General features: G+C 40.2%; 5 protein-coding genes and 1 long non-coding RNA gene across 62 annotated transcripts; 3 read left to right on the top strand and 3 right to left on the bottom strand.

Annotated features, from left to right (window-relative positions):
- Window positions 1–373: 373 nt before the first annotated feature.
- Window positions 374–13,493, top strand: LOC147653612 (uncharacterized). Its single transcript, XR_015285507.1, has 3 exons — window positions 374–1,625; window positions 8,445–8,701; window positions 9,254–13,493. It is a non-coding gene; the product is annotated as an uncharacterized LOC147653612 (long non-coding RNA).
- Window positions 9,781–40,134, bottom strand: CAPS2 (calcyphosine 2). 50 transcript variants are annotated; one of them, XM_086884304.1, is made up of 19 exons: window positions 39,738–39,962; window positions 39,559–39,635; window positions 38,835–38,944; window positions 36,484–36,530; window positions 34,907–34,952; window positions 34,672–34,782; window positions 31,743–31,898; window positions 29,277–29,396; window positions 24,669–24,736; window positions 22,229–22,348; window positions 21,029–21,103; window positions 19,592–19,687; window positions 19,393–19,486; window positions 18,045–18,160; window positions 15,911–15,987; window positions 14,151–14,305; window positions 13,482–13,601; window positions 12,348–12,444; window positions 9,861–11,046 (listed from the first exon to the last, which is right to left on the bottom strand). In XM_086884304.1, the coding sequence occupies exons 3-19, from the start codon at window positions 38,910–38,912 to the stop codon at window positions 10,871–10,873; spliced, it is 1,752 nt and encodes a 583-aa protein (XP_086740430.1). In that variant the 5' UTR covers window positions 38,913–38,944; window positions 39,559–39,635; window positions 39,738–39,962; the 3' UTR covers window positions 9,861–10,870. The 50 variants fall into 50 exon arrangements, with proteins under 50 accessions (XP_086740468.1, XP_086740430.1, XP_086740437.1 ...); XM_086884311.1 differs by having other exon boundaries at window positions 29,295–29,396; XM_086884303.1 differs by having other exon boundaries at window positions 39,262–39,635; window positions 39,738–39,802.
- A 1,344-nt stretch (window positions 40,135–41,478) lies between these two features.
- LOC111932997 (uncharacterized) lies at window positions 41,479–49,557 on the bottom strand. The gene is made up of 6 exons (XM_023932339.2): window positions 49,328–49,557; window positions 46,623–46,828; window positions 45,392–45,458; window positions 44,034–44,124; window positions 42,798–42,907; window positions 41,479–42,164 (listed from the first exon to the last, which is right to left on the bottom strand). Exons 1-6 carry the CDS (start codon window positions 49,494–49,496, stop codon window positions 41,872–41,874), a joined length of 936 nt encoding a protein of 311 aa, XP_023788107.2. The 5' UTR covers window positions 49,497–49,557; the 3' UTR covers window positions 41,479–41,871.
- Window positions 49,558–49,635: 78 nt separating this feature from the next.
- On the top strand, window positions 49,636–60,506 carry LOC111933002 (glioma pathogenesis-related protein 1-like). Of its 7 annotated transcripts, none has more exons than XM_086884288.1 (8): window positions 49,670–50,405; window positions 52,202–52,298; window positions 53,698–54,226; window positions 56,375–56,620; window positions 57,057–57,169; window positions 57,870–57,952; window positions 59,710–59,736; window positions 59,821–60,506. In XM_086884288.1, the coding sequence occupies exons 3-8, from the start codon at window positions 54,047–54,049 to the stop codon at window positions 60,066–60,068; spliced, it is 897 nt and encodes a 298-aa protein (XP_086740414.1). In that variant the 5' UTR covers window positions 49,670–50,405; window positions 52,202–52,298; window positions 53,698–54,046; the 3' UTR covers window positions 60,069–60,506. The 7 variants fall into 7 exon arrangements, with proteins under 7 accessions (XP_086740416.1, XP_086740418.1, XP_086740413.1 ...); XM_086884289.1 differs by having other exon boundaries at window positions 49,702–50,398; XM_086884290.1 differs by lacking the exon at window positions 52,202–52,298 and having other exon boundaries at window positions 49,636–50,405; window positions 54,138–54,226.
- An 824-nt stretch (window positions 60,507–61,330) lies between these two features.
- On the top strand, window positions 61,331–72,538 carry GLIPR1 (GLI pathogenesis related 1). Its single transcript, XM_023932362.2, has 6 exons — window positions 61,331–62,328; window positions 67,112–67,357; window positions 68,422–68,531; window positions 70,334–70,416; window positions 71,540–71,566; window positions 71,649–72,538. Exons 1-6 carry the CDS (start codon window positions 62,149–62,151, stop codon window positions 71,798–71,800), a joined length of 798 nt encoding a protein of 265 aa, XP_023788130.1. The 5' UTR covers window positions 61,331–62,148; the 3' UTR covers window positions 71,801–72,538.
- A 3,369-nt stretch (window positions 72,539–75,907) lies between these two features.
- Window positions 75,908–81,933, bottom strand: KRR1 (KRR1 small subunit processome component). 2 transcript variants are annotated; one of them, XM_023932373.2, is made up of 11 exons: window positions 81,902–81,933; window positions 81,550–81,768; window positions 81,079–81,257; window positions 80,459–80,593; window positions 80,060–80,185; window positions 79,881–79,964; window positions 79,267–79,323; window positions 78,604–78,774; window positions 78,356–78,433; window positions 78,136–78,229; window positions 75,908–76,559 (listed from the first exon to the last, which is right to left on the bottom strand). In XM_023932373.2, the coding sequence occupies exons 2-11, from the start codon at window positions 81,641–81,643 to the stop codon at window positions 76,417–76,419; spliced, it is 1,161 nt and encodes a 386-aa protein (XP_023788141.1). In that variant the 5' UTR covers window positions 81,644–81,768; window positions 81,902–81,933; the 3' UTR covers window positions 75,908–76,416. The 2 variants fall into 2 exon arrangements, with proteins under 2 accessions (XP_023788141.1, XP_023788151.1); XM_023932383.2 differs by having other exon boundaries at window positions 81,079–81,254.
- Window positions 81,934–121,896: the final 39,963 nt, after the last annotated feature.

The raw sequence follows: 121,896 nt of genomic DNA, 5'->3' as shown, positions 1-121,896 counted from the left end.
AATAATAAACAATCACCTAGATTGCAGGACAATTAGGTTTCTTCAGCTACAGAAGAGCGTGCTCTGAAAGAACTAAACTCATCTAAACATAAGAGCCTTATTATCTTATTTTAGCAGTCTCCTCAGAACAGAGACAAAAAAAACCCAAAACAACCACAACAAGAACCCTAAACAAAACAAAAACATCTGAAACACACTTTGCTCTGAAACATCTGTCATTTTCACTTCGTTGACAAAGACTGTATTAAGAAACAGCCAATTTATAGGGGACTGTATATGTACCACTGAACAACCTTGCAAAGAAATTTAAAGTGATATTTAGTTTCTAAGTCTTAGAGGTGATCAAACTGACTTGGACATATTTTGACTCATAGGGGGAAAAAATGGAAAAGAGACCTTTACACTTTTATTTTGGTAAATTAAATAATCTATCATCCAGCATACACTCTATCTACTGCCTAATTGATATTCAAACTGTTATTGAACAACTAATCTGTGTTTTTAAAAGATTAGGTCCATTCAATAAAATATTCTGGAAGCAGTCTTATGTTTCAGTTAATGCTAATTTTTACTAATCTTCTAAAATCACTTCAAATCTGATACACAATCTACATATGACAGTGATTTATTTGAGGAAGTCAGCACACTCTCCTTCACATGCTACCAAAATCAATGGAAACACACTATAAGAACTAGAGGTTTTCAGGTGACTGGCATTGTTACGCCTAGTTTCTGTGTTTCACCAAAGCTCAACTGGAAACCTCATCTATCATCTCCTTCCTTCCCACGACTAGCAATCTCCAGTCCTTTCACTAATTTTTGGGAAGAGACCACAATACACATGCCTCAAGAATCAGGGATATGCTTTAAGAGATCATGTTCTGAAGATGTTTGCACTGATGGTCATTGAGGCAACCCTGAAGCAGCAGCAATTTAATTGATTAACAGTGTATAGAGGATACCTCGTAATAATCATTTTCTACTATTGATTCAAAGTTTAACAATTATGTTTTGTAACACTTTTGTCTTCCCACTGTGCATAGCAATAGTTTTCCTATTAGAAAGGCAACTCCAAGAGTTCAAGGCACAGAAGTCTCCCAGACATCTTCACTAACTGAGGCAGGCAGATTTGAAATCAGATGCCTGAGCAATGCGGGAAGCAAAGAGGTTTCTTCTTAGTTTCTGCAGTCTCATATGGCAGACCCAATCTCAGTGTATGCAAGCCTGATTAATTTTGACTGCCTCCATTCAGCTGCAGTTAAGTTTTTCCTCTCCTAATTTTTTTTGTGCTACTTTGCAGACAAGATTGCCCAAATCTGGACTGAGCTGTCTACTGCCATGGAAACAGAACAGCATTCTCAAGAGATAAACACTGCATCTCCTCTGCTTGTGCTTCAGTCTTGCTTGCCAAATTAAGAGGTGCTGCTACAGATTTCTGCCATGACCCATAAACCAGAACCATTACCCTACCAGACCGGGGAGAGCCAGTTAGGAATCACCAGATCCACTGCAGGTAGCATCATCAGCATCATTTCCCCCTCAGAGACAAGGTGCCAGTGGGCCTTCAACAGCTGTGCAAGGTCATGCTGAGCTGGGAAGTCTTGAGAGCAACAGCCTAAATAACTGTGAGTTAGTAGCTCTTCTTAGTATTAGTCAAATAATACAAGGTTGTAAAACTGCAGGTTTCTCCGTGTCTTTGAACAAGTTAGGTTACATACTTATTCAAAGAGTAAAACCACATTGGTCACATCAACTCTTACACTTAGCTGTCAGAGAACATGCCATCTTCGTGCTGATCTTGTAAACATTTCAGCAACATTTGATACCCTTAAGATCTTTTCCCAATTTGTTTTGAACTGCAATGCTCCAGAAGAAGTATGTCTTCCTTAAAAGAAAAAAAAAAGAGCTAGTTTGGACCAAGGTGGGGTAGGTGCAGGCTCAGGGGCTGATGTTGCAGCAAATACTGTTGAGCACACCACCTGGGTCAGGAACAGGAGGTACAACACAGCAAATAAAACATCAGCCCCTGGCACCTACCTGTACTGGGCACGTGGTGTAAGTGGAGATGTGCAGAGATGTGCCTGGACTGGAGGAATGGGGCCATCAGGGCAGCAGAAGTCTTGTCTGAGGCCTTGTACACCTCCTGAAGTAGGAACTCAGAGCAGAGACACGTGTTAGGTCCTGGACTGATTGGATCTGCCCAACCATAGAAACAGGGAAATGGGCATCAACCTCTAACATCTGTGTCCTATAGGAAGAGTGAATACCTGCTTCACTTTTACTAGTCACTATAGCTATGGTGATTTCCATAAACTTTTACATATTCAGAAAGAGAATGATATGTGCCTTAAAGTTCTGGAAGGCTCTGCTTTTTCTTTGGATTCTTTTGGATTGGCAGAGTAGAAGAAAAAATGCAAAAAGACATGCTCTGAGAGCAGAGATGCTGACTTAAATATACCTTTAAGTTTCTCCCGCTACTGTGACTAAAAGATTGCGACTCCTCCTTCCATAAAAGGAAGCTCTAATTTAAAATCTAGTAGTACCATGATTAATGTGAATATTATGCTAATCTTGGGGGGGAAAAAAAAGACCACTGCTTATCAGGTTCATTTACATTTTTTAATGACTCCTTGGCTTAGGCTTTTAATATTAATTTTGAAAATTTCTTAGGAGGTTCCATGTGCCAGCTCCCTACACCCTAGAACCACCCAGCCCTTCCCTTAGGTAAAATGTATCAAGAATACAGATGGGCAAGAAGTCCTATGGTTCATCATCTCTCCTAAAGGGAAAAGCATCTCCACATCCTGTCTTGGCAGCAGGACAATCAGCTTCATGGTATGAAGTGGACATAAGGCATTTCCAGAAGCACAGATAGGACTCCAGCCTCCATTTACATTTTATTAGATCACTAAACTGATACCTACTATCCCAATTCTTGTTTGATGCTTCTGAACACTTTTTATCAAGATAGATATTAGAAACCATCAATTTAAACTCAGTCTAAACTATCATGACGTTGTCCTCATTCTGGGTTGATTTTTTTAGGCATCAAAACCGTCTTTTTCCACCTTTAAATTGCTCACAGATATGATGAGTTAAGAATTCACAGCCTACATTCATGCTGCTATCAAACAGTCTCTACAGCCCAAGAGTAAAATTCAATCTAACAAATTATCAGAAAGACTGTCTTTGAAGTCAAAATGCGAAGGAAGAGTTTTTAGTCCATGTTTATTTGGAACTAAAACAGCTGCAGTTTTAGTACTCTTTTCATTTTAGTGAGAGAAAAATGCAATTAAACCAAAAAGAATACTATAAAGTTAGTAACTGTGACATAATCCTGACTGGTGACTAAAGCAACCTTGTAGACTGCTCCTTCGGGGTGAGAGGCAGTTCATGGGTTTATGTATTTTTTATGGTAGTAGCTTTACAGGGGAGGAGGAGGAAGGCACTGCAGACATTAATACAGTAGCAAGTTGACAAGGGAGCCAAAGAAAAATCACCTGGAAACAGCAGTCCTCCTCTCTGTTTACTGATAACACTTTTCACTTCACCAGCTTAGAGGCAGCCTAACTTAAGGAAAAGAGGAAAAGAAAGAAGCAGGAACTAATAGACATCCTACATCCTGAACACTGTTGTAGAGAAGCAAGCTTTGGCTTGTCTTACCTGCATTCCAATACAACAGGGAGTACTACACACCTTGAAGTCTAATAAAGATATTTTCACCTGACGCAAAGATTTTCCATATATTCCATTCCCATATGGTATAGAAAATAAGCAATGCTTAAATACCTGCATACAGTCATATTACATTTATTAAATGGGTATTAAATATGACTATTTACATACAGTGACAAAATCTGCTGTTAAACACCTTACATTTTGGATCAGCTTCCCTTTACCCCTGCTCTTAAAAAAATAAAATTTTACAGTTCTTTTTTATTTTCCATTAAAGTTTCCATGTTTATGCTGTGGAGTTCACTAACATAAAGCAAAACTGGGATGGAGAAATAATACTTCTAGTTAGGTAAAGCTGATGCAAACCTGTTAGGAACCTGAAAAAAGGGTAAGCACAAAGCTCCCACAAAACTGAGACACTACTCCAGATTTTCCAGCAGGAACATCTCCCCATATCTCAAAGCATGGTAGAACTTCACCGTTTCACTTCAACTGAAATGATACAAGAAAAATCACTTATTGAGAAGAAAATTTGTAAGTTAAAATCACAATGTCAGCAAGACTTAATAAAATCAGGTTGTGAAAGCAAAGAGAGAGGGAGGAAAGACATCTGATACAAAAGTAAGCTCTACAATGCAAGTGCCTCACTGGAAGACCTTAACCAGAGCACTGCACCTCATGTAGAACATTGAATTCAACACAAGGAAAAGGCCAGTTGGCACTGATGGGAGAATATTGAGAGTGGTCTTCAATTTGTCCAGTTAATGCAATTTTCCTAAACAGCTACATTTAGGAATTAATATGCAATATTTAGCAGACTTCAGATCAAAGGGGATGTAATAATAGTTTTCAAAGCTGTTACATAAGGGAAGGATGGGATAGCAGAAACAGTAATCAGCTTAAACCATAGCAAGAAATATTCAGGTCAATCTGCAAGCAACTTGTAACAGCAATAGAACAGATTACCTGAGAATGTGGTGGAATCTCCATCACAAATAAGAAAGCAGCACAACTGGGATTTTTTTCCAGATAATACAAAATAATGGAGTAGACAACCTTGTAAAATCTCTTCCAGACAGATTTCTTCTGACTTTATGTGAAGGAATAGTATTATAATATAATATAATAAATATTAAAGACTAGGAATGCCATTGCAGCTACTGTTTGCTTTTATCAGCCCTGTCTCCTATCCTTTTCCCCAGAGACTTTTCTTGCTGGATGTTAGTTTGTGGTGGTGCATATCTTCTTTAGTTCATATTTTGATTTATTTCTGAACATATTTTAGTATTATGGCAGTTACTGAAGAAGCTCATTTCCAAGAAGGATGCTCCCAAAAGAAAAGTTTGGAGGCATACCAAGCTAAACTGGAAAGAGAACTTAGAAATCACATAGTCTCAAACAAGGGGCAAAGTATCAAAAAATAAACACAAAGAATATGGAAAGTTAATTATCTGGCACTAACAACTGATTCACTTCTCACTGCTGAATTTTTGGAGTGCCTATTTCCTGTGGTTACTTGGGTCTATGCAACAATAATATCTAGAACAGATATCTCTCAAAAGCATATTAAACCTGTAAAAAGCAGAATATTATATATTGGTTTAAACTGTATTTCTACATCAGGCACTTCCAAAATGATTGTTCTAAGAGAAAAATAAAAGCACTGGTTTGACTTCTGTTGCCGTTTCCTTTGGTCATGAAACATTGAGAACAGAGAAGAATTCAAGAAAGTCTAGAGGATGAAAACAACTGCAGTATTCACAACTGAAGCCTGCAGTTAATCACTGCATCTGCAAGGCAAATGCTATTGTCAAAAGAAATTACTTCAGGGGAATAATTTTACCACTGTGAGTGCAGGATTTAATTCATGCCAAGACAAATCATAGGATCCCAGAATTAGACACAGGAGTGATTAAGTGTTCACTTACTCAACACAAGTTGTAAGAAAAAAAGGAATATTGCTTTAACATAAATCTCTGAAGCTGTCATTTTAGCTTGATATTGATATTAACCCGTGCTTTGCTGCAGCAGAATGGGGTTTACTATAGCAGAATGGGTATGAAGTATCCAGCAGTGTAAAGCAGTTATCATCCATTCTGACAGTGGCAGAAAATGTTGATACTGAAGCCTCTGTGCACATATCCAATTAATTCCATCCAAAATGTAGCACATGACAGAGGAGAAAAAAAAATACCCAGAAAAGAGGTAGTCAGATACCATAAATCCCAGGTAAATACAACAGAGGCTCTAATAAATATTAAGAAACCTGTGAGAAACAGATCTTTTTTTTTTTCTCAAAGGTATTTTTTTATCAGCTTTAGGCCTCAGGTTCCTCACAGTCAAAAAGGGACACCACGAAAGTACAGGAGTCACAAAATACAAATATTTCATAAGGTCATCATGCAAGCAATGCAAGTCTTCCCACATTTCTTTCCTAAGAACCTTCCAATCTGGTTAACATTTTGAAATGTCCCCTGCAGAACAAATAACCTAAGTAGACCTCTTGCATCACTGGAGATGTCTGATGTTTACAACAGAGTAGTTCTGACTCAACTTGTCAAAGACAAGATGGTTGACAACATGAAAAGCAAGTACTGAACTATCTCAGTCTGAATTTCTAAGTATGAAGAAGGAGGATAAACTTTAGAGTAATATCAAGGAAAAAAAGTATATGATTTTCTACTTTCTTCTTTTTCACCACAGAAACTAATCTGTTTTCTTCAACACATCAGAGATCAGTTCTAGGCTTTTTTACTGTGTAGAGATAGCACGCTCCAAACCAAACAAAAAATAAAACTAAAAAAAACCACAAAAAACACACACACACAAAAAACTCCCTCACACAATAAAAAACAAAAATGCACAAACTAAAATAACCCAACCAACAAATTAAATATTCAATGCCCATAAAAACAAAAACTCAAAACTCCAAAAGTAAACAGCACATCCCTACAAACACACTGTGGTAGATACATTTTTAATGTTTTTGTTGCTCTGGCCACAAAGATGCACAAAATTTGATCACCTGGCAGTAACTTATGGAGGAGAAATTAGTTTTTGAGTGTGAATCAGTAGGAATGCCTCCTCTCAGCAACAAAGCCACCCCTGGTGAGGATGCTATATTTCTATCAGCAAACAAAGGTTTCCTCTGTGTGCCTGTGCTGCGATTTTTCAAAGTGCTCTTAAAGATTCCAGGTTACAGTGTCACTGCATTTTCATTTTATGAAGTAGTTACAGACCTTAAGAAAAGGAGTTAAATCACTAAACTAATTTCTACATATCTTCTGGGAGCCTGCACATGTAATAGGACAAAATAAGTTCACACCATAATGCACTGCTGATGTTCTCAATTGCAGCAAATTGCTAGAAGTTTTTAGCAGAAGTGTAAATCATGGTGGCATGAAGACAACTAGTTTATTAAGCAGTGAGTTTCAGTGAAGATTCTTCTTTGAGAACCCCACTATAACGAAGAACCCCACTCTAATTTGGGAAACATGGGCAATTCTTAAAAAGATAGCAAATGTAGAAAGTTTTGTTTGAAACACATTTAAAGGCAGTAAACCCACTAGACATTTCCAGATGATTTTAAGGCTACAAAGCATTGATTAAAGAAAAGGATTCAGGTTCATTAAGTGTTCACAAGTAAATAAGAGCAAGTCAGAGCACAGTTAATCAGGCCATTGAGACAACTCTTAATGAAAAAACAGATACCACAGACCTTGGTTTGAATAGTTACTGCGTTTTTCTACTCATGGTAAGCATGGCGGGCAAACCTTTTGAATTTGGTTTGAATTCTTTGCCACCATCTGAAGATTAGACAATGAGAAACTGGGGGCAGATAAAAGTGACTTTTGTGAATACCATTAAAAATTCACCATAGACATCACATCTGATGAGACAACAACTGATCACAGAATCAGTAAGGTTGGAAAAGACCTTCAAAATCACAGAGTCCAAGCTTTGACCAAAAACCACCATGCTCATTTCTTGAACTCTTTCAGGAATGGTTACTCCACCACCTCTCTGGGTAGCCTGATCCAATGCTTAATCACTCTTTTGGTGAAATTCTTTTCCTGATGTCCGATCTTAACTTCCTCTCATTGCAACTTGAGGCCATTTTCTCTTGTCCTGTTGATGGTGATCTCATAGAAGACGCCAACCCCCAGCTGGCTACACCCTCCTTTCAGGTGGTTATAGAGAGCAATAAGGTCTCTTCTGAGACTCCTCTTCTCTGCACTAAACAACTCCAGCTCCCTCAGCTGCCCCTCATATGACTTACTCCTTAGACCCTTCACCAGCACTGTTGCCCATCTCTGGACATGCTCCAGCACCTCAATGTCCTTCTTGCAGTGAGGCCCCCAAAACTGGTGAGGTGTGGCCTCACCAGTGCCCACTACAGGGGGACAATCCCTGCCCTGCTCCTGCTGGCCACACCATTGCTGATCCAGGCTAGGAGGCCACTGGCCTTCTTGGCCACCTGGGCACACATTGGCTCATGTTTGGCTGCTGTCACCAGCACCCCCAGGTCCTGTTCTACCAGGCCACTTTCCAGCCACTGTGTCCCCAGCCTGTAGTGCTGCTTGGGGTTGTTGTGACCCAGTGCAGGACCTGGCATTTGGCCTTGTTGCCCAAGTGTAGGACGTCATACAATTAGCCTTAGCCTATTGATCCAGCCCAGATCCCTCTGCTGAGCCTTCCTACCCTCCAGCAGATCAAGGCTCCCACACAGTCTGCAAACTTACCAAGGGGTACTTGATTCTCTCCTACAGATCATCAGCAAAGGTATTAAACAGGACTATCCCCACTACTGAGCCCTGGGGAAAACCACCAGTGACCAGTCACCAGCTGGATGTATCTCCATTCACCACCACCCTCTTGGACCAGCCATCCAGCCAGTTTTTACCCAGCTAACTGTGCACCTGGCCAAGCCAGGAGCAGCCAGCTTCTCCAGGAGAACACTGTGGGAAATGCTGTCAAAGACTTTACTGAAGCCCAAAGCTCCCAAAGCCTTTCCTTCATACACAAGGTAGGTCACTTGATCATAAAAGGAGATAGAGTTGGTCAAGCAGGACCTGTGTAAATGACCTTGTAGTTAATAGAAATTATACAAATAGCAGATTTCACGTAATTACCACAGTGCTGCTTTCATTTTCTGGAAAATTTTGACCTTTAGAATTTATCTTAGATTATCCTGTTAGGGATCTGTCTTCAGATAAAAAATAAAAAATAAAAAATGCAGAACTACCAAAGCTATGTTCTTTTAACAGCACCTCATTTCCATGATAACGAAACAAATTTGTGGCAGATATGAGCTCTACAGCTTCTTCTGACAAGCAGCCCCACTTAGTACACATCTATTTGTCTTGAATTTTTCCATTCCATAGGAAAATGTGAAACAATTTTTCTAAAAGCTTCACAATAAAATTAAACATTGCATAAAGAAATATGTCAATACCTCATTTCACAAGCACTTTCATTCATTAAATTGAGCTGTGCAATTCTCCTAAGTGAAAAAGTCTAAATAGAGCACATGATTTCTTTAAAAAACTAACAAAAATGTGACTTGGTATTTTTGCAGCTATTTGAATGGACAAGTTAATGAGCAGATGACTCTACTACCACCTAAAGCTTCCCTTCTCAGAACTACCTGCCATTCTCAGAATCACCAGTTCCAAGAACACTAATTAAAAAAACCTTTCCAGTGAGAGAAATTCCAGCAGGAATGGGGAACAAGAAAATCGTAATGAGTCAGAATTCTTGCTTAGAATATGTATTGACAAAATCTGCCTTTCCCTGTAAAAATACATACAGACTTTTACAGCTCCAACAGAACCCCCCAAAATCCCTCATTTGATGATTTAGAGTAGAACCTCCAGTACTTGTTACATCTGAGGCCAGGTCAAACAATCCAGACATAAAAGCACACAAGTTATTAGATCAAGGAAATACTATATCTAGACTATGCTAGTCAGCCACAGGGGACCAAAGTCTCTCATTTCAGCATCCATCCCAGCACTGCCCTTTAATTCCTATGAAACACAAATTCTGTCTCAGAGGAAGATTCTTTTAACCACAGACTATAAATTCAAAACCTGGCAGATAGGCTTAGAGGAAAGTTATAAATTTTAATTGCATAGGCTCAACATACAGTTAATTTCAGTGACAGGTCTATGAAAACCAAAGTCTTTCTCTCATTAACTATATATTTTTATTTCTTAACACAAAGAATTTTACAGAATTAGCAAGATGTATTACATTGAGAATTGTACCTGTCAGAACATCTGAAATAGCAAAGAATACTTTAATATATGATTTAATTTTTGTGATGGCAGAGGTGTTTTTTTTGGGCCTTTTTAAAAATACTTTTCTCTTTTATACTTTCAGAGTAGATAGAAAATGCTATATATCAGTTTGACAAAAGATTTAATTGCTATGTTTTAGTTTAAAAATCCCAGCAATATAAAGAAAACAGATATTTAAATATAAATTATTTGTTTTGAAAACTACTTAGCAAAATACAGGAAAGGAAGATAAGCATTACAAAATACATGTGTGATTACTAAAACCTTTGAGATTCAATGCTCAGCTTCAGATGCCTGACCAAAATGACAAAGCAAGATCAGTCAAGACAGTGCACAGGCCAAGGGGCTAATGCTGTGAACATCTCTGCACTTTCAGTACAGTAGACATCCTCAAAATCAGAAAAGGATGACCTGCTCTCTTTCAAGCTAAGTACCTGCATAAGAAAAAATAAGTGAGACAAAGAATGCTGTAAAAAAATTTCTGAAGAAAAGCTACAATTCACATTTATGCAGTCAAATCTGAAGCTTTTCACAATGCATCATAAAACAAAATTTTCTCTTGCACATACCCCTTCAGGCATTTTTGTATTCTAATTCCCTTATTTTAAAATGGGACACTTTATTTTATTATAAAAAAAAAAATGGCTTTTGGTATGGGAAACAGCCTTAATTTCCAGTGAAAAGTCATGAACAGTATTTTTATTAGAAGAGTGGCTACCATAACTCAACAGACACTCCATGAAATTTGCCACATATTATTTTGAAAGCATCTAAAGTTTTCTGTCACTGAAATCAGTTTAAGACACTAATTAGAAAGCATATCAAGACTTCATCCTCTCTTATTCAGCCATTCCTTGTTTAGAAAAGTCCCCTCTTTTTTGTCATCTTCCACTCTAAATTCCCCATGAATTCCTTAAGATATTAACAAAATCATCATCATCCACAATTCCAAAACTTAATCCTTCATAGTAATCTTCAAACTCAGAATAGGACACTTCATTGGGGTTGCTGCAGGACTCTCCTAATGCTTCTAGAAATGAAGATTTCATTTCTTCTTCTGCAGTTTTGCCTATAAAAGTATATTTTTCTATTAAATACATTTTAAAGAAGAGTGAATATGTAGCATTTAATATACTTAAGGCAAGAAAGTTTCAAATTTTAGCTTGCAAATACTTTTTTCATGCACAAATTCAATATTCTGATTTCAGAATGAAGTCATTGGCTTACTTAGAAATTACCTTACTTTTAATTACCTTACTGTAGAAATTACCTTACTTTAATAGCATGATAGAATTAAGTATCAACAGAAAACATGGGGTTAACCAGTTGGAGTGAATTATGAGATCAGGATTTTTTTTTTTTCTTCAAATGACTACAAGAGCTGCATAATGCATTTGTAAACTAAAATTCTGAAGTTATCTTGTAAGAAAGCATGTTTACTGCAATAAAACTTGAAAGTTCTGGGTAAACTTTAAGATGGAAATATGTGTTTGAAAAGTGTTCTGCAATTTACATCTGTATCCTAGTGATTTTAAAAAGATAATACTCAAGATGATTTCATAGCATTGAGAAGAAAAGTATAAAAAATATGGCATTACAGCATTGGAAAAAAAATCACATATTGTATTCCATACCCCCATGTGACTTCATGTGTTACCATTAAAATCACTGGCAATATAAAAAAAATCCTTCTAACAGACAAAAAAGAAAGGGTCATGACAGCATGGAGACTTTCACAGCTACTAGTTGGGTATATGGGGTGTTGTTTTTTAAAACTGACAAACAAATATTTAAGGTCTTATTTTTTCAATGGCAGACTTTAAAAATTTTTGAGAATCCTGAAAAAATAATGAATAAACCAGCATTTCCTCTGCAAAGGATGGCAAACCTGTCCCAGAAATAAATTAAGTTCCTTCTGAATAAATCATTCGAGTGCTGAGTACATTCTGTGTCAGTTGGAATCCTTGCATATTTTGATGGAAAACAGTAATGTGAAAATAAGAGTATTCTACTAAGTGAAAATTATTGGTATCATATTTGCCACTGAAAACTTACAGATGAAAGCTGAGAAACAACTGCTTACAGAGGCAGGGAAAAGAGATACTCTGCATACCAGCAGTATTAGCAGATTGATAGAGAGCAAGTATTAAAACTGTGTACATGAACTCCATTACTACTTATTGTCATGCTCTGGAGAGACTGATTTTAAGTCCTCAGATGAAGAAAGTTCCCCTTTAACAGCTCAAGTCTAAGAAAATATGAAAACAGTTTTTATTTCCAACCAGTTTCCGGATCTTATGTCTCTGTTAACAAGACGACTTCTGTAGTTTGAGATTTTGGTTTGCTTGTTAGTTTGTTCATGTGAATTACCTGTCAATACCACAGGATGTTTCTTTGCACAGTAACATTTTCTGACATCTATCATAGGCACACTCCCAGTTTTATTGAAATCTAGTTTCATATAAGCCTATAGGGGGAAAAAAGTTTCATATAAGCATCTCAGGGGAAAAAAAGTGGAAATATTAAAAGATCAGATACACTTAACTACCTAGGTACACGCTTTTGGATCTTGTACAATGGATTATGTCAGTTTACCTATTTTATGTAAGGTACCAGATACCAGAAAAACATTCTAGATTATGAAGATTCAGGATTATTTTACCTCAACAGTTTTCACATCAAATGTGTGTCCCCTGGTCAAAGAAAAATAATTGCCTTCTCTCCCTAATTTCTATTTCATCCTTAGAATCAGAAGTTTAGCTGCTTTTCTTCTGCCTCCTCCAATTATTAAGATTCTGCATCATTCTGACAGAAGCCTCCTCACAGCCTCTCCAGCACTGCTAAGAGCAGCTTCATTTTCATTTGTTTACTCAAATCCACAGGCTTGATACATAAGGCTAGGAGATTTGGATCCTCCATGATTGAAAGCATAAAAGTATATGTCATTTTTCTTGATTTTGATATGCACTTGCTACTCCTTTGGCTGGTTTGTGGTAAATATCTGATACTGCAAACGGCTCCACATTACATTACAGACAAATAACAAGTTGCATTTCACACCTAACATGTCTCACAAATATGACTCTTCCTGTAGGTCTCAAAGGAGACAAGTATTAATGCCTCCTATTTCAGGCACTGCAGGAAGAAAGCCTACTCATGCAGATTTGCCAAAATTTGTCTTTTGCAAAAATAAGGAAACAGACTTTTGGAAGAGATCATCTAAAGGTGTCAGATGCTTTATACTCTGGACTGAACTATAAGAGCAGCACATATGCATGAAAACTCAAAATAATAAAGGAATTATTCCTAGAATTTAAAATGAACTATTTTAACAGTCCACTAATTTACCTTTCTGTTGTTAAACTGAACTGAAGCTTTAAGAAGTCAGTTTCCAGGTACAGAACTTAAGAAAAATAGTAACAAAACTCAACAACTAGAATGAGTAACTAACTCCAAAGTTAGACCATGTAATATTTACACTTAAATATCTGAAATAAAACTTACTTTTCTTACAAATGCTTTCCTATATTCATTCATTTCTCCAAAGATGGCATGGGTGAATTCTCCATAGTCGACCTTATCACTCTTGCTATCATCAAGAATAAGCCATAAGGATTCAAAGTCCTGCAATTTAAAAATATTTTGCCAAAGTTCTTCACTATATCCTGAAATACGTCAATTGCTATAATGGAAAGTTACAGTATTCTCACAAAAAACCCCAAACCTCTAGATCCAAACTCACTCAAAGATTTGTAAAAATAATGCATGTCATCAGTGGTCACTGATGACCATAATTCATGTTATTCACAGTTCTGATAGCTGTGAGCTACTTTTACAACAAAATATATAAAACAAATAAAAAACCTAAGTAAAGAGCATAAACTAAATTATCTTTTTAAAGCCTAAAGAGAAAAAATGGGTTGCAATCACACTTGCTTCTTCATGTCATGATATAAAAAGATTGTATGTTTTTAAAGATAGTATTTTTTATTTTGAAGAACTTCACATAGAACTGAATGCAGAAATGCCAACATACTATAAGGGAAATTAAAAAACCACCAAAGGAAAACATGCACAACCCAGGCATTAAACTATAGATTTAAGCAAAGAAAAGCAGCAATTACATAAATTAAGAAAGATAATACCCATGTTTACAGTTTCAGCTAGACTCACCCCTTCAGGTATTTCCAAATGGAATACTTTTAGAGCTTCTTTCAAGGTTGCTCGAGAAAGAAAGCCATTTCTGTTCTTGTCTATTTGTCGGAAATATTTTCCTAAGCCTGTTATAACCCGAACTCCTCTTTTACTTAGTGTTTCTCTGAATATACCTGAGGATTTTGAGAAATCAAGGACACAACATTTACCTGAAGTTGTCCACTTGCTATGGAGACAATATAGAAGTAAAGAACACCATGTCCACATATGATGGTGCTTGTTAGAAAGACATACCCATGCATTGGGGCTCCCTTGTCTTTGATTAAAGAATGCCCGTCCAAAAGGAAACCAGCAGTAATTTAACATTTGAGTGGAAGTCATATGAAGTATGTCTAACAAGCAATATCTAACAAAATTTTTTCAAAGAGACTACATAAGGAAAAGAGAAATGGCTATTGCCCTCTATATGTTAAGACTGTAAAACTGCCTGCTTCTGTGAGAATAAATTACATGCCATGATTTACCATACAAAGTAACTTTGGAACAACTACTTCAGAACAATACAAAAATTCTATCATGAGACACAGAGTTGTTTCTTTCTTCTACAAACTTGTTAAGTGCATGTAGAAACGAGAACAAAAATGACCAATTTGGCAAAATCATTCCCAAATTATACGCAATTTCTCTGGTAAGATTTATGAAAGTCTTCAGCTGGCAATTTCACTTAGGGATGTCTGAGTTTCTCAGCTTTGTTAACAGAAGTCTTATGCTATTACCTTCAAATTAGTTGTATCTACAGTTTTAAAGACAAATAGGGGCCAGGTGAAAGCAGGAAATTTTTTCCAGTAATGCTGAAACTCAGACATATGTTAAAAGGTGCTTTGAAGAATACACACACAGCATTCCTCCAGGGAACACCAGCAAACCTTAGATGTAGTCAGATAACTGAAAAGTCAGCTTGTGTTAGTTATGCAAGGGGAAAATGGAAGATTAAAAAATAAACCTAATAACCCTAATTATTATTCCAACAATTTTTTTGTAAAAGTCAATGTCCAAGCAGATTCTAGTGACCAAAGAGTGACCACTTAAAGCAGGTTAATGACAGTAGTCAGGGGAGATTATACAAGCTGTGAGCTGCTCAGATCAACCATTTTTATTGACAAGGTTGCAAAAATAATACACAACACTGTACAAATATCTTTCCATAATCTTCAGCAAAAAGCTATGCCTTTATCCTAAAGACTGTAGATAGGAACATGGTAGAATTTATTTATATATTCCAGACTACACTGCACAATTATACTCATAATTTTTAAAAAGCAAAATAATAGAGAATATCAAAATGCAACTTATCAGTGTATAGAAGCGATGGCCAAAAGATGTATCTACCACAAAATTGATGGAAGAAATGAGATGGTGTTTGTACACTTGGCCAATAACAAATTTAATGACAGTGTAACATAGCATCAGTGTTATTTTTCAGAATTTTTTCAGGGATTAGGTCAACACAGAGATTAACATTTTATTGATTACATTCATAATTACTCTGTACATTCTGCACAATCTTTACCCAGTCTGTTTATTTGAAGAGATAGGAGAAAGCTTTTATGAGTGATTTGTGCTGCTAACAGATTCTAATAATATTCTGATAAATATCTAACTTTTGTTTAATTTAATTTATACACATAATCTTCATAACATTGCTATTGTTCATTGCATTGAGCTGTGAAGACAGAGATATAGATATTAAAATTAAATGGGTTCTGGTAGATACAAACCTTGAATCTTCTTGAAAACTTTGCTGTCATCAACCACTTTCCTGGAACACTCTTCCTTGAGCTCCACAGAAGAAGCTCTAAAGAAGTCAAAATTAATATTGATTGGTGAAATTACATGTAATGTGACTATATTCAAAACAGATGTAATAAAAAATCCCAACATATTCAACTCTAATTCATATATGACCCTAATAAGCACAATATCCAATTGCTTGAGTTTGAGAGAGCCTTCACAAAAGTCCTTGCTGACTAGCTGCAGATATGCAGAAATTCTTTTCTAACACTATTAACTGGCATTTCCTCTACTAATTCATTAACCATGGATAATTCTTCCCCTGCATAAAATCTCAAGAAATTTCGTTCAATCTTAATCTCATACCACTGGAAGAGTTTGTTAAAGCAACCACATTTAATCACCATCAGGAAAATAACATGAAATACTGTTCAAATCTCTCTTTAGAACACAAATAGCAAAGGTGTAGACCAAAAGCATATCTAGAAATTATGGTTAAATTTTGTGGGATTATTTCTGCTAAGCTCCCTTCTGAGAAGAGCTTCCCACAAGTCTTCATCAGAAATTACTATAAAGGTTGTTAAAATTGCAGAAGAACCTACTGGAAGAAAAAAAACCCAAAAAAACGAAAAAGACTTGAAATTATTTTAATCAGAATATTAAAAAAAAAATGTAAAACTGCTTGCTCACCAGTGTTTTGCCATGACATACTCCTGCCTTCTGAGGCCAAAGACTTATCTCTCTGTTATCTAGTAGGACTCTTCATCTCCACTTTGGGTACCCCTCATTATGAAGTCCCTAAAAGCTTACCTACACCAGATCACCTAAACTGGAAAGTCAAGAAGCACCTGCAGAGGACAATGCACTCCCCTCTAGAACAGATGTAAACCAAATGATTCATGGTTTGTGACAGAAGGGCATAGCTGCTCCTGGGAACCTGCAGTAGACTTTTTGGACTGTAGCTGAACAGGATTTTCAGTCAGTAGAGTAATGAAGGTAAGAGGACTCAATTCAAGCATTTTGCACCAGAGAATAGAGAGCTCAATAACATCCTCATAGAGAAGAAAAAGACTAAATTAGTGACTAAATTTCAGTCTCTAATGAAAAGAATACAGAGAGAGTATAAAAAAGGAAATAATCTATTCCACACAGATAGCACAAAATCCAAAATTACAACGCACTGGAGCAGGTCTTCTTTTTGGTTCTTCTATTCAGAGATAACATTGGTTCAACTCCAAATTTCACAAGTATAAGATCAGCAACAAATGAAAGAAGAAGCTGTTTACTTGAATGATAGGTTTCTGAGATGTAAAATGTCTTACATAAACTATCTGAAATTAAACTATATTGTGTTTTATTTCACTGAAACTTTGCCAAGAGGGAACAATTAGCAGTAAGCATCATACAACTATACAGTTCTAGAACCAATTAAATTCGAATTTACTGTTCTATGCACTGTTAGCTTACTATGGCTCCTTTGCAAAGCTTCCAGTCTAAAGGGACTTTAAGTGAATATTACCATATCTGAGAACAAGCTTCATGTGTCTAAACACTTGCAGAAAGAAAATAACAGTCAAGTTCTGCTAACAAAGTAGTCCTTACATACTGAGCATATTCAATTGAGATTAAAATTAGTCTCTTCCTAATCAGGAAGGGATCAAAGTATAAGATATATGAGGAGAGGCTGGGAGAGCTGGAACTGTTTAGGCTGGAGAATAGAAACCTTGGGTGATCTTACCCTCAAGTATATATAAATACCTGACAGAAATGAGTAAAGAAAACTGTGACAGGCTCTGCTCAGTGGTGCCTGTCGACAAGAGGCAATGGGCACAAACTGAAACACAGGAGATATATGATTTGCATATAAAAACATGTGACCTCAAGCAAAGAAAATAGAACAGCTTCACATTTCAATTCTTACTTTAAAATTACTCCTTACCATTCTAGGAAGTTACAGAACTAGGCAAAATCCTCTAACATCTATTACTAATTTCTCTTATGAACAGCCTAAATATGGATTCTGTTTTTAGCAGTGTAAGTAATAAGGTATTAGGAGCTTAATTTTTTTTATTTTTGCTTAAGGAAGGTAAGGTAATTTGAAAAGTAGTTAGCAGCACTTACTTTAGATTATCCATAACTGCTTCATCAATACTTATCACACGAAGGGTGAAGATGGGGTTCTGCTTAACACTTTCTGGAAGGTTATGATCAACACTTCGGAAAGTCAGATTGGCTCCCTGTTGATAAAGCACACAATGATTTAAAAATAGGTTGTATATTTTGTAAATAGAGGGGAAAGGGAAAGAAAGAAAAGCAGGAAGCTAAAAGCAAAGAATGTTGAGAAGAATAAAAAAAATGCAGTAGCTCTGACAGTAATATCTGGTCTTGGTTTATAAAGTCTCCAAAACTGATGAATTTGGGAGGAGACAGAGACACTGATATTGTGCAGGGGTCTCAAGCACTTGGACTTTGTGAAAGATATGCATATCTTAATGTCTGCCCATAAAGCAAGATTGCAGATATGGAGATTCACAGACACAGCATCATCCCAAAGAGCTACTGAACTCAACGCAGTGCACTTTCCGGATGACTTTATGATGAACCTTTACTCAGAACACATTTCCATCTGCAGGCTGCAATAATACACATGACAATAAAATATTAAAATCCCAAAAAGTAGTTTTTTCTTCCATATCATAAACTCATCTATTTCATCTTTGAAATTCTTAGGTGGCTGTGTAAACAGTTAGGATAGGCAGATGATTAGACAAAACACACTAAAAACTAATGTTGACTTCTTTTACTTTCTACAATCACGGTTTTCCCTCTAAACTTCATATCTGAAGGAGGAGCACGTGAAGAATTTGGTGAAAACAGCCTGTACTTGAAAACTTGCTCAAGTATTTATAAACTATGAACACTTCACCCAGTACAAAAGTAGAGCAGTACAGAAGGTGTTATATGATTTTTAGTCAGTCATCAGATTAGCTGGTAGACAAAGTTTAACATTGTTTCATACACTTTCTCTAAACATCTGGTTGTTTACATTTCAAACTGTAGGCTAAAAACAATTAACCTGCAATTTCTTCATTTAATAAATATTTAATCATTGCTTCGAGTTTAAAATGCCAGCAGACCTTGCAAAGACTATTTACTTTTAACAAGTACTTTGGTCTACTTCGTCTTCAGGACTCTCCTTGCCGAGTGGATCATTTCGTCCAAAAAAGGTCCACACTGTCAGCAGTCTTGTGCCCTCTAGGGGGAAAACTGCAAGCTACAGCTTAATCTGAAACCTAAATTGGCAACTTCTAAAACGTGGGACAACAAAACAATCCAGACTTCTGAGAATCTTTAATTCAAGGGGAAGACTTTAAGTCTTCTCAGACTAAAAGAAGTCTAGATCACAATTTATAATTCAAATATTCAAATATTGCCTCCAAAAAAAGATATTCAGCAGAAGAATACTTACAATGTAGAAGTCACTAAGATCATAAGCTTTTCCCTTTCTTTGTCCACGTTGATGTTGATAAACTCCCTTCTGAATGAAAGGCAAGGCATTTGTTCTGTGAAATAATACAAAACTAGTACTAAAACAATGAAATTTATTTAAGCTTCTTAGATACAGTGAAATGTTTTATAAAACCCTTTAAAAAAGTAATTAATCCTACCTGTTTTTTCCAAACTGTCGATATTCATACACAGTAAGGGATTTGTCACATGCAAAAAAAAATCCAATCAACTCCCTACAAGCATCATGACCATTTCTAGAAGGAAAATTGAAAAGCACCTTTATTTTTTTCATCTATATGAATCCAATTCAACCCAAAAATAAGTAACATTTATTTAGGAATCAGAATGGTTTGAGTTGGAAGAGGCCTTAAAGATCATCTAGTTCCAAAACCCCTGGCATGGGCCATGACACCTTTCACTAGACCCCTCTGCTCGGAGCTCCATCCAGTTTGGCCTTGAATGCCTGCAGGAATGGGGCATCCACAGCTTCTCTGTGCAATCTGTTCCAGTGCCTCACCACCCTCACAGTAAAGAATTTCTTCCTGTTATCTAATCCAAACCTGCCTGCTTTTAGTTTGAAGCCATTCCCCCTTGTCCTGTTACTACACACCCTTTAAAAAAGTCCCTCTCTATCTTCCCTGCAGCCTCCCTGTAGGCACTGGAAGGCTGCAAGAGGGTCTCCCTGGAGGCTTCCCTTTTCCTGACTGGACAATTCAACTCTCTCAACCTATCTTCATAAGACAGGTGCTCCATCCCTCTGATTATATTTGTGACTTTCCTGTGCATCACTCCAACAGGTCCTTCTCGTGCTGGGGATCCCAGAGATGGACACAGCACTGCAGGTGGGGTCTAATGGGAGAGAGGAAGAACAGTAGAATCCCCTCCCTCGCCCTGCTGGCCACGTTTCTTTTGGTGCAGCCCAAGCACAGGTGGTTTCCTGGGCTCAAGTGCACACTGCCAGATCAAGTGTGCAAGAAGCACACTGCTTCTCATTGATCAGCACCCCCAAGTTCTTCTCCTCAAGGCTGCTCTCAGTATTCAATTTATTTCCAATGTTGCATGTAAAATTTATTTTTTTAAAGAACTCTCTGACTTTTTTTCTCTAACCCACCATGAAATTCAGCTTGTGCATTTGGTCACATATTTTAATTCAATATTCTATTCTCCATAATGCCAAAGACACCTCTCAAGGCTTCATATTTTAGTATTCCAATATAATTTTCACTGATTAACTAAAGGATTACATACACCAGGACTACTGCATTCACTGAGGTATGTGAAAGTATGTTGCTGAATACCCAGCTATGTCTAACAAGTATACAGCTCACAGCTGCAAAAAAGCATCACTTTCAAAACTGAAAAATATGTTTATGCTACCACTACTCAAATCGTAACAGACCTTAACATTGTACAGTGGGACTGTAAAGCCACTATCCATTACTTATGTCAAAATTTTTAGTATACATGGACATCCACACGTACTTTTTTTCTTCAGCACAAGGAACAGAAACATTCAGTGCAATTAATCAGTTCAAGAGAGTAATCCTCATTCACAAATTCAGAGCACTGAAAAGCTTCACAAATTTTGTGATTACCTCGATATAATCCTACTATCAAAGCGTAGCTTGTTGGAAAGCATGTTCTCAGTTAGTCCTGATTTGGTCCTTACTCTGTGAAAATAAAGCAGCATGTTAATGACACCTAAATGCCCACAGATAAATGTTACATAAAACTCAACCATTTTCAAACAGCTGAAACCATGAAATACGGTATCCTTGGCAACTGGCTGAGGAGATGATCCTTTGTAGTTGAATTAGAAAGCAACTCAGAGCTGTAAAGTGCTCTGTTATTATATAACATGAGAGTACATTCACAGAGAACATAGATATGAATGGGAAATTGTGTTTACATACACTTATATAAAGAATTAACCTTTATCTCTACCACTCACCATACTTCCATGAACCAATGTGCTCTGTTGCAAAAATACCCAGGTTGGGGCTTTTGTACCCACCTAAATATTTTATATTGGCCCTATTACTAGTTCCAGAAATGGAGATTGTCACATTTGTCTATGTGATGGTTGTAAGAAATTGAGACTGGTTTTGTTGCCTTTTTTCCTGTTTTTTAAGAATACAGAGATGACATTTGATGAGAAAGACTTTAGAGCAGGATGTTAAAATGCCCAAAGCAGAAATGCTTGTCTGAATGTTGAGAAAAATTAACAGAACAAAGCTCAAGACCTGCAGATTCATTCAATTTTATGTATCACAGTGTTTCCTCAGGTTTTTTTAAGTCCTTGGAGCAACTAGTTCAATGTTGATAGTCCAGGAACGTCATTTAAATGCCAATAGGGTTAATTATTGCAGCAGAAATCAAAACATGCAAGAAAAGTATGATTATATTGTGAAGATCTACATTAGCATTTACAGATGCATATTTATGCAATTTATGCACCTAAGGATAGGAATCTCTAAAAGGATACTGACAGGATTGCAAGCATCCAACCACTTGGAAAAGGCTGGCAAATCCTTGTAATGAATAATATCAATACAAGCTTAACAGTGCTCTCACAGGTTTTATAAATTCTATGGATCAAACATAATACACAGAGAATTCATATAAAAAGGTCCCTATTATCTCACTAGGCAATATCAAGCACAGGAAAGCTACAAAAAAGGCCTTGCATGAAGATAGTGGATTCAAGTCAAAAACAGAATACCTGCAAAGGCAAACAGAATTCACAGAGCTAAACAAAAATATACACAGCAGAAAATTTATTTTTATAAACTTACTTGGTTTCATGGAGTGTCCTTTTTCTAAAACGCATCGGTGCTATGCCAGCTCCCAGAAGTCCTTGAGCTTCCTTGCAAGCATCAGAACGTGTGGACTGCTCTGGATCACTTATGACAGCTCTGACCACAAAGAGCAAGGAGAAGCCCTCTGACTATTTGTATGGCTGAATTTCAGGTCTTATATATTTTAATGCAGGAAAGAAAATACCCAAGAATAATACAGTAATACAATCTTGGAGTTATCCATTAAGCTTGCATAAATTTGTGGGCCTACTTTTTTGTTTGTTTTTACAAATTCTTAAGTCTATTTCTTAAAATCAAACATACGCATTAATATTCTGGCAGTGCACTGCTACACAGCAATGTTGCATGCAGATACATATTATTTAAAGTATACTTTATGTGTCTTCATATAAAATAAATCTTATTATTACGAAGGCTTGTGGGGTTTTTCATCATTTCCACTATTTCTGTAAATATTCCATCAGTGATATTCTTTAACCACTGCTCCCTCCAGTATCAGTGATATCAGCTACTAGCACTGGCCAATGACATCACCTCAGAACCATAGAACAGCCCAGGTTGGAAGGCAACATAAAGATCATCTAGCCCCAACCCACATGCTGTGGGCAGGACACCTTTCACTGGACCAGGTTGCTCAGAGTCCCATCCAATGTGTCATCCAATAAAAACATTGTCACTTCCTTCCTCAAAGTGCTAACTACACAGCTGAGAGGATTTCAACATTCCAACAAGCAGAAAAGAAATAGATGAACTGGGTTTTGAACATTTTGATATTCTCTGTATCAGTTCAACAAGTAAGAGACCCTTTAAAAATAAATGAGATGCTTGTTATGCTATTGAAATGGTTATCAGAAGGGAAATAATAATTTTGTATGGCTATTATAGTTTTCTAAACTTGCTCTCTGATCTATACAGATACATCTTTTAGACACATCAGTTACACTGATTTAACTGCAAGATTTGCCTACTAAAAAAAATATTCAAAACACCTTTGTATTTCTTTAAATAGCTCTTTTTTCATGCAACAGTTTTGAACTAATCTTTTCTGATCAACATCCTGATATCTGATACCAATTTGTTTGGAAGTACAGGCAGGGTTATATTTGGAATATAAACAGAGAGATTTTTTAAATTAAAACTTGATGCAGCTGCAGCACTACTGAATATTGTTTTGACATTATCAACAGAAGGTTTCAGAGTAGAAGAAGGAATACATGGAAAAATAAGGCAAAGCAGCAGAAGGAGGTTAAACACAGAATGGGCATCCATGATCCAAGACGCACAAAGCTGTTCATTTAATGCAACATCAGTAGTACTGAAACACTTCAATATAACCAGCATATTTTTAAGATCACCTCTGTAATAATCTTTAAAGGGATATGACACAGGCCCAGCACTTATCTGAGAACCAGGGGCTTCTACCCTGTATAGCTCCATAATTTTAATTCTACTAAATGAGGATTAAAACTGGAATTTAACACTGTGTTTCATGACAGTCTTATTTCCCTCAGGCAGCCTTCTTGTCATGTCAGCTTTTAAATAGTGTAAAAGTGTTAACAAACTTTTAAACAATATAGGTCATTTAAACAGTCATTGTAACAGAAACAAAGTAAAACTAAAATGGTGAACTGCAACAACATTTCAGCCTCAAAATCTGAGGATTTGATGGGCTGGAACACCACTGCAGATGACTCCAGAGATTGTAAACTATGCACAGAATGCAAAATAATCTAGACATACCCACAGATAATTTTTAGGAAGTGTAAAGTAACATGAAACTATATTAAACAAGCTTGCATCTTATACTGTCATAACCAGACAGCTTGCATAAAGCCCTGAATTATTAAAGCATGCTTAAAATAGAGGGATCTTTCTGCACAGAAGTGATGCTTTCTTGAAGCTAAAGGGACAGCAATGAAGGCAGGAGATCTTACCGTACAACCTCAACTTATAATAGTGCCTTTTTTGTTTCTACATGCCCAGCATTGGTATAATACTTCTTTATGCCTGAAAGGTGTTGTGTCAGTATTAATAAAGAATCAATAAATATTACTAAAGCTAATATTTTTAAAAAGGACAATAAATATTGAAGATGTGTAATTTATAACATCAGGCATCCATATATTTTCTTGAGGTGCAAGAGGGCTACTTTTGAGAGCTAGCGCTATTGTAAAGACCTTAAAATATGTTAAAGTATAAAATTAAAAATTCTTTCCAGAAAAAAAAATAACATACACATGGCACTTTAAACTGATAGTTTAAGTTGTATTAAAAAGACTTTCCATTTAAAGAATTTTTGCAAATAATACTACTACATTAGACTTCATAAGATGACCAAAACACCTCTTAAGCCATCCACTAACATCTAAATTCTTCTGTAGGGAAAATTGAAATTTTACATTATAAATTCATTTACCTACATAATTGATCCACCATAACTTGTTCTACAACAGCCTGTTTTCTCCTCTCTGCAGCCACATCCTCCTGCAATGAAAAACTGTCTGAGAACAAATAAAATATATAACAATAGGCACTTCAAATAACAAGTTACCCTTTAAGACAGCATTCAGAGGTCACAAACTTACCCATGCCACAATTAATATTTTTTTTACATTTTTAATAGGGTTAGGGTTCTATTTGCATAAAAAATAGACATATAATATTCTCTAGTACACACTCAATTTATCTATGCATATTAGTTGTAATAAATAGGAGACTTCTAGTATTTAGGTTGACAGGCTAAATCCTTATTTCTGTATTGTTTCCAATACATTTTGTAAGTACAATAGGAGACTGAGAAGACTCCCATTGTTCCAGTTTTTATGGGTGACAGAGATTCCAACTAAGAGAATGAAACTTTACCTCCAGCAATTTTAGTCAAAAAAATTCTTTTAAGACTTAGTCTCAGTTGCAAGATTTTTCTTTCCTGCATGCCACAATAATTTTCTGCTGAGACAGGAAAATCTGAAAAACCTTTCAGGAAATATCATCCTAAAGGGAAAAGGGTATTTAACATGATCTTATTATTATTTTTCTTAGAGTAACACTGAACCATAACCTTGTGCCTTTCACTTTAATGTGTGCAGGCACTGATCATAACCTGTTACACAAGAGAGAAACCAAAGCAGGTTCCATCCAAAAGAGGATAGCCCAGGAGAGTATGGAGGCCACCAGTAATAACCAAGCCTCAGCACCTCTCTTTATCTTCCACATTTCTGAACTTTTTTACAAATTTAAATTTGCCTTTTATTAAAAAACAAATAATTTTATACATTAGAAAAAAGAGATTATTGTTACTAAGGGAGTTTATGCTTATATTTTTTAGATATTCTGAAAGTAAATAATTAAGATATTTTTTTCTAATTGGTATTGTGTGTAAAGCAAATTATAGAGAAATCCAGCTTTTGTGTGAATGAAGAAATGAAAAGTTTCCAGGTACCTATAAAATAAAGATAATTTTAAAATAATAAAAAACAAACAAACAAACAAACAAATAAATAAATAAGAGATGTTATGGGTAGAATTCACAATCTTCAAATAAATACTGACTGGCACTAGTATTCACTAGAATACTAAAAAACAAAAAAAAAAAAAGAAAAACAAATCAAAAAAACCCAAATAACTAATGCAACACCAAACCAGCGGTTGGTTATTCCAAACTGATTTTAAGCCTTAGAAGATTTTGGAATTATAAGAGATAGAGGATTTTTCAGTTTGCTTTCATGTTTCATTTTTACACCTATAAGAAATACAGGGTGCTTTATTCTGAATTTTTCATTCTTTACCCATTAACTGTGGCAACAAATTTATGAAAAAGAATGATGTAAAAGAGGACACAGTGACAGTATAGAGCAGTATTTGTTATAATATATTCCATGGACCCTGGCTTACAGATCCAAACCAGTTAGCATGCTAAAAAGAATCTGATTTAAAAAAAAAAAAAAAAAAGCAGAAAAAAAACCTTACACCTTAAACTTCAACTGAATATTAGGCATGTAATCTTTCATGAAACATCTTCCATTCTGCTCTTAGACAAAAGCTCTACTATGAAATTACAAAAATGTGGAGGGCCGAGGCAAACATTGAACTTGCAGCAGCTCTCAGTGATAAAAAAGTAGTAACTGCTGTTCTCTAAATATGAGCATTCAGGGAAAACCAAACTTCTTCAGAGGTTATATATGACATTTTTTGGCAATGGACTCTTACTAGAAGGGGCCTACAAAGAACATCGAGTCCAACTCCTAGCCCTGCACAGAACCATTCCTGAGTCACACCATATGCCCAAGAGCATTGTCCAAACACTTCTTGAATTGTCAGGTTTGGTGCTGTGACCACTTCCCTGGGGAGCCTGTTCCAGTGCCCAAACACACTCTGGGTGAAGAACCTTTTCTTGATATCCAGCCTAAACCTTTCCTGACACAACTTCAGGCCATTCCCTCAGGTCCTGTCACAGATCACAAGAGTGAAGAGATTAGTACCTGTCGCTACTCTTCCCCTCATGAGGGCTTTGAAGACCACACTGAGGTAACTCCTCAGTCTCTGTCAAGCTGAACAGACCAAGACATCATTTGCTCCTCATACAGCTTCCCCTCAGGACACTTCACCATCTTAGCTGCCCTCCTTTGAACGCTCTCCAGTATTTTAATATCTTTCTTATATTGCGGCACCCAAACCTGTCCCCAGCACTTGAGGAGAGGCTGCCCCAGCTCAGAGCAGAGCATGACAATCCCCTCCCTTGCCCAGCTGTGATGCTGGGCCTGATGTCCCCCATGACAGGGTTGGCCCTCCTGGCTGCCAGGGCACTGCTGGCTCAGGTTCAACTTTCAGGTTCCAGGACCCCCAGATCCTTTTCCCTGGCACTGCTCTCCAGCATCTCATTCCCCAGTCTGTCTGTCCATCCAGGGCTGTCCTGTCCCAGGAGAAGAATCCAGCACTTTTCAGTGTTGAACTCCATGTGTTTGGTGATTGCCCAGCCCTCTGGTATGCCAAGGTCTCTGTGCAGGGCCCTCCTGCCTTCCAGGGAGTCAGCAGCTCCTCCCAGTTTTGTATTATCTGTGAACTTGCTCAGTATCCCAGTCCTGTGTCCAATTATTTATGAAGGTATTGAAGAGTACAGGGCCTAAAATGGAGCCCAGCAAAACCCCACTGGTGAAATCCCAAAACCCCACTTTCATCCCAAATCACAGAAAAATCAAGAGAAGTTCTACTTTAACATTTGACTTTTTGGTAATGATTGCAGTAAAAGGACATATTAACATTGTGTATCCTTAAGCAAAATTTTCAAGTACCTTAAAATGAAATGCCAACAATTGAGGCAACATATACAAAATGGAATTAATACACATGCAGTTACTAGTGGCAGTTTTTTTCAGTATTCTAACACTATCAGAAGCTGGACCTAGGAGAGCCTGAGATGGTCCTCAAAAGAGAGAGTCAGCTGGTGCTAACCATGAGTGCTAACTCATAATAACAAAAGGGCTTCTAAAGGTCACAGTAACACCTTGCTCAGACACCTGCTGGCTTTCTTTTAAAGCATGACAGCTACAGAATGTCTTCTGTTTTGTGGTTCTGCACTGCTCCCTTTCTCAGGGCTTTCACAGTACTTGCTTTAGCATTAAGTAGTTTTTCTTGGGATAATTCAAGACTTTTTTCCATTAACTTTACATGATAGTATGGATTTTAAAATTTATTCTAAAAATAAAAGCTTAAGTACTTTCTCAAAAGACTTTCTTATCATGAAAATTAACAGTGACTTCAGTAGAGCAACATCTGCATTCACTTCAATAAGACTAGAAATCAAATAAATGCTTGCAATGGTGCAAAATTCAGTGCACAGTGACAAGCAAATAAAATGAATTAAAATTACTATTTATTTTTAAAAAGTCATAAAATTTCTCACGACTTAATATTCTATGAGAAAGTTAGAATGCATAACCCTTTTCAGCAATACCTTCAAAAAACAGTTATAAAAGCCATCACTCTGCATATGCAAATACTGAATCATGCAATATCAAATTAAGGTTCTTCATCACTGTAAATGATCCTGGCTGGATTCAAGGCCTGGCTTCAAATGGGCAAGACTCTTATTGTTCAGTCCCAGTAAGAGTAAAATTCATGTCTATGTAAGAAATTAAAGAAGTGTATTGGGTACATCCACGTAAGGAAAGTTTTAATTCTCCTCTCCGCATGCTAGTGAGTCCATGCTAGTTTCTAGACTTCAGGGCTCCCTCCTTCCTTCAGAAAGGATCTGACAAAAGATCAGAGCAAAAACAATTGAAAGGAGAGGCTAAGGGAGCTTGGGTTTGTTTAGTTTGCAGAACCAGCAGCTATGAGGCAATCTGAAGAGAAGTTACAAAATTAAGAGAACCAAACTTTTTTTGACAGAAGCCAACAGTATAACAGGATGTAAAGGCTGCACACTGAGCCTTGGGAAGATTGGTGTGGACAATAGAAGGAATTTCTTCACACAGAGAATAGCATGACACATGAAGATATTGCTTAGAGACACTGTAGAAGCTCCATCCCTAGAGCTTGAAGACACAGCCAAAGTTGTTGCTGACTCAGTGTAATACTAGCTGATGGAATTATGGAATCCATGAACCATTGAATACAGGCTCAGCTAAAAGCTACAGATCAGAGGAAATAATAGAATATACTAAGCTGGAAGAGACCCACAGGGATCACTGAAGTCCAGCTTCTGACACTGAATGTAATACTTAGGTTCACTCAACCACCTTAGTTATTTTTATTTGTATGAATGTATCTGTATATATTACTCATAATTTGTGTTCTCATTTATATAGATTACTGCATAAAATATAAGCACTGCAGATAAGATTTTAAAAATGCCCACTGGATTGCTCAGTTCAACTACCATTGAAAGAAAGTTTAAACTCACATGATTTTAATGAGTGCAATTACATACTAGACCCAAATCCCCAAAGGCATGACTTCTCTTGAACATCTGAAAAGCCATTCTCCACATCTAGGTGGTTAGCAGGATAACACCAGTCAAAATACTTACAGCTTCTGATTTCCTTACATTGTGCTGCATTTTATAAGGCTTGTTTGTATAGCATTGTTGCAGGAGAGCTTTCTTATCAATAGTTACAAAATCATCTTGTCCATCATCAAGCTGTGTACCCTACACAAAAATACATTCTTTTTATAATGAAATGTAATAAAAACAAAATAAAAAACCCACACGTGTTTTCCTCAACCATTTATTTAAAAGTAATACTTTCTTCTTTACTTTTTAAAACGTCTACTTCTACTTCATGCTAATTAAAAGAGAATTTTTTTAAGCCTAGCTTTTTACAGAAACTGAATTTTATAAGGAAAGACTAGAGAGCAAGATTTGTATCTTTTGAATAATTACCAGTTTTCATTCATACTGAAATAAATAATAAATTTAAATATCTCAAAAATACTTTGTTCCTACAAGCTTTGTGAAAAAACACAGCAAGTCAGAGGAAGCAGACTTTAGTATCTCTGAGGAGAAGACAAGAACTCCTCATTTTTCTGTTCTGCTCAGGAACAACCAAGTGGAAGCAGAGGATTTGCTCTTAGGCATAAAGCTCAAAGCTCACTGTAGAGCTTTGTGACCAGTGAAGAAGTCAAATACAGCCTAGACAGGGAAAAGCCAAAGCATGCTACTGATTCTAACAGACTTGTAAACCAGTCCCAGGGTATTACAGAAATATTTCCTACAAGGACAATATGAAAAAAAGGGATACAGGAAGTTTTTCCAGAACTCAGTTTTTCCAGAACTTTCCTATGCTACAGAGGTAGCATAGGAAAGAAATCAAAAGAGTGGGTTTTGTTAGCAATCTCCTCCAGGAGCACCTTCTTTTCAGAAAAGGTAAGTTGTTACAAGTTCCACTAATCAATCAAAACAAGCGTGTTGAAATATTTTGATTTATTAATCTAACCAGGTAGTGTTAATATCTAACACAAAAAAATTGTTCTGATAGACATTATATAAAAATCTGTGACAAGAATTAACACACATGCTTCTAGTGCTTAGCAAATATCTTTCTGGAATCCAAAATCACCAGAAAAAAAAAGCCAGTCCCAATTTTTTTCTCCCGGCATACATTTGCCATCTATTTCTTCATTTTCAGATTAACTTGGCTGCTCCTGTAAATACCCTTTCAATGGGCTTGCATAAAGGAGTCACTTCTTGAAAAACAGATTATGAGTGCCACACTTAGAGTGGAATCATTAGGAAAAAAAACCTAAAAAACACCAAACTATAACAAATCTCCAGAACAGAAAATCTTACCTGCCACCAAACATAAAACTAAACCACAAAATACCTCAACTTCTTTTTCATTCACCACTTATTCACAGAATGTTTAATAGGTTTTTTCATGTTCTCTTTTATCTGATCACTAGAAGCACAACTATGAAGAGAAAGCTCTTTTAAAGCTATCTACAATATGTGAAACAATCTTTCTTTTGAAAAACCTTCCCTTTTTATTCTATTGAAGGTTAACAAAGTAATTTCAGTAAACTCCTTGTTATTCATCACAAACCTTTTCTCTGAAAAGCAATGAGCACAATATGTTCCATCAACATTTGCATACTTAACTTTCCATTAAGATTCTTAAATGGCCATCTACCCTCAGCAGAATCTAGCACTCAACCAAGTCCTCACAGCTGTTGCTTACTTAGGTTTACTCCTTCCTTACACCTACAATGATGCATCTTTCCCTGTTCAACCACTCTCCTCTGCCATCTCTTCCAAACAAGATTAAAGCTGGGTTTTTTCAACCCTTTGTTTCCCAGTTTCTCTCCACTGATCTTCCCTTCTTTGCACCTTAATTTAAAAACATGAAATAAACCTGGCAGAACTAGTACAGCTTGCAGTCCAACTGTACTGAATCTTATACAACATCAATATCAAAGCAAAAAGTACAGGTATCTTTCAATATTTTAACCCATATTCCTTTTCTTTTTCAATGTTAATAGTTCTCTGAGGAACAGATTAAATCTTTAATTTCTCCTTAAAATTTTAAATCCTATATACAGTCCCAATTTACAAAATAGTAATTAAAATACTTCTAGATTTATAAAATAAAGAAGCTTGAATGAATTTCTGGTTTTGGAAATAACACTTCACTAAGATCTTCCTGCTGTCTCTCCTCTTCTTATAGGCTTTAAGTTCTTCCCTATCAATCACAATAATCTTCAGGCTCAGGCTAGAGATGCACTAGGAAGGCCAGTGTTACTTTCCTTACCAGAGAACACAACCACACATAAATTCTCAGAGCACTTCAGTTTCTTGCTCTGCAACAACTGAAACAACCTTCCAACAGTTTATTTCCTCCTCAACATCAGATGCTTAAATTACATGGGTTTTTTTTTTATTTCCTTACAATAAAAACATGAAATTAATTACATACATGTGAAAACCTTTCCAAATAGTGTATTTAAATAATGATATACATTTTCTATTTAAAAATGCAATTTCTACTTTGCCAGCTACCTTTATTGAAGTGTCTGGACACTGGAGGTGGTCTTTTTTCTTTTCTGCAGTTCTCTGAGGATGTTGCTTATATTCTTCCTTCATACCTGATTCATACTGGCCATGCTTTGGTTTGGATCTGTATGTGGCAGATATCAGATTTTCTGGTCTTGTCTTCTGCTCCAAAACAGAATGTTAAAACAATGAGTAATCAATATAACAGCCTCTGGCTGGTCTATTAAATGATAACAGCATTTTTTTAGTTCCTATCCAGTATAATGTCCAAAACTTCTTGACATGATGCTTCAAATTAAGAAAAAATGCAAACAGGATGGCATATTCAGGCTCAATTTTCATTGAGTTCTTCAAATTCTACTGTTTTTAAATCTAAAAAATACACACTCAAATGGTTTTACATCACTTTTAAATGAAGAAGTCAGATTCAGTGGTACTGCCTTATAACATCACTAAAACAGAAATTCTGACATTTGATTTTTGGATGGTTGAAAACAAATGGATGGATGTTTTTTGGTCAGAAGTTCTCATACTCTTGTATGGCAGATGAGAACTGGGACAGTGTTCCTTAGAACAACATTGGCTCCACAGATAATTACCTTTCTAACCTTACATTAATTTCAAGGCTCTCTACAACAGAGGCTGGGATCAGTAGAAAGGGCAGCAATGACAGAAGTCCAAGATTCCAATTTTCTTCTGTCCCCCTGAGTAACTAACATCTTCAATATTTAAGTCACATTATTTCAGTGCTAACAAAAGTAAGGTGACCTTCTCTAGCATCTCTACTCAATACTTCTAACTCATTTTTGCAACAACAGTGTTATGGTCCTGCTGTAGAAAACCATTTCTCAAAACTCAAAAAGATTTATGTTTTTGAAGAGCCAACCTTCTCCTTCAAAAGAGGATTCACATCCCTTCCCTGGTTAATTCCTGAATTATAAGAGTATATTTAAATTTTTCTTCCAAAAGTGACCTATTTTAGGAAGATTTACTTACACAGTTACTGAAGAAGCCGGAATCTATCTGTCTCAAGGAAAGCTTGGTCAGAGCCCCAGAAGCAAGAAGTGCAGAAATAAAGGCCACTCAGAGGAATACATTAAAATATTTTTAAACAGCTTGAAAATCTTCTTCACAAAAAAAAGATGGGGAGCAAGTCAGGCAAAAAAAGGGAGAAAAAGAGAGAGAAAGAGAGACAGAGGGACACAGAGAGAAAGGGTAAGTAAATAGAAGATACATTCCAATACAATGAGCACTCAGTATTCAAAACACAATGAAGGCAGAGGAATTAACAAGAGATAAAGAAAAGCAGAAAAGAAAGGGATAAAGACCCTGAGAAACAAAGCCACACCTACCTTCCATTAGCACTCCTGCAGCTTGACAGAGTTATACATATGAGCTTCGTTTAATAAAAAATGGTAAAGCAAGAAGCATAATCACAAATACACAGAGCCAAAAAGGCTATAACAACTGAAGCATGTTTACAAGGCAGTAGAAAGGAAAACAACCTACCTGTAGTTACAGCTGTTGTAAAACAAGTTTTACAGTTACATCCTGAGACATGTATAAATACCTATGTTGGGCACGTATTCTAAAAACTAGTACATTCTTAGTACAGTATTTTAAAAAGACCAAAAAAACCACTTACTATTTCAGTTTTTACTTGAATGAAATTGTTTTACAAGTAGAGAAACCATTTGTTTATATAGGGAAACATACAAAATAGTGATCTTGGCAGATTCACCTTGAACTCCAGCCAATCTGGAGTTATGCCCCTCAAGTTACTATATTATTTGTTTCAAGGAGGAAAGGTTAAGCACAAATTAATTTAAAATTGGTTGTCCTTCCAGTTAAAATCCTGAGGTTTTTTTTAAAAAAACTCACTTGGATATTTCTTAGGTTTACATAAATTAAATATTTTTGAAATAATGGACTTGTAATCAGTGTATTTTTTAGTAGTTTCTCCAATAAGCTAGTTCCTGTCACATAAAAGAAATTAAAACATATTACATTTTCAGACCATATAGGATAGTACTGAACTGATAAGACTTTTTGTTAGTCTGTATTTTTTCAACTTCTTTACCTCCATTTTGTTCTGACACAATTTCTAGACACCTGTTTAAAGGAAAACAGGAAATAACATATATCATGATCAAATAAAAAAATGTCACATTTATTTTGTTCATATTTAATTCAGATATAGGAGTTCAAAAGAACTCTGCATTCAGCTTTCCTGTATTCAGGGAAGTGTACTAACTGAGTAATTAAATTAACTCTTAAAATGTTTATACTGGATATTGATCCTGAACAATGTTGCCCTGTACTGTAAACCAGAATATTTGCATCTGGGCTACTGTTTACCTTCAAAAGTACCTAAGACTAGGGGTGATTAAGTTTCTTAGTTATCCAGGGGGAAAAAAAAGCCAACATGATGAGGAAATTTTAACAATAAAAAGAGCGCTAACAAATTTGACGTGATTCCAAAGTTTATGTCATAGTTCTGTTTTAAAGACAACAGCCCTAAGAAAAAAAACATTAAATGGCTGCAAGTAATTCCAAAAGTTTTCACCAGAAGTAACTACTGTTCCATAGAAATAATACTTAGTGCTTGTAAATATGGATTTTGCCTTCAATCATACATTTACTACTACTAATCTTTGTTATTACTACTACTAATATATCTCTTAAAAAATAAGTACAACCAAAGGGTAAGTGCATCAATGCTATGTAATTACAATGCTATATAATAAAATCATTTTTTCTGAAGAATCCCAGTAAAAGGACTTAGCTAAAAATATTTTGGACCAACAGCACTTGGAGATATGAGCTGAACCAAAAGTAAAAAAAAAAGAGAACTTACATAAAAAAATATATGCATGCTTTTCTAAATTACTGCTAAAGGGGCATATCATAAAAATATTTGTAGTGACAGACTGACATGTTGATGCTGTACATATGGAGTTTGTAGTGACATTCTCCACTCCGAAGATGAATCTAGTTGGCACCTATGAGAAGAACTTCCAGTGTATGGTATGTAAGAGTCTCCATCCTAAAATCACAGGCAAAAAAAGTAAAGCAATCATAACTGTTTTATAATCAGAGTGATACTTTTATAAATTCCTGAAAAACGTGAATTTTAAAAACTTTTTGAGAAAAAAATAATTTACAATTACCTCTTCATCAGAATCTCCAAGCCTCGTTAGATCTAGGCATGGCACCCTGAAGGGAGTTAAAACAATTTTAACAGCAATACAATCTCTTATTTTTCTAACTGGAATAAAAGCACCGCCTATTAGTTATTACTAGCTCCTTCACAAAAATTTCCCTGCAACTGGATATGGCCTACTCAGCAAATCTCTTGCTTCAGCTCAGCACTGAGCTTCTCTTCCCCAGCAGCAGAGCACCCAAAAAGGACCCTTCTTTACTCCCACATTGGCCTCTCTTCACTCTCCAACAGGAGCTACTGCAATAAGATCATAAATCAGGGACACCTTACTCTTATCTTCCACAGCACATCTGTGTCAACATTCCTCTATAATCAGTCAACAGAGAGGCAACAGGGAAGCAATTGCTACATGAAATGCAAATCTTCTGAACATTTCATGAGAGATTAACACAGTAGAAGACAACCATACCTCAGTATTTTGTTCTGCTTAAAGAAATGAAAACATCTCCAATTCATCAAAGCATCTCTGTTCCTTCTGCCTTTACTCCAGGTATATTGCAGAGCACTATCAATACGTGTGCTTTATATTTTATCACCAATAAATATATCCAAGCAACTCTAATATAACTTCTTGAAATAAGAGAGTTCCTTATTTTACAGGCTTTTTTTTGTTAGACAGTGACAGATAGTACAGAGAAATTGGAATTTCTTGACTTTGGTTGGAAGAATCAAAGGTTATAGTCACATACACTTATAAAATAATTATGCACATTGGCTTTAAGGCATTTCAGTAAACAAAACTGGCTAAACTATCAATCATGGTCCTTGAAAGAGTAGGTATTCCTTATGTGCCAAAGTCACTATAGGGTTTTAAATTTTAAAAGCACAAACAAAATTTCCCATTGCTTATAAAAGCCCTTCACAACAGTTTCTCTGTATTTTTTACTGTAATACTTGTAAAAGTGGTCAATAGTTAAAATACCATTTTTCTCCTTTTGCAGACACATTAAAAATACTCAATAAAAACAATGTATAAATATGTAAGCTCTGAGTGACACCCTCTGAAGAGGATGGAGTCAAGTTCTTCTGGGTGGTGCCCAGCAATAGGACAAGAGGCAATGAGCAGAAATGCTTAGATGCACAGGAAGTTCCACCCAAAAAAACCTTCTTCACCACAGGTGACTGAGCACTGGAACAGGTTGCCCAGAGAGGTTGTAGAGCCTCCCTCACTGGAAATACTGAAGAACCATCTGGATGCAGTCCTGAGCAATGTGCTCTGGGATGATCCTGCTTGAGCAGGGAGGTTGGACCAGATGGACCAGTGGGTTAGACCCAATGTGCTCTTTTCCATCTTTACCCATTCTGAAATTACACCTCCACTCAGCCAAATTTAAACCAACTTAATTCCAAATTAAATAATGCATCAAATATTCTACTCCAAATATAAATAACAGAAAAAATCGCTATGATGATAAATTTCATGCACTAAGTTGTGCGTCACTACAAATGCAAATGCATTGTGTTAACAATACACATAATTAAATAAGCTGATCAGAATAAAAAAAAAAATAGAAGCAGACTTACTCTGGTGGGTGAGGACTGTGTGTAGCCTGTCTATTTGGTCTCCAGCCCTAAAAGAATGACATATTATTACATACCTAGGGGATCCAGATTAAAATACATAGTTGTCCCTTTCAATTTCCTTTGAAGTATTTAAAATTAGAGCCTCAAAGTATCTGTCCAACATACTTGACTAAGACACTAATAACAAGGGGGAAAAAAACCAAAACTTCTCATTGAAAGCTAATTCTTACACATCATGAGACTAGAAGACTGAATATTCATCATGACAGAAAGATTTCAAGCCATTAAGAATCTAGATAGCATCCACATCAGCTATTAATAATACATTAAAAATAATCCATGTTCCTGAGGCTTTGTTCCGTCACTGCTCACAAGGCTTTAGGTCACATTGTCCTTGTCGGTTGGGAACCAACCCTTAAACCAAAACCACAAGACTGACAGCCAGCTGGCTCACAAGGAGCTAGCTCAGACCCCAAAGAGCTCCTGATATTTGGTGTAACTGTTTCATCTCAGCTTTACTACAGTAATAGTGATGACGATTAGGCAGTTCACTTTATTTATTTTGCAAGTCTGCATAGCACACAGATCTTCAAACTCCACTGAGCAAGAACATAGCAAGAAAAAAGACTGTCTCCTATCCCCCTACTGCTTTTGAAAACAGCTAGCAGCAAATCCATAGGGAAGGCTGCTTGGGACAAGCAAAAATTAACAGTTCACCTAACTGGTCTCCAAATCTGAAAAAAAAAAAAATTCAAGAACATTCAGAACCAGGACTAACATTTTTGTTTTCACACTTTTCAGCTCATAAATCTCAGCATCACAGCCTAAGCTGAGCAGAATCCTATTTCCAGTGCCCAAACATCCTTCACGATCTGAGAGCAAGCACAATACTGTAACTCCTTTCTTGCCATACAGCCTTGCGGCTGCTCCCGAAACAGAATTTCGGCAACACTACCCTCTAGTGACTCCAGAACGAGTCCGGGTTTCCAGCTTTGGGAGTTCTCTGTACATAATGAGCACCGCCACCGTGTGGTCACCTACGTAGGACTGTCAAGGCACCAAAAAACAAAGCATTATATCTCATATTTATCTTTTTTCTGCACCGTTCAATTGTGGTGAGGTAAAGAACACAACTAATTCTAAATGTTAAAGTCTTAATATAATTCCTTCTCTAGAAGTCAACAAATCAGGAAGAAAGCAAACAAAAGCCATTGTGAACACTGGGGTGAAGCACATGATTTCAGCATAATTTTAATTAAAGATTTGATTTTGAAAATTACCAAAAATCATGTGGACTAGAGAGTCTAAATTTGGAAACTTAGTTGCATGAGAAAGAAAAAAAAAGGGGGGGGGGAATGAGAGATTAGAGAAAAAATTACATTTCTTTTCTTTTACAGCCTACACTAAATGCCCCAAATGTTCCTGTTGTCCACAGGTATTTAATTTTAAAAAACCTGGTTAAAACATTAACAGTAATATTATAACATTAATGTGTTATCATTTACAAAAGGTCTTTTTTCATTCCAAATCAAACTGAAAAGAAGACCAGCAACTTGGCAGTCAAACTCCAAGAATTTCTAACGGGGTCATGCAACAAATAAGGAAGTAAAATGAGTGCTTGGGGGCTGAGGGAGGATTAGCAATTAACTTTAGTTCATGGACATAAAATACACATTATCTGTGAGAAAAATCAACTGTTACTAACAATATTAATATTTAGCTTAGCAGTAAGGAAAAAATGGCCCTCAGAATCCAAGATCATATTCATAGGGACTATCAAAAGCTAGCACTAAAGTTTCTACTACAGTGAGCCTGTGAGGATTGCACACCTACCCTATCCCAAAGCGCAGACTATTAGGAATACCTGGAAAACGTAATTTCCCTTCATACTGAACAGAGAGCACTGAGATTCATCTCTCATGTCGACCTAAAATCACGCCTTTTCAAATTATATTTTGGGGGCTGCTTTACTGCTGTCTTGCAAAACAAAAACACAGCCACACCTGTTGCCAGTTTCACCAACAGAATGAGACAGCACACAGTACATGTTCCAGCCTCTGTTGCTCTTAACTGCAAGTACTTAAATTCATTCTTAAATTCCCCACATTCCAATTAAGTACTCAGAGTAGCAGTTATTCTAGGATAGCTGTTTATATTGGAATTTCTCACCTTCATTTCAGAAGCTGTCGCACTAAACTATCCCTTTCCAACAAAAAGAATTTCTTTAAAAGGTGTCTTCTCTATAGAATGGATTTTAACCTCAAACTAAGAACCTTCTGAAGTATGATTAAAATATTTCTTTAAGTGTCAAAGTAAGGAAGAAAAACAATCACAAGCCTCCCATTGACTACCTGACATTTCTTCACCCTCAATGACAACTCAGCCTTCCTTCGAGGGGATGCAGCAACTCCTTTAACTTCCAAATCCATGCAAATTCAATGTCAGCTTTCAGGAAAAAAACCTGAAAACCAGAAAATACTATTGAGAAAATAAGTATTTTTATCTAAGTACATCTGGGAAAAAAAAAAAAAAAAAAGTTACTGCATTAGAAATAATTTTGGTATTGTCTTCAGCAAGCAATGAAATGCTGTTGGTTTCTCTTCTACACCGCCTCTTAATTTCAGTCTTTTATTACTAATGCTTAACCAGATTCCTGTTCAAATTTATGTTATTGTCTCAAGCTTAACTCCCTCTTTCCCTTATACTTATTGATACCTTCTGATTACGTAACTAATTTGTTACCCCTTGGCAGCATCAAACCTTTTGCACTCCACTTACAACTGCTGCCTGGCTCTCCATCGCTCAATGCCCTGGGAACATTTCAGGAGCCCCGGCACACTGCCAGGCTCCGAGAGCTCCAGGGTGACATTCCACCAAGCATTCCTGCTCTGCTGGCTCCCCCTTCCAGGCAGCCACTTTTGAACCAAAAGCCCACCATGTAGTTCCCATCAATCAGACATTTCCAAACGAAAGGCTGGCGGCAGTGAGCAGCTCCCTGCTTTCCTCCCGCAGGGCTGCAGGGCCTGCAGCCGCCCAGCCCCTTCCCCGGGGCACGGAGAACGGAGATCCTCGCACCCGAGGCCGCACAGGGGAGACGGCGCTGTTGTACTCGATGGTTCACACGCTGAGATTACTTTTATCAAACAGCAATGCTGTAAAAGGCGGAAGAAACACTATGAGCTCAGCAGCTCCACGGAAACGATGCACTTTCCCAGGCGAGGCGCGGGAGCCCGGCGGGCAGGGCCGTGTCTCACCGGGGCGGTGCCAGGGCGCACGGCTGCCGGAGCGGGCCCGTCCCCACAGCCGGGTACAGCGGCGCGGAGGGGCCAATCCGAGCCAGGCCTCGCACCGGGGCTGAGCAAGATGCGCCTCGGAGGAGCGGGGAAGCGCAATTGCCCATTGCTCCTGCGGAAATACCCTGCCCGGGGCCCGGCCGTGCCCCGCTCCCCGCGCCCACGGGCGGGTCTGCCCGCCCTGCGGCCCCCGCAGCCCCGCCGGGACAGGCGCCTACACATCACACGGGCTCTGCCCCCGGCAAACCCCGGCAGCCGGAATCCGAGACCTCGGAACTGCGGCGAGAGAGCGCACGGTGCGTGTTTGTAGCCTGGGTCAGAAATACAGCCATCGCCCCGAGGTAGCTCGGAGCCTTTCGGACAAGGGCTTCACGTGTCAGCAGCACCCAGCCTCGCGGAGGTGAAAGGCACAGCCGTGATCATTCAAACGCTGCCCCAGGCGGGGAAACGCCGCGGCAAAAGACAGCGGCACCGGTACCTGAGGAGCAGGACCGACCTGCACCCCGCACACAGCACACCTGGCTCCCACTCCATCGTTCCCTCAGATCAATGGCTTTGACATTCGTTCACTTTCATTTATTAGATACTCCAAAGAAAAGCCTCAATGAAACTGGTTTTTATTCCAAACACTTTCAGTGGTCCTGAACGACAAGAGCAACATTAGTTATTTTTTAAAATCAAATTGTATCCAAGTACCAGTTCTGATTCACCCGTTCTTTCTTGGGTAAAAAAATCCGCCACCTCGTGATAAACCCTGGCTCTGTAGTTAATGAAGTTTTCCAAAGTTAGGCAAAATCTCACTTAGTAGTTTTGCACTAACACACTGATGTTAAGGATGTATTTCTGGATGCTGCTACTTCCAAGCCTGTGTGATCCAGTTTTAGAACCAAACACATACCATGTTTTTACACCAGAATGAACAATTCATTCCATTTCACTGAGTGACACGATAATAAATTTAGTCCCTTTAAGTACAGTACATTTCCTCCATAAAAACAAATTCACGTGCTCTTTTCCTGTAAGAATAAGGATGCCAGAAGAGTTCAGGCATCATAACTGGCCTACATAAAAGCTATGCAATTATAAAACAGAAAATGTAACAGTGCTGTACTGTCAGACCTACCTCTAAGGCAATCCCTATCATTAAACGCTGGCAGTGCCATAGGTGGGTGCATTAAGTGAACAAAAAAATGAGTAACTAATGAAAGTGTGGACAAAAATGATTCTGGCAAATGAAAACAAATGCTTTTCCTCATACTGACCTAAAAAGGATATCAGGTTGGCATAAAAAGATCCCATGCCCTACAGTTCTTGAAAGGTATATAGCAACACATCTGTCAATTCTGATGTAAAAAAATAGGCATTAAAATGAATCGAAAGGTCAGACTCTATGGTACTAAAACAAATGTGAAACAAAGATACAGTACTAATGAGTATTCATCCATTATTAGACAGCTGCTGAGTTTAACCAGCGACAAGTGAGGAAGAAATTAAGTGATCAGGTATAATATATTAGGGATTAAGCTGACATACAAAACTAAACATCATTACCCAGGAGACTGCAAATTCAGACACCATTATTTTCATAGTGTCCATGGCTAAATTTCTCTCTCCAAATAAAGAAACTTAACTATGAATGAGTATCAAAGACTTAACCCATACTGGTTTTCACACTCCCAGATAAAATTTTTCCACAAAGAGCTGAATTCATCAGTGCATGCTCTTTAATGAACTCAAGGAAGTCACAGTTCAAGTGGCATAATGCTTTCTAATTACAAAACATTTATGAAACATCTATTCTTTATAGTCTCAATTAGAAGTTATTATAATACTTTAGTGAAGCATCAGATATAATTACAGTGCATTATATACAGAGTACAGAAATATTTTTATAGGGAAAAAATAAATAGAAAAAATATGTAAACATCCTGAGTAAAATTCTGCTGCCACTGAAGTCTGTTACAGAATTGTCATAGATACAAGCAAAGGCAGCATTTCACCCCTCTTTTTTAAAGCATATAGCAGTGCACATAACTTCATTTCAGTTTAAAGTGCATACAACATTAGAAAAAGAATTCATAAGCTTTTGGAAGTTTTACATATGCAGATTCCATTCATATCTATTGCGTCTCCTCAGTCCCATCTCTTCTTGAGATTCAATGGCATCTCTGTTTATCACTTCTTCATCTTCTACAACATCTGGCTCCAACTGATGTATTTCACATTCACTGTGTAATTCATGCTCTTCTATTTTGTAATCATTATCAATATCCTCAAGCAAATCTTCATTACAGTCATCTTCTCTGTTGTTCATTTCTTTTTCTTGAGAATGTTCAGCAAATGACTGAATGAGATCTTCAAGTTTCTCGTTACAAATGTGTCCAAGATCTTAGAATTCACAAAAAATAATCAAAATTAAAATTTACTGGTAAGGCTCTGAATTTCAGAGTCAGTTTAGAAGTAGTTTTTATTTCAATTTTTAATTAATTTAATATTTTAATTTGGGTTTTTTTTTTCCTCTTTTATAAAAGCCCAAATAATGCAAAATTTCCCCAAATCTCTAATGGACCATTCTTAACATTTAAGATTTCTCTTGGGCTACTATGCAGCTCTTGGAAGTCTCCAGTTGAAACTAACATACGATTTGTTGTTTAGTGTTTTATGCAAGCATTACAGCTTCAGAGGTCCCCATTTGGAAATCCTTTACCAAAAGTTAGTTCCAGTACTAACAGACTGCTTAGGAACTGATGTTCCAAAAGCCTGTTTCATCAAAACATCAAAACAGAATGTGTGGTCCACCCCAGTTCAATGTCTTGAGCACCTAGTCTTAAATAGATCATGATGTATCAAAAATTTAGAATGGGATACATCTCAAATAGGAAGAATGGTATTCCTCCAGAATCAAACTAATTCCACACAAATTATCTAAGGTGTAAAAGCTGAACATTATTATAGTAAGATATACTTATTCTTTTAAAGTATAAGCTCCTTAATTATCTATCTGTATGAAAATTAAATTACCTTTCATCTTGTTTTCTGATTTATCCAATCCACTTTCTTTCATCAGTCGTCTAATTGATTGGAGCTGTGTCATTATTTCATCTTTCTGCTCACAAGCTAAAGCATTGACACTAGAAAAAAAAAGACAAATTTTTTTTAAATCTGAAAGATTACCTTAGAAGGGAATGCTTGATAATAATTATTTCAGTATTTCTTTCTGTGCATAAATACCATAGTTATGTTTGTGAAATGTTTAGGCCAAGCTTTCCTTTGAGAACTGTCTCTTGAGAAGTGGGGAGGTCATGACACCATACAACTACTGAATGCCACTGAACTCTAACACTGGAGCCCCAACAGCCAAGGTAATGACCACTGAAAACAACAATTATCCAAAGTACTGTTATTAGCAGTACAACAATGCCTAATACAGAACTTTAGGCTTTGAAGGCTTTTCTCATTCAATGTTTTTTAACTTTCCTCCCCATCACTACTAGAAATTTGTTAGGCAAACTGGCCAGTGAATTTGCTGCTTAATAGTTTCAGCATGTATCAAGTTCAGAAGTACATTAAAGAAACAATCAGGAAATTCTGCATGTTTTAACCTGTGTTTCATGAAGGATGTCAGTCTAGAAAATTAACCACATGGATACTTTTATTTCTAGTAGATAAGTTAGCTAGTCTAGCTAACTTCACTAGCTAAGTCTAGCTTCTTAAGGATGGAACTTCTCTAAAACTACAAGGAGTTTTTATATTACTGATTCCCTCATCATACTAAAATAGACAAGTTTGATTGCACTGAAATACACACACTTCACAGATTCATTTCAAAACACAAAAATAAGCAGCTATACCTTGATAACTATTTTCTTCTTTTAATTACATCTAAAAGAAGAAACTCACTCCGCTACCAAAATCTAATTCCCACAAGGGCTTTCAAATGCTACTGAGTTTAAGTATATTTTCATCACTATTAGTCTCCTTGGTCAACATTAAAGTTCATCTTGTTAAGCCACAGTAACGTGATCATATGTCTTCTGCATATATGTTCGGTGAACAAGGGAGGTATCTGTGAAAAAGTTCACAAACAGCAGAATTGGTATTACCTGCAAAAGGCTAGAGAAACAATAAATGATCAAAGAAGGTTCCTAAAACTGTTCCTAACCTATATATAAGGATCATTTTTAAGAACTCTTTGTTAACATTCTGGTGAATTTCAATATACAGGAAACAACACTGAGATTTTTTAGAAACACTCACCAGTTTGAAAGTGGATCCAACTGAGTCAATAAAGAATTTAACATTTTCTCTGTCTGTGCTAGATGTTGCTCCAGTTCTAAAAGCTGATGCTCTAACAAAACAAACAAAAACAATACAACAAAAAAAGAGGAAGAGGGAAGGAGAGGGGAGGCAGGAGAGAAAGAATATTGTAAAAAATGTCTTTGCAATACAGGGGGAAGAAATGTCAGGTAGTCAATGGGAGGCTTGTGATTGTTTTTCTTCCTTACTTTGACATTTAAAAAATATTTTAATCATACTTCAGAAGGTTCTTAGTTTAAAATTCATTCTATAGAGAAGACACCTTTTAAAGAAATTATTTTTGTCAGAAAGGGATAGTTTAGTACAACATTAGGATGTAAATTTATATTTTTCATTGGACAGATTCAAAACCAGAAAGTTTCTTTCATCTATAAAATTTTACAATATGAAAATGGGGTGGTGGGGATAACAACAGAAGCCTTATTATGTGTGAACAGAAGTCCTTTCTACCCAGTAACCTATCTACAATAGTGCCCAAACAGAGGACACCTTTGTACAAACTGAGCAAGAATGTGGAGCTCACCTTCCCAGTCTCAAAAACTAAACAGCTGCAAGACTTCCTGAGATATAAGTACTATATTTATATTTAATGTGTTTTCATGTGTTTGTCTATTCACACCTTACAAACACATTTAATGCTTAATGCACTAGAATCAAGAGGAGTCACTCCTCCTAAAATACAACTGAACTTTGAAGAAAGAAGAATGCAACACACAAGGATGATGAGTATAGCAAATCACTGCAGACCTGGTGTACACAGACACCAAAATATGCTGCTAGTTGTCTAATTCACTAAAAATGTGTCTATACAAGGGAAGAAAAGGTATGAAAACAGCATCAACTTTGAATGTTTGTGACAAGTTTCTCATTTGGCCTAGAAATCATAAATAGGCTCTATAATCGTTTAACCACACTGCTCCACTTCAATACAGTTCAGTTCTAAACCAGATCATTATATTATTTTTAAATACCCCATTTATTTAATTATATTCCATTGAAACTGAAGAAAACTGAACAGATCTTAAATGAGAAAAACATCAGACATTTTAAAGGCAGTGAATCATACTGCATTACTACAGCTGTTTTAAACAGCATTACATCTGGAGAATTTAAACAAACCTCAAACAAGCATTTCAAACATACAAAATGACGAAGTGGGTTTTTGTAGATTCCCAACTACTCTCAGTAACTTGAAAGATTGTCTTCATTTAGTTAGACTGTATCAATGAAAACATGTTTTGTTCCAGTAGGAAATAAGCATTTCTGTTGAACATATGCATTTTGAATGAGTATCTCACCTGTTTCCTTTGCCTTGTCTTCTGTACTTTTTTCCTTTTTGGAGTGACTTTCTTCATGCGACTTCATCTTTAAAGAATACAATCAAGTTAAACAACTTCATCACTATTTGTGTACTAAAAACAAAACTGCATTTAGAACTTTAGTGAAAGTAAACAGCAACCATGAAAATGTGCTACATTAATGAAACTTTTCTTCTGTGATACCTCCCTCCTGTCTTAAAATAACACTTCTGATTTTAAGCAAATACAATTGGCAAAAGCTGTAAAAGAAAGCAGTTTCAAAAAGAAGCAGAAGAAACCTTCTAGGTTACTGGATCCAGTCTCTTATCATTAATTACGATATAGTATTTATTTCTTACAGTAATAAAGATATTATCATAAAAATACTTACATTTTAATCCCACAAGCCCAAGTGTCAAGAATTGTAACACACAAAATACAGTTTTCGTGATTTTTATATCTTATATTAAACTGGGCAGCCTCTATACTCATTTTTCTAAGCTGTGATATTTTTGTCATACACAAGATTAACGTGAACTGACTCCAGAAATGAGGATGTTGTCTTCAGTCTTACTCCTGTTCATTTTTATTTTCCCGGAGGGCAAGCAACAATATTCCAGGTGCACTCTCAGCTTTGTAAGTCCTGTAGTATCTCTTACTATAAATAAAACATTTCAAGACTGATGCCTTTTGAAAAACAACCGATCGTGTGTTCTCCTTTTTGAATTTACAAACGGTAGAAAAAGTATTCCATGATGCAAATAAACCTGCATGTTGCAACTGCATGATCAAATGAGAAGTCCAAACAAAAGGTTAAGTCTACTCATTATTCTATCTAACTGCTAATCTATCTAAGACTACTGCTCTGCAGGAATTGTCTGCCTTCTTCCCATACTCAATCTCATGCTGAAGAATGAAAAGGAAGTGAAACACTGACGAGACTTAGGTTACAGACTCAGGTAGCAGCATGGCATAGGTTCTCAGATCCTCATTTGAGGCTGCAGGACAAATAAGAGTCTCATTTCCTCAAGCATCTAAAAATACATAAGCCAGAAGCCTTCAAACAGAATTAGATATGCTAAAACTTTAACTTTGGACTTTACATTCAAAGTCAAACAGAGCAAGAAATGGCTTTTGGACAACCATATACACGGGCTCAAAATTAGGAAAACAAACAAGCAGTTACATTTCCTCCCAACTACAATAATATAGTATTTTTCCTATGGCTTACCTTAAGAAGTTTGTATGCTGCAAACATTCCCACTCCAAGAGCATACAGTGGCATGAGGGTGAACGCTAACTCTCGACCATTTCCTCTCGTTCTCTCATTTTTTATCTCTTTTTCCATTGCATTTCTCATCTGTTGAATACTCTGGTAAGTATTACTGTCAGAATTTCCTGGATTCCGGTGAACTTGATAAACTGTCTGAGGACTACCTTAAAAATTAAATTGAGAGAAAAACAACAAAGTAAGAAATAAAATCAGGAGTCCACAATTGGAATTAAATTGTTTTCTTCTTGTGTAATCACCTTTGTTCATCACTCTTCTAAGATGGTGTGGGTAGCCTTGTGTCCATTTAAAAAATTAAAAATTATTCTTACATTAACAAAATTCACAGTTAAATCTAGGCTGCAAAAACTCTCAAGTCAAGCTTGGTTTCTTTAATGTACAATTTTTAAGCTTCTTCACAGCAGCATTGGCAAACCCTTAGCAAATCACAGAAAGATATAACAAGAAAATTTAAATCTTGAAATGAAAGCATACTCAGAGAAACTATTGATAATGCTGAAAACAGTAATAAATATTTTTCCTTTGCACCAAAGGAACTGAGTTAATTACAAACTGAATTGTCTGGCCTCAGAAAAAAAAAGGTTTTGTTGAAATACGCTGTGCTGCTGCTTTTATTATTTTGGCAGTAAACTCAGTTTTACATGGATATTCCCACAGGCTTAGAAGTACTGTACCTCTGCAAATCAAATATTTAGCAGCACAAGATTATACAATAGCCAGGAGATGCAACCTTGGAAGTCAGAAGTATTTTTGCATGTAATTTGCCTGCCAGAACAGGGAGCAGATGAGAAAACAGACAGTGCCATTGTTCAACTTAGGAAACAGATTATTTGGTAGTTAAATCAAGGGTTCATGGGACATGCACATATGGAACAGTACCATCAGCTAAAGAATGCAGATGCTTGCAGAGACAGACAGCAGGGGATTGGGGATTGTGAAGTTTTACACTGATGTCTCAACTGAGTGCCTAGACTTACAATTTCAAACGTTACGTATCAGAACTGAGTATGGCTATGGCAAGGATCTCATTCCATAAAAACTCCCAAGCAAAAGACCATTATGCAAATCACTACTCATCAATTAATACTGTAACAGTGGCATTTCAGGAACTCACAGTAACATAACTCAAGTGTACAAAGTACAGCCACAATCAGATAGAGAAAAAATTAATGTTACAAAACCTAAATGCTCTAGCTCATACAATCAGAACTCAAGCTACCTTCATCATTCAGTGCAAATTCAGGCAGGCATTGTCCTTACAGGACAAGTAGATTTAGACTTGCTAAAATTGCACTAACTAATTTAGAAATTACATTTTATATTATATATATTTTTCCAACTTTCAGAATGTTTCATATTGATTCCTAATTTTAGATTTACACTCACCTTTTTCCTTAAGTTCTATTTGTTTTTAAAGTAAATGAGAAGTTTTACTAAAATAGTTACTATCACAGATGAAAAAGATTTCTACAGATCATACAAATAAGAATGTGGCAACGGAAACACCTTGGTGGTGTCTGGTTTTCTACACCTTGTTAGAGAAGAGGAATGTTGAATCCCAGTGAAGTCCAGTGTCCTGCACCAAGTTTATCCCACAGAAGAAATGGCAAAGTGAGTTACTAGCCAAGCAGGAAAAGAGAACAACCCAGAAGGTGAGAACAGGAGATCTGTCTGAGATTCATTTTACTCAGTGCTGGGCCAGTACTTCAGTAGAATCACAGGCATGTGAACAGTTTCTCTTTTTTTTTTTTTTTTTTTTTTAGGATTTGGTTTTAAAATAATTTGATCTATAGGGAATATACAGCTACCTTATAAATAAAAAACACTCAGGCGAAACAGGCCAGCAAGAGCTTATGAAGCACAGTGTTGGGGAGGATGAAACAGGTAGGAAGACGATGGTAGCAGCTCAAGCCTCCATTTTTCTGCCAGCTTTTTCTTCCAGACAGATTTGGAGAATTACAGCAACTAGGCATCTCTCGGTTTGAAACACCTTGGAAGGCATCGTCAACGAATCACAGAGCTACCTCACAAAACCAGGCTTTTTGTGATTGTCAAAACAAAGGTGTATCCTTCGACCCTGAGCTAAATCGTGACATGAACTGGGCATGACTTAATATACGTGGATATTCAGCTATAGCTGCTGGAAGCAGTAAACTCTGTAATCCATTCATTGATACCTTTTCTAAACAAGCATCTTGGACTCTTTTTTAATATACTGGCGGACAGATTTTGTATGACTCTGTGCGTATATTTACTAAAAGCAACACTCGGCTTCCTTATTGCCATAGATTTTTTCCCTGTGACACCTCTCAGTTCATCTGTTCGACTGCGCCCCTCGGGCACTGTTCGTCACACCGCCCCTCACTGCCAATTATCGGGTGTTTCCTGCACTTAAGAGCAGTTTTGGCAAGACAACACAGACAAAACCCAAAGCACTGGCGAACCAGAACAGCAGAACACCGCAGGAGATGGGGGTGTTTAAGGCGCACACAGGCCAGCTCGATGGGCTCTGACCAGGCCCGAGCACCCCCGGTGCCTCCCGCCGGACGAGGGCACCTCCCTCTCGGCTCCTGGGGTTCCCTTCAAGCCCTCCCGAGCCCGCGGCGGCTCCCGCACGGAACCCGCGGCATCGCCCCGGCTACTACCTCTGCCGTGCTGCCGGGGATCGTAATGGCCGGGGCCGGCCTTGCCGCCCCGCGGAGACCGGCCGGGCCGCCCTCCGCCTCCTCCCCCGAACATCCTGGGCATGACGACGAAGACGCAGAGCACCAGCACGGCCGAGACCAACACCTGCTGCACGGCCGACAGCGCCATGGCCGCCGCCTCCCCGCCGCCTTCCCGCGGCCGGGCCGCGCCCCGCGCCCCACGGCCCGGCACAGCGCCCCCGGCGGCGGCAAGGCCCGGCCCGGCACGGCCCCACGGCCCGGCACAGCGCCCCCGGCGGCGGCACCCCGGCCCGGCCCCACGGCCCGGCCCCACGGCCCGGCACAGCGCCCCCGGCGGCGGCAAGGCCCGGCACGGCCCCACGGCCCGGCACAGCCCCACGGCCCCACGGCCCGGCACAGCTCCACAGCGGCAGCGACCGCGTCAGGCGGGCTCCCTTTCAAAGGCACACACGTGAGCTGTAATCCTAGGGCTGAGGGGCAGGTCCGGTGGCAAGTGAAAACTTTTGGTGGAAAGCGTTAAACAGAAGCGAAGAAAGCGCAGAAACAGCAGATGTTTGATGCTTAGTCCGCTTAACGCCACAAGAGGAACATGTTAGCAAAGGGCAGCTAAATGAAGTCCTGAACACACTTGGGAGCACACATTTATTCAGCAAAGAATGCCCTTTGCTTGGGTGGGTTTTAAGATAAGGCAGATAAGGGGAGGGGTCGTGATTTTGGAAGTGATGAAGTTTTTGCAAAAGATGCCGCACAGTTTTAAATGCTCAGGAATATGGAAACCTTGAAAAGTTATGACTGAAAGTATGGCTTGAAAAAAACCAAAGGCCTTAGGGAGGAAAGAGTATCAGCAGCCAGTGGAGTTAACTGTAAAGTCCAAAAAGAAACTAAGAATGAACTGAAACATATGGACAGCAGTAAACCTAAGCAATGATTCACAGCATCTTCTATTAAGTTATAAAATTGGGCACTTTAATGGTAAACTTTCTGAAAAACAGTCATGACTGGAAGACAAATACAGAAGATGATTCATGTTCAGGAATCAGCTGCAAAGAAGTAAGAGGTAGTAGAATGAGTTACTGGCCAAGAATTGGCACGTTTACTTCATTAAACTGTCTTTGTAAAATGCCCTGATGTGTATTTAAAGCCATACCATAGGAAGAGTAAATATTTGTTTCCAGAGGTTCTCTTAAAAAAACTTAAAATATTTGTACTACTGAATCTACAGTATCTGTGCATTTTTACTTTGAATTAATTTTTATGTATCAAATCAAAATCCTTAATGACCTGTTCAACAAAAAAACATAAAAGGTTTCATGTTTAATTAACATGCCAGCAATTCCTTGCCTGAAGACAAAACTGCATTTCAAATATCTTTTCAGTTGCTAGCAAGTGCTGTTACAAAGTTAATTTTCAACAGTGAAGGGAGGAAAAACTGGTCTAATGAAAATTGTTTGTATTTCTGTGCTGCAATAGGAAAAGTCAATTAAAATAAAACAGTGGTACTTGCCTAAATAAGGGAAAGTATTTCTTTATGAAACTCCAGCATATGATATTTATCTACTGATTGCTGACTGGTTTAATCTGATTGTTTCAGATTTTGTTGTAACTCAACATTGCACAGCTATTTCACCTTTCATGCTTTGTAGACTTGGGATGCAGCTTTGGCAGAGACTGCAAGGGCATTAGACGAATACATTTTTGAACATAACATATACTTAAGTAAGAAACATCTGTACCATTCTAATTTCACATCTGTTGGGGAGAATATTTGTATTGGAGGTCATGAAGTTTCTGATGCTGCTGATGCCATTAAATTGGTGTGGTGAGGTCAGATTGTTAATTTTCATAGTGCAGAACTGTACTGAGGTTTGTGGTTGTTACATTCAAGTAACAGTTGTCTTTGGTAAAACGTGTATGGTTTAGTGCCTACCATATAAATCAGTACCATCTGTAAATAGCACAGAGATGTACATATGGTAGCAACTGGCAGCTCAGTGTCTTTTAATATCAAGCAATTACTACATTACCCCTGCACTGGCTCACCTCAGTACCTTGTACGATTATTCACTCTTCTTGTCTACAGTATCAACCTCATTGAAAGTCTCACTTCTCATTTCACTGCATGATTACTACATTAACTTTATAAAATAATAATAATTTCCAGTTCTCTAGTTACTGAGCCACACAGTTCAGAATTCTTTAAGTCTGAAGATGCTGTTCAAAGTAATCACAGTAATTGCAGAATATCTGTGGCTATTCCTTAGCAAAAATGTCAATAGAAGGATGAAATCCAGCCAAAGAAAGAAAATTTTATTCCTTACAAATCTCATAAAAAAGAAAAGAAAAAATAATCAACAACTAAATTTATTTCTGATTTTACTTGAATTAAATACAGTTTGGTTAGTCACATGCAGAACGTATTGGAAGGATCTCCTAAGAAAAAGCAGATGCCTAAACTGTAATATCCATCATCTCTTAAGTTTGGCAGGTAACACTCTTTGGTCTAAAAACATGTACTGCCAAAGCTACAAAGTTTACGAAGATAAGTGTGAACTTAAGTTTTGCACTTAAGTTTACAGGAGTAATCATCCAGATTGCCTCAAAATAACAGTAAAACTATCTGCAGTCTAGTCCCATACAAATTGCCTCCTCTGTTAATTGTGAAACTGTTTGCAACCTCATTATTACAAAATAATTTTAGTATTTTTTAGCTTTTGATTAATCCAACAAAATGGTTTCTTACAGAATAATTTTTGTGGGAATTCAATACTACCACTGTCCTGTCCTGTAATCTGTTTTCTGCCCTGAGGTGCAATAGTAGCAGCAATGCTTGTCAGAATATAAGTTTATTCACAGGTCTGGAAGGCCTAATTGCAGCTGCCTAATCCTGTGGACCAAATAAGAAAACCCAGCAGATCCACCCCATTTGTTCAACTGAACCTAGTAAATCAAGGTCAGACCTTCTCTCCCCAACACAAGGAACAATACTCTGTGGGGAAGTTGACGATTCGAGAACAAAATTAAATGTAATTTCACATGTTCCAAGGCATTGTGGATTTATGTAATAGGATGTAATTCACCAGTTTTTAGTCCTCTGACTAAACAGAACATTAAGGAAAAATTAAAAATCAGGTTTTATTTTTCCAGCCATTTTCAGCTAAAAGTAGGTCAGAAGTGTGAAAGTGGGATGTAAACATGGGGGAATTTTTCAAAATCACGAGGCTGTAAAGCTTCTTGTGTGTACCCAGCTCATGATGCTAAATTTCATTTGAGATCTGTGGAAGGATAGGCAATGGCTTGTATTGTCCAGACTATATAATGTGATACCCAAGTCCCAAAACTTAATTGTTGAGATCCATTGCTTAATGCTGGCAAAAGTCAAAAGCTCTCTTCTTGGGAAAATATCATAGATGCTCCAGGGCAGGCTGAACTTCTGCTTTAATCATAGATAGAGTCACTAGATGGAGCCAGAAATGCAAGAACGCATTTTATAACTTAGACTATACTGGACTCATCAAAACTTCCTACTGCATAAAATCTCAGTTCATTTTCCAAACACAGAATTTCAACTGCATACATATATAAGTGCAAGATCACTGTACTGTTAAATTAATGGTGCAGCTTTAGCATGATGATTTTTTTTGGTGTAAATTGCATGTAGTCTTAATATAATCATGGTTTTATATTAAGTGTGACCAGCAAAACTGAGCAGGGAATGAGACCCATTAACATATTTTACAATCTGTTAGCAACGAATTTTCCCTGTAAACCTACCTAAAACAGGGTTACAAGACCTTAGCTCTTAAAACACATGGTTCTTCTTATGCTCTTGCATATTTGTACAATTTGGTTTATGTTTGAAAAAAAAAAAATTCAGCCAGCTTGTCGAACAGTTGGAGAGACAATACAAGTGCCAACACATACCATCCTACTGTCCTGAGAAGTGATCAGACTTGGAATGTTATACCAGGAGTGATAATCCTGTAGCTGCTCTCTATAGGCACAGGAAGACTTCTCCAGTGATTTCAGGCTAGCAGGTAATAGCAAATAGCTAAGGAGGAGACAATCAATACATACTCAAGCTTGGGATTTTCAAATTTTATTTTTGTTACATGCCAAACAAGGCCAGAATGTCTGTTCTGCAGCAAGGTGCTGTTCAGGAACCCTTTTTTTTTATCTCCTGCTGAAGCACAGATTTCCTAATTCTGTTTATTTCTTGAGTAATTCTGATATGGAAGCAATGTTCTGCAACATAATTGTAACTAAGCTGGGATGACTAAGTACTATTGGAAAATCAGCTAAATAGCAGATTTCTGTTTTGTCAAAGCTGCATTTTTTTATGATTGATGCAGGTTTTAAGAAAGCTGTTCAGCAGCATCTCTTTAGATAAGACCAACAATCACAGAATGGTTTGGCAGTCACCCAAGATGGAGCACACTCAAAGAAAAGACAGAAGCGTATTTGGAGTGTTGGTCCTTGCTGATATGCATGGCAGATGCCTGTTTCACACTCTATCCTTTGACTGCCAGCTATGATGTCAGATAGAGTTGTTACCTGATTAAGCAATTGCTCTTCGCTTCCTGTTTGACACTTTCAAGTACTTCCACACCCAGGGGACAGCCTCTGAAAAACTGCTTGCAAGTATCATCTCCACCTAAGAGATTTTTCATTTTTAAGCTTAGGAAAAAACACTGGAGAATTATGAAAATCACATTTTTCTTTGCTGCATTGTTCTTACTGGATTTCTTCATTTTCATTCATGCTAATCTGCAATATCCCTTGCCTGATACAGAAGATGCAAAGTTCATTGAAGATTGTGTGAGAACTCACAACACATTTCGATCCAAAGTGAATCCACCAGCCAGCAATATGTTTCGCATGGTAAGGTGGTGTTTGTGATCTTTTTGAAATTATTATAGATTGAGCTGCTGATTTAGCCTATCTTTTTCTTCATTTGTATTGTGCTATTCTTTCTATTTCAGTTAATGATTTTTGTAACATACATGTTGGTTCTTTGTATGAAATAGAAAATACATTATTTTTCACAGTATTATTCAATTTTAATAATTTGAAGGTAAGTTCATTTTTAGTACAAGATTTAGCTACTCTCATCTTCAGCCAGAGAAAAGGGCTGTGTTGCAAAAAACAGTGTTCAGTTCTTAGTATGTCATCTACCTCTTGCTAAGAGAGATAGTAATCTGTTTTATGTCAGGTCAGGTTTCACACAAAGAAGCTGTTTGGCTTTTAAAAATTTTCTGAGTAGACAGTCTGCAACAGGATTTGTTGAAAAACTATCATCTGTTGTTTCTTTTAATCTAGAACATGTGTTGAATAGAGGGATTTTCCAGGACATCCGTTTAGATACCTGATCTTCATTTGCTGTAGCAGGATTTGAAGAGTAGGGATAGTGATACCTAAGATGAAAAGCAGCTTGCTAGAAATGCAGTGAATAGCAGAACAGGTTATGGATAGGTCACAACATAGGCTGTTCAGTGGAATACATAAGGAAAAATGTGTGTAGTTAGCTGAGGGAGGTAACCCCAGTCAGTGCATGTCACTTCTCTGAGCCCTCCAGCAGTGCTGCATAGCTGGAAAGGAAGTTAAACGCATAACCACATGCAGAGTATGAGTCATTTCAACAAATGGAAGCTCATAGTAAAGGGATGAGAGTACCAACAGCTTCAATTTCTTGCCATGTTAAAAATGATGTTTAATTAGAAAAGCCAGTGCACGAGAACAAACTTACCTGCTCAGACCAAAGACCCAGCAACTCTAGAAAAACAGTAGGACGTATATATTTAAACCTATTGAATCAAAGGTGTACTTACAACATGTCCAATAATGGTACTTACAAGCTCTTGTAAAATGGATTTTTATTTTTTTTTCAGCCTTGAGGTCATAAAAGTTTTTACCAGTTCTAGCATCTCATAGCACAGCCTAACCACAGGTTGTGTGTTGCTATTTCCTGGTGTTTGATTTGGGCCTGTTAATGCCTAGCTTCATTTAATAGTGTGTGGTCTTCATATTGCAAGATGCAAGCTAATGCTGCTTATTTACCTGTTTCACACAAGATGTACAGATGTCTCTGACTGAAGCTGCAGAGCACTCTCTGTTGCTATATGAATGAAAGCCCTCTGAACTTGAAGATGATCGTCTTGCTCCAGGTTCTCTCTGGCCTTTCTAGTTCTAGTGTACCTTTCTTGAGGTGGAGTGGTGTGCTGCACACAGCATTTAACAGGACTTCTGCAGAATTGTGATTATATATGTGGTTTTATTCGCCATTCCTTTGCAAAGAGTTTCTAATACTTTGTTTGTTTTTTAGTCTACTACTTTAAAGTGGAAATAGCCATCTCCAAACCTCTTATTAGGAGCGCAAACTCAATTTTTTCTCACATCCCTTAACTTGAATTTCCCCGTACTGGACTTGACCTGCCAGCATAAAATCTGCAAGTCTGCCAGGCTGGTTTGTTACATTATCATTTGTGCTTCTTTGGATTGGGAGTGTTTCCTTCTCAGTCCAACAGAGATGAGTGAGTCTTTCATTTGCTTTGTCCATCTGCTGAGGAGGGAGAAGAGAAAAGAGGAAGAAGGACCTGGGGAAGGGAGCAGCTATGACTCTCCCTTCTGTCCTGGCCAGCAGAACAGAATTCGTATCTGGCCTGATAATAATTGCCAAGTGAAAATTCCTGGACAGCCAACATCTCCTAGGCACAAAGTCCCCCAAGCCCCTCTACAGCTGGAAGTTCCACACAGTTACCCCTTCCAGGTGTAGCAGCTTAAAGACTACACTCCAGCTCTAAATATATTGACAAGTCAGATACAACAGGACAGTGTCTTGCAATAGCTAAGGGAGAAGGAAGATGAAAATTTGTTATGCAAGTAGAAATGTCAAGTAAAAGAAAGAAACTGAAGGCAGGGATAGGAAGCAGAAAAGGGGAAAAGAATTTGTAACAAGTTTCAAAAAAAATGTCTGAATTCAGCTAAGTGACTGCAGTGCAGGTTATAGTACATTTTCTTCATTTTCTACAGTCCTGGGATGCTGCTTTAGCTAAGAGTGCCAAAGCATGGGCAAAGAAGTGCAAGTTTAACCATAATACACACCTTGACATGCCAGGAAAAATGCATCCCACCTTCCCATTTGTTGGAGAAAACATCTGGACTGGTACAGCCCGCATCTTCTCTGTGGATGCAGCTCTCAGGTCCTGGTTTAATGAAGTCAGCAGCTATGATTTCAGCACAAATACATGTACTGACAAGTGTGGTCACTACACTCAGGTGAGTCTTACCTGCCCAGTGCTTTATAGTCTAACATATGGATAGTCTAATATATACATAGTCTAATTTCACTAAAGATCTGAGTACAGGCTTGGAACAGACTGCTTTAGAACAGGAATTACAGCAGGGCTTTGCACCCCCCCCAGTTTATTGTTGCATGAGATTGGAAATAAATATTAGGAGCCCCAGGGATGTCAAGTTCTACTTCCAATAATGGTGGAAAGGGATTATCCCCTGGCAATTTCATTTTACAGGGGAGCCAGATAAGTGCAAAAATGGCTATTCATCCGTCATTTGTCCCAGCTGCCCTTCAGGTTAAGTTGTTCCTGTGTCAGCTGATTTAAATACCCCTGCGATACTTCCCTTCTCCTTCTTCCCTTAATGCCGCTGTGGCAGTATTTGAACAGTGTGTTACATGTTTCCCTTTGTCCTGTAGGTTATCTGGGCAGAGAGCTACAAAGTTGGCTGTGCAGTTCACTTCTGCAATACAGTTGAAAATTTTCCAGGACTGTTCAAAGCAGCGCATTTTGTTTGTAACTATGGGCCAGCGTAAGTTAATTGTGCCATTTGGGGTTTTTTGTTTTTTTGGTTTTTTTTTAAATATCCCAATGGATCTGGTATCAGATGCCAACAGTTGTAACAAATTTCAGAATAAGCTACATCCTCATGTCACTTATCCAAGGGAAACTTTCCCCAGCCAGTGGGAACAGAACCTACTGGACATAGCTGGGACTGCAAAAAATCTCATTCTAAAAAAAGCAGGACTGCAGATTAGAGCTCAGACTACTCACCATAATGCAGATGATGGAAGAAAATCTGTTTTGACTTCAGCCTGCAGGAAAAATGGGGAAGGTGTAATCTTTCTGCTTCAGAAAGATTACATTTTTCTCTGGCCCTACACAAATTTCAAACAAGACATTGTAATTTAAGAAATACAAGGAAGACAATCCTCTAGTTTATCTGATACCTTACAGTGTTTCTACTTACTTTTTACAGGTTTGGTTTTTTTAACCCAGGTGGGTAATGAGGGTCTAGAGGCAAATTCTTGTATGCTTGCAATAATACAGTATTGCCTGAGAATTCTCAATTTCCAGTGGCAGGAGTCAACTTCTCCCCATGCCAGTGAGAGTTTTAATCCAATCTAGAAGGAATTTCAAACAATTACAATGACCAGTTTTTTGATTACAGTATTCCCTCCCCTTGACAGCTTTTCTGTGGCAACTAACAAAATACTGTTCCGGTTTTGCAGGGGGAATTACCCAAGAAAGCCATATAAAGAAGGACAGCCATGCAGTAGATGCAGTAATGACAAGTGTGTAGACAAGCTCTGTGGTAAGATCAAAGTGATCAAGTAAGAAAATTGCATAGAAATAAAAGTGACATGATTAGCAGTGGAAAAACAACAACGAGTCAATTTGCACTAAGTGCATAGTGGGTCTTTAGCACACCATATAGCAACAGTACCAAACTCTGGGAGGAATAGGGTAAGAAGAAAATAACTGAAATACTTTGCTGTTGAAGGTTCTCAGAAGTAGAAGCCAGACTTTCTGATGCAGGGAAGTATCAGACTATTTTCTCCCTTTTATCTGGTCAGGAATTCAAATCCAAAATTTTAGCCCCAACAAACATTCACTGTCTAGTTCTTCTCTCCTACCAGACACAGGAAATCTATCTTCTGTTCTTTTGCATGTTTAGCATGTCCTAACACATTTTCCAGACAACTGTATTTCTGAGCTAATAATAAGATTGTACCAGGAAGCAGTTATTTCTAACTTCCACAATTTAAAAACATCAGTGAGATCTTGTTTGTAAATCTTTTCCCTACTATGCTCAGTGTTATCAGAGTGCTGGTGGAAACTAATTAAATGAACAGTTGTAACAGAGCTCAGAAGGCTCAGGGGATGGGGGGATTTTTGGATTTAATCAAATCTCAAGGAGCAATTAATAAAGGACTGGTAACCCCTTTGAAGGAGACCTGTGGCAGCTGAGGCATGTCTGACCGGTGTTGGGAGCCAGTGTAGAACTGAACCCACACAGCCTACTCCAAAACCCTGCAAAGATGCAACAATGAAAGAAAGGAGTTGGAGTAAAAACCTCTCTGGAGTGGAGGTGTTCCCTGAAACATCCTACCTGGGCCTGGAAGAGACATGGGCAATGGCAAGGAGCTCAGCCTGCTCCCTCCCTCACTTTCGCCCCTCTAATGAGCCAGAGCAACTGTGCTGGGTCTGTCTCTTCAGTGTCAGGCTGTGGGCACAGCAGGGAAGCACACAGCTTGAACCCTGTCACTCTGAGTCTGCTCCAAACAGCAATGGACCTTTATGTCAATTCATCTAGTCCCAAACTGGGCAATGTTTTAAACAAACAGGATAAAGGAGATGCAGCAATGTCTTAAATCAAATATGAATTTTATACAGTGGTTTAATGGGCCTGGTCTTTACTAGCCAGGCTCTAGACAGCTTTAGCTGTAGAAATTATTGAGCATTTGGTACTCTTACTTCCTTCTGTAATATCCTGGCTGACTCATCTGAAAGTCTCAGACTGACGCCTCACAAAAAACCCCAGAAATATCTCAAAGACTAGGGGGAGGGACAGGACAAACAAAGTATTTAAAAGTTAAGTGTTAGATACTACCACCCCCTTTTACCATTTCCTCCTATAGGACAAATGAGGAATTTCAGTAGGATACACATAGGCAATCCAGCAAATGCATCAAAACTTTTAGTAAAAGTGTACTTCTGTGATAAATCAGTAGTTATATTTCTCTGTCTGTTACTACTTAAATTTGGTATGTGTAACAATTTTAAATAAATTCCATGTTTTGATATTTTTCATTCCCTCATCTCCATGACAAAAATTCTTCCTGATACAGCTGGTTTTTCTGCTTCTCTTTCAATTCAATAAAAAAATATAAACTCCATACCAATTGGGAGCCTGCTCTTGCTGGCCTGCTTCCCCCTTGCAGGATGTTTTTGGCATTAACTGGCATCATCAGTGCAATCAGCCAGGCACCAGCAAAGGCTTACCTCTTTACATTTAGAACCACCATTGAATGGTACTCACAATATTTTCCTCTTCTGATCTCTTTGCAGAAAATACGAAACGTGAGAAGCTGATAAGTACGTATCAAATAATTCTTGATGGCTTTCCTGTAAGTATGGCTAACACTAGGTCTTAACATCAGTTTCTTCACTGACATATAGGTTATGCCAACTGGTATCCGGACTGGGATACACAGCCCCAGCCACCACGACCCCGGCCCCCCAGGCCTTCTGTGCCATCAGACATCCCACCTGCTGAGCATCCACAGCCTTCTTGTGACCAATACTGCCTTAGTGTTTTAATTTTAAGGCCACTGTTTCTCGTATTGAGTGCTGGTGCTGTACTTCTAGTACAACAAAAATTTCCACACAGTTTTTTTTTTATAAGTAATGATCAATTAAGATACTGATTGTGATCCTACTGCTGTATTACACTCACACAATTGGCACACATTTAAAGAAGCATTTGGTCATCTCTCATTATCCAGCATAGGAAAGGCTTCTTCTTCACTCAAGGCAAGATATAAGTGGCTGTGCATAGAGGTAGTATAATTTATTGGAAGTAGCTGAAACATGCTCCTATGTTTGTACAAGCCTCTTAGCTCTAGGGGTAGATTGCTAGAGGGACCACAGATACTAGATATTATTCCATGTGCTAACAATCCTCCTGGAAGCCTGGGGCATCACAAAGACATGTCTGAAGTGGCACACTGTATCCAAAAGAAGCAATAATTCATCTTCATTAACCTTCAGTTATCCCAGACACAATTTTCCCCAGATAATGGAGATTTAACTGTATATATTACTTTTTGTGAACAGGAATAAAGCTTGCCCTTTGCTATATTTAACCTATGTGTGGCAGTGTCCATTACTCTATTGCCAGTTGTACTGTTTAGTTCTTCTCTCAGAATTAATCCTTGTTCTCCATAAGGAGAATACCAGGGAAAGTTGGCAGAGTAAGAATTAAAGTGGTGTGTCAATGGGGAAAGCCTAATTTTAGGATGTGAGATGGTGAAAATATCTTAAATGCAGAGTAGATGACAGCCATCATGAGCTTTCAGGTAGCAGGAAACAGAGATGGAAGATTAAATGGGCCCAGGATAGATTCTGGTTTAGAAATGGAGTATCTCAACCTCATTTAAAACGTCCAAACCCCTGATGGATTCAGCTTGTTTTAAGAGACATTTAGCCTTCAACCTGACTCCCATTGTTCCAATATATGTTTGTTAGTGAGGGGAATCTTTCAAGCCAGGAGATACTGACTGATATTAGCAATGCATAACTGTGCTATCAATATTTAAAGCTGGTTTTTTTCTCCTTTGTTCTAAGAACACAGTGACTCAAATTCTGAGCCACATTGCAGCTTGTCATCCCACAGAATAAAAATGGGCCCAAATCAAGGTTCTTGTTAATAGATTCCTTGGGGTGGATTAGAGTGACATGACACTGAATGACCAGTATATAAATAAACAAATAAATACATGGATAAATAAATAAGGCAGCTTTATTTTATGACAATCTGATTGTAGTGGAAAGGAAGAAAATGTATAAAGAAAAGAAAGAGAAAAAGCAACAGTCTTAATAGCATGTAGTTTCATCAAAATAAGAAAATTTATCCAAAACTTTTCTGCAATACATAGTGATTGCTATTAATTGGATTACTGGGACCAAAGAAATTGTAACAAAGAAACCTGAAGGACAGGAGAGACGATTGTCCACCACAATTAAAGAAAGAAGAAAAAAAGAGACAAGGCTGCTACAGCTCTATCTGAACTTGTAGCTTGATTTCCTTATTCTCATAGCAGTGTTCTTGAAATATGACTGGTTTCCTGTGACTAACTGTGCTCAATAACCATGGCTAAGGTAAGTCCAGCCCACGAATCTTCTAAGCAAAATGCTGCTGGTAGAGCTAAAACCACTCCGTACAGCCAAAACACTCTGCTTTTAAAGAGCATCTGCTGGAAGAGCAGATGTTGAGAAGCACGACTGTAAGGAAGGGCTAATGACATTTGCAGTGTATGCCTTAAGCAAGTGCTCGGTGACGGAACCGGTCGAAGAAAACTTCCTCGGTGCCTGTGCACAAACCGCAGAAATGAACTGACTTTCCGCGCTGGCCCTGCGGGGGCAGGACCGACACTGATACTTTTCCCGGCGGCGTTCCATTGCGGTGTGCTGTACAGCGAGTGAGTAGCAGTACAAACACAGGCAGCGGGCTCTCAAACAGGACACTCGGCTTTGGGGGTGCCCGCCCGAGCCCAGAGCAGCCGCGGCCCTCAGCCCACAGCCCACAGCCCGCGCCCGCCCCGCCCCGCCCGCCGAGGATTGCCAGGCCACGCCCCGCTGCCCTCAGGCTGAGGAGCGCTCCGGAGAGGGGAGCAGGGACGGGGATCGCCGGCTCTCAGCACCGCACCCCGGCACCGTCCCCGGGATGCCCTAGATCCCCTGCGGTGACTTTCTGCTTGCACCGGCTCTCTTCTTCTCCCTTTCCCAATGACAAACAGATTTGCTTCTTGTGTGCTGGCTTTACTACTCTTTTGTTATTCCTCTGATTCTTACGAACCAACGACATTGCCTGATCCTCGGGATCCGAAGTTTATTCGGGAATGTGTGCAAACCCATAACACACTGAGGTCGCAAGTGGATCCACCAGCCAGCAACATGCTCTACATGGTAAGGGAATCTTCATGACTTATACGCAAATTTATAGCATTGCGATGCCGTTTATGATTCTCAAAGATTGCTTTTGTGATCAAATGCAAAAAATCAGAAAACTACCCCACAAAACCCGGGGGTCATAAGACCGACCGCTTTTCAAAGCAGAGAAGAAGGCTCTGATTATCAGGTGTCTTTTTTGCAACTGGGTATGTGCACAGTTCAGCTCTGACTGAAATTCCTCATTCGAAGCCCAAGTCCCAGCCCTCAGGCGAGCGGTGTCGTTGTGTTGTGTTGTGTTGTGTTGTGTTGTGCTGTGTTGTGCTGTGTTGTGTTGTGCTGTGTTGTGCTGTGTTGTGTTGTGCTGTGTTGTGCTGTGTTGTGTTGTGCTGTGTTGTGCTGTGTTGTGTTGTGCTGTGTTGTGTTGTGCTGTGTTGTGTTGTGTGAGGAGCTTCCTGGTTGCGAGCACCACACGCAGCCCGGCAGCCCGAGGTGTGGGGTTTTGTGCTCATCTAAGCACAGCTTTCATGCTCGAGTCGGCGAGGGCAGATCCTGTTGCCAAACAGCGCTGGACAGCTTTGAGCATTCTCTGAGCATTCACTGCAAGGCTCTCACGGGCTGAGCCAGCAGAGCGGCGGTTCCGAGGGGCTGGGCCTGCAGGAAAAGACAAAAAGCACCAAGTGCAGCAGGATCGAGTGCTGGAGACAGTCGTGTCCCCCACTGCTCTGCCCCCCACCCGCTCCTGGGCACCTCAGGAGCAACATCTGCAGCTACCAGGCAAAACACTGCCTGTCTTTCAGTGGACCACAGCCATTATCCTAATTCTGAGCTCTTTCTTTTTGCCCCACTTCCTTACTATCTTGCATGGTCACCACCAGAAGGGGACATAGCCACAGCTGTCATTAGCAACACCCCAACTGAACTTATATATATAAAAAAAGTTCATTTTCCATTTAAGACATTAAAAGATAAGTGCCCCATTTGGGAGGGGTAACTGCACAGTAGTCAAACTTGAATTGCAAACATGACAGGAAACTTATTTCGTTTCTCCTCTAGATTAATCTTTTACATCATCTCTCTTCAGCTGTGCATCTTGACCTTCAGAACATGTTGCTTTGATTGTATTTGATTGTATTTTCTACATTGCTTTACTGGCCCTAAACAAACAAAATATTGTTAGGATGTGTTAAAAGTGCAGTATTCATATTTTTAAATTGTGTTTAATTTTTTCTTTTAAAAAAGTAATTAACTGAAATCTGAAAAAAAGAAAAAAAAGGCAACATAAGAGAGACAAATAAATTGCATCTAAAACAGAAACTGAATCATGGTAAGTTTATTTCAAAACACTGCAAAACCCCTAATCTTAAATGTGACCTCTCACAGAAACTATTTCATGTGGAGATAGCAGTAAAATACATGATAAAATCTATTACAAAAGTAAAAGCACTGGATTTTAAACAGTATGTTTGAGTGGCTTTTGGCACTTCAGAAGGGCAGAGAAGAAGATGGTGCTTTTATTTCACAGGGAACTTCTCTTTTGCTGGAGGTAACTGTCCACCTAGATATGTAAAACTAATATTGAATTCAGGACATTCCCATATAGAATTTTTATAAAGAAAATGCAAAATGGAATCTCCTTTAATTGCAAATTACAAAGCTCAACCATTGATATTTATAATGCATGTATTATAAAATGAGAACATTGATCTAATTTTTTTTTTACCTGACAGATATGAGCCCTTTCTCATCCACCCAAAGCACTGCTTAGTTCTGTTCTAAGGTTCCTCAAAAACAGCAGTCTCAACAGTTTCATCAGGGCTTCACAACAGTCTCCTTTGAATAAGTGCTGCCTTCCATCACTTTTCACATTTTATACACTAAATCTTTCCTCCTTAAGTCAGTAAGCAACTTGTTACAAAATGAAAATTGAGAAGCAGTTCATAGAGGGAAAAAAATGTAAGCATTGTTTCTTTAAAGAGCAGTGATATCTATGTGCAAATCTCCCTCTCCTGTGCATTTTCTTCCCATGCCATTTAGTCCAATCTTTGTTTAAAAGCAATATTATAAGCAAATAAGGAGCATAACTGCAGTTAAAGATCATAGTGAACATTTCTGTACATTGCTTTTCATCTGTCAGCTAGTTTAAGCATTCACACAAAATAGAAAGTATATTTAAATTTACTGTGCAACCTTAAACTTAGTATTATGCATACCTTTATCAAACTTCAAACCTATTACTACTATAGGATGAAGGAGAGGAGGTGCATGGACTCTTAAAAAGCAGAATGTGAAAAAAAGAGACCATGAAGCGTTAAGGTGCATCTCTCACTGTCGTACATCTTTCATCATGATCATCTCAGAGCCTTGACAAGACATAAAATGAAGCTTCTGTCTTAACTGGCAGACTTATCTTGCAGGACTGGAAGATAAGTTCTTTACAATGCCAGATTTTTGTCCTTAAAAGTATCTAAGGAAATACCAATTGCTCACTTGAAATAAGACTCCCTTCCCCAAATTTAATACTTGATATACTGAGTTCCTATCTAAATTATTTATGTCCAAGTTTTGTGGGTGTATTTGGTTTGCACTGACAGGTTTTGGAAGTAGAGGGGGCATACAGGAGTGGCTTCTATGAGAAGCTGCCAGAGGCTTCCCACATGTCCCACAGAGCTACTTCCCCACTGCTGGCCAAGGCCAAGTCCATCCACCACAGTGGTAGTGCCTCTAGGAAAATACATTCAAGAAGAGGAAAGGATGTGCACAAGCAATTACAACCAGAGGAGATTAAGAACATGTGAAAGGAGCAGCTCTGCAGACACCAAGGTCAGTGCAGAAGGAAGAGCAGGAGGTGTTCCAGGCACTGGAGAAGAGATTTCCCTGCAGCCCATTGTGCAGCCCATGGTAAGGCAGGATGTGACCCTCCAGTCCGTGGAGGAACAGAGATGCAGCTGCAGCCTGTGGAGAACTCCACACTGGAGCAGGGGGAGGCTGAGGGGGGCTGTGACCCTGTGGGAAACCTGTGCTGGAGCAGGGTCCTGGCTGGAGCTGTGGCCCCATGGAGAGAGGAGCCCCCACTGGGCAGGTTTGCTGGCAGAACTGGTGACCCCGTGGAGGAGCCACTCTGGAGCAGTGTGTTCCTGAAGGACTGCACCCTGTGAAGGGACCATGCTGGAGCAGTTTGTGAGGAGCTATACCCCGTGAGAAGGAAGAGAAGTTTGTGAAGGACTATCTCCTGTTGGAGGGCCCCACACTGGAGCAGGAGAGACAGTGTTTGATGAACAGAGCATAACCTCCAATTCATGTCTCTGTGTGCTGCTGGGGGGGAGGAGGAAGTGGAAAATCAGGACTGAAGTTATATCCTGGAAGAAGGGAGAGGAGGGAGGAAAGTGTTTCAAATTGTAATGAATACAATTAATTTCCCCAAGAAATCCAGGTGGATCTGTTTTACCCATGACAGTAACTCATAAATAATCTCTCCTTGTCTTATCTCAATTCAGGAGCCTTTGGTTGCATTTTCTCTCCCTGCCCAGCTGAGGAGAGGGCAGTGATAGAATGGCTTTGGTAGAGTGGCTTAACACCTGGCCAGTGTCCACCCCACCACAGTGAGAAAATACACCCTCCACAAACGTTAGGCAAAGGAAGAAATGGAAGACATGGGTTAAAAAATATTTTCAAATCTCTGTAGATTCATTTAGGTGTGATCTTGTGATTTTTAATTACTAACTGGTAGTGTAAACAATACATATTGTTTCAAACTTAGATGTAGTAGAAAAAATGGTTACTTAGGTAAAACATAGAATTAAAATCTAACAACCTACCTTTGTTAGATTTTACCAAAAAATCTACAAAAAGGTAGATTGTAAAATACACCTTTTCCTTCATCATTTCTCATCCATTCAAAACAATTTTCTTAGAGTTTCCATCATTTGCAGAAGCAAGTAATCTATTTTAATTAATTCAGAGAAGGACAAATAAAAAAGTTTCAGTTTTTTTATTTTTAAAAAAAAAACTTCAATACAAAATAGTTCAGTGCTGGGTAACTTCATTTACATAACATGAAGTATAACTAGGACTACAAGCATACACTTGTGGTACTGTATCTACCTGGAGGTACAATGCTGTAATTGCTTAATCAAGGTGTGTGCACAAGAAAACTCAGCAGGAGCAGACACCACCTCCAGTGCAAACAAATGACATTTACATAGTTGCTTAAATAACTGCTTTCTCTAAAACTGAATAGCAAGTGAATGAGTCATTCCACAAATATGAATTCAGCACTAATGTTTCAAGTCACCAAACACAATGATGCTCACCGGAGGGTTGAGTTTAAACTGTCCCCAAAATCCCAGTGTGCTTGTGAACTGACCTACAAGCCATGGCCTTAGGCAAATGAAAGGCTACACAGGACTTTTGCATTATTGGTACGGTAAGCACAACCCTCATTTTGCAGATCCCATGTAAATTCAGTTTAATTTACATAAATGTTCTGTCATGGCCAGCACAACCTTGAAATGTCCATTGTGCCACAAACACTGTGTTTGGTCTTGGTGTCCAGCAAACCAGTCAGTCAAGATCATATACCACCCCAAAAATCTCCTCAAGCTTAATCAGCAATTTAAGTTCTAATCAGAAACAAACCTGCAAGCTGATCTACTGTGTAGCTCTGTAAGTCTTAACAGAAGCAAAAAATTAATTAACCGAAAGCAGCTACACTACTGAGACCCAGCTTCTCCTAAGAGCTGCTCTGAATTACTGCACTGCCAATATAACAAAGTGATTTTTGGTTGTCTTTATTTTGCAGACTTGGGATCCAGATTTGGCAAAGACTGCAAAAGCCTGGGCAAAGAAATGCGTATTTGAACATAATATACACCTCAAAAAACAAGGGAAAGCTCACCCCAGATTTGATTTTGTTGGAGAAAACATCTGGACTGGCTCACTTCATGTCTTTACCATGAAAGGAGCCATCGACTCTTGGTTCAATGAGGTTGAATACTACGATTACACCACCAAGAGGTGCAGTAAAGTATGTGGCCACTATACGCAGGTAGGCATTGCATTTCTGCATCTAAACCATGAATCAGCCTTGCCATTTTGATACAAAAGCTCTACATTTCTGTTGAAGATTCAGTGAATTTTTTCAGGTTCTGTAATCTTAATATAAGATTTGATAAGATAAGATTTGAAATCTTATGAAATCTTATTATAAGATTTTAATATAAATTTGTCTGTGCACACAAGCACTGCACTGAGAAGACCTGCAGGAGCCTGAGGATTGTCCCCTCTTCCCAGGGCTGGTACCAAACAGGCATAAACAGAAAGGGCCTGACCTCCCCTCTAAGTCAGTGGAAGCACAAATGTATTTACATTCTAAGTTGCCAGAATCCTCCAATATTGCTCATGCAGTCTGTCATCACTGCTGTTTTATCACCCTCAAGTACTGCTGTGCCTTTGTCTCCCCTCTCCTGCTGTCATGGGACTTACTTTTTCAGGACTGCAGCACTTGGCTGCACTCTGATAGGATCACAAAGAAAAGCTTCTGGTAGAGAGAGGATCAGTAAGTAAAATAGTGGCCTTGCCTCTAGATTATCTTAGTCACAGCCATGATGTTAAAAGGCAGGACCGCAGCGCAAACACAATCTTTCTCCCAAAGCACCAGTGCCTTCTGGCAATTTGCTTTATGTCCACACAGGATTTAGTAAAGGGGCAGCCAGCCCTCATAACAGCTATAGCAGATCATGCAGCCTTTTCTTCACAGGTGTGAACTCAGCTCCTGGAGCAGGAAAGACAGAAAGCTAATGGATTAAGTTGTAACAAAGGGGATGAACTTTCTCCATTGCATAGGAGAACAGGAAAACAACCTGTTACAACCAGTTGTCTTCTTTCAACATAATTTTAACAAATACATGGTGAATTGGGTAAAATAATCAGTCTTTTTTCAGTACAAACTATGATTTTGAGATCCATCACTGCTGCTTTTCCCTGTGAAGCCTGCCAAAGAAGTCCTCCTCATCCCATTTGTATGTGATAAAACAGAAGAGAGCAGGTCTCCTAACTCATCAGGTGCTGAATCAAAGCCTTTGTCACCAATGTATCCATCTGTCTTTGCAGGTAGTTTGGGCTACAAGCTACAAGGTCGGCTGTGCTGTCCACTTCTGTCCCAAGGTGACCTACACCTCCATAACCAACGCAGCACACTTCGTCTGCAACTATGGGCCACCGTAAGGTTTTTTGTCATGAATATTTCACAAGGTTTGGGTCCTACCCTTTCCCTTCCACAACATACAAATTTATTAGATCAGTCCATTTGATCCTGTTTTTTGTGGGGAAAATAGTGTCCAAAATAGAGAAGGAGGTACACCTTTGTCCAACCAGCTTTTTTTTATTTGCTAAATGAGGGCTATATATTGGATACAAAAAGAAATGGGACTGGAAGAAAGGATTAAATATATGATGTTGACATGAAAATACTGAAGTGATCGTCTGGAAATTAAACCCTTGCTCCTGATTGCCAAGATGACCTCAGACAGTTGCCAAGGTGTAAAACTAAAGTCTGAAGATATTTCCACATGTGCCTGAAGAATTAGATCCCTAAATGAATGGGTTGGATAAACATTGAAGTGTGCAGTGCTGGCAGCCTGCAGTCTTAGCAGCTGAGGGGTGCTTCAGAGGCTGGGGCTCCTCAAAACGAAATTTGATCCAGAGATCTTTCATATGCACAGTCAGTAGGATATTCAGTAGTATGGATGTATTAGTCTCTTCTCTGGCTAATTAATACCTCCATGGTATAAATGTAGCTTTAAAAGCCTTATATGCATACCATGTTGGGCCAAGGCCAGGCAGCCCTTCAACTCAAGCAAGTTTGGCATTCTTTTTCCCATGCCTCATCATTGGAAGAATATGTACCCCTGACTAGATGCCTCAAAATGACATAGCTGCTGCTCTCCCTAGAAGCCCCACATCCAAATGTGCAGAGGGCCAAAATCCCACTGCATTTCTCGCCCTCTGTTGGCATAGGGAAGAGGAGTGGTGCCTTCACCAGCACCCAGAAAAGCAGGCAGGGGGCTCTCTGGAAAAGCAAGGGGCTCTAGAGAGGGCTTTAAAGCTGGGCCCTTCCCTGCTGGGTGAGGACACTGCAAATGGTCAGTTGCCTGCTAACAAGTGGAGTAATGTCACATCCAGCTGTTAATTTTGAGAAGCAGCAGCTTTGTTTTGTTTCATTGCTTTGTTTCAGCACTGCCAAGGTCCAGGCAAGATGCATACACAATTTCCTCGAGTGAATGTACTTGAGGTACAGCTTCAGCTTAGAGCAAGCAATGAAAGCCTTGCCTTGCTGAAAGTAATGAGGTTTTACCATGAAGTTTCATCTCATTGCTGAGATTTCATGCTTACAAAATCCCTCTCTGTGTTCATGGGCAGTTTCAGGCATGCTGTAAGTCTTGTTTTGGCCATGCTTTTAACAAAGCCCTGAGCTGTGTTTGGTGCAGTAACAGCCTGCACCAGAGGTACCAGAGGTAGCTGGTCCCATTAACACCACTGGCAGAGGGAGGGAGCAGGAGACAGACATCATTCCTAAAATATTAACCAACAAATGGATGAAATCTGAACATATGAGAGGTTCTCCAACACCAGACCATTCCTCTTCAAGGCTGAATACACACATATGTACAGAATAACTGAACCTTCTTTTGTTTCCACAGCCAGAGCCAGCTATGAGAGTTCAGAGTCTCCATGCACACAAATTACCCAACTCTGAGACTGCTTTAATTCCCAGGTTTATTATTATTATTTAATTCCCAGCAATACTGCTGTCTCCAGGTTCCTAAACTACAGGGTGTCTCGTTACACTTAATCTCTTCTGTTTAACTGCATGTCTTGAGCACAGGGCACTTGGACAGGACTCTTGAAAAATACACCATTCTGTCCACGCAAGTGTAGCCATACTTGGGTTAAAACCTAATTAGCAGTAGATATTAATGTCTTCCCAAGGGCTGTTTGAGAGCAGTGTTATTTTCCTTCACAGTGGAAATTACCCAGTGCATCCATACAAGACAGGAGAAGCATGCAGCGAGTGCGGTGGTGAGCAGTGTGAAAACAAACTGTGTCGTAAGTAGAAGACAACCAGACATCCCCAAGCACACGTAGAAGGGGAAAGAGCACACAAAAGATATTGGCAGGATTCAGGAACAGCACCTTCCTGTTCCTATAGGCTGGAAAACTGCATTCAGAAGCCAAGTGGTTAGTGATGCACAAAGAGGGGAGGAGGGCAGAAGAAGCCTGTTAAACACCCTGGGGAGTATGGGATGAGGTCTGCACATCAGGTGTTGGAGGGTGTGTTACAGGAGATACGGTGGCTGCAGTTAAGATGTTATTACCCCTGCTAGAAATTACTGCTTGCAGAAACAGAAAGCAAAGAATGGGATACTGTGCTGTCCTGGGGGCTCCAGGTTATTATGTGATGTGTGAACTGTGGCTTGAGCTGGTGCAGGTCCAAGCAAGCTTTGCCCCTGCCATGCTGCAGTGGGTGGGGAGGGCAGCCATGGCACTGCCAAAGCTGCTCACTCCAGTGAACATCAGCCAGGCCATCTGCTTTCCCCTAAGCATTGGGAGAGAACAAGGCTGACATGCTAGAGCTTTCATGGAGATGCAGTGCTCAGCCCAAGTCTGGCAGCCTTCCTGATATGCCTGCACTTGTAACAGCTGCATGGAGTCAGGAGGAAAGGAGAATTTCCATAAAGACAAGGTCCTGTGCTGTGGCCATTGACCATTCTCCTGCAGAGAACTGAGGGTATGGTCACACTTCCTCAGCACTCAACCCTTGGTGAACTAAAGGAGTGGGAAGATGACATTAAAACACTAGTACCTAAGGGATGTAAGGAAGTCCTGGATTCACAGGGCTGTTTAATGTTGGCTGCAGGCTCTCAAAACACAGGGCACAGGGCAAAAGCCAAAATGATTTTGGGAAGCACACCTGTGGGGGAGCCCTCTCTACACCAGCCACCAGCAGTAGAAGTCAAAAAAGTGTGATAAACTGCTCCTCACCAGTGTCCTGAGAGTCATTGCAGAGCTCTCCTAGAGTCAGCAGGTCTTTGCTTCTTCCTGAGAAGAAACACATCAGCTGTATTTATAAGATTAATATTGTGATGGTCACATTTTGTTCCCTTTTGGTTAGAGTCAAACTGCTTCTAAATTATATGAGTGCTTATGTTTACTTATTTTCTCTCTCCAGGAAATGCAGAGCGTGACAAAGTCATTGGTAAGTACCACTGGAATTACTGCTTCCTTTTGTTGCCCTTGTTGCAGTTGTACTTGAAAACAACTGAATCATCTTGTTTCAGAGGATCCCAAGTGGTATCCAGACTGGGACAGACCTGGATGTGATGAGTTCTGCATCTCCATTATTGCTGTAAGATCAATACTACTTATACTGACAATTGTGGCCACCTGGCTCTTACCAAAATATTGGTCTCTAGTACCTGCCACTGTGTAACACACATGTAGAAGATCACAAGAGCACTTATCTCTTCCATTCACATAAGTTACAGACAGTGCAAACATTGGTAGAGACTTTGTTTGCATACACAGGTGATTTAGAGGTACAAAAATAACACTTTCATTGCAAGTTGTAGTTACAAGCACTCATAAGCAGCTTTCTCATTGCTCAGAACCAGATAAAAGTTGAAATGGATTTAGATGTTAAAATTGCTTTAAAAGTTAAAAAGTTAAAATATTTTTGAATTGGAGCAATGTGCATGTGATCTAGTGGGTACAGGAGCATATTGTCCAGGCAGCACATCTAGTTGCAGGCAGCTGCCCAACACACCTTAGGAAGGGCTGGAGAGTGTCCAGCACAGCAGCTAGGCCTCAGCCCACAGCAAAGGCACAGGCAGAGCATGTACCTGTCTCATTCCTATTTCACTCATCATCTTGCACTCCTACAGCAAGATGAAGAGTGGTCTGTATAATTTAATATTTTTTAAAGAATTTTTGGATCCGTATGAGCTCTGGCATTTGCATCCTGTGGCAGGCTGTGCACTTTCCAGTCTCACAGAGCACTTGTCATTGGTACTTCACTTTGCTTAGAATTTGTTTTTAAACTCATGGCATCTGTGCCTAAACAGTTTCACCTGTGTTTACATGGTTATGTATCACTGCAATCTTTCCTGTTATATTTTTTTGAGTATAGGTGTTTTACTGCTGTTTCAAACAATAAATTGTTATTTCCTGCTTCCTGTGTATGGCAATCATGAATTTGCAACAATCATGAGCTAAAGCTTAACTGCTGGTGCACAAAATAATCCCAGATTCAGCTCCAACTTGCACAACACTGGAAACAGTGCTGGGAAAGGTAGAACTCCAAATAAAATCACACTGTGCCCATAGTTACAACTTTGGTTCAACAGCTGCCAAAGAACAAATCTCCTGAAACCTGCACATCTGGAGCAGGCAGAAGGCTGCAGGGACAGCTGCTGTGTTCAGCCTGATGTGTCCTCTATCAACCACGGTTACTCAGCTGAAAAAAAATCTGGAAGCAGCAGAGCTGCACAAACTCACAGCTGGACCACAGCAATCCCTATCTATACATTATATAGTATCTATTTAGAAGTTTCTGCACTGTGTCCCTCTGCACACACTGCTGTAGAGGAAGCTGGGAAGTTCCCCTCATCCCTTCATTTTTCTCACCACAATACCTGTCAGTGTTTCTGCATGCCCACTCCTGACCCTGACTCCTGATCTTACTACTGCCATGGATTTTAACTGAGAACACTGGAACTGAGGCCCAACATTTCTTCCATTACACTTCCAGATGGTTATCTGCTAGTACTGCTTGTACTAGAATAATTTCAATATAGCAGCATTTTTCAAAATCATTTTTCAAAATGAAAATATGGCTGGGGACAAAATCATGAATTTCATGCTTGATGTATCTTTATATATGTACATCCTAGTTTGTTGATTGCGTAGCCAAGACAGCAGTCACAGACACTCTTGTGTGAAACCCAAGCCTCAAGCTCCACATACTGCAAAGTCCCATCTAAAAAATGTCAGGCACGTGGGCAGCAGGACATAATGTGTGGGCACTCTCCTGCATGGGGCTCCACAGCACGGTCTCTGCCCCCCAGGTCGGTAATATCCTTCTGCTAGAAAGAGAAATGCAGGGAAGGGGCCCATGTACACTGCTGTGCCCAGGGAGCTTAATATGAGCTCAGCAGGAGTTCCCCCCTGCTTAGTTTAAGTAATGTGTGGTCTCCAGGAGAAGAAACAGAAGCAACACAGAGACCTTAAAGTTCAAAATGTTAACACTTTCATTTAACTATGTACTTCAGCAGCTCTTAGGAAATCCTGAGAAAGACTTTCCTTAAAAAACCTGGGCTTAGGGGGAATTAAACACCCAAACTTTACAATGTGGCATCTTTCAAACAAACAAACAAAAAAAAAATTAAAATCAAGAAATCAAGAAAAAAACCCCAGCTTTTTCATTTTTAGGGATATCAAAAAATCCAGGTATTGAGCTCTGGTTGATCAAACCACTTTGAATTGTCCACACGGCATATGCCCATGAATTCCATATGATAAATGCAAAATATTGATATGGAAATCTAGACCTCAGGTACATTTTTGCAAGTCTGCAAACTCTAAAATCAGTTTAAGAACATAATTTGCAATAGTTCAAGCTGTTCTAAAAATGCAAAAAAACCCTTCACTGGTCTTCCAAGCCCACTTTATTTTCTATTATTTACATTTTACACAAGTGTTATAACTGTACTGCCATACTCTGTCAGAAAACAGGTGCACAAAGCACCAGCAAGTGTCACCATGCAGCCCCTTTCCATTCAGATATGGACTCTTGGGCAGACAAATCCTTTGGCTTGCCTACAGGAATATGAATAAGCTTTCCTGATTTTTCATTTATTCAGGTAAATCATGTCCTACCAACAATCCTTAAAACTTGTCAACAGTAACAACCAAGAAATACTAAATACCCCATAACAAAAGGGCAAGATTTCCTGAAGTGTGCTAAGAATTTTACTGGAGGGAAAGATGTCACCTAAAAGCTACATAAATGACTCAGCTGGGGGTCCTAATTTTAAAAAAGCACATCTCCTTGGAAGTAAACATAATTTAAAGCTATACTGTCCCAAGCTGAGCTACACTTTCCTGCACTGCAACTCAGGCACCAACAAGTTAGCTGATCCAGCTGAAAACTCCTTTTTTTAGGATAATTTCACAGCCAGATTGCTGAAATTATATGCCAGTCTAAAACACCAGTGTGAGACAAACAGCATTACACTTTAAAAACTTTTATAAGTTTTTAACTTTTTAAACAGGCAGGGGAATGTGTGCCACTCCTGTCATGAAAGGGGCCTGATGCAGTTCAGAACTGAGGACTCTCCCTCCCCTAATACACTCATGCTTCTTCTCTGGCTTGTCAAACCCCTCCTAACTGGGTCCATGCTCTGCACTCTTCTGCTGAAGCATGTTTGTGAGAGCGGGAATTTAAACTCAAGCACTGCAGTGTCTCCTGTTGAAATCAGTCCCTCCATTACATGAGAGGTCTGAACTACCCACCAAGCCCAGAGCTTTGGTCCCCCCTTTACTCTGTCAACTGCCAAACACCAGCTGGTGTTTCTAAAAGCTTTTTGTAGTGCTGCTATCACTGAACCCATCAGATCACTACAGTTTCTGAGAGGGGTGGGTTGTGACTTACACATCATGCACTCAGTGAAAGATGCTTAAATAGCATTTTCCTGCTTGATTCCAAAAGAAACTGCCACTTATGAATAATGCAGTCCCAAAAAAGAAGGGGAGTATTTTTTCCTTAACAATTAAATGCCAAGAACTGCTCACATAATTGAAAGGGCCACTTTGGGTGATGTGCCCTACCCTAGAGGTCAAGCACTACAGCTATGTCCCAATGCACATGTACTGGCTTATCTAACCAAATATATTCTCAATTCTTATTTGTGTTAAAAAAAAAAAAAAAAGGATGTGTTTTCACCTACTAGTTTCAAATAAAAGGTCACTAACCTAAAAGGCATTCAGCTGCATCCTTCTAGGAGAATCATTTCCACTGCATGTGCAGTGATCAAAATTCTAAAACCCAGCAAAAGCACTCACGAATAATGAAATTAATGTGGTTCAATCTCCTCCTCATTACATTTGTTTCTTTAATCTCAGATGTATGAAATAAGCAACAGCTGCTCTGCTGGTGCATTTTATTTCATCACATTTCACAGTTTCAGGTAATCAAAAAAACCTCTAAACTTCCTTTAAAATAGGGGAAGTACCTCAAAAAGAAAAAAAAAAAAGAGGAACATAATTTTCAAGACTTCTTGCAAGAAGGCAATAACTAAGAATATATTTAAAGGTAAATTACACAACTTTTTGTTTTCCCTGCAGCACAATCCCTATGTAAAGTCACTCACTTTGTACCATATTCTGTGTAAAAACCCATCAGGATAACGCTAATAAATGTCAGTCTATTAATGGTATGCAATGAAGATTATGGTTTGTCTAATTTTCAGATGAAACTGAGTTTGTTTCCTGGACAACACAATGGATGTTATGCAGTAGATTAACTAAGAATTTAAGAACATTGTATTAAAATAGTTTATTAACATTGAGACAAGACACACACAAAAAAAATCAGCTTTTACAAAAATAAAAGCGTAATATAGTAATAAATCTTGCCCACCTAGCAAAAGTTATCACCACAAATTGAGGCTGCATATTGTCTGGTAGTCTTTCACATAATAATCTTGAGCTTTCACCTTCCCAGAGCTCTCTGACCCAAATGTTTAACAGTCCACATCAAACTCCTCAATGTTTCTCTTGTGAAACATTCCCTTTAGACAGATGGATATTATCCAAATACATTCTCTTACTTTCTCAAACAACACAGTAGCACAGATTTTCTTCACCAGCCTCAACAAGTCTGTACAGCTACTGCAGGTCCACTAATTAAACTCTTCTTAGGAAAAGAGAATGATCTTTTTACTTAGTCTTTTCTTGTCCACGTTACACCAACAGCAAAAAATTTCCCATCTTCCAAGTGTAAAAATTTTCATTATCAGAGGTGACAAGTAAACAGATTGGGAGGGTGAATTACTTCTTTTTCTTTTTTTTCTTTTCATCTGCTGCCATTTTTAACTTTACTTCTTCCTCAGAGAGTGCTCCTAATTTCTTCTTCTTTGCATTCTTTACCTTTTCTTTGATAGCTTCAATATCAATCTTTTTCTCAGTGGAGGCTATATGGGAAGAAATACAAAAGTAACAGACATGAATTTTACTTCTGAAAAATGTTAAAAGTCCACAGGACTTTATACATAAACACAGTAAACTGCATCCAGTGGCATTGGTTAGAACTCATGTTACCTAATGATTTTATAGATTATTTGAATAAAAAAAATATTTTATTAATTTTTATTAATTTTATTTTATTAATTTTATTTTAGCTTAAACTAGTATTTAGTATTAAAACTACAAATCATATTCAGTAGAATTTGAAGAACAATTCTATAAAAAAATGCCATACAACAAAATTTGAACACAGATGCCACACCCTATAGACATACAAACTATTATCATCCACTCCTCAGAAGATAGATGTACTCTCTGAAATTAGCACATAGACACTGTTGTAGACATAGGCTTGATTGATCTTGCAAAAGAAAAGAAATTAACTGCAGAGTGCTTACATGAAGAGAAGTTTTTATGGCATTCTGTCTTTCTGCAAGTAACTGAATTGCTATGATCCCAAACATGCCTGTCCCATCCTTATACTGTCTCTGTGGCCATTCAGTAATGGCCACTCTAAGACAAAGGATGAGGAAGGATGGCTTGGGGAAATATGATCTTTGACCCCTGCATGAAAACCTTTATTAAAAACTTCTACAGGGAGTGCTAGAATACTGAAGTTAAATACGTAATGCTGAGCAATGTGGATAACGCACTCTCTTATATTCACACAGATAATGGTATTTTCTCTTTCAAGCACAAGTCATGAATTTAGATCTGACTTTCCTATCTCACACAGTTAATTGCTAAATCTAATGGTGGGTACCATACAAACTACTCTTGTCTTCTGTTCTTGGAAGACTGAAGGATTTCAGCTCAAAACACACATCAGCCAGAAAAGCACCATATTTGAGACATACAGCAACAGGGTATTTGACCCTGCAAACAACAGGATCACTGGAAATTTGCTGCCATCACAACAACAAAAAAAGTACTGTATCAATGCTACAAAACACATGCTTCTCAAGAAACACAAACTTCAAAGTTCGTAAGAAATTGTGTAATATATTGTGTAATATGAAGGTAGTATAGCTAACAGTATATCTAATACTGTGAATATGAAGCATAATCAGTGAGAATTAAAGACTTGTTTCTCTAGTCCATTAAAAAAATAAATCATTTAAAAACATAAGCTCTTACTCTGCACACAGTGTGGTTTTACTTTAACCTTTAGGAAAGCTATTTACCCTATTTTGTACCAAAACTAAGTTTTTGAAGTAAGTATTGCTTTCTGTTTACTTGAATGTAAAAGTCATGGCAGCTTCACTGTAAAACTGAAAGACAAAAATTTCTGAAGCTAGTACAACCAATTGAGATTGACTCTTCAACTGAGAATTGCCATTTCACAGGTACAGAATAATTATTAGCTAGATCATCTTTATACTGTCCCTGGCAATTCTAGGCATGGATCTTACCACCAGGATTTTTTTTGCATGACCTTTCTTTTTCCTAGGCTGTATTTGCAAAATCACTCAGCCTAGAAATTGACAACAGAAGGTTTTAGAACAGGAAAAAAAAAAAAGTTACCTTTCTTTGTTTTCACAACTGGCTTTTCCTTTGGTGGGATAAAAGCTTTATTTCTTTCTTCTTGTCTTCTCTTGATTGCATCTGCTTGCTTTGCCTGAAGTTACCAATAAAAAGGTCAAGTAGCAATATATCAGGGCAAAAAGAGGAAAAAAAAAAAAATCAGATTCTAAGTCAGCAATCAAATGCTTTTTAACTAGACCCTGGATTAGTACAACTTTACCTTTATCTCTTCCATTTTCTTGCGTTTCTTCTGTCTTTCTTTCAAAAAGTATTCACCACTTGCCAATTCTTTATCAATCTGTGAAAGACAAGTAGCAAGAAGCCTTAGTTAATTATGCATTATAAACCAGATGTGTAATATCAGGGAATCAGAACATGGCAGAAAAATCCTCCCCATCTCTTTTAACTAAGAACACAATTTCAGGTGTGCTATACTCTTGCATAACCTGAAATAAAGTTTCAACTGACCTGGCTCTCTGGCTGTGGAGGTGGGAACGGTGTGTACTCCTTCTTGGTATTTTTCTTCTTGGGCTCCTTGCGTTTTTTCAAGTTCTTTCGCTTGAATTTCGGCAAAAACCTTTCCCAACTTTGTGTCCTTAGTTCAGGATCTTTTGCCAATTCCCTTTTGATCATCAAAGTCTTCAGTAATTTCAGAACATCACAAAGAAATAATTAAAGAGTATTACAATAGAAGCCAAGAAATTAAACAGTGAAGTTTGGCTAGACTTTCTCACAGGGCATATGCTACATTCAAACCTTCCACATCTCACTTCACTGAGAGCAGAGGGGCTTAATTATGAACAGCAGAACCAGAAAGATGTCCCAAAACAGGGGCAGGATGCACTGGAGAATAAGGTGCTTCCATTTAAATGAGGAAGTATCGAGCCAACAATCAAAGGAAAAAGTTCATACACACTTTTCCTTTGATTTTGCAGATACTGCCATAATGTTGTTATGGTAACATATTCTAGTAAAATGGAGAATACCAAAGTCAGTGGTTTTATAAAGCAGCAGACTACAGAAATTCTCAAAAAGAGATTACCACACAAACATAGAAGTTATTAACATACAACTCTCTGGGAAGAAATAGTATTTTCTTGTAAACAAAGATGAACAGTGGACCACACTAACCTTGATGTTATATATGGGATGTATATTCTTCATTGTGTCCAGAACAACTTTTCTAACCTGTATTGAATGCAAAAGAAAAAGAACAGAAAGCTCAGCAAGTATTACACATGCTAATCAATTAAAATATCAGCTTCCTCTCCCCACTTCTGCCTCCCCCAAAGTAGTAAGACGTAAAATTACAGAAACATTAAGGTTGGAGAAGACCTCCAAGATCATTGATTCTAGCCTTTAAAAAGCTAAAGCACAGGGTTAACTGGAAGGAACAGCAGTTCAAAAATGCCAATAATATTGTATACACTTCTAATAATTCCAGCAATCCCCACAGACATTATTTACATGTTACCATGGATCTTACAGTGTCATGAGGAACTTGCTTTTGACAAGCATTCTTCTCCCACATAGAGAGATGCTTTTTCATCCAAGACAGAAAGAGTCTAAACAAAATTCAGCAGCTGATAATACTATGGACATTCATGTAAATGTGGCTTACTAGCACACATCTGAAAAGTCAGCGAGACACTGCCGAGGTTGATGGATTCTGTGTATTGCCCACCCTTGAGCTGGGCACAGAAGTTTGTGTTTGCTACACAAAAGACTCATTTACCTCATCTTACCTCTTTTAGCCCACTAAAGGGTCCAAGAGCTGAAACAGTGTTGCCTTGCACCATAATGTAACAGTTTGTTAACAGTTCCAGGGCCTACACCAAAAAAATAAATGGAATTAGTAAAGTATGAAGACCTGACACAAATTTGGGTCTTGGTATTGTCTGGTTACTACACCTATAAGAAATACCTTCAGAGTTGATCCTTTTGGCCCAAGAAGCCGTGCTCTTCTTTTTATAAAAGTCTCTCTCTTCCTCACCAGAGAGCCTATCTTAATGATGTCACATGCAACATCATCCTGAAGGATACGAACTGCCTAAAAAGATGCAGGCAATGTCACCTAAATTCAAGTGTATTACTCGTAAGAGTCAAGAGAACACTTCAGTTTATTCTTCTCCCTTAGCTTTCATATATATTTGCTTCAAAAATATATACATTATACTTTACTTGACTCACTTGAAATTCCCACATTTTTAAAACGTAGTATTTTCTAAGTACTATGACAGAATTTAAGTATAATATTAAGGTAGAATTTAAGATAAAATTTAAGCATTATGATATATAAAAACTTTCAGGATTTAGTACAGACCTGCTCAAATGGAACACTTCTTGCCAGAAGTTTTATTAAGTCTCTAGCCCTAATGATTGCATAAGGATCAAAAGTCTTTTTAGTGGTAGTGACAGTCATGCTTCCTTCAATTAGATCCAGCGCTGCGTTCACATACTGCAATATTTGAAAAGAAACAGCAGTTCAGTATCATAATTCAGCTTTGCCAGTAAGCATTTAACTAACAAAATACAGATCTATTTTTCAAAATTTCTTAAGTGACTCTTAAGAATTTAAGTGAATTTAAGAAAATTCACACTTACAGAGATAAAACCCAGACTGAATATGTGTCACAAGGCCCAAAGCACCACCTCTCTCATCTCCCTGAATTCAAGCACAACAAAGGTGTCACTGCCTGGATGAAGAGATACTGGCAGCTGCAAATACTCTGCTGATAGCATCTGTAAAGAACTGCAAGTCTGACTACACAATTCTTCACCGATTTTGATGAGAAAAAAATGACACTGCTAATTCAAAATGCAACCACAGTAAAAATTTACAAATATGGTATGAGAAAAGCCACTTGCACTGTTTTTACTAGCTTAAGTAAGACCTGTATGCCCCAAAAGGTCAAGTGCAGTATCACAATTAAGATTTCATACATGTTCACCCAAGGCTTTCTGGACAAGTGGCCAGCACTCCTTCAAGTAGGCTTCTCGATACTTCGGGAACAGTGTTGCAAAACTGCTTTCTTCCAGCAGCCCTTTGGGATTATCCTCTCTTGTAAAGGCTGGCTCTTTCCATCCATCTGGCACAGTGAGAAGTTCTGATTCATCAACTGCTATTCAAGAGAAGAAAAAATGCTATTATTTTAACGAGATTGATTTAATACACTGCTGAGTGCGGTTTGCTTCCCTTCTGACCTTAGAAAAATTACTGCTTTAAACTACCAAAAAAAAAAAGGAGAAAAACCTCGAGGGGAGGGCGGGCACACCACAACACGGCACCGCCGCTGCCGGCCCCAAGCACCCAGCAGCCGCCTCTACCCTCTGCGGCGCCACACGGAGGGACCCTTAACCCGCGGCCCTCCCGCCGAGCCGCCAGCCCCGCACGGTCCCGCATCCCGCCCCCACCTGGCGCCGCTTTCTTCTTGTTCCTGCCCTTCTGCTTCTCTCTCCGCTTCGGCCCCGGCCCGGGCCCGGCCTCCTCCTCGGGCACGGCCGCCATGTTCGCGTGCGCCGGAAGGGGCGGGGCCAGCAGCGGAACTTCCCCTTCTCTGTGTGGGACAGCCCGGCCGGCGGCGGCACCCGGAAACACGGACGGAAATACCCGAAGTACTTCGGGAATCCTAACTAGGGAAAAGGGACTCCTGACGAGACCTGATTGATCAGCTGAATAATTTACTATTCAGTTGATGAATCTGGATAATAAATTTAAGGTTTTCCGGGGGATGCTCTGCATCCTCCTCCCTGTCCCTTCCGGTACCTGTAACTGAGCATTTCCTTCAATGAAAGAGCATGGATGTGCCTCCTTCTCTCTCTTTTATGGAGGCCGTGAAAAGCCAACGGGGTGAAAAACTGGAGTAGACCTTTAAGAAGAGCACTCTGAGGCAGGACAGTGTTGTCTTTGGCAGGTGTTCCCTGCATCTGTTCACATAAACCTGCACTCTACGAGGTTTAATTACCGAAATGGGGAGAAAGAGATTTCTATCACCTGATCTATACCTAAGTAAAACACTAATTTAAAAATCAGTTTTGACCTTCCCAAAACCTTTCCTTCGGCCTTGGCTGCTGTTTTTCCTCGCCTGCTCCATCTGGCAGCCCTTTACCCACCCCTATCTCCCACAACGACCAGGACTTCCAAGGTGCTTTCTGTCTGCAAGCTTGACATGGAGTTGATGCAAGCTTTTAGCCATTTATTTCAATTTCTGTCTGTCGGCATCCTTCAAACAGGGAGCGAGAGCGGTTCCCAAAGAAGGGAGAGAAGCTGGCAGGGGGTCCCGGGAGGCAGGCGGTGCTGGTGGCGCTTTGGGAAGGCTGGCTGTCCATGGCCGATCCCGCTAGATGGCACTGGCCGCTAAGCGGAGCACCCCGAGCCGAGCTGCCGCTTGTCCTGCGCCTCCCGCGGGAGCGACAGGGCCGGCAGGGAGGGATGGAGGGCCGGAGGGAGGGATGGAGGTGGTGGGGAATGTGCTCCCCCTCCGCCCACGCAGCCCTGCCCCGCCCGGCACCGGGCTTTGCCTCCCGAATGCCATTGACATTGAAAGGTTTCGTGCCCCTGGACAAGCACAGGGAGGCAAATTTGCCTCTCTCAGCTCTTGGACACAGAAGCTTTCTGGGGCTGCTTGCCGGGCAGGTATTCCTCAGCGCTGCAAAGCCTTTGGGCACAGGACGGGGGTCAGCACCCGGGCGATGCGGAGGAGGGGCTGGGGGTCCCGGGGAGGAGGCGCAGTGAAGTGCACGAAGCGCACAGTGCGCGTCTGTCTCACCTGAAACCTGGCCACGCGTTGTGAAGGTGCCGCAAAGCAGATTTGGAAAGATTTTGAGGAAGGATAAGTAGTTTAGTTCTGCTCTTGTTTAGTGTCTGACTACTCCTGTGGTGCACCCCACCAAAAAAATCACGAGAGTGTTCTGTGGAAGGGGCATGCCCTCAGCGCTTGGCAGTGGGAATAAGCCTCCTGATGGGATGAGAGGAGAGAGGTAGAGAGGCTGCGGTCCATAGAGTGTTGAGAGTGTGAAGAAAAATTACAGCCTTCAGCCTCCAGCCTGCCAGCCTCCTGAGTAGTGCACTTGCTCCACGTGTACCTCCCACACCTCTGAGTGGCAGCGACAGCCTACTCGTGTGCCCTCTCCTCTCCTGCATCCCAGACCCTTGGCCAGCTGCTGCAGGAGCGGGGCCACCGACCCCCTGAGCCTCTGTGCTGGAGGAGAAGTGAACGGTGCGTGGGGTAAGGGACAAGGGACTGGAGCCTTGTGACTTCTAACGATGGGCAACCCTCTTGGTCCAGTGCTGCACTGAAGCATGTCTTTGCCTGATCAAGACAGACACACTGAAAATAACAGAAAATAGAGGCAGTAATGTTAACAGGCTTGGAAGATGTGATTTTAGACGGGTCCTCAGGTCCCCTCCTGTCTGATTCTTTGAGGGAGACAATAATTTCTCGTCTTCCCTCTTACCTCAGCATCTGCGGCCTGGCTGGATACAAGGAAGCTACTTCCCTAAATTCCTAATTGGAACAGGATGCTCCCACAGACCTGCTCTGCTTCACCAGACAATGACATGTGTATATAATTTTTACTATTCACAGCTCAAATGCAATAGTCAATTATTACTCATATGGTGGGGTTAGGAAGTTGAGGACAGCTAGCTACATGGACAATGGCTACTGAGGGGACAGGGACTGACACCGCTGTCCAGGTGACAGGGATTCTGCAACCCCACAGGGACAGGGTCCTCTGCACACTGGTTTGAAGCTGAGCTCCCAGGCAGAAGGGACAGTGTGAGCCATTGCGGTGGTGGGGCACAGTTACCACATGTGAGGATGCAGTGCTGCTGTAAATGCCTGCCCTCCACCACCCCCTCCCCAGGGTGTGCGTGCCCTCCCACCTTTTCCAGGAGCAGCATCTTTTCCAAAACCACCTTTCACTGGCAGCACTACCATTTTCAGTGTTCTACCCAGCCCAGTGTGGGATGGAGAGGTGCAAAGGGCTCCTTTGAAGATCTTTGAATAGTACAGATCCTAGTTAGCAAGACCCCTACACCTGCTGGAGCCATTGCTGTGCTTGTGAGGACCTGGCTTGGCTCTGTGTGTGTTTGTGTGCTTATGGGCAAGTGTTTTTTCCTCTTAAAAATAAAGTGAAGGAATAAAACAGCACAGCAGTCCCTTACACACGTTTCATAAGATATGATAGAAAGGGCAGAGCACTGCTGTTAGAATGAAGGTGCCTCTTTATTATGCAGAGAAATAATTATTTCCCAGTCAGTAGATGGGACTCCAGCCACTTGGCACTTTCTTACGTGCCATTTTCCAATCCAAAAGAGCAACTTGGGATTTTGTGATAATTCAAGCAATCAGATGAGCTCATGCACATGGCTTTCATTTGCTGGAAACGCCACACAGATCCCATTCAGCCTTAGCACTCATAAATCCATGTGACACTTTTATCTATTTATAAACTTTTAACAGCAGGTTATGATTGTTATGCAAGCCATTTTCCAGGGATTAATAGGCAGCTTTTGTTGATGGCAGCAAGAAGGGCCATTAACTGCTCTGGGACAGTCATTAATCTATAGTAAATGCTAAGCATCTGGACCATTTCTATGTAATTAAATAATCAATACTGCCTTTTGATTCAAGTAACTGGAGAATTGTATTTCAAATTTATCTTGGCTTAGGGTGTTCTTAATTCTTTTACTTTACAACAGGGCAGGAAATAGGTGCATGAGCGAGCAAGATTTCTTCTGGTGTAACAGGCTCCTAAATTATCAGGTATTTAATATAAAACCTGTCAAGTGGTCAAAATAACATTCAAACTGGCCACCAAAACAAATTTATTGGATTGGCTGGAGAAAAAAATAATCACGTGTTGTCCTTTATCATAATAGAGTTCTTTCATTATTGGAATAAAATTAGGTGACCTGACCCTGGGAGGTAGCCCAGAAGAATTAAAATAATCAAACAGAAACTCTCCCTGCCCAGCCACCCTCAGAAAAGTCCATTTTATTTCATTCCCTGGCTAACATGACCTCTGTGCCCCCAGGCAGATGAGGTTGTGGTATCATTTTTCTGTCTCCCTCTCTCTTTTCCTTTATCTCTCTTGGCACTGGTGTGAGTCACTTCTCTGGGTTTGTTTTGCTCTTGTCTTTGCTGTGGAATCCGTTGATCTGCAGAGGTGCTCACAGATGATGGTATTGGTGTCCATTGCAAACCTGGCCAGGTAAGAACACACTGCGGTGGGGCTGCTGCCTTCTCTGTGGGGAGCTTGGGAAGTGCCCCAGCAAGCAGAGTTCATCTTTCCCTTTGAAAGAGAGCAGAGAGGACAGTACCTGCTGAACCCTAAGAGTAACAAGGAGCTGGAAAATGACAGGGCTGTAAACCATAAATGCATCTTAAAGGGCTGGCTGGAATAGCAAGGCAAAGATAATTTGTGGCAGAAAGAAGAACCCAGAATAAGAAGGAAGAACCTATGGATAAAAGAGACTGTATCTTTCTCTGGGAATTTACTTCCTTGCAATAAAATTGCTGTCAGTTTAGAGGCAAGAAAAAGATGAGAGCCAAACTGGGAAAGGAATTTAGTGTCATGAAATCAAACCAGCAGGTTTAGATCAAAAGGTCTTTGGAGCAGGGAATGTGCCTAATCATGTATTCATACAGCGACTGAAAGAATGAGGCTATTGTCTTGACTTGAGCCTCTGGGAATTGCCAGAAAGCAAACACCAGACCAAGGCAATCTGCACCAGGACCTCTGAGATATACACAGGAGGGTGAAAATGAGAGTGAAGGTGAGTGCTGGTCAGGGGTAGGTGTATCAGAAATTGGAGAGGACAAAGGCAAGGGCCTGAGAAGGACAGTGGAAGAAAATGCCTAAATCATTGTACTGGTCCAAAGCCTCAGAGGGGAAGAGTAACAAGAGGGGATGAGAAAGCAACTGGTCCCATCATCTTTAGAAAGTCTCCCACATGTTGTGGAGAGCAATCACAGGTTCCCAAAGGCTCAGTAGGGACAGCTAACAGATTTCTCCTGTTGTTGCAGTATCCATCCTCAGGTAATTCCTGACATGGGCTGTGCCTGCCAGGGCATAGCTTCTCTAATGCCTCTTGACTCCCCAAAAGAGGAGATGTCCCTCATCACCTGTGGATGGCCATGGCAGTAGAGTGCCAAGTGGAGACAGGTGCCCAGAGGCTCGGTTCTGCTACAGCACTGAAGGGTCCCCTCTGCCAGTGCCTCTCCCAGCCCCTCCACATGGGGAAAGGGGATGATCCTTTCTGAATGAGGGCAGGAGAAGCAGCCCAAAGCCCCCATCCTCCCTGACAAAGGCTGTGCCAGGACCCAGCCAGAGCAGCACAAGAGGATCTGCTGTACTGCTCTCTGAAAGCATGCAAAGAGCAAACCCGTTCTTAGAGGCATACAATGCCTGGGGGCTGCGGATTGAGGCTGAAAATTCACCGCCCCCCTCCAAAGGTTTTTAATATAATTTTAAAGTCATACCTGAGAAAACAGAGTCTGAGCACGGTTTTTATTTAGGAATTTGCCTGCTCATGTGCCTTATTCTGAAACACTCCCGCAGTCTATTTTTCTCTTGCACTAGAATCTGGACATTATTATGCAGATTTCCACTATAGCAATATTACGGCAGAATAAATAGCTCTGCTATACACGAAGGGGAATCCTATTACATCTTCAGTAACTCTCAGTAAGCATTATCGCTATTATACCAATTGAAGAGACAGAAAACAATTTTTAATTAAAAATATTTATAGCAGGCATAATACCAACTGCCAGTTTCACTATCCAGTGAATGCATTTTGCAGCTGGTACTAATTCTCTCTTATTTCTATGAGGTTAGCCAATATCAGCTGTTCATTAAGCAGAGGACATTTCAGGAATATCCGTATTATATGTTGTAACTAACTAAGAAGTTCTTCCTTTGACAGATATTGGGAAATCAAGATTGCTTGGCTATGTTATTCTGGGAATTCATAATAGAGAGGTCATTTCCCAGTGATCTGAGTGGGCTGCATCATCAGTTTTATTCAAATCAATCCTACAAAACTGCTTTCCAGCAGATTAGAACATTTTAATTAGCAATATATCTTTTGTCTTCTATCTGCGGTGGAATAGGGGGTGGGAAATTGATTTCAGTACACGCTTTCTTTTACTGGGAGAGCGGCATAATCAGAAGGTGTCAGCAGAACCACAGGCAAATTAATTTTGAGATACAGAGCTTTCTACAGCCAACCACACTGCTTCTCCTTGCACTGAGTTGGGCCAGGCTGTGTGGGCGAGTTCCCTGCTGCTGCTGTTGGAGCCAGATGCTCCAGGGAGCAAAGTCTGATAAGGCTCTCTTGGGTGAAGGGCATGACAGCAACCCACTGGCTCACCCTGAACGTTCTCCCACTTTCTGTGCCACAGACCACATAAAACCCCAGTTCTCATCCGTGTTAGATGTATGTATCAGTAAATGTGCATATCTGTAGCGGCAGGTGATGGACAGCTGTCCCTGGAGGCTGTAAAAGCACCTATCTGCCACAGCAGTAACTCAGGCTCAAAAGGAAACCAGCAGGCAGAGGATGAGCAGCAGAGGAGTCCTATTCCCACATATCTTCCATTCTCCTACCTCTCTGTGCCATAGGACATGTGTCTGAAATACGGAGCTGGAACATTGCCTCTCCACCGGTTTTGTGTCCATGGAGAGGTTTTTCCCCATAAATGCAGGGATTCATGAGAGTCAGTTTGTCCTTGGTTCACATTCATGTGGTTCAGGGGGATTGTGGCATGCTGAAGGCTCCGGCCCATAAAATTTAATACAAAACTTCTTGTTCCCTGTATTCACCCCAGGATAGCTGGCAGCCCAGCCAGTGAGGAAATCCCCTGGTGATTTTTCAAAGGAGCAGCTGGGAACTGACAAACCAAGCAGCTCATCATAACCTGGCATGCGAATTGCTAAATCCCATATGGTTATTGTTTTTCGCTTTAAAATATTAGCAGTGAGTTTCAAAACACAGAATTTAGCAAGCTGTGTTTCATCACTGGAAAGATCAAACCCCATTTGAGTCTGTGAAGCCATTTACAGCATGCTTATCCTTCCACCTGCAATAGATTTCACAGCAATTTCCCCTGGTCTGTGTCCACAGTGACAGCAGAGGAGCCCTGGGGACGCAGCTGGAAAGATGAATGATGTGAAATGGTGGAGATGGGCATCTGTGAGGGGAGCAGAGGCTCTCCCAGGAGATGATTCAGAACACGATTTTAATGTAGGGATGTGCTTTCAGTCACTTCCAGGGGAGCTTCCCTCTGCCCACTGCCTGTAGACCGACCTGTGAAGAGCAGCTGCTGTTGCTTAATTAGCCTTTGTGAATATTCTGCTTTAATCCATCTTTAAAGCTCACAAAAGCCTATCATGTCTGTGTGCTGCTCTTGCTCTAGGCAAGATTGCACCAGTTATCAACAACTTCAAGAAGCTGAGATTCACCAGCAACATATGGGAATGTCCAAGCTATTACATCCATTTTCTTTTGCCTACAGGGAAATAAGTATGTCAGTCAACTAAAGAACAAATGCTTTCTTCTTTGCACAGATGGCCATAAGGGCTTCCAAAGCACTTTGGACTGGGTGTGTGGAATGCAGCAGTCCTAGATGTGCCTTCCTCACTAGTTCTAGGCCAGCTCTGATTTCAGCCATTCCCCTTGGTATTTCACGGAAGTGTGCAGAGTGTATTTGAGCAAAGTGCCATTTGGATTCTAAAAGTAGCAAGCAAAGTTTCAGTAAAAAAAACTACACTAGTCAGCCCTCTGGAAAAGCAGTCTGAACAAGTGGAGTAGCAGAGCATGAAGCATTCCTTCCTTTTCCTTAGCTTTCCATGAAATGGAACGTGGAAGGACATAATGTTATTTCTCAAAAATGTTTTTTTCTGGGTTAAAGCTGAATTTGTAGGTTGAATAACAGTGAGTTTGTACCAGTCCTGGAAAAGGGGAATCCATCAGTGTTGTAAGCCCTACAGTGTGCCTGAGAACCTGGTTGTCCTTTTCCAGAGCTGCTACTATGCTTGGAAAACCATTTTCCTTGCCTACACTGTAAATTTTCAAGGACGTAAACTTCTTCTGTGTTTGTGCAGCAGGGCAATTCGAGATAATCCTGTGTGAGGTACCACCACAATGCAGACTGCTGGCTGCTCAGTGCTGAGTTTGTCATTAAGTTATATCCAATGCGGAAGGAAATACAATGGAGCTGCTGGGTGGCAAAGTAGCTGTTAAAACAACCATTCCAAATAAAATGTCACAGACTGAAGTTTGATGGATAAAATTTCAGTTTTGCATGCCACTGGGTGGAAGAAAAGAGCCCATCTGCTCTCCAAGCATTGCACATTGTTAAGCAAACTACTCGCAGCTTGGCAGATCAGAAGAAAAAAAAATTTTAGAAAAGCCAGCCATAGATGAGCATGAATACAAGATGAGTCATTGAAGTTTGCCCAAAAGCAACATAAAAATGATGGTTCTTGCCAGGAAGTAATGCCAGGGTATTCTCATGGGCTTGGCTTGCCAGGATGGGCAGAGAAAGAGGCAGGGAATAGGGGTGCATTCTTCCGCTGCCCAGGCTGGCGAGGGCCGCTTGGCTGCTCGCTGCGGGGAGAATGTGTGTGTTTGTCTTAGCAGACAAGGGGCACCATTATCACATACCTCAGCAGGGTTGTAGATGTCAACCAAACAATTGGTTTTATTTAGAATATGACATCCAACTGGTGAATAAAGCATTTTGGGTGTCCTGGAAAGATTTTATATACAAACCAGCTGGAATCCCATTGACAGGAACAGCTTCTTCCTTTCCCCCCCACCATTATTTTGAGTCAGACAGAGCTGGAAGTGACTGAGAGAAACTCCAAGAAGCCTGTGCCTTTGAGCAATAAAGTCTACTGGTGCTAAACATCTGACACTTGTTCATTAAGAGAGACCCAGGCAAGCATTTCATCATTGAGATGAGTATTTAATACATGAATGGGTAATGAGAAAACATATTTGTGGCCAATTCAAAAGGCTGTCATACAAGGAGACTCCAAGTCTGAGCAGGTTGGGAAAGCTGCAGGGTGCTTTGGAATTCTCTCAAGTGAACTCACACTTGTAAAGCACAGAGTTGCTGCTGCAGCCTCCGAAGAAAAGTAGAAGTAGAATGGGCAAACAGTTGTGGGGCAGGCTCCGGCCTTCCTCTAGCACAACCACCAGGTTATAGGGAAGAGAGAACCTTACACAGCTTCCCATACAGAGCATCACAGCTGCACCCAACCCAGCGTTCATCCCATCATTCCAGAGCTGCATGGGTTATGTGCTAGGATGTTCCCAAACTCAGGGAAAGTCCATCATGATAACCCCTTGTACATGTGACTCACAAACAAGGCTGGATAGATGCATCTTCTTACCGTGGCAACCTACCATTTGTTCAAGGAAAATTATTCAAGGTACATATACTCAAAACAAGGACATAAAATGACTGAAGGCCTCCAATAGCTGAAGATTAAAATACATTTCAAATGAGACAAAAAAGGACAGAAACATTTAGTAAAATACTTTTTCTTGACTTTTGGAAGATGTAGGATGCTGGTTCCCATAACAGGAGCTGTCCTGCATGTCTTGCACATCCCAGGTGCCCCAAAAGATGAGGGAATGATTTTTTCAGTAATTTCTGAAGTACTGGAGGCATTATAGAAAATTTGAAACAAGATTGTGATGTGCTAATTAAACAGGATGAGTAGGAAGTCAGTGGTTGAAAGATTTTCATCCTGAGTGAAACTATGGAGAAACTTGATGTGCAATTCAGTGATCAAGATGTACTTTTAATCACTGAAGCCATTGTTTCATAAGAGCAAGCTGACTTTGTTTAATATATATCTTACTTTTCCAGTTTATAAGTTTGTCTGAAAAAGGCAATTGTGGACATGACAGACTGCTAATCCATACTTGTTGTAACAAGCTAGCTGGGTGTTATCTCAGAAAAACCCCACCAGTATCAACAAAAGCTCCCCACTACATAATGCAGGAGAGACCCAGTGGATCAAGCCCTCGGTGATTAACAGTGAGGAACAGTCATGAAATGGACTGCCATGTTTCTGGGTCAGGCAGCCTGGGACAAAGGCACTGGTTTTGCTCAGCACCCGAGAGCGATTCAAGAACCCTGCCAAGCCAGTGTGTGGAAGATGCCCAGGCAGCAAGGGAAATCTGTCATGACATGGCAGTCATACAGAGTGAGCTGGAGCACTTGCTCAGCTCAAATCACCCAAAGAGGAATGATTTTAAGACCAGGCAAGGCAAAACCACACATCCAGGGGTGAGGAATGCTGTTATCTGTGTGGTGGGAGATAGGATGCTGGAAAGAAATTACTCTGTAGAGTTTGTGAATTAAAAGAGGTCAAGCAATGCAACTGAAGTGCTCAGAACAAGGCTGTGAAAAAATAAATAAAAAAGATATATGGACAAGAAAATAGCAAGCAACACAGTGATGCTTAAAGACAGCCTTTATTGTGAAGTGATCCTGAACACCTGCGTCAAGTTAGTGACTACATTTCTTACAAAATTAAATTAACTTGCAGAAGAGACCTATCAAAGAATTGGAGCACAGGAAAACTGCCAAGAGTTTTGTGAAAAAATATCATTTATTTGTCAAAATCTCTAGACAATGCTTCTATAGTGTCTTAAAATTACTAGTATTAAGAAGGTAATATTTCAGATAAATTATTCAGTGGTAATATTTAAATTATTAATAAATAATAAATATCAGGTTTAGGCAGAAGAAATAAGAAATGCACTTTTTTCACAAGTACATTTGTACACAAGTACAAGTGTGGTTAAAAAGGGGCTGAATGTAAATTGTTTCTCCACTTCTTTATGCCATCAGCTGATGACTTTCTGCCTTTCTGAGTGATATGCTTTAGTCTAACACAAGGTATGGATCTCAATATATGAACACTCAAAATTAAATTATCTTTTCCTTGCATGTCATTTTACTAAATTTCATGGCTTAAGATTTGTGACCCTCCCAGTTCTCTCCCCACATTGTTCTGCACATTAACGTTTGCACCATGGAAACCACAAATAAATTAGAAAATGTGAAAACTTGCAAAACACTGTGGTTAAGCTGCAGAATTTACTTAGTACTTGAGAACATTTACAAATCAGGAGAGAGGGAACAAAGGGAGCCAACAAGGTAGACAAGACATTCCAATTGCAGTACTAAGTGCCAGGATTATTAGGGTTGTGGGTACCCAACAATCTCGCTGGAACCAAAGGATACCCTGTCCCGTGGGTCAGGTGGCCCCACTTCAGCGTGTGCTGGACTGAGAATCCTGCTTAAATGTTCTCAAAGCCTTTCACTGTAGGTTTGGGCTGTGTGCTGATCCTGTTATCAGGTCTAAGAGCAGGAACTGTGGTCCTGCCAAAATTAGATAAGGCTTACAAAAAAAGAGAAAAGGGCACCAGCAGACACTGCTATCAAACAGAGCGCTTGTTTGTGCTCTTACACTGCTGGAAATCATCAGCAAATTAGGAATAAAAGGAACATGCAGGTGGTATGTTCCCAGCTGAAATGCTATAAATGTCACAGCATTTGTATTGACACCACAGACTGCTTCATCACTAAAAAAAACCCAAAAAACTGAAAAAAATAAAAGGAGGGGGGGAAGAAAGATAATGTTACAAAGAAGGTAGTTTTTTCAAATGAAAATAGTCAAATGTACTTAATTAAATCTACCCTGCAGGAATCTAATAATCACTATAATTGAATGATGGTCAAAATATAATAGACTAAACAGTAACTCTACATCACTGATAATAACTATTTAAAACATATTAAATGTCTTATGCCAAAGAATAAACGGGAATGACACAAAGATGTCATTCAAAGAGTTTGAGCTGTTTAAGTTCATGTTTATGCATCATGTTTCGGAGCAGACCCTGGGTGATGCACAGAGACTCAGGAGTCATTGAGACTGCAAAAAAAAATTGAGAGGGAGAAACACCATGGGAAATACTGGCAGCTGAGATGAAATTGTGCTCTTGAGAGCCAGCAGTATTCTGCAATCACTCGAAAGCCTCCAGAGTACTTTAGCATCTCTTGGCCTTTGGTGAGTAAAAAAGCAGGATGGGGCTGGTTTCTGCATACAGCAATGCCAGCTGGAAATGGGACACCGAGTTGGTAAAGGGATTTTATGAAATCTCAGCGAGGCAACACCTGCCCATTTGACAATGCTCTTCATAGTTAGAATGACTCCTTTGATGTTTTGAATACCACAATGCATTATTTATTCCTTTTCATATAGGAGGAAACTTCTCTCCTTGAAACCCATGAGACTGTGTTTGGTAACAGCCAGGCTGTGACACCTCTCTGGGGAATGAGGAACCTTAGAGCAGATACCACCTCATGAATAATTTGTGTGGCACATGAGAAAGACCAGCAAGAACATTTCACATATCCCTTCAATCCTACCTTCCCTAAGGCACCATAAGGCTTATCTCTGCCTTGGAGAAGTAAAGTCAGGGCATACATTACAACAGATTTTAGTTCAGGAACATTTTCATACCAGGTCCTTGAGCTGGGAGAAGAGAGCATGACTATGCTTACCCACTTCTACAGCAAGAACATTTCCTCTCATGACACTCAGTTTGGCTGCCTTGCCTAGCCATCAAGTCCTGCTTCAGATTTGGTCTTCATATTATTCCACTTGCATCAGAGGGCTCAAGGATAACTGGTTTTTCCTCAAAGTTTCTCTCCACCAAGATCAATGATTTCTAGTCAAAGGAAAGAGTGAAGGCATCTTCTGAGAGCAGTGCATGTGATTGGACTCGTCTCAGCCAAAGGGGTTATAATCATTATCTTTAATTACAATATAAATTAGCAGCAAGACACTTTACCTTAAATAACTACTTTTAATCTTGTTACATTTCTTCTCCTTGATTCTTTTGCAAGGGAGAGGTAGACCTTGCTGATTACTAGGCACAAAGATGTGTTGATTTGAAGTTGTATACAGCATTTTCAGAGAATTTGGCTTTTCTTTGTTGTTATTATCCAGAGGGACACGTGGTGAACATATTTAAGCCACGACATAACTTAACATACCCTGCTTAGGTCCTTCATTCTGTGTAACAGAGAACAGCAAATAAAAAAACTTTTTTGCATCTTGCTGTTTCTGGATGGAAGGTGAGATTTAATAAAAGTACAGAAAAGTGAAACTATAGCAAATTGTTTCCATATGTTTCAGTAACTCTTCTCAAACTACATTTTGCACTGAAATTAATATCTTGGTAACTGAAAGCCTTATCCATAGTCATGGATTTTAAACAACTAAAGCAAAACAAAGTGGATATTCCTTCTGTACCTGGAGAAGCAGCTGCTGCTGAGAGCTGGTGTATCTCCTTGGTGAAACTCTGGTTCAGCATGATCAGCTTCTGTCCTAGAGCTCCAACTGTCTCAAGGACTTTGAGAACAAACAAATGGTGTTTGAATATTATTTATCAGTGTTTATTCAGTTCAAGCTATTTTAATACCCTACAATAAACTTAAAACGGACTATCATGATTGTGAATTAAATATCAATATATAATTACTTCAAGGAGAAGTTTAAAATAATATGTGAGTTGGTGCATATAAATTTAAATTTATATTTAAGAATATTTGTTAAGAAATATGTTGTATTTGTTTAAATAATAAATAATTTAATTTATTATCCCTCTACAGTATGTATTACAGGGCTGTGTGTCTCCACTGCACCAGATGAAGCTGTGTAAAGACATTTGTGACCCAGCATGCTCAGGAAATGGAGGAGGACCAGGCTTGGCTAGCAGAGAGCTGGATCCACAGTTATAGTAAAGACAGGGACCATGTGAAGGGTGCTGAATCAGAATTTATCACATCATAATATCACATCATAAAGCTGGAGCAGCAGCTTTCCCAGTTGTCCAACTTCTGGAGAGGGAGTGAGGTGCTTCAGGGCAGTGATTCTCCCTTCCTGCAATGTGCTGGGGCACTTCAGGGAATACTAGCTGCATCCAAAGCTACTGCTGCCCACTGAGAGGCCTTATGGCCCAGGGTTTCTCTGAATCTCCATGCCAGAAGACACCAATTCATATATTTATGAAATCTAGGGCAGACTCACTGCTTCAGTACAGAGAAATTTTATTATATTGTGGTATTACCATTTTATTCCTAACACTTGCAGTCCCCTTTCACCAGCACTTTAGGTTATAACTGCGCTGCAGCAGCACATGGGATTGTGAAAGCATTGTGCCATAACAGCATTTAATTCTGACAGTCATTTGCCCTCAGCTGTAGCCAGAGCTGTGAGCAGGAGTTAGAATTATACCCCATCCAGGTCATTTTATATGCATCACTGTTCTATTAGAGGAGGGTTTATAGGTATCCCTGCTTTTAAAATTGTCAGCTTTACTGCTGCATTCACTCAACCTCCCCCCAAACACCAGCTTCAAAACCTCAGTGCTTTCTCAGCGCCATTAGGCTTTCAAATACAAAAAAATATTGCCTTTTGCTAAAAAGATATGCTTTGTTCCTTTTGTTGGGTAAGCAGAATGTTCTGGCAGCCTCAGCACTTCATCATTAACTGCAGACCATAATTCACACCCAGCCTGGGAGAGAACTGGAGCAAAAAGAAAAATGGTTTTGCCTCTCTGCCCCTGACCCCATGCCACCGTGTTATTTGTCACAAGATTGCTAAGCCGTTCACGAGTATAAATCAGTATCATTCAAAAACCAGTGTCAAGGAAAACAATGAAAATCCCAGGATTTTATGAATGGGAGGGATTGTCCTGTGCTGCCAGACTTGGATCAGCGCAAAGCTGGCAGGGAACGCCAGTACAAAGCAATAAACGCTGCCATCTGTTACCTCTGAGTTCCTGGAGCATGGAAAAGGCACCGGTGAAAATCAGCCCTGCCCTGACACAAGATGATCGGGCAGTTCCTTCCCACCCACAAAGGCAGCAGGCAAAGCTGGCATCTGGTGAAGCTTTGCCTTGCTGGTGTCACCACAGGGAAAGGCACCTAGGGAAGCTGGGAGTGTTGGGGGCATCCCCACGGTGGAAAGCCTCCAGGAGATTTTGGACTCTTGTCTCCCCCACAACACGGGCATAGATCAGTGCCTTGGTGGCACCAGAGCCCTCCTTCTCTGCCCAGGAAGGTCCTGTGTGCAGCACACTATGGAGAGCTTTGTGAGGTTTGGTGTGCATAAAGCAGCCATTCCCACCACTGCACCTCCTCCCGGGTCTGGGGGTGATTCAGGGGAGTGATCTGGGCAAGGGTGCTGCTCCCCTGCTCCCCTGCTCCCTGCAAGCACCAATCTATCTCCAAGTGCACAGGACATGTTTGTCAGGTTCTGTCACCCCTCTCTGTCATCTCCCCACTGTGGGGAATGAGGGCTGCCTGCCAGCATTTGCCATGGGAGCAAATGCCTTCTCACATCACCCTGATGCTGACTGCTTGGCTGAGCGGCAGTGCGTTGTCTCTGCACACTTGGGCATGATGTGGTTGGGATTATTTATACCCAAGATACCTGCAGCTGAGCTCTTAAATACAGAGGCACCCCAAACGATAACAGGCTGTTCTCTGCTCTGCAGAGAAATCTGTGAAGCCTAATGACAGAAACAGAAAGGGAGACACCCACATGCAGAAGCAACCCGCTCAAAAACTACCCAGTTAATTTTGGTGCAGAGTACTACTACTAATGTTTGCAGACCCTTTTTTTCCCACACCCTGTGTTCATGCAGACCAGGGGATAAAGGTCTGCAATAACTCATAATTTCCATTTGCTTTACATTCAGATAACATATTTCCAAATGTAAAAATTGTGTGGAAAATAGTGGCTAGCCGAGGAGCACTACTGGAAACAGTGCTTGTGGGCTTATCTTTGAAAATCTGGCCCCTGGGGGCTGTGTTAATTTCTCTCATTATTTTAGCTGGGCCTCTCTGAAGCCCTTCCCCTCCCAGGAGCATAGTTGCTTGGAGCTGAGGCCACATGCCCTACAAACACATTGGGACCTGCTGACCATACCACAGATTCACTGGGGTGCTACAGGGGGACCATCTGTGCCTGATTTTGGACAGCAAAACAGCCATCCCACAGCAGGGACAAGCATGAAGATGAACTCCCCAAAAAATTTCATTATGTAAGTAATTTCTATTTTGAAATACTACAGGATTTCTATTTTCAAAATTAACTACTAGAAAAAATTCTTCCTCTGTCTATTTGTGTCAAAATATTTGTGTCCCTCCCACCCCGCTTCCTAGTTCGCTTTGGATTTACAAGAAACATTGCACGGACTGTGATACCGCACATGTTCTGAGCAGCATTTTTCCTCAAAATCAGATCAGTGATCATGATTAAACTGAGATGTGCCTGTGTTTCTGCTGAGCATGAATAAATGGCAGTTAGCTCTTTACCTCTGAGCTTATCAAACAAGAGTGATTAGAAATATTCCATTTGGCTGGAAAAAACCAACATAGAAACCGATGAAGCTATACAGAACAGCCTCATAAGCTGATTTTTAGCTTAACTGGTTTTCATCTGGCAAGAACATCACCAGGAGGAAAATAAGACTAGTCAGACAAGAAAAAAAAGTTCACATTAAAACCCCAATTAATTTGCCAACTAGGTCTCAAAACACTATGAGCAATGACTGGGAGGAGACTGGAATCAAGCTACCCTTCCTAAGCAATCACTTACGTGGTGCTATGGCCCAGGAATTATTAGTAGGTAACCATGCTTGATCAGAACTATTAACTAATTTAGATAACTCACATGCAGTCACTACCCTGTTTGAGGGAGTGAAGGGATCCACAGCCCCTTGGTTTGACAGGGGACACTCCAATTCCAAATCTCTGTGAAATACAGATGTTGTAGACTTCTGGTCATACCAATGTGGGCAGACATTTAGAAATGTTTTTTTCCCCCAGTTCCACTGTGGTTGAGGTGGTTCCATGAAGAGGTGGGTTTATGGGATCAGAATTCAGCCACTGGCTGAATGCCTTCCCCATCCAACCCAAACCCGTGCTTGCCGTGGGCTGGTAGCTGGAAGAGGGCACAATGTGGGTATGTGGGGCAATGGGAAGTGAGCTGCCTGCAGCCTGTGCCACTGGTGGGGACATGTCTGAGCCAGGAACAACTACACCTGTCCAGAAATGGGCAGTCAGGGCTCAGCCTCCAAGCTGTTCAAATAGTGGAGAATTTTGGGGTTGGGTGATGGTTCACAAGATGCACAAGCCTGCATGATCAGATCTATCCTGGTACTGGTGGGGGAAGCACAGAGAAGGTGAACCAGCAGCTGCAAGGAATCCATTTAGCATTCCCAAGGCCCTGTCAGTCCCCCTCTGCTACCAGACGCTAATGTGGTTTTCAAATCTGACCACTGGGAGCAGTCCCAAAGCAGAGATCATTGGACTTTTTTACTAAACATGGAAGAATGAGCAAAAGATTTGACTCCTGCTGGGTGCTCCCCTAATCTCAGCCCTTCAAGGGAAGAGGCCAACCTCCCCTTTCCTTTCCTTTTTGTGTGTGATCCTTCAGCTACTTGCAGATGTGGTATCTCTCAGTTTTGCCTGCCTGATTACATGTGTTTCTATAGAGGAATGAAGACATGTGACACAACTGTGCAGGACAGGCAGGAAAAGCTTGGATCAGACAGATGGTGTATCCTGCCAAACAGGCAGCACAGCTTCCCAGCCACTGCAGAGGGCAGGGTGCAATGCTGTGGCACCCCAGGCTAGCTGGGAGCTCTGCTGTGATCCCTGTGTGAATTACCTCTCATCATGACATTGCCACATTCTGGTCAGGAAAGGACAACAGTCTATGTCTTGGGCAAAGTGTGTCATACAGCATCATAGAGGACAAATACCCCAGTGGTGCCAGCTCAGCCTCCCTGAATGCCTTTTGTCACGGTTCTTAAGGTTGCTTGCAACAATCCTGTCTCTCAGCTTCGGTAGTAGATAGCAAGTCTGCATCTCAAACCATAAAAATCTACCAGAAAACGCAGGTTTGGATAATTTCCCTAACATAAATTATGTCCTTTTCTTTTTGTTCACATCCTGAAGATGCAGAGCAGGGGCCAGATTTTCAACTCACAAAATGATGATGTAAGCACAAATGTGTGGTCAAAAGACTGGAAGCAGGCCAGAGAGCAAAATATTTCACTCAGGCAAGTGGGTGCCAAGGCTTCTGGTCCTGAGCATTTCTGGTGAGGATTAGAGGATCACAGGATGACTCAGGTAGGAAGGGACCTCAGCAGCTTGTGGATGTAGCCCAGCCTCCCGCCCAGAGCAGGAGAAGCCCATTTTTCCATCTGCCTTTGTCTCTCCCTAGTTCTACTCCATCACAGCTGATCCCAGGGATTGTCTTGCAGCAGATGCAGCCAGGTCTCTGCAGGGGAGTATCCAGCTGGGGCTGCTGCTTCCTTTCCTGGGCAGTGAGGAGCAGGCTGTGCTGCTGGGGGACATGGCATGCAGGGGAAGGACCTTCAGCCACCGCCTCGGGTGCTTCGATGGAATCAAGGATGACCTGAAACCACTCTGCAGTTTTCAATGGTCTCAACAACGCAGATTATTGTTCTATCAAACATTGCACAATCTAGTATCCTTATTGATTCAAGCTGAATATATGTGTATATATAAATATATATTTACACACAGTGAGCTGCAGAACGTTGTAGAAAGCCTATTTCCATCAGGCTGCCCACAGAGCTCGGTAGGGGGGACCAAGAGATCGGAGAAGCAAATGGGAAGCAAAAGGCAGCCCTTTATTTGGATGTGGGGCTGACAGAGGGCTTGTCTCTGGATTAGTAACGGTGAACTGCCACTACAGGAACCTGTTTTGTTACTAGGACACGTTACAAGTCAGCAGACAGCCACATTTTTCTGACTCATCAGCTGATACTAATTAATGACTTGGGAGCACACCAAAAATCCCCATTGGCCTTCCCTCCTTCCTTGAAAGGCTGTGATTGTCTTTCTCCCCTTCCCCCAGCTTTAGGAAAAAAATCACATCAAAAAGCTATACATTTTAAATATGGAAAATTACCAAAATGGCTCACCAGTCCCAACATCACCCCAAATATAGGTGCAAACCCTCCAGAGGGAAGGATTCAAACCTAGTAAGGAATATAAAAGATAACACAAGTATTTTTTTTTCCTTTTTTTCATATGAAAATCAACATTCCATGTTACCAGAACTGTCTGTGACAAAGCCCATGTCTGTGGGCTGCTGCATCTCTCTGACAGCCAGCCTAGCAATGCTGAGCAGCAGGATTTCAGCTACACACATTGAAATGTCTTTGTTTCTCTGAACAAAAGAACAAGGCAAAACTCCACAAACCCCAACACCGTCCTCCTTCAAAGGGGGTAGGTATGTAGGAATACAGCCACCTTTGCTTATGCCACATCTGCGTCCTCAGTGGGGCCAGCATCAGTTAAAACCCAGTTCCTAAAAGCCAGGATTACACACTGACTCCCAGCACCTGGGTTTCTCTGTCCTAAAAAACAGAACCACTGATCTTATATTTTTCTGGAATCCTTCATCCCTTACTTAATGTCCAGTTTGTCAGTTAAATAATCTACATTGATTTGAAACCAACTTTTCCAAAATCCCCCATAAATATTAATCTTCAGGGGAATGTATTTAGACAAAATGTAAATAGTTTCCTTCATGTAATTTTGTTTGGACAGAACAACTCTAGGGTACCACGAATAGTGCTTTCATACTTTTCTGTCACCGGGGTGTAATTTAAAGATCTCTCCTTTTTTTTTTTTTTTTTTTTGTCTTGAGTCATTAGTACATAAATAAAGCCTCCTTGTGAATTACCTCAGTCTCCTTCAATGCAAGAAGAGCACAGAGCAAAGCTGTGGTTTTGAACTCTGTCTGCTTTTAACAGATACAACCCTCTTAGAGCTTAACCATGTGTTTACAGACACAGATGCTCAATTACATCTTTACTTTTGTTCTTATGCTCCTATACTGTTTTGTGAAGCGTGACGGAGCATTAGATGCACTTGTCATGATTCCTAGAGGACATTTAATTGAGTGGATGTCCAGATGAAATAATTCCACCTTCATCATTGACATATCTAACTCCAAATGAAATACTAACAAGTCTGAGAAAGATAAAGATGAATAAAAGGGTCTAAAACACTTCCCACAAGTACCCTCACAGTACTTTAAAGTGTCTCCAACAAAAAGTTTAATGAGAACAATCTTGAGTGACTTGCACACCTGCAGAACTCAGTCCTGTGCAAAGTTATACCTCAAAAATACATTCTACAATACCCCTCTTTTTATCTCTAAGGGCTTCTCAGAACAGACTTCCCTGGGATGATATCTTTGTTAGCCTCTGCTGTTCTCCTGCGTTCACACTTCTGTGGCTGGAACATACAAAAACCATCCCAGCATTTTCTTCTGTTCCTGAATGCAAGGGGACTAATGTGTGTTTGGGACTAAGGTCTCACACACATTGAAAGCAGGTATTATCAGCACGTTATGAAGATTATAAGAGTGGTTGACATAAAGCTGCCTGCTGCAACAGGGACAGAAAAGGGCTACTGACTGCCCAAGGCCTGAAGCGAGGAGGCTGGCTGGAAGGCAGGCTGAGAACAAAATCACACCTCCCCAATTTTCATATTCAGAAATATGAACAGCTTCTCATCCAGAGCTCAGAATTTACAAGCCAATAAATTACAGAATGAACACAGGCATCTATTTACTTTATCCTTTATCCTTGTTAATTATGCAGTGCAGCTTTGGTCATACAAAGCTTAGTACTAATTTAGTGTCAAAAGTTCAAAAGCATTTGAGTGTCCAGGGTAGAAAAAGTTTGCTAGTAAATTGGCTTGCCTATGAATTGTTAAGAGCACAGAATTGTCTTTTTATCTTTTATCTATATTTAATTTATTTAAATAAAAGTTTGGGGGTGATTATTTGGTTGATTTTTTGTTGTTGTTGTTAAAGTTCTCAATGGATCATTTATATCAGAGGAAAGAGGATCTGATGAAAAACTCCAGGTCTTTATTTGCCTTCCTCACAGGGCAGCCATGACTTCCTCCTCTTTCCCGCTGATGACCTGTAGTGGGGAGTGTTGCTTTGAAATACAGACAAGGATGAGGCATCTCTTAAAGAAAGGGAAGAAGAAAAAGAAACAAAAGCAAGGAAACAGAAGCATTATCACAACCACATCTGTTTTCCTGTGACAGGACTAAATACCCAAGCTGGACCTAACAAAACAAAGGCTACTGACCTAACAAAACAAAGTTGATTCTGCGCCTTTTTCCAGCAAAGATTCCATCCTAAACCCTACATGTCTGTACACCAAATTTGCCTCAGATTCTGACTCTGGGATGTGTATGTGTTTTGAACATGTGAGGCATTAGGCTTCACACAGAAACTGAAATGCAAGTGTGAGACAAGGCTTTGTAGTGATTTCTAAAGCAAGCATGGAAACAGGGTCTGAGGGTTTCTTAGCTGAATTTATCTGTGCTTTCTGGTGCTTCAAATTATTTATATGCAGAGGGTTTGAATTATCTGCATGTTTGTACATGGTAAATCTGAAAACTTTAATAATGAAATTGATATCACTGAAACATGGAATCTAAAACCCTGTAAATAGCAAATCCTTTTGTGGCTACCCACTCAGTCCAGGCAGTAATCCATGCTGTTTGCATTGGATTTTCCACTTTGCTTCCTCCATTTTGGTAAAAACACAAATAAAAAGTTAGCTGGCTAAATGTGTAAGCTTTTGCCCCATTCATATTAATGGAGAAAATATGTTCATTTGAGTTCAGTGTCCCAGCCAATCCACTTGATCTGGGTTATCACTATTAGACTAATTAATATTAGACTTATTAGACTAGTTAAAATATATTTAGACATATTAGACATATTAGACTAGTTAAAATGAAACTAGAAGAGCTTTGGACCTCTCAGCATCAAGAGCAGAAAAGTGAGTTGCACACATTAAACTAACCCTAACAAAAATATTCCATTCCTCAAATTTTGCATGCAGCATCTGGCAACATTTTCTCCTTAAACACAGTTGCTTTTCTTTTTTTTTATTTTTTTAGCATATGCTATGGCTAATTAGTAAATGAATTGTGATAAAAACACCATGTGTGTTGTGTCTATATGCCATGGCTTTGTAAACTCTTTGGGTAATACCAACAATAAAAATTTTGAAAGTATCATTGTAATAAAATTGTGACAATGATATGCTAAAACCAGTCAATGAGCTAACCCAGAAATCCCTCAAAAAGGGAAACTTTTGTTCTCTTAAACACAAGGCACAGTCAAGCAGTACAATATCCGAGTTCAGATACTTGTCCTGCTCTTCTGGCCCCCAGAAAACAAATATAAAATATTCATCCTATAGCTCAGTATCTGGTAACACCCACCTGGTTTGGACTTTACAGCATACAAGCCTAGGCAAAACCACGTTAGAGAGATGCATTTCAGCAAGCACTGCATTTAAACAAAGTGTCACCAGGCCTCACACAAACTAGCAATGCAAGACTTACTTTTTAAATTATCTACCTCTGAATACCTATCTACAATACACAGGTACAATAAAATACGGTTATAGGAAATATATAGGGTTCAACCAGGTTTTTTTTTCAGTCTCCACTTTGCAAGCCCTTGGCAAAAAAAACCTGACTGTTCTTTAGATTTTGGTTGAAATTCCCTCAGGACAGAGAATCAGATTCATAATTAAATAATTTATTTTCATAACTGGCTGCTATGTTATGGAATGCTCCCATGAAGCTTTGGCTATTGTAGCCCAGTTGTTATCTGCCAGCAATGTTTATGCACACAGAGCTAAAGATCAGCCAAAATTTCATTACAGGAAATAAAAAACATTGGAAGACAAATGCAAAAAACATTTGGTAGAAATCGCAGATACTGGAATGAAACCTTTTTCCCATATTGAATTAGGAACAGAATATATGACGGAATTCAAAGGCAGAGCTGGAAGAGATGGCTGAGATCATTTGGTGAGATTTTGCAGAACATCAAGCTCAGATTCCTCTGTTAACCCCTGTTGTATCCAGAGCATCTCTTTCAGCAGGAAAATAATGTAATCTATGGTAGATATTAACTAGCTTATTGGTTAATTACTCCTTTTGTTAAACATTTACACCTCATTTTTAATCTGAAGTGCTTCTGTCTTTGACTCCTCTTGATGGACAGTGCTCTGTATTTGTTGGGCTGAAGAGTTATCTGCTAATAAATTTTTCTTTCCTCTGAAGATATTCACAGGCTGCACTAGCCTTATTTTGATAAGATAAACAGACTTCTCTCCTTGAGACTTCCTCATGTTCTTCTTTTTTTTTTTTTTTTTTTTGACATTCTGGTAGTTCATACTTGAATTCTCTCCAATTTTCAATACCCTCCTTGAATTGCTGACACCAGAAACAGACTCATTTGGCCAATGTGCTGGTGCCAAACATGGAGGTAATATATCCTACTTACTCCCACTCAGTATTCCCATGTCTTTAATCATTTGGCAGAAGGGCTGGGTTAGCAGCTCATATTCGTCGTGGTCTCCAGCTCACTCTTTTCCAGTCTGTCATAATTTCCTTGGAGGAAGCACTGCCCTTTCCCCAGAAGGATGCTCTGCACTATCTCCCTGGGTGTCTGGATTTGAACTTGGCTGCATTTTTGAAGTGCATATATTTTAACAGCAACTAGACTACCAGACTATCAGATCATGCAGTCTCTTGTGTGCCACTGCCCTGTCTGTACCTCATTTGCTATTTCTCCTACCAGTACTTCACTGTTAACCTTCAGGAAGATGACAAAGCTTTAAGATCTATTTCATATTCCTTCAAAGCAGGGGAACATATTTCTGTCAAAGACACAAGCAGGGGCTCTGTGTTCAGGGATCTCTTCTCTCCCATTTAATTTCTGTCTAACTCCTGTCTAAGCAGGTCCATTGGCACCAAACTCTATACTGTCACCAAATTACAATAAGCAAATGCACCAGGTTACTTTTGCAGTTTAGTTCTGCAAAAAACCTGTTCCAGTTAATGAGAATGCTTAATCATAAAGAAGTGTCTAACAATCACTGGCTGGGAAATTAATGCATAAAAACACCACACTGCTTTGCTTCTCAAGGGTTGTTTACCGCTTCTTGACATTTCAGAGGGAAGTCCTGTTGCAGCCCCTCAGTGTGAATGCAGCACATGAGCCTGTATGTGCTTATTAATAATAACTTTCTTCTGGTTTCTTCTTCTCCTTCTGGCACTCTTCTATAAGCTCTATAAATGTGACTTTACAAACTTCAAAGGGCAGTTTAAAATTTGTCATTTGCCAGTGGATGCTGTAATTACACTCAAGTATGCCTGCTCACCACAAACCTACGAATCACATCCATGCTGGCACCAAACTGCAGTACCCTTCTAAATCCCACGGAGATCCCAGTGGGGAACCAGGAGCCTGGTACCAGCCTGACACACTGCCCAGCACGGCACTGCCAGCCCTCCTGTCGCACAGCCCTCACGGGCATGGCAGAAACCCAAGGGAGAGACTGTCACCTCTTCTGGCCAGGACCCAGAGCCAGCTCACCCTGTGCCACCATGCTGTCGTGCCACTGCCACCCAAACCCTCAGCCAGATTCCCCAAAGAGAAGATGCCTGAAGATTGGCGGCCTGCTGTCCCTCCAGCTGGAGGCAAGAGAAATCTTACAGAGTGGGATGAGCCCAGTGGACTGCAGCTCTCAGCACAGCCAGTGAAAACAATTCAACAGCAGTGCTAAGAAAAGCAGGGCTCACTGTGGCACATGCCAGAAGGGAGTCCCTGCTGGAACTTGCCTGGCAGGACACAGGACCACGGCAGCGTGGGCAGGACAGACCAGCTGGCAGCACCTTGAACGCATTGCAAACACATTCCCTGTGCATTGGGAACGCAGGGAAATCTCTCTCCACACAGCCATGGCCACGGGCAGAGGGCAGCTCCATCAGCACACGGAGCAGCTGCACCCAGATTCAATGGTTTCTTTTCCTGTTTGTCTGACTGACAGCGAGCAGAAGGGCTGTTTAGTATTAGGGGCAATTTGTATCAGATGTTTAGGCAGCAGTGGTGCATTGTATCCCCGCGGTGCCTTTGCTCTCCCCCCTTGCTAGCCCCTGGGCACCTGACATCACTGCAGCAAGCTGCTGTACAGCAGGACTTTTCCAGCTGGTGCTGGTTTAAAAGCATTAACTGATCCTATTAACTGTCTTTGGAGGAACCCACCTTGCAACTGCAATGAGATCACGACACCCCTGACGCCTCTGGAGGCTAGATGTTCCATTACACCATGACTAATGGAGCAAAAGGCTTTTCTTTGCACTTGTAGATAAAATCCCTGGAGCCCACCCCTCCTCCTCTACCCCTCTTCCTGCCTTCCCTCCCCTCCCACCATTTTATACTGTTTTTTAAACAATGGATTTCTCGGGAAAAAGTAAGTCTCATTTCAAGCTTCTGTGGAAACCAACCAGCGCCCAGAGGAGATGCTCAAAGATCCACTGTGGCTCTGGTGCTGAGCATGGCACAGGAGCAGGCTCCAGAGTGGACTCAGATCTCTGCAGCCACAGCAAGTGAAGCAGCTGTGCCCCTGCACCGCCTGGGTAAGGAGAGCAGGAGGCAGCTGCCGGGCTCTTCATCCAACATGGTGAGAGAAGAAGGAACAGCACTCTATCTCAAGCCAGGAGGTGGATTTAGGCAGGATGTGTGACTCAGCACAGCCTGCCCATGGTCAGTCCCAGCCCAGCGTGGGGGGCTGCTCTGTGGGGAGCTCCATGGCACCGCTCCGTAGTGGTCACATCCGGGCAGCCCGGAGGTCTCTTCCCATGGCTGCACCAAGATTAAGACCATCCCCAGCTGATGCCAAGCTAAAGGGGAAGCTGAAGTGGCATAAATGCAAGTTATATTCTTCTTGGGCACCACCAGGGTGTGGCTGGGCTTCATTAGCTCGGCTCCAGAAGCCAACAGTGCAGAGGTTCACTTGTGGAGGCTTTCAGGAGTCAGGATGTCTGTATCTTCCTCGTTTCTTCTTGGCCTGTGTCCACACAGTGACATGGAAAGGCAGAAACACTTAATCTGGCGTTCATGGCCATGTGTGCCATATCTCATGGAAAAAAGAAGGGAAAGCAAAGGAAAAATTAACAGATTGGGGTGTCATGGGACTGAAATTGGTTACTAAAAATGGGGCTGAACAAAGCATTTGAGCACATGCTACTGGGAACAGCCCTGGCAATGGTCACAGAGACCAATGTGTCAGCTAAGCCCATCTGGAACTTTCCAGAATCACCTCTTACACTTTGTATTTGCTACAGAGCTGAGCTAATAAGTGCACAAGCTCTCTCCTGGTCTTTCTGACAACCTTATTTAATACACATCTACTTCTCATAATTCTTGCTGGCATCCCTGTGAATGCTGAATTATTAATATTTAATACAATTAAGTAGCTGTGAAACCGCATTACAAAGCAGATTCATTCTTATTCAAGTGATACTGGTGCAGTATTGCAGGCTCCTTCATCATAAGCTCTGAGATCAATGCCCAGAGAGCCCTGGACAAGAAGGGCTGCTCCAGTTAGTGACAGTGTGAAGGGTGCCAGGGAGCCTCTAGTGATTTTTTTTTCCCCCTCAAAGGTGAATACATTGCTCTAAATACACAGTAGTTTTTAGCACAGCTGGCCTGCACGTGCAAAAGAGTCATGGACACTCCCAATAAGCCTCTGTTCAAAACCTGAAAAGACCAGGAAGTGTTTTAATGTAGTTATTCTCTGCTTTTAAAAAAGCACACAGAGGAAAGCAGGCTGCTTTCTTCAATTCCTTGGCTGGAAAGAGCTTTAACAACCCCCCTGTCTAAAATAAGGGAAACTGAACAGCAGGTTGAACAAGATGAAAGGGACTGAAATATTACTAGAACTACAGAAATCTTCTGTCCTTATAATTGTTTACATTCTTTCTCCTTTGCCACTGTCCTTTTCTAAAAGCATCTATTGATTTTTGTTATCTGTTCCTCTGCCTGCTCTCCCCCGAGTCATTTAGATGCTTACAGGAATTTAAATAGACTTTCAGAAATGGTGCTTCCACTTCTGAAGGTTATTTAAAAGGGCACTGTCAAGACATTTCCTTTCTTTTTATTTTTAAAATTTGTTGAGTCAAAATTTGAAGATATTTTGTTTTGACGGGGTTAATGTTTATCCAAGCATAGGTCAAATTCAGATTTCCTTTATTACCTGGGCTCTAACTGAGATAATATTTTTCCCTCATCAGAGAACTGCTACCAACATAAACATTCCTCACACTGTAACATAATAACCTCATGTCTACTGTAGAAGAAACTAAAAATAGAAAAAAGGATTGTGGCATTAACTTGCTGCTTTATGTTGTTACAGGAATTAATGCTGGAGCATCTTTTTTTTGGGGGGGAGGTTAATCCTTTGATACCAAGATGCATGGGGAAAAGGGAAAAATCATCATCAAATTAATTTTCATTTCCAGCACTTATTTAAACAAATCCATGGGGTTTTTTTCCTGTGAATCTGTACAATGGCAGAGTCACAATGGAGGGAGATGAGAGCAGCAGGGCTGGACACCTCCTGCAGACTGTGGCTCATCTGCACAGCGTGGCTGCAGCTCCTGAGCCCCTGCAAGGGGCACACAGCACTGACACTGAGGTCCCCAGGGTGCCAGTCAGGATGGAGATCCCCAGTGCTACCCCTCCATTCTTCTTCCAAGCTAGGAACCTCCAGGCTCTCTCCCAGAGAGGATGAAGCAGCTGGCTTGCAGGAGTCCTCCATGCTTTCCAAGATTTCAACAGAGAGAGGGAATAATTTTCCCTGAGAGTCCCTAGACTGTGTCCTCTGCCAGCCTTATGCTGGGGACATCTCTTCCATCCAGGTGGTTTCTTCCTTTTGGGGTGTGGGGAATGAATCACACACACTTTCCTTGATCCCATTCAAAGTAATTTAAATATCTCAGTAAGGCCTCAACTGATCCTTCTCTCCTTTCATCAGAGAGCACAAGTATCTTAAGCATGGGCTTAGCAAAGCATCAGACAAAGGACTTTGGAGCAGGCCCATACTTTTCTCTGTGGTTCAAAAGACCTAAACATCAAACAAAATGCAAACACCTCACTGGTGGTGGGCTTTTAGCCAGGCTCAGGAAAATTAATGTTCATCCTTGAAGACAGATGACTTAGAATTACTACCAGAGGAAAAAAAAACAAAATGTGGAAACAAATAGTAGCTGAGGTATTGTGTATTTGAGGTATTTATGCTCTGGCCCTGTTGTTGAAGAAGTTGTTATTAGTTACACACAGCCACCTCTAGAAAAAAAATCCTTCAAAAGTGTCTGCTCTACCAACATGGTGAAATGCCCACACCGAAGGGTAACTTCTCCAGGCAGAAGCTTGCCCTGGGCAGAGAAACCACACATTTTGCTGTAAACATGCATCCACAGCAAACGTCTGTGTCTGGAGCAGCAATTACCCCTCTGCCCTTTCCATCCCCAAAAGAAATTAAAGTGCTCACTGCTGATAATCATGTAGGAATTGTCCAAAACCACTTTGTGTTGGTTTGTAATTTTCCAGACATGAAACACTTCCCTCAGCTGGAAACAGAAAGTAAAAGTGAATTTGGCCTAATATGTCTGTACGGAAATCAGGGATATTTTGGATGAAGCCATAACTGGCCAAGAATCATGAGCATGTACCATGCAGCAAGTAGCTGTGGGTTCACTCACATTTCCATCCTAGAAAAAGCAGTCATAGACAGGTCAGTAAAAGAAATTGGTTGAGAGAAAGGAGGGAGAACCACAATGATTTTAACTAACACCACTCAGCAGTGGAGTTTGCTTGTGAAATGCCTCAAAGAATGCAGTGAGTGTCCACCTCTATATTTCTCTCTCTCTCTCACTGATGGGCTCGTGCAAGGTTTTGTTGATTTTATGCCTGCTTCTAAATCTTGCAGCATAAAGAGCACTATTAAGATGTTAGCATTTGATCATGAACAGAATAAGGTGGAGGGCTTTTCTTAAAGGACTTCACTTAGACAACTTGAAATCTTCTTGCTGCTGTGGTTGGGCACTGAAGTACTGTTGTTGAAGAGAAAATCTTTGAAGTTATCCTTTCAAAGGGAACTAACTGGGAAGACTAGATAAAATCTGTTCTGCAGAGAAATCTATACAATTGTTGCAACTTTTGCTTTTATAGATCAAATTTTTTCCCTCCTGAGCCTAGTCCTTTTGAACTTTACTTCAGTAACAAGCCTTCTTGAACATAGTCTGAAGCAACCACAAAAACAATCTTTAAAAATCACTTCTATGCAGCTGAGAGACACTAAATTCCCTTCCACTGTCTTAAATAACCTTATTCTAAATTCAGTGAAATAAGAGCTGATCCAGTGTCTCAGCAGTGGTATTTTATAATCAGCATGTTCTTTTCTCAATCTCCTAAGAGCAACAACCCCCCCCCACCAATAAATATAACTTTTATTGGGAAAAGTCTCTTACACTGTGTGCAATGCCAAGACTCAGGGATCTTCCAGGACCGGGAACCCACAGACCCTAAGCTAATACAAACAAGGAATTACCATTGCAAAAACTAACTTGCCATTAATTCAGCTGAAAGGTTACTCAGGCTGGTGTACAGCAGCTGTTCTGTTCACTGGTCTGAATTGTTATGGGTTTTTTTAGCTGTTGATGGTAACAATTGTCCTAGTTCACAGAATGTTTGTGTGACACTAGTGTTGGTTTAATTCTTATAAAGCAGTCAAAAGGCAGCTGAGTAAACCTTTTAATTTTCTCCCTTCCTTTTGGGAGATATTTGCCTGAAAAGATGCCACTAAGTGTGGATCCTTCTAATACATAATGTCTTCCAGAAATAGTTTGGAACTTCATTTCCACCTTAGATGCAGCTGAGCAAGCCAGCTGGCATTTTGGGGGAAATTAGGGTGGGTCAGAGACAGATGGAAAATTAAAGATAACTTAAAAGGAAACAAGGGCAACATGCATAACTCTGAGATGCTTTAGAAACATAAATGCTCACACAACCACTGCAGAGCTAGCACTGAAATCCAGTTTCCTTGAGCAACAAAAAAACATTTACTCCTGTGAAGAAATATAATAAAACATTTTCCTCACTTTTGCAAGACATTATCTCATAAGGTTTTGTATTTCAGCAATGTATAAAGCAAAAAATGAGAAAAACAACGTGAGGGTTTTTTTGGTATTTAAATTAAAGACTTCCAGAGCTCATTGAAGAGGGATGACTTCCTTGTGGTTTCAATCAGTTCCAGTGAAGACTGAGAAGGAGGAATTTTCTACACCCCTTATTTTTTCTGCAGCTTGAAGAAGTACAGGCAGATGATACACTCAAGAGATGCGCACATTTACAATTTAAGAGCCATTTGTCATCTTTCTTCTAGGCAATTTACTCGGTGCCTGTACCCATGTTAGCAAAAGGAGGTGTGTGTAATGGCCCAGTGGGGATCTGGGACTTTAAGGGACATTCCTAGTGGGAGGCTTCAAAGACAATTCCATCTACTTTGTTCCCTCTAAAGGAAATGGGTTCATGGGATGGGTTTAAATGCCAGCATACACCACCCTGTGCTATCAAAGAGAAAATTAAGATAGTGTCCTTATCAGCTGGCTTTTGTAAATACTCTGCTGATATTACTTTTGCTGCCGAGGTAATTTTTATGAAGAAGTTGGGGCAGAGGGACTGTAGCTCAGAGACACTGCCTGCACACTCTTGGCAGTGGCTGAACTCAACACAAATGCTTCTCTGTGTGCTCAGTGAGGGAAACATCCTCACATGCCTGGAAGGCTGTGGAGGTGAGAGCCAGCCTGCCCAGCTCCCAGCATGACCACAGCACCCTGCATCAGAGGGAGAAGCCTGTGTTTCATCAGAAATTCTGTTTTCTGGGTGATACTTTTATTTGCAGAAATCAATATGCTCTGATCTAAAAAAAAACCCAAAAAAGGATTTCCTTGAACCTTTTGTGCAGTTTTAAAATCTCTCAATTGCATCTGAAGTGCAGGGGTTTTAGTTCTGGTAAGCAGATACTGTTTTGGCTAGCTCAGGAGACTGTTCTGTAACTTCATCTTCACTACTGAACTAGATGTTCCCTGAGTGGGAAGAACTGATATCTGAATTTCAAAGCAGTTAATAGTCTTACTTGCACTTTTTCAGTATTTGGAAAATTGTAATTAACCAGCTTCGCTAATTTACGTTTTTAATATTTAAATGTTGCTTGTTACACAGAAGCTGATTGCTGTAGTAGCTTCATTCTGAAAGCTCATTAGAACTGCTAAAATGTTTAAATACACACAGCTGAAGAAATACATGCATTTTTATAAGGCAGGTATTATGGCAATACTTTGAATTTCATTGGCCTGAGCAAATGTGCCAGACTTCTGCAGCATTTTTTAATCGAGCTTATTTGCATTTACTTGAAAAGGTACATTGCTGTTTTTCTGAACTAAACACTTAAATGGCATTAGCTAGCAGGAGTTTTAAGTTTGTGTTTTGTGCTGTCATTAACCTTCCACTATGACACAGCCACGGAAAATCAGACAGGGAGTCTTTTGTGTTCTGTGTGATTCATGCAGGATGTAGATAAGACATGGACAGGAGGAGCAAGACTGGCATCTGGAATTTTCTTTTAAAGCATACCAATATTATTTAAGCACAATATATCTTTACTTAAGGATCTTCCTTTTCCTGAGCTGGGATGAAATTAATTCCTGTGGGATATGAAGACCAAGTATTACCTGCTCATTGCAAAAGGAAATGCAGATGAAAGTGTAAGAAGGGACAACCAGAGAGGAAGGATGCGGCAGGAGCGTGTTTCTGCAGGGTGGTGTGGCATGACCTGGCATGAGAATAAGACCTAGATACGAGACAAAAAAGCCTCTTACTATTTTCAGGCTTATATTCCAGTCCCAGCCAAACCAGGGATGCAGATCACTGTGGCACTAGATCTGTATTGCATTGTAAACTCTTATTGTCATCATGCATGATAAAGCTCTTAGCTCCTTTAGTAATACAGTGGAATTTTTCCTTCTATTTCCTATCCCTTCTGTCATGATTTTCCTTTTGTGGTTATTTTTCCTGCTCTAGTAGCTCCCTTTTCCCAAAATATAACTGATTCCTGTCCAGAAATATCCCACAAATGTGTGGAGTGCCAGATTATGACGAGGAAACCATCAGTGGGCACGTCTGAATGTGTAAATACCCCGCTGCTGTAAGGGTTTTTCTGTCTCTTCAGCTATTTGGGAAAAGCACCTCAGAAGCCAAAAGCTATATATACATGTATCAATATAGATAGATAGATACACATGCAGAATCCTCCAGTCAGCAGATCTTGTAAATGAACTGGCATTACCCCACCAGCATAAACTCTGGCATGCTTAGTGCAGCCAGCTGAAGCACAGGGAAAGCCTTGTTCTTAATCCTCTTCACGTTTTTCTGGCACTACCAAATTCCTGCTGCTGTCCTCTCATCCTTTTCCCACCCCTCTCCAAGCCTGACTTCACCTTCTGCCTCTTCCCCTCAACCTGGAATTTCTCTGGAGGCCCTGGTTCAGAGCCCAAGACCATGAAATGCTTGTGTGAGTGGGGTGCACTCTGCTGATAGCTGCCCCTCTGGACTTGCAGATGCTGGTCTTGCAGTCTTTCAGGTGATAAACAGAGGACTAAAAGACAGAGCTTCACTATTTACTGCATCCCTCAGGAAAATGTGGGAGGAAGCTTCAAGCGCAGAAGCTGTGGTTGGGAGAACAGAGATGTCACATGAGATGGTGCTGGAGACCCCACAAGCCAGAGGTGGGCATGTTGTTCACCTCAAGAAAGCTGTTCTGAAAAATAAATAGATTGGCAGATTTCTTCAAGTGCTGTCCTCACTTCTGAAGGGATCCAGACATGCCCACTGTTGGGCTGACCTGAATCTACCCTAGGTGTGCCCATGCTGGTGAGCCTTACTGAAAGGGGGCCTGAAAATGTGGTGCTGCAAGGCAGGCAGAAGAAACCTTCTGAGGTTCACCTTTTTGCAGGCAGGTGCTCTTTTCTGTCTTTCTGACTTTCCTCACCTGCAATCAGAACCCCAGCTGACCATAAGCTGGAGCTAGAAAAACAGACAGCCTCTCTTCCCATCCAGTTCCCCAGCAATGACAGACCACTCAGGAGTCAAGCAGCTGTACCATGCCATTGCTGCTTGGCTTCCACACCTGAGAGTTTCCAGTTTCACTGCTCCTTTGGGTAAGGAGGATACAAAAGCTTTTATTCCCTACAGTGCAGCTGAAGGGCTTGTTTCTCAGGCTACTCATGCCTCTTGATTTTCTCTTCATGGCTGGGATGAGAAGAGTAAGACAGCTCCTGCAAAACACAGGGGCACTCAACATAGCCCTGATGTTTGTATCCTCCTTACCCAAAGGAGTTTTTGGCAGGTGGGTAAACTGCGACCTCCACGTCCCCCAAGGCACCCCCAAGTTAGCAGTGCTCTCAGACCATGGCAGAGGGACTGCTTCAGATCAGGACTGACAAAGCATCTGAAGAGAAAAGGGGTTAATGTTTATTTGTCTGAATTGCTTGCCACAGCTGCTGCAGCGCTGCAGCCAGGCTCCAGAAAACCGTCAGTCACACACATGGATCATAACACTGGTAGTAGCCCGGATGAGTTTTCTCTTTCCCAGCTGCTCCCAAGGGTGCTGCTCATCCCAGGAATGAGATACCTAGTTCCTGCTCACTGACCACAACACTGTGCAAGCAAAGTCACAGCTGTGTGGTGACCCTCACAAGCCATTCTGCATGTGTGCATGGAAAGCAGACACACTTTCCTTCTCACAGGGCTCAAGTAGCATGTAATAACTGCTTAAACCAAAGGCACTTACTCACAGTCGTAATGATTCCCTTCCTCCTCTCCTGCTCTGGTGCAAAAAAAGATCAAGTTACTTATCAGGGGCTCTCAGTTCTTTCCACTTCTTTCCCACCAAATGGCTCTCCCATCTAGACAGAAGCATGCTGATACCTTCTTCCCTTTAAATTTGGATGGAATTGGGAGGGAGTGAAGCCTCTTGAAGGGCTGCTTGGGTGAGAGCTGTCCTACTGCAATGAAAATGGGTGCCACGGGATCGGGGTGGCACCAACCTTCATAGCATAATATGTACAACAAATAAATATTGAAAAACCCAGAGCTCCTGACAGCCAACCTCATAGTTCTCAATAGCTAGAAAGATCTAAGGACAAAAATTTGGCCCTGCTGAAAGAGGGGGGTTTCACTGATCTCAAAGGTGACAAGTTTTCACCTTGAATATGAATAAAAGTTCATATTTCTGACACTCACTTATCTATATTAATTTTCTATGTATTCTAGAGGCATTCACAGAAGTACAAGCCAAACATGAGGAAATCGATCTCTGTCCCCAGTTTGTGACAGTGGAAAGAGACCTTTATAATAAGTAATGGAAAAAGTTTAATAAAAAAGGTGGATTTTCACCAAAACCTGCATAGTAGCGCAACAACCACCTAAAGTATGTGAAAATACCATAATGAAGTATTCAGGTCTGAGGGGAAATCTCTTTCAGAGTCTCAGTCTCAATAACTGAATAAAGAAAATTTAAAAACAGTATTCACTGCATCTGTTCTCTGTCACATGCCCTGCACAAGCAGCCTTTTACTAAATTACAGGCATAGTTAATCTATTAAGCGTAGCAAGAAAGAAACCATATAGCATCATATTTTCCCTTCTAGCATACTAATTGTCTGCCATTTTTTTTCTCATTATAAAGGTCATGTTATAGTTTGTCTTGGTGCTATTGGGAGGGGCAGGAGGGGAATCCTGTGCCTGAGGCAAGCAACATGCTCTGTTTTGAGTAGTGCAGAGACATGCTGACATCTTTTACAGGAGGAAGAATGTGTGTCTCTGTGTGTGTGTGTGTGTGTGTGTGTGTCTGGAGAACACCACTGCTCACATGCAATCTGGTGCAGCTTGGCAAGCTGCAAGCACTGTGCCCACGTTTCTTCTGTGCAAATGGTGTTAATTCCTGTGGACATCCCTCACAATTAAAAGTGTGGCAGCTGATAAACAGCAATGTTTGCGGAAGATAAGTCCCGGTAATGCTTTCAAAATAAACGCTAGAAACCTGGACCAGCATCAAAAGCAGAGTGATCCTGTGCTTTAAGGTGGACAGAAAAAGGTCTAACCTTCCGCAAGTAATTACTCACATGGCTGTTGTGTTGCAACATTCACTGATTTCATGGCCTGTGTATTTCATTTCACAAATAGCCTACGGGTAATACATCTGAAAATAGAGTCCTGTTAAATGAAGCAGGGAAAAGAGTAGAAGTAGCTCAACTCCTCCTATTGAGCTCCTATCCTCACTAGAGGAATATGGCTCAACTACCTGCCAACTGTTTTGGCTGGAGACTGGTATATTTTTCTGCTACTTTAATTTTCATCATCACCACTGATAAGTTTGGTTAAGAGAATGGTGGGCAGGTAAAAAAAAAGGGAGAGGGTGAAAGCCAGGAGAGATGAGTGTGGGGAAGGGCGTGTTGGAGTGATGCTGAGGTGAGAGCAGGGGAAGGAGAGGCTGGGAGCCAAAAGCCATGTAGCCTTGAGGATGCTTCCCACCTCCACAATGAAAGCAGTGCCAGCTTGATTGTCAGGACGTCACTGAGTGGAGGGGTTTGGCAACATAATTTATGAGTCCTGCTGCTAGAGATTCCTCCTTGTAATTTTCTCCTTAGTGCGTTGTGCATACCAAACGCTTCCCCCACAAAAGCGGATAAAATGCTTGAATGCTGCAGAGATTGAGATGCAGCACCTCCTGCTTCGCCTCTGCTGCTTCCAAAGCTTACCTGGAAAACCATTTTCTAGTATTTTAATTTGTCAGCTATATTTTTAAATACTGTCTAAGCAAATCAATTTTCATGAAGCAAGAAGGCTTAAAAAACAGAGGGCTCAAAAAATGTGTACAAGTCCTTATTCTCAATGTACCGTATAAAATTACAGTTTCATCAGCTGTAACTGCACAAGTCTAAGATATAATTTCACATCTCTAAACAATTTTTTCATGTAACATGGTAGTTATGTCAATTAATAAGTTATTCAATAAATATTTTAATTGATGTTTAATTAACCCACTGTGGAATGCAAGTATATTTATAGCTGCTGGTAAAGACACATTTCTAAACAGTAAAATAATGCTATTTTACAGAAATCGGGTACATAATAGCAGAGCAATTATACTCCTAGCTGAAATGTGCATAATTTGTGATCTTTTAGGTTAATTCTGCCGGGCTGCACTCCAGTACTCAGCAGTAGCAGGCTACGAGCAGCAGTATCTCCCTGAGCCAGTGGCTCCCTCTTGCCCCTATGCACACTCCTTCAGCCAAGGACACTCACAACAAAGCACAAGTACACCTAAAAGGACAATCCCGAGTTGCCTGGGGGGTACAACTGTGTGAAAACAACCAAAAACCCCAGTTATGGCACTCAGCTGAGGGCTAAAAGGGAGTGTCAGGCACAGAAGTCCAAAAATGTGATGCCAGATTGCAGCTGCTGCCGAGTTCTGACAGTGCCAGCATCTCTGAACATTTGGCTTTTTTTCCTTAAAAAAGAACTGCTGCTGTGCTGGGAACTCTCGGGGCTGGATGAAGGAGGGCAGTCAGCCTCCAGAAGTGTGTGTGTTGAGCTCCCTCCTCTCCCTTGGGAGCACCAAAACCTCCTCCTGCTTCCCACCTGGCTGAGCCACCCAAGCCACCACACTACCCTGAGAGGAGACATGGGTGAAAAGCAGGTCACCTCTCAAGGAAGGAGTGTTCTGGAGCTGAGGACACGGTAGGCTCTGAGCACAACCTGTGCTGGGAGATCAGCAATGGGCAGGTTGGAAGCACAGGGCTCCCCCATGTGGGTTCAGCCAAAAAAAGAGGAGAAGGATCATAAAACTATAGTGATGTGGGGAACTGGGTGAAAGCTGTTCCTTCTTTGATGTACTGACACACTGAGTATTTGCAGTTCTGTCAGCTTCTACTCAGCATTAGGGCTCAATGAAGCAAACCCAGATGAAAGTGTCTGAGGGTAAGAGGGAGAGGAGGGGAAGTTGCTCCCCCTGAGGAGGCAGAGGTTGAGAGTGGAGCCTGTTCCACCAAAAAAAGTCAGTCATCAGACAGAAGGGAAACTCATGGGAAGCTTGGTGATCATTCTCCAGCATCATTAGGGAGGAACATGCCTTGCCTTATCTAGTGTTGTCTGGAGATGGCCAATTAAATACTGTAATAAAGACAATTCCCATTTGTTCTATATAACGAGACTGTCCATCTGTGTTGTGTACTCAGTAATAACCTCACTAAAGCTGCATGCCTGAGCAGCGAAGATCATTCCATATTGCTTGGCTTGGGGAAAATCATACAGGACTTATTTTCAAAGGTAATATTTTTTGAATATTTCATCATATTTTGGGTAAACATAAACTGGGAAACACAACAGACACACAACTGTATGCAAAATGTCGTTGTTAATTTTTCCCCTGTATTCTCTCTGGAGCTATTCATATTTGCTGTTGGACTTTAAAGCTGTGTTGCTACCTGGTTACAATAATTCTGTCTCAGTAGTGACTTGCAGTGTAGCTGTCTGCACTCTCCCAAGGCTGCTGCCAGCTATGAATCCCCAGGTGCACTGTCTGTGAAGCTGAAAACCCAGGGTTATGACTCTTTGTTGTTCCATGGCCATGAAAGTGAACATTGCATGTGCTGACATCTATTGTGTTCTGCTGCAGAGAAATAAAGGAAAAAAGGACCCCCAAAACCTCACTGGCTCCAGTGTTGAGATTAACATTTTGAATAGCAAACAACAAAAACTGACTGAACGTGCTGGGTGTCTGCTCTGATGGCTCCTGGACTCCCTATGTCCAGCATTTAAGTACATAAGCAGGCAACAAAGGAGGCAGAATGTGTGTGTGAGGCAAAAGAGAATCAGGTTAAATTGCCCAGGATGACACAGAGGATGGTTACAATGAAAATATCCATGCACTGCCAGCTGGGTATCAGCTGGTACCACATCCCTTCAGGGTTCTGCAGTACCTCCAGTGTGATGGAGCCCCAACAGAAGAACTGCAGGAATCTCACACAGTGGATAAAGGATGTGTGCCCACTGGGTATTCCTGTGAAGAGAAGCCCTACAATGGCTGTGTGGTGATTTGTAGCTCTGACAGAAGCAGCCAGAGGAGAGGGAGCTTCAGCACTGCAAGCAGCATAGATGACAGCTTGATCCAGTGAAGGGACTTCTTGTCCCTCTGGTCCTGAAGGCCACAAACACAACCTGGCTCCAAACAAATCATCTCTGCAAAAGCACTGCAGTGAACAGGACTTGGCTTCCATGTGCATGAACCTTCAGGTGGTATTTGGCATCTCCTTGGTTAATCTGAAGGTGAGCCCTTGGAGGGAGGAGGTACAGATGCAGAAAAATGCTTTAGGGGGGGTCCCAGGAATGTCCTTCCCCAATTCAGTGGGTGCTGCTTGATGTGCCCCATCAGGCAAAGCAGCACCAGCGCAGCCCTGAAGCCGATAGCGCACCCACTGCGACTGCTCCACAGCAGCAATCTGGAGGTAAAGATGAGACAACTGCCCTTTAATTTATAGCCCAAAGAAGAAGAAGAAACTCCATTGATTCTAATGGAGTTAAACATGGGGCTGAATTTCACTCATTGTTCACCATGCTTGAGATACAAACAGGCTTTTCTTGGACATCCATAATTTCTTGAACCACTGAATTGTAAATATGTTTATTGTGGGGAACGGTAAGAAAACAAGTCACCATTTATAATCGAATTTCCTCCTATCCCATTTGCTGTAACAGCCTTAGGTATTCATGGGCTGGGACATGTACAGTGAATGCTTACATCTTTGTTCTCCCAAGGCAGCAGGGCCACACCACAGCTGGTCAGACTTGTGCTATGTTGTGCCAGTAATTGTGCCTCCCAGGAAAAGTCTCTCCCACTGTCCACCAGCAACAGAAAGGACCAAGTAAAACAATTATTTGTCATTTACTATTCTGTTGTAAAACCTTTCAAACAAGGAGATCCTCTACTGTATTAGAAAGGGGTAGAGAGGCGTGCTATGTATTCTTTAACAGAGGGGTTATATACATGTGGTCATGACAGAGATATTGAAAGACTGGGAAAGTAAAAATGCACTCAGGACTGAAGGAAAAAGAAAATATAGCTGTGGAAGAGATAAAGTCTGAATAAAAAAATGAAAAACAAGTTAGTTTTGTTGGTGAAAGCACATGGAGATCATCAAAAGAAAAGAAAGATCAAATTTAGCCACATAAATTTTGTCCTTGTGGACAAGAAAAGGGGACCTATTTTGCACACAACTTTTTAGCTTTGGAATTATTAGTTTATTTTGTAATTGCATTTTTGACCTACTTAGGGAATATCAAATATGAAATTTCAAGAAAGCCACTCAATTTTTTCTGAAGGGCAGAAGGTGATACTTTAACCTTGTCTTTGTCCATATTCTGCTGACTGTGTAGCTCTAATTAGATTCACAGCTCATATTAACATTGTGGAACCAACTGCTCAGGAGTCACATCAATATTTCTCAAACTTTCCATATGAAAACTATTCATAATTCAGTGTTCATTGATTTTTAAGACTGATGACATTTGAGTTGCCGAGCAAGTAAATGGAGTTCATTTGGGGTCATGTCCTTAATCTCTGCGTGTAAGTAATATCTGGCTTCTGCTGCTCCTTCCCTCAACTCAGAGATAAGCAATGAAACTTAGCAGGACCTAATTGCTACTGCAGTCCAGGGAGCCAGAGAAATAACATGCATAATTTCTTAAAGGAGTTCTTATACATGTGTGTCCACAAAAGCCTCAACCTGCATATATTGCACTGGGAAAAGATAGTGGGTGAGTGGAGAAAGTCTCTGGAGGTGTTATGTTTGCTGGCTGAACTGAGTACACCCCTTGCTGTACACTGGCTACAAGAAATGCAGAGGCACATCTGTGGAGCAGTCTGACTTCCCTGTGCTCCCCAGTGCACTCCATCCCCATGAGCCAGCCCCGTGTGAGGAACCAGCAGGAGAAGGGGCTCTCCCCCGTCTCAGCCCCGCTGTGCTCCAGGCACAGGGACACCTCTGGGTTTGGAGCTTTTACACAGCTCACACCACCTTGCAGATTTTGGAGTTGCTGTCAAATAATGACTGACTTCAATTCGACACCGTGTATGGATGTAAGGAAAAAGGGTTTAAAAGAAAAAAGCCAAAAGCACTTGCAAACAAAAAATACAATTCTTCTGGTTATAGGAGCCCTTCATTTTGGTGGGTTCATGGAAGTGACTCCATAAATCACCGTTAGGAAAGAGAAGATGACATTTCTAAATCAGGGAACCTCCTTTCACTTCCCTAAAGCACTTCTTTGAGCTCAAATTTGATTTTCAGACATGGTGAGTCTTCCCTAATACTGTCTAAATTTAATCTGAATGGCAGGCAACTTGCATCCTTGAAGATCACACACTCTTTTAGGTCCTTAATGTAGTTCTCCAAAGATGTCATTCTTCTTGGGAGACATGAAAGAGCTCCACTGAGCCCATCTTAACAAATTGCAATTGTGCTCAGCATGTCAAGACTGGTTATCCTGAGCTTGGTCCTCCCTGGGGCCAGCTGCTTCTTCCAGGCCACTGGAAAGATTGTCCTCAGCAGCAAAGTGCCAGCCAAAGCTGACTAAATACATTCCACCCTGAAG

The sequence above is a fragment of the Cyanistes caeruleus genome, chromosome 4 (assembly GCF_971803275.1).
Source record: "Cyanistes caeruleus chromosome 4, bCyaCae1.hap1.1, whole genome shotgun sequence".
NCBI classification, from domain to species: domain Eukaryota; kingdom Metazoa; phylum Chordata; class Aves; order Passeriformes; family Paridae; genus Cyanistes; species Cyanistes caeruleus.
Note: the sequence above shows the minus strand (reverse complement) of the source record. Positions and strands in the feature narration are given on the sequence as shown.

What these genes read in the sequence shown, in the direction of transcription:
- KRR1 (XM_023932373.2), bottom strand. Translation starts at nt 81,643, where the DNA reads ATGGCGGCCGTGCCCGAGGAGGAGGCCGGGCCCGGGCCGGGGCCGAAG. An exon ending in CAAAAGGATCAACTCTGAAG is followed by an intron (nt 79,965 to 80,059) that starts GTATTTCTTATA and finishes TTTTTGGTGTAG; the next exon opens with GCCCTGGAACTGTTAACAAA. An exon ending in ATCCCATATATAACATCAAG is followed by an intron (nt 78,775 to 79,266) that starts GTTAGTGTGGTC and finishes AAATTACTGAAG; the next exon opens with ACTTTGATGATCAAAAGGGA.
- LOC111933002 (XM_086884287.1), top strand. Translation starts at nt 54,047, where the DNA reads ATGAAAATCACATTTTTCTTTGCTGCATTGTTCTTACTGGATTTCTTC. An exon ending in CCAGCAATATGTTTCGCATG is followed by an intron (nt 54,227 to 56,374) that starts GTAAGGTGGTGT and finishes CATTTTCTACAG; the next exon opens with TCCTGGGATGCTGCTTTAGC. An exon ending in GAAACGTGAGAAGCTGATAA is followed by an intron (nt 59,737 to 59,820) that starts GTACGTATCAAA and finishes ACTGACATATAG; the next exon opens with GTTATGCCAACTGGTATCCG.
- LOC111932997 (XM_023932339.2), bottom strand. Translation starts at nt 49,496, where the DNA reads ATGGCGCTGTCGGCCGTGCAGCAGGTGTTGGTCTCGGCCGTGCTGGTG. An exon ending in TTGGATCCACTTTCAAACTG is followed by an intron (nt 42,908 to 44,033) that starts GTGAGTGTTTCT and finishes TTTTTTTTCTAG; the next exon opens with TGTCAATGCTTTAGCTTGTG. An exon ending in ATCAGAAAACAAGATGAAAG is followed by an intron (nt 42,165 to 42,797) that starts GTAATTTAATTT and finishes GTGAATTCTAAG; the next exon opens with ATCTTGGACACATTTGTAAC.
- GLIPR1 (XM_023932362.2), top strand. Translation starts at nt 62,149, where the DNA reads ATGACAAACAGATTTGCTTCTTGTGTGCTGGCTTTACTACTCTTTTGT. An exon ending in TATGTGGCCACTATACGCAG is followed by an intron (nt 67,358 to 68,421) that starts GTAGGCATTGCA and finishes CTGTCTTTGCAG; the next exon opens with GTAGTTTGGGCTACAAGCTA. An exon ending in GTGTGAAAACAAACTGTGTC is followed by an intron (nt 70,417 to 71,539) that starts GTAAGTAGAAGA and finishes TTCTCTCTCCAG; the next exon opens with GAAATGCAGAGCGTGACAAA.
- CAPS2 (XM_086884309.1), bottom strand. Translation starts at nt 38,912, where the DNA reads ATGGATTTGGAAGTTAAAGGAGTTGCTGCATCCCCTCGAAGGAAGGCT. An exon ending in ATGGTGGATCAATTATGTAG is followed by an intron (nt 22,349 to 24,668) that starts GTAAATGAATTT and finishes CTTTGTGGTCAG; the next exon opens with AGCTGTCATAAGTGATCCAG. An exon ending in CGACAGTTTGGAAAAAACAG is followed by an intron (nt 19,487 to 19,591) that starts GTAGGATTAATT and finishes ATTATTTCACAG; the next exon opens with AACAAATGCCTTGCCTTTCA.